At 43.1% G+C, this 144,179-nt stretch overlaps 2 protein-coding genes across 2 annotated transcripts; one reads left to right on the forward strand and one right to left on the reverse strand.

Annotated features, from left to right (window-relative positions):
* Positions 1-16,143: 16,143 nt before the first annotated feature.
* Positions 16,144-18,486, forward strand: SP8 (Sp8 transcription factor). Its single transcript, XM_077809350.1, has 2 exons — positions 16,144-16,164; positions 17,023-18,486. Exons 1-2 carry the CDS (start codon positions 16,144-16,146, stop codon positions 18,484-18,486), a joined length of 1,485 nt encoding a protein of 494 aa, XP_077665476.1.
* A 19,546-nt stretch (positions 18,487-38,032) lies between these two features.
* On the reverse strand, positions 38,033-97,949 carry ABCB5 (ATP binding cassette subfamily B member 5). Its single transcript, XM_077809353.1, has 28 exons — positions 97,879-97,949; positions 92,884-92,944; positions 92,263-92,413; positions 91,356-91,439; positions 89,662-89,716; positions 87,972-88,163; positions 84,277-84,448; positions 80,531-80,655; positions 80,263-80,440; positions 78,604-78,717; positions 76,590-76,700; positions 75,859-75,984; positions 73,578-73,781; positions 72,327-72,497; positions 70,460-70,621; positions 68,469-68,621; positions 67,713-67,856; positions 66,379-66,486; positions 65,986-66,063; positions 55,149-55,232; positions 53,833-54,036; positions 53,044-53,144; positions 51,763-51,903; positions 44,145-44,301; positions 42,796-42,993; positions 41,047-41,253; positions 40,434-40,580; positions 38,033-38,230 (listed from the first exon to the last, which is right to left on the reverse strand). The coding sequence occupies exons 1-28, from the start codon at positions 97,947-97,949 to the stop codon at positions 38,033-38,035; spliced, it is 3,897 nt and encodes a 1,298-aa protein (XP_077665479.1).
* Positions 97,950-144,179: the final 46,230 nt, after the last annotated feature.

The raw sequence follows: 144,179 nt of genomic DNA on the forward strand, positions 1-144,179 counted from the left end.
GTGGAGCCAGATCCTCTTCTCATTTACGTTGGTGTTACTGATGAGTCAAAGGTCTCTGGACCTCAAGACAAATTTTTAAAGGTATTTACATGCCTCAAGCTGCAGATAGGTGCTTAGTGGAATGTTCAAAAGTATCTAGGAGCTTAGCTCCCATTGATTTCAAGTGAGCGGAGCCTATTCCCAGCATTGGCCATCTTGCTGGAAACATGCAATATAAAAAAGGACTCCCTGTATTTAAAAAAAAAATCATTTTCAGTCTGATTTTCAAAATCAGGGGGAAAATATCATTACTGTTGAAAAAAGTCATTTAAAAATGTAAGACGTTTTCAGTGATTGTAAATAAGATTTATGACAAAAGATTTGTCGTTGTTTCAGATCTAGCCAAATGGTATAATTAGGGTAACCATATGTCCTGTTTTGGCCAGGAGAGTCCCTTTTTAAAGGCCTTTACCGGCCGTCCCAACCTTATTGGCAAAGGTGGGCATTTGTCCCATTTGTTCTTGTCAACTTGATCAGTTGGGAAGAGCAAACAGGACAAATGCCCACTTTTGTCAAAAAAGAGGAACATGTGGGGGGGGGGCAAGCGGCAAAGCCAGCCCTGCACAAGTGGGGAGGCAGGGCTGGGGTGGGGGGCAGGCTGTGCCCAAGAGAGCAGCGATGCCAGCCCCAGCATCATGTGGGGGCAGGCAGGGCTCGGGCAGCAATGATGCTAACTCCAGCCTGGCATGGGGGCCAGGCCCACATGAGGAGGGAGGCTCAGGCCAGCCCCACGTGGGAGGTGGGGATGTGGCTCAGACAAATGTCTGGGGCCAGCCCTGTGTGGGGAGGGGCCCTTGGGCTAGCCCCACACAGTGTCCCATTTTCCCTTTGGAAAATATGGTCACCCTAGTTATAATTTTTATTGGCACTTGTGGTCAGATGAGAAGTGTACGCCCTCTCATGCATGATTGCACTGTGGCAAGCACGGCTAAGCTTGCAATGCCCCCTGAGAAAAGAGGGCAGGCTCCAATTAGCCCCAGTAGCCAGCAGTCTGTGGAGAGGCAATTCCTGATGATCTGGGTACTTGGAAATACCTGCACCATTGTTGGCCTTTTTAGGCTCCGACTTAGAGCTAGAAAAGTGGCTGCATGCACTGGTGTAGATGGTAAGCTCTACTGCTGTCTACTACTGTGAATTTGTAAAGAGCCCAGTACAATGGGGCCTCATTCTTGGATGGTCCTGAAGCATTACCATAATAAACATGATTATTATTAATAATAATAATAATAGTTACTATCTCGTGATAGTGTGAGGTTTACTCGGACTCTCAATTGTCATAATAAGAGTTGCAGCTCATAACTTTGGAAACCAACCAGCATGGACTGTTTATTTTATTGTTATGTGGTGACAACATCAGTGCTAACTGTAATTAACAACTTAATTTTCAATGCCATTGAATGCTGAGAAGGATATCTTCATTATAAAAATTTCAGGTTCCTTTTAAGTTTCAGATACCTTTTAAGTGGCAACTGGTTTTCTCTCCCAGTGTGTGTGTGTGTTTAAAAGATGTGGTTTGGTTTTTACATGCAGTGAATGAGCTAATGTAAGCCACTTGTTTCCCATCTTTATGCCAACACAATGACAGTTGTGGTGTCATTCCAAACCTGGAAGAATAAATAACATTTTGTGCTTTATTTATACTCATATAAATCTATCATTTATATGCACGTGTATACATGCCTAAATGTAAGTTATTGCTAACAATTTTAGTCAATAAAAATGTATTTGATTAACAAATGCAAGTTCAGACTAAATCAATTAGATAGAAACACACAGCAGAATCAACATTCCAAAGACCTTTTAAACTGCATATTCTCCTATTCAAGCAGCAGGAAAACAATACAGTTACATGGAAGGACTTGTAGTAGCTTGCTTAATGCATGATGAACATGCTGACCAAATACTCAGTCCTCCTACCTCTCTATCCCAGCAGTATCTGAAAGGAACAGGACAGCTGTAGTCTCCCTGATTTTGGGCCACACTGGTGAATGGGATGACAGATGTAGAGCTACTCTTTCAAAGAAGGCAGGAACTCCTCTCTGTCCAATAAAGAAGATTGACAGTCTCAGAGCCCAATTTATATGGCTAAAAAAGCCAGCTGCTTCTTTAACAGTTGTAGGCAGTATTCCTAGTGTAGCAGAAAGTAGATGAATAAATTAATAACTACTAACATGATGTTATCTGGTCAATGACTTTAAGCACACAGTACTCCCACAATAAGCTATAGTAGACTTAATGCCCGTTCCCCCATAGAATAAAAAAGGTGTCCATATCAACTACTAAACAAATTAGGTTCCTAAACTGGGATTTAAAACTGTCTCCAGTTCATGTATTATACCTAATTAGCAATCACCACCAATACAGACAAAATATAAAGCTCTCCTCAGATAAGTGGCTGTATCCTATATGAGAAATTAATTTCAAACATATCCAAAGGGCAAATTTTTAATAAATGCATTTGAACCTTTTAAGCTAATATATTCGATATCTGTTTGATCTACTTTCAATGTAGACACAAACATATATTTGAAGAGTACTTTTTTATCAGTATCTTTAAATTCTTCATCAGTCAAGAGTATAAGGGGGAAATAGAATATGTCCTGCAAAATGTACATGATGAACAGTAGAATTTGAAGGGCAGTATTTGAAAAACTCACATGACAACATATAGCCGAATAATCTTCCCATCAGAAACACTTAGCAATCATTAAAGGGGCAGACTTGTTTTGGTTAAAAATCTGTTGGACTGAAACCTGCATACACAGATCCTGCGGAAAATAAACTATCTTGCTGTTTATTTTTTAATTAGTAATATAACTTTTTATTTGATGTTGCAAAATAAGATTTAGGAGATTTTGCTTTTTGAAATTTAGTAAAAAAGTTATGCTTTAAAACTTTGCTAGTTGTTAAGAGATACATTACATTCGTTACGTTTAATTAAGACACCAGGAATTCTGAGCTAAGGGAGTAGTTGACTAATGAAATTTAGTTCTCACATTGGGCCTGATTCAGAGCCCACACTGAAGTCAATGGGAGCTTTTCAATCTGGCCCATAAAGCCAAAGATAAAAACTAACAAATTGTAAATAGCCTACTATATATACAAATGTGTTGAGCTCCAAGCATTTTCCACAGTTAGAAGTTTGCAGTACTCCACATAATAGAAATGATCATTAAAACGATGGTGAATGTTAAGGGCAAGACACTAGAATTCTCAAATTAAATATGTAATTCTATATTTAACTAAATGAAATAAGTAATTCTATATTAAAAGAAAGTGGGATACAGCACAGATTGCATTAGATTATAATAAATCAGGGCATTAGAAGAAGGACTAACTCAAAGATTGTAACTCAAAGATTACTGTAAGTATAACCGGGGTAAAGGCAAATATATATTATCAGTTACTATATTATTTATTATTAAAACGATATTCAATGTTATTAAATAATAATATTATTAAAATATATCCATTCGAGGTCAAAACGTGGTTGTCGATTTTCTTTTTCATTTCATGGTTAAAAAAACACCAAAAAGATGAGAGATTCAGTTACTACTCACTCAAGTGCACTGAGTAATACTTTACTCCACACTGTCCTATTTGTTTCAAGGGGGCGCATCCCGGGGTAAAGTGCTACTCAGCATGAGTAAGGGAATGAGATTCTGGCCCTTCTAAGGATTTGGGGGTTGTGCCTCCAAGTTTTGGAGAGTCTTGGGTCACGTTTAACCCCCCCCCCCCCAGTTGAGTTCGAGAGCTAATAATGGGTTTAATCGGGGCTCTGGGGTGGGAGGAAGGAGAACTTTCGGCAGGAGTGACCGTCCGCTCCAGCCTCTGCTGTTCATTCTGTATTTCCCCAGTGCCACTGAGCTCTGATTAGACAGACACACGCAATCCCCCGGAAAACAAAGGGTGCAGCCAGCGGGGTTATTGTAAAGGTGGGAAGTCGCCGCCCCTCCTCCTTGCTAATCAGAGACAAAGGATCTGAAGTGCCCGCCGCCGACCACCCCTAACTGTCTGCCATAGCTTCACTAGCCAGTGTCCTCTGTAGCCTGTCCCCAGCCAGAGGCACTCGGAGCTGCAGGAGAGATTCTGCGGCTGTGTGTGTAGGCTGCGCCCAGAGGAAATGGAAAGTGTGGGGGGGGGGGGAGGGGGGAGCGCCCCCACTGTGAGCGCCCTTCTCACAAGAGGGCACAGCCCCTCGTGCCCATTCATAGCAACCCCGTTGCTTGCACCTGCCCGCAGAACAAGTGGCAAACACGTGTGCTTCGGGTCCTAATCTCTCTCACATCCTCCTGTAGAAACAAGGCGCAAAGGGGCGGGGGAGGAGAGCCAGAGAGAGAGAGAGAGAGAGAGAGATCAACACAGAGCCGTGTCAGAGGGTCCCCCCTGTTAGCGTTCACATGCAAGGGCGGTGCTCATACCGAGAGGGCGGAGTAGGGCGGGCTCGGGGGAAGGGGTGGGATCCGAGGGGCGGAGGGGGGCTGGGTAGGGTGGGCTCCACCGTGCGGAGCTGGGATTTGCCTTTTGTCCTTTACCCTCCCCGCCTGTCAGTGCTGAGGGCCAGCGTGATTGAGAGGGAGTGTGTTAGAATGTGTGGGAGTGTGTGTGGCACATAGGGAGTGAGTGTGTGCGCGCGTGCGCTAATTGGGTGAGCGTGGGGAGGGCAGTGTGTGTTGGATGCAGGGGAACGGTGGTGTCCTGCTGTCCTCCCACAACATGGGCACCAAAGCAACCCGAAAAGGAAATCCAAAGCTCAGAAGCCCCCTCTCTGATCATGAACTTACCTTGTTGATAGAGTTTTACACAGGGCTGGGCAATCCCCGACTGCGCTGTAATATGTACACCCCTTCTGCGTGTGTATATGTGGTTATTTTTCTGCAGGAAATGTATGCCCTCGGTAAGATTAGACTCTGATTTTGACCCGGGTTGGAAAACAGTTTCCTGCTGCACAATAGTGAGTGTGCACTGCCCTTTCACATGGAAGAGAGAGGAGACCATGCCAACGTGTTCCTGCTTGTTCCCTTTGCACAGGTTCATTCTGGCCTTTTATCTCGCCCCTCTCCTACAGAACGTCCTTAGATAATTAGCTAAACACCCTGTTAGTCCTGGCATTGGCCTCTCCTTGTGCAGGCCTAAAGGCTGTGAATCCCCCGGAGCTAAACTGCCAGGCTGTGGCTATACTCTGGAATTGAACTCAAGTACTTAAAGCCCCTCTACCGCTACTGTCCTTCCAAAATGACAGGTTTCAGAGTAACAGCCCTGTTAGTCTGTATTCGCAAAAAGAAAAGGAGTACTTGTGTTCTTTTTGTCCTTCCAAAGGAGTTCGCTGTCCGTGAAATACACCCCCAGCCTCGCTCCTATTGCCAGTTTCCTGTTGTTGACTTTTGTAGCATTTCCCCTCCCCCCCCACCCATCATGGCAGAAAATCTCACCAACGGCCTGATCCAAAGCCCATTGAAGTCACTGGGGATCTTTCCACTGATTTCAACGGGCTTTTGACCAGGCGCTGTCCATAGAATCACAGAATCATGGACTATCAGGGTTGGAAGGGACCTCAGGAGGTCATCTAGTCCAACCCCCTGCTCAAAGCAGGGCCAATCCCCAATTTTTGCCCCAGATCCCAAATGGTCCATGTGAATCTGACTTAGACATCTCAAAAGTCCCACACCCTGTGCGACCCACCCGCTCGAAAGGGGCAGTATCAAGAGTATGCGACGGAAGGCGGGATTTGAGCCACAACACAGGGTCAGATGTAAGGGATCTAGGAACGGCCAATGGCTAGGAGGGAGAAGGCAGGGGGACAAATGTCCTCAAGCGGGTCTTGTGTTTGATGGAAGGAGAGCTTCCACTTTGCACATCGAAGTGCATTACCAAGAGCTGACTTGGGAAAAGCCCTCCCCCTGGTAAAATCTCTGCCCACCTCAGGTCGAAAGGAGTGAACCACATTTTTAAATTCTAAATTAGCCCCATTGTATCCCATTGGTAAGTAGCGCTCCATCCCACGGCTCCTTACAGCGTATTTGGCTACTTCTACACTTCGATGAAGTGCATCCGATGAAGTGAGCTGTAGCTCAGGAAAGCTTATGCTCAAATACATTGGTTAGTCTCTAAGGTGCCACAAGTCCTCCTTTTCTTTCTACACTTCAGTTATTTCCCTACTTTCCTGCTCGTTTGGCCAGGCATTTACTTTATCTCCTGCTGTTTTTAACCAGGATTCACAAGATTGTTCCCCCCCTGTAGGCACCTGGATCTGCTTCTGGTCATGAAGGGGCGAATCAGTAAGACATTAGGCAACAAAAATTCGCCAGTAAATTGTTGTTGCATCGCAGTCGCAGAATAGTTGGTAAGCACCTGCCAAAGAGATGCATGGAGGAACATAGAGAAAGAAAAGTCCCGCTTTTCAGCGGCGCCGATAATATTGTGGCTCCTACTAAAGCTTCCTGGGAAATCGAAACCCTCAGAAGAACTCTCTGTGGTCCCTACACCACTGAAAACCGAACAGGCCTGTTGATTAAAAAGCTGTCTTTATTATGAGCATTATATATTCTTGTTTCACTGTCGGTCCAGTTCATCTGGCCTGCACCCTGGCGCCACTCCTGCCCATTTTACGCTATTTGTAGGAGCAGGCAAACTATAAACCAAACTTATTCTTAGGGATGCGAACAGAGTTCTCCTTCAGAGAGGGGCGGGGGAGGCCTCACTGACTGAGAGGCCATACTCCAGGACTGGCATATTTTATATGTAGCCAAATGTATTTGAGGCAGAGCTGCAAAAGAATGACACAGAGGCAGGAGTTGAGCATTTGCCAAAATTCCTGCAGCTCAGCTATCCCGGATTCCCTGCGTAGGTTAGATTTGACACGGCCAGGGGGGTGTATGAAAATACCAGGGCATTTTTTAAAAGGTGATAGGCACAATCCCGCCATTCGGAGGGAGTTTCTCCGAAGTAAAGGTTGAAGGATCGGGCCCGAAATTTCAGCTCGAGGAGGGGGGGCCCTTCGGGGGAGGGGCGAGAGAGTTCACCTCCCGGAATCTCCTGTAGGGTTTGATGCAGAACTCGTGGCTCTTTTATTTCCAGCTGGCGTATACATGGAAGCTCCAGAAGCCTCTGCTGATCTCACCCATTATTTACGTTAGCCATTTGCGTTTAAAAGCAACGTATAACTTGACTCTTTAGAACCCCCTTTGAAGAGGTTTACCCAAAGTGGCTTTCATACGGCAGCCTTTTATTGCACTATAACGCAGTATGTGGGAAAAATAGAAGAGTTAATTACTGTGGTTGATAAACAACGGAAAAGCAAACGTCTGACCTTTGATTTGTACAATGAATTATTCCGGCAGAACCACCCCCACCCCCACCCCCGAGTGTTATGTTCAGCTTCCTGGAGGATCAGTTCTGTATCCCCCGAAAGTCCTTTGGATAAGGTCTGACGTTTGCAGGGGGAAAAGGGAAGATCACCGCTGTATTATTTTTTCAAGGAGAGAGAAACAATCGAACTTTAACTAGAAGAAGTCCCTAACCAAGGCAGCAACATTTGTATTGATTTCAATGCTATTCTGTACATGTAGATGGACAGTCCCATTTTCAATAAGTATAATAAGCTTCTAGCGAGGTAAGGGGTTACCTAAATGCAAGTGACTTAAAACCAGTGCATTGCATCTTTGGCTGTCAAATCACATTAACAGCAGTAGGTGGCCATGGTTTCAGACGGACTTCCCAAGGCTGATATTAGTATCAAAATGACATACTACTGTACGTGGAAGCCAGGGTTCGTTTTTGTGTTCTCATGCAATGTTCTGGGTATCCAAAGACAAATTTGGAAACCAACCTGTCTGGTTAGCTTCTGGGTTACTGGGGAGCGGGGAGGGAGTCGGAGGAGGGGGGTGGGATTTTTTTCACAGTAATGCGGGAATGACGGACATCGTTTTGTCTGAACTAGGGCATGTGAACTATACTGCCATCACTTCTGGATTGTGAATTAGCTCGATATTTACGTGATAGCACAGTATGGGCCAAATTTTGCTCGCTTTAAGGATGCAACATTCCCATTTAAGTCAATGGGATTGAAGTCAATGGGAGTTTTTCTCCATTAAAAAGCACAAAATGTATCCCTTTGTGCTATAGAAATTAATATCCATTTGAAACAGTATTTAGAGCTGAATTCTGCCCTCCCCGCCACCCTTACATCTAAGTGAAGCCAGAGGGCCCAACTCGCTTGACGAGGACAAGCAGGATTTGGCACTTTGCGTGTAACAGCCAAAAAGAAGAATTGCAGGGCCAAATTCTGCTCCGAGTTACAACCGTTGTGAATTCGGAGCAGCTCCACGAAATAGAAAGTTTATACGGTTAAAACTCCAATAGAGTTTATACGGTTGTAACAAAAAGTAGAGTCTGGCCCTATTTTTTTCACATCTTATTGATACCAGTGTGTAATCTCTAAATCACAGAGGGACACATTCTGTGGTCCTTAATAGAGCAAAATGCCCATTGACTTCTGTCCCATTGACTTCATTGGGAATTTCGCTCCATTAAGCACTGCAGAATTTATCCTAAAGTGACCACAATAATTTTGTTGCCGGTAATGGAGCTTCAAAGCCTTCTCTAATTAGCAGCCAAGAATCCTTAACGTTTGTTCATTCTGTACAAATTAAGTGTATTCTGTGTGGAGACTGTGAAACACTTAAATGCTCCCCATTCAAATCTTGGAGTATGATAATAATCATATTCATATAATATTACAAATACTACTTGTACATAAGACTTTTTATACATGATTTCTAGTTTAGTAACTGAAATGATAGTATCACAGCAGGGGAACACAAATTACTGGAAAGTTATGGAAAGGTTTATCATCAACTGAGGTTTTTTATCAGAGATAACTTTCAAACAATAAAGGTATATGTATGTACTTATATATATTAGACACACGCCTAGTCAATTGTGTTTGCAAATAATCCAGATGACGCCAAAAGAAATGTATTAATTCAAGAATCAGGCCCTATAGTAACTAGCTAGCAGATTGTGATTTGATCAATTTCACTTTGTATTGCCACTTTGCTTGTAGCTTTCTGACTGGGGGAAACATAACAGAAAGGAAAGTACAGAACTCGATCAACTTGAGCAAAAAAAGTCACTACTAAATTAAACTGTAAATGAACGCACCATTACATTATGTTACATCGTCATCAGAGACTATGTACAGTCTATGGTATGCACGAATTTGTAAACAAAATGTCCTTACTAAATTCCAGATCTGAAGTTCCAGCAGTATAGAGGACGCAGTATCTTTTAAATTGTGTTATTAAATAGCTTGATATCTAGATTCCTAAATAAATAGATTTTCCTCTGAAGAATGCGGTTTCTTTTCTGCAACATCTGGTTTCAGAAACAAGTTTCACCTTGAGATAAAACACTCTTTCCAACCACTGAGGATCGTGCAAAGATTTTCTATTTTCCTGTGCAATATACCAAGAGAAGTGAATATAAAGGATGAGTGACATAAACTTTTAAAAGACAATCGTGTAGCAAAACTATATATAATCTGCGTAGAAACCATCCTGTATTAGAAGAAGAAACAGAAATGGCCCCCCAAACTAAGGGTATACACAGTACATTGCCCACCCCTGCAAAAATTCTGCTCCTACATTTTGGTCAGCATTCTAGGCAAAATATGCTCAACAGATGATAGCAGTGATGCAGCCAGAAAACAACTCCAGCTATTTAAAGTGCCAAATGAAACATAAAGCAGCATTGTAAAAATCATCTGGAAAACAGGTTTTCCTATTGAAGTCTCTATGTGTTAATTACTGTGATCTGGAAGAGCTCTATATCTAAACGCCTGGAAGCCGACTTTCACCCCGCATATGTAAATGAAGAAAGCGCTGAATCAAAGCCAGAGGGTTCATGTTCGGATTCATTTCCATGCATGCCTAGACATTAATATGTGTTCATGTAGGGTTCGTACAGTACGAGGTGTTATTTCCTTATAAAGAAACACCAGGTCTCGCTTTCCATTCTCCTTACAAAATTATTCGCATTATTTATGCTACATTGAGCGATCTAATTTCTTCGTGATAGTCAGCTAATTGCTCTGGCAGGTAATTAGAAGCAGTTTACAACGCAAAGGGCTTTTGCAGTGCCCCTCGGATTATTAAGTTGCTCTGTAAATTATACCATATTTGCCGGGGGGGGGGGAGGGGAGGGAATAACGATCTTTTGAGCAAGTTCTTCTCCTGCGATCAGAGCGCAAAATGGTTTTTAACAGGTTTTATTTTCCCCCCCCTAGCTTTTTCCTGGACTGGAATTATTCTAAAGCACGCGATCTGAAGCCCATTTTGTTCGTGCTCACTGGTCCAGAATAACTTGGCCATTATGACCGGGAATGGGCCAGGTTTGAAGCGAGCTTCCTGTGCGCTGGCAATATCCAGCAGCAGGCATGTGGGAAAAGAATGGCTTAAATGGGGACATCTGTTCAGTGTTGCTCATCTCACGCTTACAGCCAGGTCAGGTTACGAGAATAACCTGGTCGCCACCTTCCCCTCCCCCCCCCCCAGTTAATTCGACTGGGGGGGAGGGGGGAGAGGGCAGTGGGGACGCTAATTGCTCTGTTATATAGGCAGATAGCTACAAAAAAAGGTGGCAGCTATATACTATAAGCGGAACAGTAAATAGATCAATATTGGACTCTTTCAAAGCAAATCTCAGGACTTCTGTCTATCACGACGATCCGGAAAACGGGAGCTACAACTGTTTAATGGTATGCAGCATTATCGGAGGATCAGGACTTCTTGTATTTAATCGACAAGGATTTATTTTCAGGTTGTCCTTTCTCTGCAAGTGGCAGCATGTCAACACCCGTGGGAATGTTTCCTTTTTCTTCTTGTATATACTCTGCAAACCGTGACTTCTGGTGCTCTGGGGGTGTGCGTGGACTGGGTGGGTGGGTTGTTTTCTTTTTAAATCTATTTTCAGGGCATAACCTGGCTGTAGACAATCACTATTAATGGGAACGTCAGATCTCCCACACCGATTTCTCAGGCGTTTCCTGTTTCTTGTCACCCACTTGTAAAGCTTGTACAATGATTCGAACACGTGTGGTTAAACCATCGGACCCAGAGCAGCTCCTAGATTATTTGTAATTAAACAGAATTCCCCAAGTAACATTTATCTTTCCGAAACTGCGATTGCAATTGTCAACCGTCTGGAGGAGACGCTGGGTAATCTGGAAGCATTACCTCCTCTACTAACAGAGCAGCATGAAAAGAAATCAATAGTTCCAAGGACCAGAATTTAGTAGTTTTTAACTGTAAAGTGGTAACTGTGAGGAAGTGAGATATAATAGAAAACACAGAAAACAGTTTAAACAAATCTATTCTAGGAAAAACCAAAGCGACCTACTGTATTGCAGAGAGGAGGTCTATCTCGCGCATTCTCGCTGTCCCCCTCTCTCTGCATAACAGAAATACAGGCATACACACGCACGTAGGTTAGAAGCTCACTTTCTCTCCATAACGTGTCTCATGTACTTACACGATCACTTCGGAACGCCGCTGGTGTACAGTTACACAGTCCCCGTGAAAATGTTGCTCAGTTATATTGTATACACCCCCATCTATAAAGCTTGTGATATGAATGCACCTCTCTCTCTCCCCAGAAACACAATAATATGTGCATACTGTATTCACACTGTAATCTAAGTGCAAAGGCATCGATATTTGAGAGACGCATGCCCTCTTTTTGACCAAACTCAACACAGTTTTTGTCCTCAGTTAGCTGAAAATAGAAGATCAATCTGTGCCCTCGCGAAAATGACTCAGTAAGTAAGCCAGGCTTTAAGGCAGAGGAGCGATGCCCATTTTGAGACATTTCAGCCCTTTTGAGATGAGAAAGCGGCAGCATTAAGGCTGTTTAAAAGTAATCGTGAATGTTTTTGAAAACAAATCAACAGAGTTCGCGTACAGGACTGGGAACAATACTGCGCTTGCAGGTACAACATGAGATATCAATTAGGTACATTGTGTTCGGTAATAAATACAGCTAGAAAAAGGATTCTCTGCTTTCAGCAGAGTCTGCTTCTCATTAGACCAAGATACCCTACTGCACAGCTGCAATCAACGAATTTGCCCAATTACGTAATGAGAGAAACGTCCAAAATCAGCCAGAGCGATGGAGAGATGGGGCTGACAATCAAATAATAGCATTAATCATTACTATTGGTAAATTATCATCGGTAATAACAGTACAGTCCTTTCTGGAAGGTGTTTATGTTTTTTCATCTTCCATTTTTCCTCCCAAACTGAGCCCTTGCAGCCTGGAGAGTTTGTTGTCACCGCTCAGTAAATCATTAGACACACAGCCAGGTGAACGTGGCTTTAGAACAGCAATGTAAAAGGGGTGCCCGTCTGAATCCACAGGTACCTGCTACAGTTTGTCCAGGTTTTCTTTTCAGCAGGAACGCAAGAACGGAAGAAACTTTGGCCATAAACCCGAGGGCTTCAAAACTGTGCAAATCCAGAATCCGGAGGGACCTGCCTCCCTCACCCCAACCCGGGGGTTCACCTCCCGCACGGTTTATTTATCAGCACCCCAGTCCAAGATAGGAGTTTCCAATGCAGTGACCATGAGGGGGTAAGGAATCCAAGTCAATTAGATCCTCCCCAAGGCATATGTCAAAACCTGAATTTAAACCAGTTACATTTAAACAGGCAGGTTTAGCTCTAAGCTGTAGACTTCACTTTACGCTTCCGGAAACGGCTGAGAAAATGTGCATAATTACTTAGACACTAAGCGATTTAATTGTGATCCTATAACATTCAGGCTATTACACGATTATTAATATTTCACAACCACGCACAGGTATTATAGACACAAAACACACACTCACAGAGTACAAACACTTGCAATATAGTCTCATTTTTAATATTTACCTTCCAGGTGTGATTTGTTCATTATTTAGATTAAATCCTTTCCAGCTATTTCCTTCTGAAATAGCCGGAGAGGAACTATGTTTCCATTGTATCAAACAGAAAGAGCCCCCCTCTAAAGCACATTGTATGCAGGCAGCTAACCCTGAGGAGCATTTATTTATTTGATTATCAGGGTACTGGTCCGAGGAAAGGGTTACCGAAAGCTCTCCTTGCGGGTAAAGTTCTTCAATTGCTAATGTATACCGTAGACACAAGGTGTTTGGTACACTTGAGCAAGTTGTTCCCAGGATGTAAATTAGGTCCCCAAAGCTGTTGTCCAAATCGAAGAAACAGAGAAATTAATCTGGGAGACTATCCATCATAGCCTGTAATAAAGGAAGCGACATGGATGAGACAGATGATATGATTAAGGAGCTGTGGTCGTTTTAATTAACTTTTTGCTGTCCTGTAATGATCAAACTGGTCAACAGACCCGGTCAATAAGCATGTTAATATCAAACAAATAAAACCAGGGATGATTAAAAACCTCCTGGTTTATTAAATTTGAAATTCAAATGAAATTTATGCCGCAGATGCATACAGAATACTAATAGATTTTCGCTTTATTGAAAGTGGATCCCACAGGTTTTCAAGAAACAGCACGAACATTTATCTACCCCAGTACATTAAACTTCAAATGGAAAAAAAGTTTTAATTAATTTCGGAAAAGCCTTTACTTGCTAGCTTTTTTTCCTCCCCTCCTCCGCACAAACCTGCATATTATCTTGCTGTAATACACCCTTAAGTGTAGTGGTCAATAACTCAAATGCAAACAAAATTGTAAGCTTTCTTAAATCCTCTGCCCAGCAGGCAATGTATACAAAAGGGGGAGGTTACAGATGTTCCTGGGGTGAATTCAGAAATGGTCAGCTCACTTCTCTCAAATTTCAGAGCTGCTGTTTTTCCAGTTTCAGTGAAACTATCAGAACAGCAGAGTGATGCTACTGACCCTATTTTTGTGTTTTTTATTCAGTTACGATTATGTATTTGCCTTTGTTTTTCCTCTGAAACCTTTTGTCAAATTCCCATTATAGTGACTTTATGATTTTTGTAAGAGTTTTTTATTATTTCCAACGTCCATGTTTCACTGCTTTATTTATTTCGACAGAGGAAAACAAACTAAAAAATAAAATCTTTCAGAACAAAATTTAAAAAAAGTTAGTAAAAGTATAGGAACACACAAACTTCATAAAAGGTTCATTTCATACAAAATGCAGACAAATGTGGAAGCGATCTAATTAAAGACCTAACTAGAGAGGTTATCTAAAAAAATACCACTTAAGCATTGTACTTTGCTCATGTATTGGAACATACATAGAGGAACTTTATCAGGCTGAGAGTAAATGATCTTTATGCAGCCTCTGGCACGCCACAAAATGCGATTTTCTATTCCGCTTGAAAAGCATATAGCTTAAAATGCGTGTTTTGCTCTTAAGCTTTCTGATCTGTGTCTTAATAGTTACACTCCAGCTCCAACAGCTAAAGGAAGTAGGATAAAAGTTAATAAGCATTTATACAAGGGAGTCTCCCACGAAAATTCTTCCCCCCCCCCACCGGATGATGGTATTGATTAGAATTAAACCCGAAATTTAAACAAGTGTGCATTAGGTCTGTAAAATGAATATCATTATAGAAGGAGACCAAAGCAATGAAGTTAATTCTTTTTTATTTGTTAAACGGAGTTCCCTCCTTCCCCCACCCCTTCCTCCTTCTGGGCTGGCCTGTCACGCCTTCTCAACAGGCTAAAATCATTCAGAGCAGCTCGCAGAGAGAAACACGACATTTATGGTAACCGTCAGTCTTCAGAGAAAGAAAGCAGTTCATTAATTTACTTCCCTCTTACTTCAAAGTATGATAATGTACGTTACCCCCTTAATCAATAGATATGATGTACGGTCAATATCCCCGCAACACTGAAACAAGTCAAAAACCCAAACAAACATCCACGCCGACTTTGCTACCCGAAGTGTACACCAGTGATGCTGTATTCACCCCCAGGGACAGCTGTATTTTTTCTGAATTTTAGGAAGCTCTGATGCATTTGATTAAAAAAACCCAATAACCCAACCCAAACATAGTAGGCCAGTCAAAACAACGCAGCTCACCGTTGCTCACAGTATTAATAACTCCTACCTTTAAACTATCAACATTTGGACGACAGAGGAGAGGAGATTAAACTGCGTATTTTCAATACACAAAGAGGAATAGCACATGAAATATTGTTTACACTGTTGTATAGCTGCTGTGTTCCTGAAACTCGGGTGACACTTTCTGAAAATATACACGCCAAATGATCTCCGCGTACCTATAACCTAGGGCAACTGGCACTGTCCTCACGCGCCTGATATATGGCTTAGCCTGGGTTGCCAAAAACGTTCGCGCAAAGCAACAGCAACGTAAAAGGAATCCGGACAGAAATCTACCTAACTGCGGGGAGACAGTCATTGTACTGAACTATTTTCCTGTTTCCCTTGAAAAGATAAACGGTCTGAAAGCAAACCGAAGTGGACTGCAATCCGAACTAGCTAGCTATAAGGGAACAAACACCCCACCCGGAAAATGGGACCTTTGGATCCACGCCAAATACCTAACAAACGAAAAAAAAGTCCACCAGAAGGCACACTCCACAACTTCTAGCCACAAAAACCCGACTACGTACACACTGCTAAAGGGAAAGGGGGGGGGGCGAGGCAGGAGAGTAACAAGATCTACAAACGACTGAAACTAGGGCCACTCACTGAACTGAAAATGCTGCAGGGAGTTTTTAGAGTCACGAAGGGGGCTGGGAAAGGGGAAGCAGAAGTGCACTCGGGTATTTGCACTGAGTATTTGGGGGCACCCTGTCTTTGGGGGCACGCTCCCTTAGATTTGCAGGCGCTCTCTGCGTCTTTCTTTTTGGAGAGCCGCTGCCGCCTGCGTTTGGTGGGGCTGATGACCTCACGCAGTAACGTCTCGGAGAGGCCCGGCGAGGCTGTAGATTGGCTGGCCGGGACTCAGCGGCACTTCAAAGCCTGAGAGGGAGCTACAATTGTGGTGGAATGGGCGGAACTGATCATTGTATTGCACACCTCTAAAAAAAACACTGCCTCTGATTTATCAATATAAAAAAGATCCTCTGAGAGGAGGGCACTTTTGTGTGATGGCAACTTCACTTCTAGGGGTGAGTCTAAGGATTTTTTCTCTTGCTGGTTTAATTAGTTTCTTTTTATTGTCGATTGGAGGGGGTTAAAATAGCCCCTGTCTTGACCAGGGCTATCAGTCTCCTCTATTGAGGTTTTTTTTTCTTAAGTACAAGTGAGTTTAGGAGAAAAGAAAGGGGGGGGGGGGAAGGGGCCAGAGTCACTTTTCAGTGTGCAGGAAAAGGTTTTTAAGGGCATTTGTAGAAGCAACCTACAGCGCTGGGGCTGTGCTGTTCCTGCATCCCCGGTGAAGTGTCCTCTCTTCTTTACATGTGACTGCTGGAGGAAAAAAAAGCACTTTTCCCGTCCGTGTGCAATTACTAGTTTGCAACAGATTGCGGTTTTCTTTTTCCCTTTAACATTTTTCAGCCCGTCGCGTCCAGCAGGTACGTTGAACTTGTATGTTTGTTTATTGGTACGTAGATAAGACTGTCTCGCAGCTTTTTGCAGCCTGGTCTTTTTCGGCCTGAGAGAAGCGAACCTGTTAGGTCCTGGGGAAAGGAGGACGAGCTGCAACGTAGCTGCCTCCGGGCTGAGGGGGTTTAGTTTTAGCATCGTGGAAATAAATAACTTTTTTTCCCCACCCCCTCTAGGTTTATCAGCGTTAAAATACCCCAGCTAGCCAGAGGCTACGTAAACCTCAACTCTCCTTAGCCAGCCCACTTCAGAGGACGCCTGGAAAAACTTTTCTCTCCCTTCTCGGGGTGGGGGTGGGGGTAGCGATGGAGCGAGCTTGGGTCAGCGGTTTGGGGAGAGGGGCAGAGACGCGATGGGAGGCGGGCGGGTTGTTTCGAGGGCAGGCTCCGAAGCTGACGCCCTTCTTGTCCCCCTCTCCGCAGGAAGAACCGAGGTTAGGCTCGACTCCTTTGGCCATGCTCGCCGCCACCTGCAATAAGATCGGCAGCCCCAGCCCGTCTCCCTCGTCCCTCTCGGACAGCGCGTCCTCCTTCGGCAAAGGCTTCCACCCCTGGAAACGCTCCTCCTCCTCCTCGGGCAGCTGCAACGCGGTGGGCTCCAGCCTGTCGGGCTTCGGGGTGGCGGGCGCTTCTCGGAACGGCTCCTCGGCGGCGGCGGCTGCAGCGGCGGCCGCGGCGGCGGCGGCCGCCCTGGTCTCGGACTCCTTCAGCTGCGGCGGCTCGCCGGGCTCCAGCGCCTTCTCGCTGACCTCCAGCAGCGCGGCCGCCGCCAGCTCGCCCTTCGCCAACGACTACTCCGTCTTCCAGGCGCCCGTGAGCTCCGGGGGCGGCGGCGGCGGCGGGGGCGGCTCGTCCCAGGAGGCGGCCGCGCACCAGCCCGTCTTCCTCTCCAAGGTGCACACGTCGGTGGACGGGCTGCAGGGCATCTACCCGCGCGTGGGCATGGCGCACCCCTACGAGTCCTGGTTCAAGCCCTCGCACCCGGGCCTGGGCGCCGGCGAGGTGGGCTCGGCCGGCGCCTCCAGCTGGTGGGACGTGGGCGCCGGCTGGATCGACGTGCAGAACCCCAACGGGGCGGCGGCGCTGCAGGGCTCCCTGCACCCGGCCGCCGGGGGGCTCCAGACCTCGCTGCACTCGCCGCTGGGCGGCTACAACTCGGATTACTCGGGCCTGGGCCACTCGGCCTTCAGCAGCGGCGCCTCCTCGCACCTGCTCAGCCCCGCCGGGCAGCACCTCATGGACGGATTTAAGCCCGTGCTGCCCGGCTCCTATCCGGACTCGGCCCCCTCGCCGCTGGCCGGCGCCGGGGGCTCCATGCTGAGCGGGGGCCCCGCCGCGCCGCTGGGGGGCTCGCCCCGCTCCTCAGCCCGCCGCTACTCCGGCCGGGCCACCTGCGACTGCCCCAACTGCCAGGAGGCGGAGCGGCTGGGGCCGGCCGGGGCCAGCCTGCGGCGCAAGGGGCTGCACAGCTGCCACATCCCGGGCTGCGGCAAGGTCTACGGCAAGACGTCGCACCTGAAGGCGCATCTGCGCTGGCACACGGGCGAGCGGCCCTTCGTCTGCAACTGGCTCTTCTGCGGCAAGCGCTTCACCCGCTCGGACGAGCTGCAGCGGCACCTGCGGACCCACACGGGCGAGAAGCGCTTCGCCTGCCCCGTCTGCAACAAGCGCTTCATGCGCAGCGACCACCTCAGCAAGCACGTGAAGACCCACAGCGGCGGCGGCGGCGGCGGGGGCGCAGGGGGCGGCGGCGGGGGCGGCTCCGGCAGCGGGGGCAAGAAGGGCAGCGACACCGACAGCGAGCACAGCGTGGCGGGCAGCCCCCCGTGCCACTCCCCGGAGCTGCTGCAGCCGCCGGAGCCCGGCCACCGGAACGGCTTGGAGTGAAGGCTGCGGCGGGGGGCGGGGGAGACGCTGGGGCTGGGCGCCCTCCCCAGCTCCCCCGCGGGAGTAACTGTGTAAAGGGGCCATGGACATGTAAGTAACGTGCACTGTTTTCATGGACACTCTCCCCAGGGCCTCCCTTCCCCGCAGCTTCAGCTCCTGTCTCGGTGCCGGGCCCCCGGGCAGCCCCCTCCGAGCGCGCCTCGCTCGCACGTGGGTTAAGGGGAACGTGGGGCCGGACAAGAAAAGCCCTAGGGGAAAATCGGCCAAGGAGGAGGCAGAGCGGGACAAACTAGCGTGAGATGGGGGCCAGCGTAGTGTGTCTTATTGAGAAAGTTGGGGGCCGAAAGCGCCCGGTGCTGCCACTTGAAGCACTTGGGTGCAAATGGGATTGGAGACTTTTCTTTCCAAAAAAAAAAAAAAACCAACAACAACGAAAAAACATCTAAATAAAATAAAACCCTTCCGTGTTTATTTAAAAATCACGTGCTCTGCAGCTGTTAAATGCCTAACGTAATCGCCATTTCACAGGTCAAGAGCTTTTTACGCGTATAAATAATCATTTTAAAAAACCAACCTACCCCAACCATCAAAGAGGTACGCCTGGGAGCAATTCAAAGTTGCCGAAGAAGAGGCACATCTTGCGGGCTTGTTTGCTGGCGATGGAGGGAATGATTTGGGAGTGTTATAACTATAATTTCAAAGTTTTTTTAGAAACACATTTTGCAATTGTTGTTTTTGAAACACAGCGCTAATATTGAATTTAAAACGATCCCGAGCTAATCATTTATTTTTAAAAAGCACTGCTTTCCAGTGAGACCAGCGTGACTGTGTTTGTCCTTTTGAAAAATAGATTTCAACCCCACTTTCCAAATTTAATCTCGTTTGCTAGTCCACCCGTCCATTTGTATAGTCCCGTTTCTGTACATTCACACGGTACACCGAAAATAATTAGGATTAAATTTATTTTTTGGTAATTAAATTCAAATCCAGTGAAGAAGCATCCTTGGTTTCAAGCGAAGCTGTAGATCGAATGCCAAAAAGAGGATGATGGGAAGAAATAGGAAAATAAAATATTCGTAAAATACATCTGAATCTAATGGTTTGTACAACTGGAGAAATCGTTCTAGATTAGCTAACAATTAAATATAACTCCACCAGTGTATCGGTGTGAGCTGCAGTTGTTCAGGAGACGATTTTGTATAGTATTTTTCTTGTACATTACTTCTAGTAAATATTTGAAAATATATTGAAGTACACTTGAGCTTTTTTTTTCTTTTGTCACGAAAAAATATTAAGCGTTATTGTTGCAGTCCTAGTTAACTGCCTTTTTTTTCCTGGACTTGTTTCTTGAAGTGTATCCTCAGATCGCACTTCAGGATATAGTTTTTGCTTGAATATTAATTTAGATAGGCATAAACCTGTAAGCAAACAATATTTGATAAATGTTGAATGACATTTAATTTAATGGAGCATGTACTTATTTGCATTTGCTGGCAGTTCAGGTATAGTTAAAGTGAGAGTTCTCCTATATTTCATAAAGTGGGTTTGCCAAAACCCATGTATTAAATAAACTGTCCAAGTGAAACTGAACTAATGTTGGCCTATGTGTATTTCCTGAAAATAATATTGATAAATGTTAATAAACACTCCTGACACTACATTAGCTGTTTGCAAATGCTGCAAACTATTTGTCTCATTGTAATGTTGAAATAATTTGGATATTTCACATTGAAATGGAAAGCCTTTCGCTGGAACATTTTAGATTTGCATTTTAAATGCATGAAATATGTAATTGATTTTTATCTGTAATATTTTAAATGGTATTAATAAACTCCAGATAAAACATTCCATTAGGTCAGTTAATTGTTTTTTTTTAATCCAGTCACTGTAGGTGGTTCTTTATTTACCTGAAACTCCTACAGTCTGAATAATTCTCTATATTTTAATGTCAACAAGGGAATACAAGGAATCAAATCTAATTTTAAACTATAGTATCTAATGCAAACCATACTTGAGACATTAAAATGGATAATTAGTCAGTCTATACGAAAACTACAGCAATAGCTGAAATTAAAGAAAATGTATTAGCATCTACTATGTGCTGATCCTGTGAAAGCATTGTGTATGAATTAACTGGGTTGCATATACTTCTTTAATTTTTTTCCTCCCCTTTAGGTCCGATTGATTGTAAATGGTCAATTTATATTAAAAAGACAATTATTTCTTAAAAATCTAAAGTAATGAAATGTTCTGGGGATGTTTTTTAGATAGCACAGGACCACCACCTCTACCCACAAAAAGTTAATGAACATGATGAACCCCAACTTTGTATAGCCATGGTGGCGGGGGGGGGAGACTTAACAAACCATTGTGTATGAAGAATTATTCTATCCTGACTAAGGGACCTTTTTCTATTGGGCCCAGAATCTGTTAATTTCAAGGACTGTAGTTTATTAACAAGAAGCTCATAAAGCTTAGGAGGACTAAAACTGTTGCTATATCAGTTGGCTATTGTCCACAGATGTCAGTGAACATCACTGTGAGGGTTTCCTAGAACTGAATATCTCTTACTGATATTATGGGAATGAGTACAATTTTTAATTTTTGGTGAAAAGTCCTAGCCAACTCTTCTTGCCTTAGAACTTTTTTCTCTTTGAAAACCTAACCTATTCTATTAAATATAGAACTTGCATTCTGCCAGATTATTGAATCCCTGCAAAATTCAGTAACAAAAGAAATATGTACACAGAACTGAGATTTCCACAATTGCACTCTGTGCTTGCATGTGAAATATATAACTGTCTATAGCATCTCCTAGCAATTGTAAAGGAGTGATGCACCCAGGAACTTGATCCTATAAAGTTATGGACATTTAAAATAAACTGGAAACAGGAATTATGCTAAATAAAGCTAAATTTCTCAGCAGCCTTATTACAAATGTTGCTGTTTGAGGCCTGCAAAGTTTTCCATTGAAACAAAGCAACAGTTCGCTGTGCCTCTTTTTTAATGATGTTTAAATGGGATTAATGTATTTAAACATAGCTCTATTTACATCTATATGCAAAATGTAGTGGTTTGGTTTCAAGGAAATGAGAATAATCTAAAAGGAAAGTTTAAATGTTAAAGGTAAGAGGAATGCTTCTTCTGGTAACTCATAATAATGCTCCTTCAGTCTGTCACTTAAAAGAGAAGGAGGCTAACATGACAATAAATAGAAGACTTCTGCTAAATTTATGGAGCTAGCTTTCTGGAATTGGGGCAGGTTTACAACAGGATCTACAAATGACAAAACTCTTCCTCCTCCCTCAAAGGTGTGTGAGCTTACTGGTCCTTTAATGCTTGATGGTTGTATACCAGTAGACATTTTTTTTCCTTTAACTTCTTCGGGAGCAAAATTCCAGTCTCTTTCCCCTTTGTAGCTTGATTTATTTTTACTAAACCCATCTAGTTAAGGGCATTGAGTTGTTTGATACCAACTGCAAATTATCCTGCGTTTAAACCAAGTGTTGTGTAGACCAAGGTAGAATTAAACTAGTTGCTGACCTTCAGGTCAAACCGGTGTCCATCAACCCACCTTCCAAGCGCCTTAGAATTATTGCGGCCATTCTCCTTTGCTCTTTGACCTTTTAAATCTTTTTTCCACAAGCTTGTAGCAATGTCTATCAAATTTCGTGTCCTACTTTTTCCTTTAATTCCAGCTTTTCATTTTTGCAGTTTACACTTTTCAGTAGGGTAGAGAGAGGAGGTGCCTGCAGTTGAGTTGGTTAAAAATACTATGGATTTTTGACTCTGCTTAAATGCACCCTCCCTCCATCCCCCATCAGCCTAATATATAAAGATACTAAATAAATACAATGTTTCTGGCCTTTTCCCCCTGACAATGTAAAAAGGAAAATGAATGCTAAACACTTCATGCTATGCGGATCCACGGTACACGCGTTTTCATAGCCTTCAAGAAGTCAGTACTGTAAGAATGTAGGAAGGCTTCGAATTTAACAAATAATTCACTCGATTTAAATGTATATTATATAGGGGTGTGTGTGTAGATAGGTAGATGCGCGCTTGCCTAAAACTGGCAAACTTCAGTTGTGTTTGGTGAAGCCACTTCTAATTTGGCATTGAGAAGAAATGGCAAGGAAAACGTGTGAACGTATTAATAGCGTGGTGGCATAAGGTTTAGTGCCTCCAGAGCTTAATCAGATCTGATGAAAGGGTGAAACATTTTCACTCTAATTCAAAGTAGCTTGGTGTTTCCTAACATACCGAAGAGAGCTGCATAATCAGCTAGTTTCATTATACTCTACTTTATTATATTAAAGGGACTCTTTAAGAATCAGAGCTTGATTTTTCCCCAACCCCCAACCTCCCTGAGGAAAAACTGATTGTGAAATATGTACTTTAAATCTTAGACTGATTACTTTTAACTTTACTACTATCGTCTGTTTCTTTCTTTTCTTTCGTTTTCTCAGGCTTTCTGGTTAATTTGCTTGGAACCTTTCAGAGAAGCTGTTTGTTATGCATCAGGAAAGTGTGTACTGGGAGAAACCACTTCAGTTAGCATTTCTGAGTTTCTAGACCTGTGGCTTTTAAATGCTGTTTGGAACTGTACCCTTTGCTACTTTTTAAAGTTTCTTTTAATTCCTTATTACGGATTCCGGTAAGTGCCGTTTAAAAAAACAACAGGGAGCTAAATTTTGGTTTAAACGGAGTTACTCCGTATTTACACCTAGGTTACTGGAAGCGGAATCTGACCATTCATAGCTCAGCAAGAGGCATAATTATGTTATATACTATGTGCTTTGAAAGGGTCTTTAATGGCCCCAGCCATAGAGGAGCAACTTTGTTTTTCGCCTTTATGGAATTTCGTTTTTAGCAGGCGCAGTACTTATCTTCCACGAGACTCTCTTAAACTAGAGGACAGGAAACTGCTCCATGCCAGGCGTGTGTGTCTATTCGCGTGTGTGCGCCCCATCTCCTCTGGAGGGCAAAGGTCACAAGTCCCTGCTCCCAGGTCGCTGATTCAGCCCAAGCTGGGACCAAACGCCCGTTTTGGGGTGAGGACCGGTAGGGAGCAGAGGAATGTCCAAAATCATGACACTGTCCAGTAGTTGTCTCAACATTTCAACGACTTCTCCCTTACCTGGCCATGGAGCCTTCTCCCCTTCTCAGGACACGTGCTAGAAGCCAACTCTTACTTATTTCGAGCAGCGGATCTGAGCTTACATTTAAATATGTTTGGAGCTATCCCTTGTCGCTTCTTTCCGTTGCTCCTTTTGGCCAGCCCCACCTTGATACAGGTATAATGAATGCACGTGGCCATGAGCGCTGACAAAGCGCAGCTTCTCCGATCGGAGTAACATCCCCTGGGCTTTCAGCACGTTTCAAACATTTCACGCCAGGGTTTGTCCTGCGCGTTTGAATCCAGCATGGGGTGGACTCGGGAGGAGGCGAAAGCGGTCACATAGCGACCTGAGGGGGGCTCACCTCTTCTGCGTCCCTGCCTGCCGCGTCCCACGGAGCAGCAGCAGCATGGCAGGACTTGGTGGTTTTGGGTCCTCTCCTCCTCCCTTCAGCTCCGAGCCTTGCTTTGCGCGCCACACAAGCCCCCTCCACCCCAGGCTGGACAGGCCGCCTGCCTTCCCCTGAGCAGGCTCAGAGCGCCACCCTGCGCTTTCCCCCTGCCGGGACTACAGGGCACTCAAGGGTGGGGGCTTTCCAGACGGGATTTCTCCTCGTCCGGCCCCGCTCCGCGCCGCGGGGGAGCCAGGCGCTGGACAGGAGGGCCAGAGAAAGCGGCCAGGCATTTGTGGACTTTATGCCCTGAACTTTTCTGTTGATTATTTTTTCATCAGCTCCAGCTAGGCTGTGGCGGGGGGAAACCCGGGGGGGGGGGGAACGACACTGTCAGTCCTGGCTCACACTCGGATGAGTAGGGACGGTGGGTCCGGGTAAATCTGGGCGCTGCCTTGCTCGGGGGCGGCCCTGACTGAGGGGCCGTGGGTGAACGCCGGGCCGCACTGGAGTCAATTTCAGCGCCAGCGGAGGGGCTGGCTCGGCCAGTAGCTGCCCCATTCCGCAAGGCAGAGGCGGATTGTGTCCAAGCGCTGTCCGCCTTCGTCCTTTACAAGGGTCCGGAGCAGTATCGGCTAGTGGGGCTGCCCCCCCTCCCAGCATCACTGGCCCGCGCCCTGCGCCCAGGCTCCCACCCCGCCCCACTTTGGCGTCTGCTCCTAGCTGCAGGGCCCGGCCCTTTCCCCCCCTAGTGAGCCGCTTGCTGGCTCTGCTGGGGTTTCTCCGACAGCCGCGTTGCGTCCTGCCGTCGCTTCGCCCCCCATTTCTCCCCTGGCTGGGGCGGGGGCTTCGCCTCTTCTTGCAGGCCTGGCTTCAGAGGGGCTTGGCTTCGCGCGGCTTTAACGCCTTCCCGTCAACAATTGCTGGGCGGCGGTGCACGACCCAGGCCTGAAGGTGGCTCCCCTACGCTGCCCACCGAAATACCGTGAAAAACCCATCGACTCGGGTTTTGGAGCAGAGACTCCCCTACAATCAGAACGGGGCCCTCTGTGATTGGTGCAGTGAGCCAGTAGCGGTGGCCAGGTGCACGGCCTTGCCTGTACCTGCTGCACCGGTCTGAGTGATCACCTCTAGTCCCATAGCCCTCTCCAGCGCTGGACGGGCTCGCTTTGCTAGGAAAATGAGGGGTCTCTCGCAGGTTCTTAGTCATCCGGAGCCAGCTAGTGCTCAAGAAGCAACAGGGCTTCGTTAGGCGGCCTGTACCTTTACAAAGCGGATTCCCGCTTGCAGGGTTGCTGTAGCCGTGTTGGTCCCAGGCTATTAGAGAGGCAAGGTGGATGAGGTAACACCTTGTATTGGAGCAACTTCTGGGGGTGAAATGGACAAGCTTTACAGCCACACTCTGCTTCATCTGTTCTGCTCCACTTTCTGGTGGCATTTTTTTAGGTTGTAATTCGCGGACCCCCACATTTCAAGCACAAGGCCACACAGTGTTTTGTCGTGGAAATAATCTGATTAGAGACGTGCCTTGATATACGTGTATTTATATACATACAACTATATGTATCGACACGCTGCCCTTCAGCGTTTCATATGATTCTCTCGTGCTGTAGCGTCTCTTTAAGCAAGCGAATCACTAACTCACCCGAGTTAAAGCCACACGCAGAATTGGGCTGAACTACAGGAAATCAAAGCCACGCAGAAGTTAGACTGCCCTTTCCGAAGTCGCGCCATTGTGCCTAGGCAGAGTCAGCGCCTTGCAGCATTAAGCACACGGGGGTGAGTTGAAATTGAATTTCTTTCTCTGCTGACACCTTCTAATGGGCCTCGGAAGGTGCATAATTATGCGGTGTAACACTTCACGGGTTGTTGGAGTGGGAATTCCCACGGCGCTGCCACCACCGACCAGAATCCCCCTGCTACACTCGGTGCTAAATGAGGCTTCACAAGGAGCAGCCACAAGTGGCTTTCAACTCTCTCTTTTACTGGAGATCATAGCCAAGTCCCTCCCTTCCCTTTAGGAAGTCGTCTTTACCCCTCCGCTCGACTACGGTTTATTAGCGACTTTTTTTTTTTTTGGTTGTTGTTAAAAACACCTTCGCCCGTTATCCTCATTAGAGGTTTTAATTGTTAAGCGCTAGCCGGAGCCGCGGTTTAAACATCAATTCTCCACAGAGGAGCCCATGCTCGCAGCCTAGCTGCACTGACCTGTTTGCCAGAGAGATTCAGCCTCAGGGAAACAACCCACCCGTAGGTTTGCCTTAAAAATCGGATCCCAGAATTGATGTTCCCTTAAGTATAAACAGTCACTCCTTGCAATCTGGTCGGTGAAGCGCCGGGATTGCTGGGAGGGTAGGAAGCGATCAGCTAACAGTATTTCTTTGGCGATGTTAGCCTCTCGGTTGATTATTCTTTCTGTGCAAGACGGAGAGGGGTGAAGGAAGAAGAGCGGGTCTGCAGGTGCTTTCGCTTAACGCCAAGAAAAGGAACACATTATTTTGTCACACATCAAAGCCCCATCAAAATAGGAGACTCCTGCAAACCGTGGCGGCACCAACGCCGTATTTTGAAAAATTGCTCTTATTTATTTTTTACAGATCTCTTTCAAAACTGGGCAGGGGAGAATTGACAGTGTAGTATGCGCTTTGGGATCTGCTAGTAGCAATTTAAGCACTTACTTTTAGCACTACACCATACCATTTTCAAAACTGCACTTGGGAGATTTAAATCCCAGAGGAATGCTTCCAACTACTGTGCAGTTTGTTTTTAAACAAATTCTTTTGACACTAGTCAGGAAGATTCTTTTCTCCAGCTAGCGATGGGTGTGCTATTTTTGCTGCCTTGAATTTTTCCACACGTAATTCAGCTCACTATCCCCGTGGTTTTGTAAGAAAGCTTTCTTACTTGAATCCAGGAGCAGAAGGCGTTATTAAATTCTTACAAGTCTTTTAGCAACTGCTTTGAAAGGGACTAAACAATGACACAATCAACATTACATTGATTTCACCCAAGACTCTAACAATGCTACCGGCTAGTCATGTTTACATTGAATGGGAAATTGAATCTCTCATAGACGGATGGTGCAGCCCAGAATTTCCACAGATAACAATTGTCACTGTTGATGGAACAAGGCCTGCAGGGTTAGGCCCACAGTGAAGAAGTAATGACCAGCAAAGAAACTGTCTTCAGACTGCAATTGGACCTACTTATACTGAACCGAAAGGAGTTAGGCTGCCTAATTTAGTGCCTTCTGTTACACATAACCCAGGATCAAATTTTGAACTATGTTAAGGAAGAAGCTTTGGTGCCTGCATGTGCCCACCCATACTCCATTACATGACCTATTCCCTCCCCTTTATGTTCTCCCTACGCCTCTAAGAGCCTCTGAGCTGTCACTCTCATTGCAACCAGTACTAGTAGTGTAGTAAGTGAATATTTTTAATAATGCTGAAACCAGATTATCTAACCATCTATTTTTAACCAATCCTCCCTTGTCAGAAATTAATTATAATTGCCATATCATTGCAGTAGCATCTCCTCTGAGACAGTTAAACACACCCCACCTTTTGCCTGTATAACTTATTAGCAGGATAATCTCTCTCCTCTCCTCCCTCATTTTTAATACATATACCATGACATTGTTGGAATATATACAGGCGCATTTTATTGATTTTCTTCTATTTAGTTGGACAGTTAAAGAGGGATTTCTCTTTTAGGATAGGAAGAGTACTAGTACATGAGACACTACTATCTATTTGGTAGATATGCTTACTTTGTTTTGATAATAGATTTATTTTTTCCCATCACTTGGAGTCTGGTCTTGCACCTCTTAAAGTGTTTACATATATTGGCAGGGTCTGAGTTTGTGTGGCTAACTCCCTTCCATTGAGAGGACGGAAGCTTCGTAATGAAAACACTTTCCAAATACATTTTTAAAAAATTAACTAGACTTCTATAATGTTGAAGGCAATTGATTATTTATGATCACCAGTACAACTATCTTCTAGACCCTGTGCAAACACAGATTTTTTTTCTTTAGGACTCCAGAGCAATGCATGGCTGGAGGGGTCAGTATCACCCAAGCTTTTCGCTGCTTGCTCTGCACCCGTGGTTCTCAATCTTTCCAGACTACTGCACCCCTTTCAGGAGTCTGAGTTGTCTTGTGTATCCCCAGACTACACCTCTCAAAAACTACTTGCTTACAAAACCAGACATAAAAAATACAGAAGTGTCACAGCACACTATTACTGAAAAATTGCTGACTTTCTAATTTTTACCATATCAATATAAAATAAATGACTGGAATATAAATATTGTACTTACATTTCACTGTATAGTATATAGAGCAGTATAAATAAGTCATTGTATGACATTTTAGTTTCCACTGACTTCACTAGTGCTTTTTATGTATCCTGTTGTAAAATCAGGCAAATATATAGAGTTGATGTACCCCCTGGAAGACCTCTGTGTAGCCCCTGGGGTACATGTACTCCTGGTTGAGAACCACCACTCTACACATCTGAAGTGCCTTTTGAACTGCATTCTTTGGAAAGCAGCCAATATGACCTTTGGCCACCAATAGGAGCAACTCAGTGATATGACAGGTCCAATGCACCAAGTACAGGATTGAGAGCAAGGAACTCCTATATTCTAATCCCCGCCTCTGACATTGTGTCTCTAATACACTACCCGTTTAAATGAACAACCGCTCAGCCATCTGCAAAATGAGGTTAATATTTAGCTACCAACTTCAGTTACATAGAAGTGGCTAGTAAGTGTTTGCAAAGTGCTCTCTAATAACAGTCAAGAATCTGCCAGAATGTGCAGTAGACCTTTGCCAAACAGAAGTACAAAAGCCATGAGAGTATTTCTAAAAATGGACCTTGCAAAACTTTTTTCAGATGTGGCCACTATAAACGGATCCCAGTACAAGCCGCTTGCCCACTCTCCCCCCCACAGTGTTACCCCAAGTATCCTGAAGCTACCCTAAACTCAATCCATAGGGCAACAGTCAGTTATGAAATGTTGTCTGGAGTAACTTGGAGAGGCTATGTTATCTGTTAGGCATAACACCCGTCCAAAAAAGGCAAACAGTGAAGGTACAGATTTTTCTACTGCCTCTTTCAATGAGATTTTTAACAAAAGTTGAAAGCAAAAGAGTAAAATGTAGGTTTACGTCAGAACGGACATCTTTCTGTTTCCTAGTGGTATTTCATTTTGATTTCATTATTTGACAGGTAAAAAGACTAGTTTGTAAGGTAACTGTTGGCTTTCCACCAAATGATAATGGGAGAGTTAAGAGGAGGTTTTAAAAAGGGAAATCTGGAAAATATGCAGAAGTCGGCACGTCACTTGGTGGCCAGCGAGAGTACTGCTTATGAAACAGAGTGATTGTCAGTGGTGTAATGTTTGGTGACTTTCTTCTACTGCTTTTAAAGGCTTTACGTCACACTGTGTATACTTTATGCTATATAGTTTCTGCAGAGAAAACTGTGTGTGTGAAAGAATGCTTATACCAAAAGCAATATTACAAATACCTTCTCATTAGTTTATCATGTTTGTACACATACAGGAAGGACCGGAGTGTAATACTGGTAACTAACGGGTACATTTTCAGCACAAAGATTTAGCCACATGTTGATAGGAATCATAATGTGGGTAAATCCCTGTTCTGATATCTTGCCCTTAGACTCTTGTTAGTTATAACTAACTGTATAGGGACGTTCTAACTTCTGCATAACACAACTCTAATAATTTAAATGACAAAACTGGTTTCTGCCCTTTTATAGGCCAAGTTTTAGGGTCCTTATACAGGTAAACTTTCTGAGTTCACTGGGACTTTGCCTGAGAAAAGACCAGGTTGGAAACTGAGTACAACCTCAGGATTTGTCTAAGTCCTGCAATAAGAGATACAAGCAGCCAAAATGAGCAAGATGCTTGTCTCCTTCCTCTAAAAGAACAAATCTAGCACTGCTAATGGAAGTTAAGCTCTTGAACCATGGTCTACAAAAACCAAAGCAGCATCCCCTGGGCAGCTTTTGTCTAGACATATGTAAGGTTATAGTTTGAACTAGGCATGAGGCCAAGATTTTTTCTTTAAATGGAATATTTTTGGGTACCCAACTTGAGATAGCTGACTATACTCTGACTTTCAGAAAGTGCTGAGCACCCACTAGATGAAAAATCAGGCCTTTTAAATGAGTCACAAGTGAAGTATGCAAAAATTGAGGCAAATAAAATCATCAATCTCTTCTGAAAACCTGGGCCATAGAGTTATAGTCATGCAACCAAAACTAAATGTGATAAGTGGTTGTTAAGGCACTGTTTATTGGTTTGAAAATACTGTGCCAACTCAAAATGCATTAAGGTAAATTTATTTTTTCAATTGCATGTCTATGGTTAAAACACAATAGCTACCAAATGCTAACACTTGCATATATAAATTCAAAAAAGTTAATGATATTTGGAACCAAAACAGTTGCCAAGTAATCAATTAACTATTTAAAAAAATACATGTATAACGAACATTTTATTGGCTTATTTTAATTACAGAAATCAAAGAAAAGCATGCTTCTAAAAATAAAGACATCAATTTGATTCCACACATGACACTCACCAGTAGTCAGAATCTAAGGAATTCAATCTCTAGGGATCTTTAAGTTTTATGAATGGTGTGAGAATACCTCACTTGGCTGTCACTTTCCCACTGTTTCTAGATTATATTATAATTAAGTATGTAACTAGAAGCTGCCCATATAAAAGTAATCAGGTGTTTCTTGTGATCATATCTGGATTCTGAAGATATCCAGAACTACAACCAACCAACCAACCACTTTCTGTCTTGCCAAGTTAGAGCTGGTATGGATAACTGAACATGTCCTGCTATGATTCTTCTTGGATCCCTTAGTCTTCCATCATTTCAATTCACTTAAGTTTAAACATTTTACTTACAAAACAGAAAAGGTGTAACAAATATGATGAAGAATATATGGCAACAGCATATACTTTCATAGTGTCTTTTACTGCTTTGATCTGATGCATGGAAAACTACATTTTTCATTGATGTTTAGTCCTATGTACAGACTAGGTACTTAGTGCTCAAAGGACACTCGTTTTTACACAGATCCTGTTTGTACACACTTTAGAATTCTATTTCTGGTAAAAGGAGAAGTATTCCTCTATTTTAAGTAATATCTTGGGGTAAAATGCCCTGGATGTCAGAGAAGCCAAATACAAAAATCAATGGAGGCTATATACCACATCTTTCTTGCTCTGTTAAATGCCCTGCAGCTAATCTAACTCTACAACTAGAGGATTTGTACACAAGTTCCTTAAACTGTTTAAACTTAGACTTATGAGGGTACAAACTCACTTTAATAAAAACCTATGATCTATCATTCCTATATCGTATATGTTATTTATGGTACAAGTATTAAAACAAGTTACACAATGGGATAAAATATTGTTAGGCCACATTCTCTAAAATGGGCATAAATAGTGCTAGGGCTACGCTCCTTCCCGGTTTAGTAAGTGAGGTGCGAAAGGTCATTGTAGCAATAATCCATAAAGGAAAGAAATACAACCCTAGTACTACCAATGTGAGTAGAAATATCGTAGAAGAAACCTGTATTCTGGGATAACTCCCCATGCTGCAATAAATATGCTGGTCAATTTCCCTGTGTAGCCAAGGCCTTACACACTTTAAAATATTTTATCCTGTTTCTGGGGAATTATCTAGCACAGTGCAAGTGCCACTGCAAACTAATCTAGTGGTGGCACTTTTCCATGCAGGAAACCAAGATATTAAACTGGTCTAGCGGTGATGCTCTGCACTGGAGACCCTGGGAATACTGCAAAGACAGAATGCTCAGTTACTGAGGAGGAGACTCAATCTCCTTCGGGCTAAATAAAGAGCAGGGCTGACTCTTCAAGAGTCATAGCTTTGCAGTCATTACTTGTAAAGATCATAGTCAAGATGCAGCACCTTGTGAGTGTCATGTTTATAAAAAATATTCTCCTAAAAAAAAGAAAAAGAGGAGGGGTTATGGAAATCTACAGAGTTCTGATGGGTTACAGAGTAACAGCCGTGTTAGTCTGTATTCGCAAAAAGAAAAGGAGGACTTGTGGCACCTTAGAGACTAACCAATTTATTTGAGCATGAGCTTTCTTGAGCTACAGCTCACTTCATCGGATGCATACCGTGGAAACTGCAGCAGACTTTATATACACACAGAGAATATAAAACAATACCTCCTCCCACCCCACTGTCCTGCTGGTAATAGCTTATCTAAAGTGATCATCAAGTTGGGCCATTTCCAGCACAAATCCAGGTTTTCTCACCCTCCACCTCCCCACACAAATTCACTCTCCTGCTGGTGATAGCCCATCCAAAGTGACAACTCTCTACACAATGTGCATGATAATCAAGTTGGGCCATTTCCTGCACAAATCCAGGTTCTCTCACCAATTTAAGTTGGCCAGGTAGACTTAAGTTAGGAAAGCAACAATGAAACTAAATAGATGCTTAAAGGAAAGTGACATCTTTGGTTGTGTCGCAAGGTCCAGCTATTGAAGACTGTTACAAAGACATTTAATCAATTATGGTAATAATGCCTGAATTTATTAGATAAAATAGGGTATTTTTATGACAATACAGATCTTAAAATGTTGCTGTTTTTCTGAAATTAATCTGAAAATGCTTTGCACTTCTACAGTATCTTCCTGACAAGATTCTCAAAGCTCATTGAGTCCTATTTTCCAAATGGGGAAACACTAGAAAGGCTTTGCTGATACAGCACATCTGTACAGTGTAATACGTGTTTATAGATTCATGGATATTTATTAGGACACTGCAAGTATATGGTGATCAGATAGCGAGTGTGAAAAATTGGGACACTTTTTTGCGGGGGGGGGGGAAGGCGAATAGTTGCATGTAAGAGGGCTTGTCTACATTATTGCTTAAGTCTATGTAACTTATGTCGCTCAGCGATGTGAAAAAACCCACCCTCCTAAGCGACGTAAGTTACATCGACTTAAAGCGCTGTCTACACCACACAATGTCAGCAGGAGTCACTCTCCCGTCAACTTAGCGCATCTTCACCAGATGTACTGCGGTAGTGAAGACAAGCCCTAAACACAAAGCCCCTAGTATTGTGACATCTGGTCACCCTATGTGAGTAACAACTCCAGCACACACAGGCAGCACTGAACAGCCTGCTACACCCTAGGTTCTATCAACAACATAATATACAAGACAACAACTTAACACTAAGATAAAGATATAGGCCCATCTCCTGGTGGAGGTGCTGTCTACTACACTAATCATTACAACAGCAAAGCCCATTACGGGCATAAGGAGATCTTTTGTTGGAATAGGTAAACTGTCCCCTTGAATGACATAAGCTATATCATCAAAAGGACTCTTTTGCCATCATAGCTGTGTCTACGTAGGTATGTGTGTGTTTGCTGGCATAGTTACGTTGGTCTGGGTTGTGGATTTTTTTCCTGACTGACATAGCTATGCCAACAAAACTTTGCAATGTAGATCTGGCCTAAGGCAAAGAGGCTGAGTAACTTGCCCTAGGTCACACAGGATGTTTGTGGTAGGGTTGGACCGACATTCTGACTCCTTCCTGTGCTCTGACCAAAGAAGCATCCTATCTTCTCCTCAATACACAGATTATTGTTTTGCCTATTAACACCATGGTAGTGCTCAAAGCCCCCGATCAGCACTGAAGTCCCCTTGTGGTAGGTGCTCAGGTAGACACAGGCCATGTCTACATTAGGAAAAAAGGTATATTTTTACAACATGATAGTGAACATGTTGTAAAACTCTAGTGTAGACAGGGAAAGTTGTAATTTTTCCTAATTTATCTGGTTGAGAGGAACCCTAGGCTCATCTTGACTAGCTAAATTAAGGTAAAATATACCTTGCCCTGTTTACACTACAATTTTGTAATACCTTAGGTATCTCATTGTACAACCCTCTCCCCCCAAAAAACCCCACAAACACATTTTTCTACATACTTACAGCCCTCACCCTAAAAAGAGTGAAATGAGACAAAGTAAGGGATATGACAAGACGAAGAAGGGTTAGAGGTAATGAAAATATAACCCCATGTAGGTTAGCTATTGCACAATTTAAGGTTTCCAAATCACTGAAAGTATGTGAATGTGTTGGGATCTTAAAAATAAGTAAAATCAGGTATTTCCAACTACTGACCCACTCATCCTTTACTCATTGGTTGATTTATTGTGGGTGTCAGAGTAGGAGTGGATCTGTCTGAGGAGAAGATAACAGCTTTATGGCTTAAGTCAGAGAATGCTCCATGCATGTGAAGCAGTGTGGAAAGAACTATGACAACTCTTGTGGCAAAAGTAGAAAAATGGGCATTCAATGGTGAAATAAAGGGTGCAGGGAAGGGCTGGTGAGGAGGGAGGGGGTCATAACATAAGGTAAGCACTTGGAACTGATGCAGAATATTATTGATGAGTTTCCATAGTTCAGAGCTACTGTACAAATAAATAAAAAGCTGTGTGTCCCCCTCTCATTATAATTGTAACAACATTTTAATTTGTGTTGCAGAGTCTCTTTGAAAATTTGTATACTGCAATATTTTTAAATCAATTAGTAAATGTATAATTTTAAACTGGACAAGGATTTATCCATGAAGCATTAATTTAAGAAATTGTTTTTATGGGAACAAGAAAGGTGGAATGATGCATCAATGTGAGGGCTGTTACTGGGTTATGATTAAAGATGATGAAAATAAAGGTAACAGTGAGGATTCATCAACAAAGCTTTCTCCAGCCACAGTTTGCAAAGATCTAGGATCAGAGGCCACTCAAGACAATCTGCTGTCCTAAGTAAAACTTCAGTGTGCCACCTCCATCCTCACAGACTTAGGGCTTGCCTATACTTTTGGCTAAATCAGCACTGCTATGATTGATGCAGCGGTGTCGATTTAATGGGTCTGGTGAAGACACGCTAAGTCAATGACAGAGCGCTCTCCCATTGATGTTTGTACTTCACCTCCCCAAGAGGCGGAAGGTAAGCTGGCGGGAGAGCATCTCCCATTGACATAGCGCGGCGTACACACCGCTGTAAGTCAATCTAAGTTACCTCATATTCAGTTACGTAACTTACATAAGTGAAGTAGCCTAATTTAGGTCAATTTATAGCCTTAGTGTAGACCAGCTCTGAGGGTGGCAGATTTGGCCCTGCCACTCTTCTGTCATGATGGAGGAGCAGCTGGGCTAAATTTCAATGGTGTTATGAACCAGCACAGCGGGACAATTTAGCAAGGGTTGTGATGGATTCTTCTGAGGAAAATTTAAAAAAAAAATCAAGACTGATTTTTGTCTAGAAGACATGCTCTAGTTCAAACAGAAATTAAGTCCTCTGGCCTGTGTTGTGTAGGAGTTCAGATTAGATTCATAATGGCCCCTTCGGGTTTTATAATCTGTGAAGATAAACCATGGTAATTAAGAGTAACTGCATGATATGAGTAGCATTATAAAATGATTTGTTAATCTGAATGAAAGAGGCCGAACTTCTAATGTACTACTCTGGGTAAGCTGGAATGGGCTGGAACACACTTGGTCTGGTTCTGGGTGGGAGGTCCAATAATCAGAGCTGGTTGGGAAATTATACCCCCCTCCCCAAATATTTTTGATGAAAATGAAGTTTGTTTAATTTTAATCCAAATATTTCGACTCTTTTTTGTTTTTGATGAAAACCTGAAAAATGCTGAAATGTTGTTTTTTGTGTGTACATTTTGTTTGGTTGAAAAGCCTTTTTTAGTCAAATATCGTAAGATAAGACTGGATATTTTGAGAAACAGAAATAGACTATGTCTAAGGCTATGTCTTCTCTGTGCCATAGTGTGGACTATGGGGGTGTGAATTGCAGAGCACACCTCTTTCAAATGGGACTCTATTACCATGAACTAGGTACCTTTTAGTTTGCGCCAGCAGCCGCCACATGGGGGCAGTTAGAGCGCAATTCTTGGGTGTGCTGTGCAATTCACCCCTCCATAGTCCACCTGCAGGCCAGTGTAGAGAAGCTGTCTCTTACTGTCATATTCCATGCTGTGAACAGGGACACTTATCTAATGTTTCCCTGTATGCAGAATGAAATATATGTGAGTAGGATTAGATGCTTCATAAACTGCCTGAATATTTGTGGATTTATGGAATGTATTCTTCCATGAAGTGTCCTTAATCCAGATTGCTTTCAATTGTTAATATTTGCATTTTATATATTTTATACATGTGAATGTCTACACTGTTCTGAATTAAGGACACTTCATTATATTAAGTGATATAATAGGGAATTCTATATATCTATCCATATCTGAGGAAGCTGTAGCTGCTGCTTTAGTCACTTCACCTATAGGTAGAAATAAACCTTTCAGTAGGATTGGCCTGACTTATGCTAGGCTCTGCATAGCAGAATCTGAATTAGTTACGCTTTGGGCTAAGACCTTTGGGAGATAAATTTACCCCAAACTCGGAACACACTTAGCACACACAGTTTGAAAGGATCCCATATATCATAACCTGTATATTGCAGCCAAGATTAGACTATATTTAAGTGGCTTTTCTAAAAAAAGATGCACAGATAATGTGAGGATTTAGCCTTTAGCATTTTAAAGAAAAAAAACCTTTTAACCCGTTGACAGCTTTCACAGTTCGTTTATAATTTCCTAACCCCCTTAACAGAATCATAAGAACTTGATTAAATATAAAATGTCTGGAAATTGGGCCACTCTTAAAAGTGACTGCTAAAGAGACAAGGCCTTGTTTTTAAAGGAGAATTATAACCGCTTGATTTTTTCATATTGCTGCAGAATTCCTTTGGGGAATGGCGAACTAGTAGGATTATGACATTGCAAGAGATGGAAACTTGAGCAAACTGAGAGGGACAGGATTTTTGTTCACACTCATTTAACTCAAATTCTTGACAAACGCTTGGGAGAAAAGCTTTGGGAAGATTCAGTACCTTCCACCATCAGTTGTGAGCTGAGAACATTCCTAAGCCAGTTCTCTAATCCTTAAAGACTCCACAAAAACAGTGAAATTAAGATATTGTCTCATTGTTTCCTTGTCTTTTTATACCCATTTGTTGTCTCTTGTCTTATATATACACACTTATACTGTAAGCTCTTGAGGGCAGATATGGTCTTTTTGTTCTGTGTATGTACAGCACCTCGCACAGCGGGCTCCTGATCCATGATCAGAGCTCCCAAGTGCTATGGCAATACAAATAATAATAAAATACAATATTTCTAATGCAGAAAAGAAGCAGAAGGAAAACTTAAATACCCATAAACTCAATGGCAGATCTAAAAATAATACAGCCTATTAAAATCCCTAGCAGGGATTCTGTAACAGTTTAAATTGGGATTTATGGGTTAGTGGATTAGTAACTAATTGAAACTCAAGATGCATTATGTAATGAAGCCTGAATATGGATCTAAACTTTTTACAAATTTTAGGTTGTTTGATCAGGTCAGGCCCATCACTAGTTTCAACAATAGCAAACATGTAATGATTTAAACCAACTTTTATAAAAAAAAAAAAAACAAGAAGAACTCTAACATTGATTTCAAATGATATATAATTATAATTATAGCTACATCTCTATATATCTGCTAAAGCAAAGAGTTCCCGTCCAGTTGCATATTTTATGGAGCAGGCAGAGGGAACAGAGTAGCCCACCTGAGGGAAATACTGAAACATGGTCTGCAGACAACATGAGAAAGAGAGGTTTATCCATGTTCCCACTGACTCAGTATTAAACCCCAGCCTATGGTTTAAACCTCTCCAACATGGATTTCCCAAAAAGGGCATCTTTCTACTCCAAAGGCAAGAACGCTGAGCAAGTTAAACTACTCCAGGTCCTGCGGAGCATGTGTGTGTCCAAAGAAGAGTTGCTGGTAAGCCCATAAGGTCAGATCACATCCTCTGCATGCTAACTACTCTTTTTCCTGACAGCTCATTTCTAAAGAAGGCCTCAGGGGCTATCCTTGTTTTAGAGCTGTGTTTGTGCATTTACTAAATTAAAATAGGCTTCACGCTTTGCCATTAGTTGTTGATGAGTTCCTTGTTCTATTATTTTTCCATTGTTAATAACAACAATGACATCTGCGTTCTGTACTGTGGACAGCCTATGTGCAATCACAATACAGGTCCTTCCTTTCCGTGCCTGGTCAAGGGCCTGTTGCACCACCTAGGGAAAAAACAGAAGACATTATGGACTTGGTTTTAATACCTTCTCAGAACTGTTGCCCCTACACTGGCAAAATTTGGATCTGTAATTGACCAACAGCACACTTCCACCAGTGGAAGATGTAGTGTACACAGGTCACAGGCATTTTTAAATCAAATTTAGCCAAGTCTGATCTGAATAGGATGAAAGAGTGGTAAGAAGGCTGCAGGTTCTCTGTGTTACACTTCAACAATTACAGCCACAGTAGGGAATTTCAACTTTGAATTTGCCTACTGCACCCACTGCCCTAAAGGCTGGTCTACATGGGGAAAGACAAGTCTGGACATTTCAGTAAGCCAAAATAAATATTTCTCTTGGGGGGAGGTTAAGTATAGGAACAGTCTTCCATCCATGGCACAAAAGTTTAGGCTGTACTTACACATACAAAGCCACATTTAAAAGAGGCTTGGCGTAAAACCTGTATCAGTATAGCTATGTCAGTTAAGGGTGTGAAAAAAAACCACCTGCTAGAGCTATAGCTCTGCTGACAAAACTTCAAGTGTAGACACAGCTAGGCGGACAGAAGAGGGATTCTGTCGGCTTAGCTAACTTTGGGAGGGGGTGTTCCTTCACCAGCAGAAAAACTCCTTCTGTCAGTGCATGCTGTGCCTACATGAGGGGGCTATGCTGGCAGAGGCTTTATAGTATATAATCATAGTCGTTGAGCAGTTTTGTAGTGTGGCCGTAGTATAATGTATTTTTGTCTTGCTTTTGAGGGCAGAAAACACAAAACGTATTAGGGACCATCCTTTAACCTTGTTAACTGTGCAAGATAAAACATAGCTCCCTAACCTAGGAAACACATATTTCTCCTCCACCCTGCCACCATCCAGACAAGTAACCACAGATTCTCAATGGTGTTTCAACATGATTAAATCTGTGGTATAGACAGGGCCTTGGCAAAACGCATGTGGCTCTTCCTCCAAAATCAGTATAGGGAGAGTGATGTCTGTCCAAAATGGGAAGACGATTTTAACAATTTTCTTTCCTATTTGGCCGTTAAGGCACTGAGGGCCATACTTTGTCACCACTGATTTCAATGAAGCTACTTGTGGAGGAAGGTGCTACTCAGTGAGAGTCAGGGTATGAACATCTGGCCTTTTCGTAGTGACCTGCTGTGGCTGTACCAAGGTCGCAGGAAAATCCATGAAATCCCATGAAGTTCTGGAGGATCTCACAGGATTCTGTTGGATTTCCAGTGTTTTTCTCACACCACTGTAATCACTGCTTTTAAGCTCATTTTGAGAACTACTATACCCATCTCAGTTCAGATAAGCAAAATAATGCAAGTTCAATTGGGTACCAATTCAGAATGTACAGTCCTATTTGTAAAGTTATTCTTCTAGGACACTTATTCAAATATACAATGGTATCAGCAGGTATGTCCAGCTAAATTACAGAAGAGCAGGACGTGCTACTGTGACCTTAAGCAGTGCAATGCTGTATTAAGTGGTAGTGAGCAGGCTTCAGCAAGGTCTACAGTAGTCTTAAAACATTCCTGAGCAAGTAATCTCATTAGTCCATAAAATAATCTTAGGCACTGCACAGCCCGTACAAACACAGCTGCAATTCTCTTCCTTCAAGGAAGATACTAGAGAGAGGTGGCGGGGGAGGGGAGGAAGAGGAAGAGTGGAGACGAATGTGAAATGATCTGAGTTAGCAAGCTGGAGAGCACTGCCTGACTGCAGCAGCCAGGTTAGAAGTTAGCCAAAGGTGGGAGCACAAAATAGCAATAAAGCAGAGTCTGATAGTGGGAAAAAAAATGTAGAGTAGGTAAACTCAAGTGTTCAAAAACCAGAAGACAAATTAACCCCCTAAGAGATTATCTCCAAACTAAAACGCACACAGAACTTGCTTCCAGTGCTTGCACCCCCTTCATATGCAGGTCAGCACCACAGCAACTAACACTGTGCCATGAAAAGAAAAGGAAAATACCCAAGAGGGAATGATGGATGCTGTGATCCCTACTTAGCCGTCAGAAAGCTGGCCGAGTCTGATACTGCATGACCCACTCCACTCCAAGCTTCAAACTAAAAACTAAACGCTACATGAAAATAAATGGGATGTTTGTCCTTTCTTTAGTACTATTGTTGGTTTCCATACTACTGCCTCCAGTCCATGGATACACATTGTTGTACGTTATAATTAAACATAGGCAAGTTACCTTTTCACTCTCATTATCAAGAGCAGAAGTGGCCTCATCTAACAACAAAATTTTTGGTTGCCGGAGAAGAGCCCTTGCAATAGCTATTCGTTGTTTCTGGCCACCCGAGAGCTGTGTTCCTTTATCTCCAACCCGGGTGTTGTATTTCTGTTATAAGAACATACAGTTGATGAAGCGAAAGTTTGTTTACATTACATTGCAACTGTAGGTGGAATTAAAAATAAATCTACAAGTTTCCTTTTACCCACCGCCCCTCCTCTAAATTTTGTGATGCAGAAAGAGTAGAAAATCTATTCTGGGGTATTACTGGATTTCCCATTGTGGCTCAGAGCATGGTTTGAGGTTGGGAGCAATGCAGAGACATACCCTCCCTTGCTATTGGTCTTGTGCACTCACTGTGCCTCAGCTATTGACCTACTGGTGATGGGGACAATCCCATGGAATAGTACATCTCACTTAAAAAACCGAAGTAGTATTTGAACATTAAATCAAACATTCCTATTTCAATAATGTAGAAAACTACATAAGGATAATAGTGCTGTAATATCAAAATCATCAGACCTTTCAGTACCTTGATATTTGATATATCCTAACACTTGAGTCACTTGATTACCTCAGGAAGTTCTTCTATAAAAGAATGAATATTTGCTGCTTTTGCTACTTCTCGTATCTCATCCAATGGCACATTCCGACTGTTATCCCCATAGGCAATATTCTCAGCTATGCTGCAGTCAAAAAGCACTGGCTCTTGGGAGACTATTCCTATTTGAGAGCGTAGCCACTGGATATTCAAATGTTTTGCATTGATGCCATCAAACAGCTGCCAGCAACAACAAATGTCAAGTCAAGATTGGGTGTCTGATATTTCAATCAGACTTTATTCACAAACATTACAATTCTGATAGTTCTTGCTATTCTGATAATTTTTTATTACTCAAAGAACTATCAAGAATTAACAGCAATGAATATTGAACCCCTCTGAAAAACCCTCCAGACACAGCAACAGGTGAGAAGACTTCACAGCACCAGCAACAACCTCCGATGTCAGCTGACTCATTCAGTACTGAGCTCCTTATATCTTGACTTTATTAAGTGTGTTGATTGTGTCATTGGTATTTAGTGTTGGTGCTGATGAGAGCTGAGCAAAAATTGAAATTTCGATCTCGTGGGAAATTCCAATATTTTGACATTTGTTTTCATCCCAAAATCAGAATAAAAAGTCAAAATATATTTTTTTTTCATGAAATGAAAAGTTCTGAAAAATTTTCATTTGAAAGTGTTACAATATTTTGTTTTGACTTAGCTTGACATTAACTTGCATTGTTTTAATGTGCAGCAGTGCCTCATGGGAGTTGTAGTTTTGTGCCTCATGTCCCCTTTGGGCCAGCTCCCTGGCTATATTGTATCTCTTATGACGCACCACATGGCTTGGTTACAGGGAAGACCGTGGGAGTTAGCTTAAGTCCACTGGGAACAGGTTAAAGCTAAACCACAAGAAGGCAATCTTAAAATGAAATAAGAGTCCATGCAGGGGGTTGCATCAGCTTAACTATATTGATTAAAAAACTAATTTATGTTAAACTGCTGCAGATTTCTGGTGTAGGCAAGTTTTAAGGATAAACATAGCACAGATTAACTGCAAAGGTTGATTACTCTAACTAAATGCAAGTGAACTGGGGTTGTGTAATGAATTTGAGAGCCATGTGTTTTCCACCTGTGTATTTCCAAAAGAGTAGAGTCACAAAGTTTGGGGATCCCGCTGCTGTTTCAGGCCTGAATCAGCTGATTTGTACTGCCCATCTCTGAAGTGGAGTAGCACTATAAGAAACATTGTTTTCTGATGCCAGTTCATTAGCAACTCAAAGAGGACTCCTCTTGGTCATTAATCAATCATTCTCCATGAGATTAAATTTACATAGTTTCCAAAAGTAACATTTCCTTTAGGTCAGTGATCAGAGGACACAGTTTTCACTATGACTAAAAACTGTGAGATGTTATTTTTTTTTAAATTTACAGTTGATGTTTGTGGGCCTAGTTCTGGAAAAGAGATGTTATGTGGGATACTGACAGCGAAGAAGCCCAGTGGAAGAAGCAATAAACCAAAATTTCTAATCTGCTCACTCACTTCAGCTATAATTGGTACAATATGGCAGAATTTGACCTAATGACCACAAAACCTGCATGACACACTCTGCTCAGTAGTTGCTGAATCAATATAAGATCAGGCATCCCAGTTGGCCTCAGTTCACTGCAGCTTGGTCACTGGGGCTTTTAAAATAGCAGTGACGCTTAAGTAGGAACACATGCTTAGAAAAACAACAATAAAATCACTAGTGCAGATATTATCAAAATTTAATCTTACCACTTGCCCTGTGAGAGGGTCATAGAATCTCTGTAAAAGCTGAACAGAAGTGCTTTTCCCACATCCACTGCTGCCGACAAATGCCATGGTTTGTCCTCTTTCAATCTGAAGAGACAAGCCTTGCAAGATGGGAACATCTGGGCGAGATGAGTAAGTGAAAGACACTTCACGGAACTCTAAACCTCCTTTGAATGTAGCCTGTGAGAAGAGATGGGCAATACTTTCATGTCACATGTGTTCTAAAACTTAAACAGAAGACTTCTTTAAACACTTTGCCCTAAAAACACCTAAGTCAAGTGAAATATTTATTACAGACATATTCCGAAAATGTCCTGGTTGTACTCAGATCCCCTGTTTTATTATTTTCACCAAAAGATTTCTAAACGATCCTGACAATGCTGGGTGTGATGGTGACTAACTGTTCCATATAACACTTATTAACTGTTCTTCAAATTTTATTCTACTATAATCAATCTTTAATTTTAGGTCTTGGACTCCATGCTTACATTTCCAGGAAAAGAAGTTGCTCAGTCTTAGCAGGGAAGACAATGGTAGCAGCTGATTCTGTCTCCGTATATGGTAATGTGCTATGTCCTCGCAGGACTTAGCCAAACACAAAAATTATTTAATCTAATGTCACCTGCTCTATGGGCACCACCAGAACCAAATAATGAGGAAGGGTCTCAGTCTCTGATGAACAAGGTCATCCTTGTTCTGATTCTTGTCTTTTTAGATTGTGACCTTTGTGTGTGTGTGTCAAGGATTGCATCTTTAGTATCACAGTAGCAACCAGATGCTACCATTAGGATCAGGGCCTTGTTATACTGGGCATTGTACAAACATAAGATAAAAGCCAGTCCCTGCCCCCAAAGAACTTGCCCTGCTACTGCAACCTGCTTGGCACAGGAGGCCCACTCCCCATTGGGGGTGGGTGCAGTGTAAGGGTCTGCCTATGTAGAACACATTGCAGGATCAGAGCCTAAATACGGGACATGACAGGACAGGTGGGTGTAGACCACAACAGAGGATGAAGAAGAAGAAAACAAGGGTGACAGTATTAGGAGCACAAGGTTTCATAAATTTGCTACAGTGTATAGCTTAGTAGGGATATAATCAATTACTAACAGGTTACTTATTATTAGGTGTCAGTACATTTTGAGCACAGCTGTAACATAAACAACAAAAGTACTGAGATGAATGGATAAAAGGCTTGTCACCTCACCATAGCCCAAAACACCCACCCTTCCAGCCTGTCTTTTTCTTTATTCTAAGCAGAAGTTTCAGTGACGTGAGATAACTGCTAGCAACAAGGACATGTGCAGTACATTTAGAACTGAAGTTGCACTCACTGGTTTTTCTCCTTCTTGGCTGTAGCTATCAATGGCTGGTGTCCTTTCAAACAGAGCAAACAAGTGTGCGGCCCCTGATTTGGCTTTGGCATATTCAGGTGCAAATGTTAACGTCTCGCCAAGTGCCATAGCACCATATGTAATTGCAGAAAAAACTCTATAGGAAGGAAAACACAGTAACTTCTGGTTAGATGCCAGCTTCGTTCTGCGAGGCAAAAGCAACAGAAGCACTAGCTTCTCAAAGGTTATGACATGCAGCAGACATTTAAGTAGTAAAGGAAATCAGTGCAAGACACCTCTTTCCCCTCTAACAACCAACATAAGCAAACAACCACTGCAGATTGTATTTTCAAGTACAAGGATGACATTGGGCTTTGCCTTGTGACCCAGGAGCCCTTCATATCCCCAGCACCCCTGCATAGAAGAGCAGCTGCAGTAGCTCTGTAGGGATTTAGGATGGACAGGGATAATCCATGGGGGTCCTAGGAATTCTTTAGTCCCCCCCAAATCTCTCACTAGGGAGCAACAGTGTCAGTGGCAAGACTGGGACTCAAGGCAGGAAGACCAAGAGGGAAGGACCTTGCTCAGGCTTAGGAACTCTTCATGTCACATTCTTCTCACCCTGCTGGAGAGCAGCAGTGGAAAACCAGAACTCGAGAGGCTTACGAGTTCTCTGACTGATTGTCCTTTTGTCCAAATGCATGACTGGAGTGGAGATACTAAGGTCAAGTCTCTGAGGGAAGAGAAATTGGAATAGGAAGTTCTGTAAGCCTGGATAGCTACAGGAGATCAGGCTCTTTAGGAGCTGGGAATTCTGGTAAAAAAATGGGAGTTGATAGATTCTTAATTGAAAAATCAATTAATTAATAAAACCATACAGGAAATGGCTGCACTTTCTTAGTTGACGTATCATAACTGCTTAAATTTGTAAAACAATACAGCAAAACAAGAACACCCATTGTGAGACTAACACAGCTAGGATTAGCTCTATGAGGGAGAATTGAGGAATGGATCCCGGAGGGTGCGGGGAAAATTATGTATAAAGGGATAGTTTGGTTAGGGATTTAGTGGAATTAAATAACAATGTTTGGGATTATAGAGCAGGATTGGGTCAGTATTAAAATTTAGACTATGTCCAATGGCTGGATGAGAATCTTTCCCCTTTTCCTCAGCTAGAGATGGGATAGAGAAATCCTCTTTAAAAATAGTGTACTTGTATGGGCCAGACCCAAGAATCTGGTCCACATTATTAAATTATCAGGTTGTGAGTACACCTAAACTGAATAATCCTGTGATTTTATTGTTGCAAATGACAGGACAGGAATGTACCTGTCCTGTCATTCACCTGTGAAGCATCTAGTACAATTTTGGGTGCTATCAAATAAATTACTGCATAACTTTTCAGAACTACATTAACCTTTTACATTCCCTTCCAAAATAAATACATAATAAATATAAATTAAAGCCCAGTATCAGCAAAAATAATGTTTAATGTATCCACATGAACAGCACTGATGCTTAAACTGATTTTGCCACAGGCATTTGCAAGAAGACACTCTGATTGAAGTTGTACCAAAGCATAGTGATACATATACAGCATATAGTAGATATGAGCAGATTGAGCTACGTATAATAGATACATGTGCTTCAAGAATTTTTGCATATATCATATGCGATCAGGTTTAAGCACTGATTTTAAGGTCAGTTATCCATACCTAATGTTTTATACTATAAAGAGCAGAGGTTATAATCATTTAATAATAAATCTACTCTGAGTGAAAGACTAAAGAGACTAAAAATCATGTTTTAGCAGATACATGAAGACCTTGATCTTTTGATCTTGTTAATTGGGTTCTAGATCACAATCTTCATTTTATAATATTAATGATCAGCTAGAAGCTAAGTATATAAGATGAGCATATGGCTTCTGAAAGTCAGGCCCCATTAATGTATCTCATGTTGGGCACCAAAAACATTTTTGAAAATGTCGGGCCTAAAGCCCTCTGGAAACATAAGGCCCATTAATTGTTAGTTTCAACAACAACAACAACAAAAAAGGGGCATTTTAAAACATGGGGACCATCCATCTTGTATTTCTCCTGAGTTCACTCAAACCTGATCCATTATTTTCCACAAACAGAATCTTACTTTAATAGCAAAGATTACGTGTAATCCTAACAAGACCTTTATTGTTCCTGACCTATAATTTCAAAGACCTTGTTCAGCCATCATTTCCGTGACATGAGGCTCTGATTTTCTTATAAGTTAAAGAAGAGAACTGCACAATACATCTTATATAAAGCAGGCAAACACAGTATTCCTTCATAAGGATTATCATGCTCAGTTTAGTTCAGGTTACAGTTAGGCAAGAGGGTGTGCATCCAATACAAAGAAAGACAGAGGGAAACAGGGCAGTCTATCAATACTTGCATGGTTTCTGACTGGGTACCAATACTTTTTCTCTTTCAAAAGAGCTTATCTGCACAGTCTGGCTCCTGTCAGCATACATATGCTCCACACAATCTTTCCTGTACGTGCTACTTCAAGTGTCAAATTGGTAAATAACAGTATGGAAGAGGACCTGCTGGATGAGCCAGGTACAGTCCCTGAGGGACTAGCTTCTACGGCTGGCTGGAGGACGACAATTCCCTTTCACAGCAACTTTTGCGGTTTCCAATTCTTTTATTCTGCATTAGAATTAAAAAAACCCAACCCTTTTCCTGAAAGGAGGAGTATGTCACTCTATAGCTGGGTGTCTAGATCACTGCTGTGTGAGACCCACATTTAAGTTCCTGCTCTGCCTGATTCAGAGCAGAGCTCTTCATCCCAGATCACTTCAAACTCAGACAGAGTGGAGAGTTACAGCTTGATCTCTTACAGCTCAGGTGAATGGCCCAATCAACCTACTATTCTCTCTCCACCCTTCTCTTTGAGCCCCCAAAGGTTTCCAGATGAAAGTTTTGTAGTGATAAATGCCATTTGACAAAACACATATTGCAGTGGAAATATTCCAGTGACTTCAAGTAGAGAGCAATGTTACAAACAATTAGTCTTCCCTGAATGTTTTGTAAAATCAAAGTAAAAATCAGTGGAATCATTTTTCTACAAAAATAACAAAAACTATAAGCTCCTCTCCCAGAGGAGATTTGCTAGATTTGCTTCTTCATCAACCATCCTGTTGGAAGCTGGCAGTGAATGTGTCTACACAGAATGATGAAATCAGGAGTGCAGTTTTAAAAGTGCAGCCTGGCTTTGTAGGTGCCCTGTCATACCAAGTCTATCAAAGCGATGTTCCGAATCAGCATGTTGCTTTGATTTCACCACCTCCACAGCAAACACTGCCCTATTTTGGGGATATGCTAGCTGTCAACCCTTCTTGACCTGGAGGAATAGGTGCTTTGTCGTGTTGGCACACTTCATTGGGCAAATTTTAGCTGCCAGAAAACCTACACCTCCCAGCTTCCTGGGAGTTAATCGGATCCAATATTGTGAAAGCCCTTGCTAATGGAATATCACCCATTAGCATGCTTTAATGTTGGCTTGTTCATGCTGTTATGACTCTGGTTTCTCATTGTCTACTGCAAAACGCAGCAGGCATTGCCAAGAAAATAGCCACTTTTCTAAAGCACAATGCTGTGTCAGAACGACGATCATTTTCAGCATAAAACCAACCTGCCTCTCTCCTGCAACTGTGGGAGGATGTACCATCCAGAGAGCCCTCAGTTTTCTATATACTATTATGCCTACTGAAACCCAATAGGACAACACATGGCTAGTGCTTGGAGCAGGCGGTTAATAAAAGGAACTGTATTTTGCTTTAACTTCAATTAATGCCACATATTTTTGAAATATGCTCTCCATGACATGCCAGCTGACATGTCCATGCCCATCTACTTCATTGTCCTGTCTCCAACAGTGGCCAGAAGCAAAGGCTTTAGAGGAAGGTGAAAACCCAACTCATAAAGGATTATGTGAACCTGCTCTCTGAAGTTAAATCTCTCTGGAGTTCCTCACATTCTTTTCCAGTATGTGTCATCTGCTCACTCCTTCGCATATTACTTATTAACACCAGTCCTAGTACTAAACCTCAGGGCATCCCACTAATAAAATTCTTTGCAGGTTAAAAACTGATCATTTATTCTTACTCTTAGTATTCTGTCTCTTAAACTAGGGTGACCAGCTAGCAACTGTGAAAAAAACGGGACGGGGGTGGGGGGTAATAGGTGCCTATATAAGAAAAAGTCCCCAAAAATGGGACTGTCCCTTTAAAAACGGGACATCTGGTCACCCTACTCTTAACCAGTTTCTAATCCATGACAGAACTTTACCTCTCAGCTCCAGGCTACTTCATTTCTTTAACGGCCTCTTGTGAGGGGCATTGTCAAAAGGTTATTGAAAGCCTTTATGGACTATTCCCCCTCTTGGACCTTTCAGGATTTCTCAACTGTGTAAAGGTCTCACAGGGATAAAAGACATCTCTACCGTTAATGGGATTTTAAAACTTTATGATGCTTCGTCCTTATCACAAGTCTCCTTTTCATCATAATCTGGTGTTTCTCTGTCAGCACAACACAGCAAACAGCTTCTCTTTTCTCTGACAAATTTGTGCACAAGCTTTTCACAGATTTCTCTATCACTTGCTGAGCCTCCTGGTAATGGGACTGATTTGAAATGTAACTCTCAATACTATCATGGTAGACAGCTATCTTCTGGAAATACTGGGTCAGTGTCACTTAATGACTCCTGCAGCTACTGGAAAGATAGGACTACTTTTAATTATCTGAGCACTCCACTTGCTAATGTGTTATTGGAGTGTTTATTAAGATTTGTTGATGTAACACTTTTGCAGCCTAAAAATGTGAACTGGCTTCATTTAATCAAAATAAAATCATAATATTTGTAAAGGAAAGTTTTTAAAGTAGATTCAAGGGGGAGATATATTTGGATATATAATAAATTGTTGGGGCAAAACCCAAGCAGATTCAAATGAGATATCATAAAATGTCTAGAATTCTGCTTTGAAGCGAGTGATACCAATTCAGATAATTCCATTACTAAAGAAAATGTCAGCAATTGCCACACAGATGCTGTGGTTTATATGGTGGTTTATACTTACAAGTATTGGAGACACTGTAGTTTCCCAGCATACATGTCAGGCCTTTTGTCTGTCAAGGAATTTTAAATTTAGATTTTAAAAGTTCACACGGGGGTGCGTGTGTGAGGAAGAAGATGATAGATACAGATACTCCATTTTATGTCTGAAAGCCCCTATGCTTTTGGCAAATTTATAATGAGGCCTTCAGCTAGGGAACATCTGGACGTCTTTGGTCTAGGGTTATGAGTGCTTGCTCTGTGCCTCATCACCATTTTGAGTTGGTGGGGGTGAGGAAGGTGACAAAAGAAGCAAGCTGTCCTCTCTCTCAATTCTTCTTGCAAATTATGCGAATAACCAAGCTAGCTAGCACCGGCATGTGCCTTAACCAGACGGCATCATTTTCAGATGTAAAGAAAAGCAGCACAAGAGATGTTGGGCCAGATTCTGATTTCAACACACTACCAACTGCAACCGTGGTACTCCTGATTTACTCCAGCGTCAGCAAGAAGACACCCAGCCCCTATTTTCATTATTTTTAATGGTTCAGTAATAGATCTTTGGCTCACTAGTGAGAGGAACCCTCACTTTCCAGATACCTGTGTGCTGTACTCTGTCCATCAACAGAACTCGCTTCTCTGTCTCGAGTAGCCATATTCCTCTACCACCACATCTCTGTCATGAACAGTCATGCTCAATACTTAACCATCTTCATTACTGTAATTTCTCTGTCTGCCTCTCCCCCTCCTGGGTGGCTGTTTTAAATTCTTGATCATCTGCCATGCAGCGGTGTCTGACCTCTGTTGCCAGTAACTCCCCAAACATTATTAGCATATATGATTAGGCACAGAAAGAATAAATAAGATGTGCTGCCAGACTGTGACACCAGATTTAGGCAGGCTCCAAAGATGTGTCATCAAATGAATGGAATGTGCCTAAGCCTTGTTTCCCAGTAAAAACTATCCCTACATTTTCCTGACTTGTACCACAAAATGTGACGGGGTAACCGGACAGAAGGAAGATCTGTTCTGCAGCAGTGAATGCCTAATGCAGGGATAAATACTGTCATAAACTGAGAAGCCATTTTCAAGTGGTTTTAATTGTAAAATCATTTCTTTGTAACCATCCCCCCAACTTTAATCTTAAGATCCAAAACCTCACATCCAGGTGCAATATAAAGAAGTCCTTAAGCACATGGTTTGGTTGCTGTATCAGGGCTCCAATGTGCAGCCTGAATACTGTGCATTGGCATAGGTGCTGGAACTAAGGTGCTGGGGGTGCAGCCATAGGAGCGTAGTTAGGGGGGAGCGGGGCAGCGGCCACTCTCCCACTGAACACAAGTGGCACCTTGTCAATGTCTTGGCGCCTTTTAAATTTTCCCCTGTTGAGGAAATTTTCCCACTGCGGTGCTTTTACTCACCCAGCGGCGCTCCGGGTCTTCGGTGGCACCTCGGCGGCAGGACCTTCAGTGCCGCTGAAGACACCCGGAGTAAGTGAGGGAGCGCTGCCGGGTGAGTAGAAGTGCCGCAGCAGGTAGCACCTTCTTTTTGGATCATTCTCCCTGTTCCCTCCACCTGGCTACGCGACTGGCTGCACCCTCGGCTTGAAGCAGTTTCCATTATATACAGGTTTACCATTTGGTTCAATGGCTCTCAGCATCCCCACATACAAATTGTTCCAGTGCTCCTGTGCATTGGGTACATATGAATGTAGGAATTCCCTTCAGCCTAGATGCTGAAGTTTGATGGTCTCTGTGGCCTTTAAAGGCTCCCTCTGTCGATGGCATGGGGCAAGCTCCAATCATTCCCTGGCCCATGGCTGCTCTGCCCCCAGGTACCCTGGTGTACAGAGAGGTGCTGTGAAGTGAGCTCTGTGCTGTGAGAATGCAGCCCTCAAACACTACCCTTCTCACCCCTTGTTATGCAGCTGAACTCTCCTGGTCCTCTGTACTTGTAGCAGAATTTGCCCCAGTGGGCTTGTTTATATTCCGTAATATCAGAATTTGGATATCCTTTGGGTCAATGACAGAACTTTAATTTAATAGCACACTTTTCCTTCCCCAAGCAAAACTCTATGTATCCGAATAATCAGAAACAGGCAGCAAATAATACTTCAGTAAATGATAATTTTCTAGGGCCTCCATCCTGCAGAGGTCCACGTGGATGGATCTCTGTGCAGATCTCTCTGCATGCAACCCCAGTGCCCAAGTTTGTTTATGCAAACAAACATTAGTGGAAAAATTGAAACCAATTTTACATGCTGAATTTACTGAAATTAACAAAACTTGTCACAAAAACTCTCTAATCCTTGAAGCAGACATTGGTACTAACGTGCTCCACTAGGGGCTGTCGTTGTGTTTCAGTAACAAATACAGAAAATAAACTTGCCTCCTTTTAGTCTGATAATAATTTATCTCCGTGACAGTGTTGTGAGATGAGGAGGATGGGTGTTGGGGGATTTCCTCGGGGATCTAAGGGGAGATGTAAAATGGCACACTTTGAATAGTTGTTCATTTATGAGACTCACGTGAAAACACCCTCCGGGGTCATTCTTCCAACTGTAATTAAGTATGCTCCAAACCGAAAGCTCGCCGCATAGGTGAAATACATAAAAGCCTGGCTGAATGCATAACAGGAACCATAGATCTGAGCTTTCTTCTGAGCATTTCTGCAACATACAGTATTTACAAAAAACATGGAACAACTGTAAAAATATGAGGGATATTCTACTTGTTCAGAGAGAAACTGGGCTTATGTATGCTGTAGCTAGTACAGCTTCACTCCCAGATATGCTAGAGAGGCCACACATAATAGACACCCCAAATTTCTCTAGAGTGGAAAGCATGCATAGATGTCAAAAATGCCCAAGGCTGATCTACACGAAAACCACCACACTGCTTCCAGTGGTGGAGATGCAAGAATGAGGGAGAATTATGGGTCCAGTTATGGGTAAATGAAACTGTAAAAAAAACCTATGTAGCATACAGCTTTAGCCAAAGGTCTGATCCTGGATACACTTACACATAACTTTGCTTCCATGGATAAAATCATGCAGCATCAAACTAGGGAGGCCAGCGTTTCCTGGGACAGGAGAGAAGAGTGGCCTCCAAGGGTGGTCTGGGCCTGTGTTGACTGATAGGATATCTAGCCCCACCAATACTTCTGTGCCATGTCTACAGAATGGAAATTTACCAATACATTCCCACCAGTTCTAACAGCAGTTCAGTTAAGCTGGACCCTTGCCAGTGCTAGCCAGGATTCAGACCAAGAGATCAGCAGGACCTGTGCTTAATCCACTACCGCTTGGGTCTTGAGAGAATTCCCTGTGGAACCACGTACCAGTCTGAGCCTGAAATCATATTTATAAGTGTTTGCAGGATTGGATCCTAGAACTGCAATTTATACTGTATATTTAAACTACCCCAGTCTTCCCACTCAAGCATCTTTTCAGTGAGTTTAAGAGAAATTATGCTGACGCACAAAATATTGTAATTTGTTTGGAATACATCACTAACAACATGCTTTATGGACTATCTGAATTACACTTGACGTGCAAGCTCTTTCATTCTTTCCTCAAGATGATATCCTCCTTAACAAAACAGCCATATGATGTATTAATTTTGTTTGTTTGCCTTTGTTTTTTTCTCTGCAGACTATTAACTTAATGTAATATTTTAAATGGATAAATAAAATAGAAAAAGAACAAAAAGGGACAATTGCAATGGAGGAAAGGGCAATGCACATGGTCTCAACATGACTGATAACCACTGGGATTGGCTGTCTTAACATGACATGAATCATTTCTGACCTGTATGGCTTCTGCAGGTTTTCTTCATACATTTGTTCAAAAGTGCTCTCTCTAGTTAATGAAGCAACGGTTTTAATGTTCTCCACAGCTTCAGTTGCTACCTTTATGTAAACAGGAAAATCAAAAGACAAAATGAGATGGAAAAAAATCACCACTGGTCCTTCTCAACATAGTCTGGGATTGGTAAAAAAATTTTTTTACAGAGGAATGTAATTACTTATACTTATGGTGGTAATATACTGAATGCAGCAAAATAAATAGCTGGTTTGTTTGTGCAAAGGCTTAATCACAGAAATAAATGCAGGTGCTTTTATTTCAATGTTCCTAACTCCGGATATACACCTAAATGTGCGAAGTTAGACTGAGATTCGCTGGTCTGGTCGAGGGGGTGCTTCAGCTGAGTCCTTGAACGGTAAGTAAGAGTGAACTCTTGTTGATTTGTATATGTGATTACTGATTTATTCTTTTTTGGAAAAAATTAAAATAGAGTGCTGGTGGGGTATTAGCATACACACATACATCCCCCACCAACTATATAAACTGGAATGGTAACTCTTATTATTAATTATTATTATTATTATTATGTATTTGTATTGCAATAGCACCTGGGAGTCCTCATCATGGACTGAGACCCTGTTGTGCTAGGCACCGTACAAAATGAAAAAACAGATGGTGTATTGAAAACGAACCCTGGAGGGGGGTCACATTACAGACCAGATTAGAAATAGAAGTTTCTGTACTTCGTTTGTTCCACTAGATTAGCTGTGTTATGAAGAAGCTGTATTTTACCTTTCCTGCTTGTTGCAGTTCCTTTTTATCTCGGTTGGCAAATCCAGTCAATGCACTGGTCTCCAGCATCCCAGTCACAGCAAGCACCGGCGCCATCACTAGGATCAGCAGAGTCATCTCCCACCCATATATAAAAGAAATGATGACAGACAATCCCATGCTGGAGATGTTTTGTGCTATTACACCAAGCCTTGTACCTGTTGCCTGTAATCGGGTAATATGTGAAAACTGTAATTTGCTAATGGGTTTTAAATACAATCCTTCGCCCTACCTGGTAACAAGCAGATTAAAAAAACAAAAACAACCCCCCCCCCCACACACACACACACCTTTCAGAGAGAGATCTTTCACTCTGGCCTCATCTCCCCCAGCAGAAACAGGCTGTGTCATCCAGTACTGGTTACTGTTTTTAAAAACCAGTCTTATCTGTTGTTTGAAACCTCCATTCCCACACTGAGAGCCCCACCAAAAAAGCTGCGCTTCTCACAGCTATTAGTGACCAACAAAGAAGCCATGGGGAGTGATTCAGACAGTAACTTACAGTGGACACAGGATGTTAATTCTGCTTAAGGAATCTTGACAGCGCCTGAATTTTTTCCCCTCGTGTTTATTTTTTAAAACGAGTTCTTGAAAAATAGCAGGCTTGGCCTTTTATTGACTGCTTGAAATTTAAAACTGAACCCCACAATCTCTACTAACATTTATATAGTGCTTTCAGCTGAAGTGCTTTTCATTCAGTCACTCTCCCTTTCACACATCCCTTGTTCCTTCTAGAGATAGGCTAGTCTGAAACTCCAGATCTGAACTCTGTGGAACTCCAAGTTTGCCCTGTATCATTACAATGGGCTGAACCACAACCCTATATCCAAACACTCATGAACTTTAGGAAAGCTCATATCCAAATCCAAACTTGTAGTTCAGACCCCTATGTACTGCATAATGCTTGCTTCACTCACTCCTTCTCTCTAGCTCACGACTCCCTAGCGTTCCCTTTGTCCCTTCATTCTAAATCTAATTCTCTCCATTCAAATATCTGTCCCCTCTTCTCCACCTTTTATCAGTAACCCTGCGCCTCCTTGCTTTCTCTCTTCCCAGTCTTGTCCATCTCTCCCTAAATCTGCCTTCCTCCTTCCACTAGTATGATCCAATGCTCATGGCCACCAACCTCCTAACAGCTGAATAGCTGTGCTTGTCCCTAGCTTTACAGATAGTGTCATGTTGTAAGTAACCTGGCAGAATGGTCCATATTTAATATTAGCGTTACACAGATACAAAACTCTCTCTCCCTCTCACACACACTCCCGTACGGTACGTACTGTTTGAATTTGTGCTGCCTCTGTGGCTAATCTTGTTGTCAGAGCTCCGGTGTTGTTTTTCTTATCATCAAACCAAGAGATTTCCTATGGAACAAAACAGAAAAATGTGGTTACTCAGTGAGAGCACGGTCATTTCTCCCCTTCTTGCTTTATTATGAACAAAATCTTCAATGTCTGAGTATGTCTGTTTGCACATGAAAAACAAAAAACCACTAAACATGTATTTATTCAAAAGCGACCTCTCTATTTAATGTGGATAGTTACACATGCAAATCACATTAACCAATCTGTGCATGCAATTACTTGATTTATGAATACAAATATCCATTTGCAGCCAGATAATAACCCACTGTAGACTGATGTAGCTCCGTTTACTTCAAGCCAAGCAATGCCGATTTACACCTGTTGAGGATATGGTCTATGATTTTTTGTGCATTTAAAATTTATATTCTTGCAAATATCAGAGATAGTTGTAAAGACCCTTTAAAATGTTGGTCCTGTGTGTTCTTAGCAAGGCAATAGCAGAACTCTGAAGATAGCCTAGATTTTGTATTTTCTTGAAGTCCTATGCTCTAAGCCTCCTCTCTTCTTGCACACTCTGGGGCCTTCCCTATAAATCTTCTTATGCCCAGCATCCTGCAGTCTGAAAGTAAAGGAGGCCAGCAATTAGCCTTTACAGAATGGATGTCATGCTCGTTTAGGAGCCTTGGGTGGCCCTATATATCAGATTGACTTTTAGTTACTGATCAACTGAAGATCAGTTATGGGCTACAAAAGGAAACCAGCTGACCTGTCAGCATCAATATAGTCTCCGATTTCAAGGCTGGGATTGAGATAAGTTAATTGCTGGACTTGATTTGTATATATACAGAGTGATGTGAAGAAGGCATAAAAAAGAATTAGTTATTCAAATATTTCTTTAAACTAAACTTCACTATCGCTTATGAACACTATTTTGACGCAGATGGTAGATTTAGCTGGGGTACTTTCATTCTGTCACCATGGCCCCTTCCACACTTGTACAGGGACACAGTCTGCTAAAATGGATTTAAAAGGCTTCAGGTCAGGCTAAAATGGTTTTAATATGAGATTAGATTAAGTGTTTTTAAAACCAAAAATTAAAAGCATTGCAGAAAACATGGTTCAGCACTCATAAGCCAAGAATTTCCACTTGCCGGCCATTAGAAAATACAGGCCTCATCCTGAAGACCATTGTGTCTTCCCACTGACTTCAGTGGGCTGAGAATCAGGCCTTTGCGTGGAAGGTTTAGGCCCTATCTACACTGGCAAGTTTCTGTGGAGTAAAGCAGCTTTCTGAGCTGTAACTCCCGAGGTGTACACACTGCCAAGCCACTTTGTGCACAGAAACTGCGCAGTTACAGCACTGTAAAAAAACCACCCCAAAGGGCGTAGAGCTTTCTGCGCCTGGGCTACAGCACTGCAGTGCCAGTGTAGACACTGTGGTTGATTACAGCGCTGCGATTGGCCTCCGGGAGGTGTCCCACAATACCTGTTCTCGTCTCTCTGGTCATTGGTTTGAACTCTACTGCCCTGCCCTCAGGTGACCAACCATCATCCCCAGCCTGTAGATTACTTTGGAATTTTGAAAGTACCCTTCCTGTTTGCTCAGTAACACGTGCAGTGGTCTCAGGGCATCTTTTCAGGTGGCCATGCCTGCTCCACGCACAAGGTGATCCCCCGCTTGGAGCAATGCCGAGCTGCTGGACCTCATCAGCATTTGGGTACAGGAGGCTGTGCAGTCCCAGCTGCGCTCCAGCTGTAGGAATTATGATATCTATGGACAGATTTCACGATGCATGACAGAAAGGAGCCATGACTGGGACACATTGCAATGTAGGGTAAAATTGAAGGAGCTTCGAAATGCATACTACAAGGCTGGGGAGGCAAACCACTGCTCCAGTGCTGTGCCCATGAGCTGCCGGTTCTACAAAGAGCTGGATGCGATACTTGGTGGTGACCCCACCTCCACTGCGAAGACCACTGTGGATACTTTGGTGGCTTGTGTGCCAGTCAAGAGTGGACCGAGCCAGGAGGAGGAAATCTTGGACGAGGATGTGGAGTGGGAGGGGGACCCAGAGGCAGAGGATGACTTGGAGGTCAGAGATACATGCAGCCAGGAGCTCTTTTCTATCCCAGAGGAGGCTAGCCAGTCACAGCTGTCGAAGCTTGGTGAAGCGCAAACAGGAGAGGAGGCCCCTGGTAAGTGGACTTGATTTGGGGACTTGCTGAAGTGAGCTGTTGGGGGCAGGAGGATTGTAGAAAGCAGGCTTGTCTCCCACCGCATGCCTAGTCTGAATGGCAGAATAGGCTGTCGATTGATTCCTTCACTTCACAGGAATCTCCCTCAGAGCTCTCCAGGAAACTCTCTTGGAGATACTGGGCAATCTGCTGCCACAGGTTCTTTGGCAGAGCTGCTTTGTTTCTTGCCCCATTAACAGTAACTTTCCCGTGCCATTGTGCCGTCATGGGGGTGGAAGGGGGGCATTGCTGCACACAGGTGAGCCACGTAGGGACCACGGCAGAAGCCGCAGTCTTGGAGAAGACCCTCCCTTGTTTCCCTGCTCGCCCTCACCAGCGAGATATCTTCCATAATTATCACATCCTGTGGAAAGTGTGGGGACAGGAATGATTATCAGCACCCCCCCCCGCAGTGCTGTCTCTTTCCAAGAGCCACATGCCCAGTGTACAGCAGGGTCTGGGAACAGTGATTTACCCTGCCCTGTGGCTACTCACCGTTTTGGGGGTCTTGTGGCTCATGTGTGCTTGCCTGGGGTCAGCCAGTTAGTGACAGGCGTGTGAATACTGGCTGTGTTTTAAATCACTGAATCAGTGTTCTGAGTGTTGCAAACAATACTGCTTCTGTAAAATGTTGCGTTTAAATTTAAAAGAGATGACCTTGGGAGCACAGCCTCCCTCTTTGTTATCAGTGGCTGAATGGTGGCACAGAATTAGAAAGCGGCCAAGAACTAAGGAGGCCTTTCTGTTATGATGCACTCCGCCGCCGAGAAATAGGAATTGAAGGAGTGGCAGGACAGCAAGAAGAGAGACCGAAAGGAGAATGCAGCATGCCAGAATGAAGTCATGGAGCAGCTCTGAAAGGTTATGGAGCGCCAAGCAGACACGCTCCAGGCGATAGTAGCTCTGCAAATCAAGCAGCTCCGCACTCACCCTCCCCTGCAGCCACTGTTGCAAAACTCTTTCCCATGTTCCCCCCAGACACTGCCAACATCCTCTTCCCAACTTCCTGGCTCCAGTCTATACCTGTGGCATTCCACTCCGCCCCCCTCACAGTCCAGTACTGCGGACTCCCAATACCCACTGCACTCAATACCCATCCCTTTGCAGTTTGCCCTGCTGAAGTACAGCAACCATTGCACTGTACTCCAAAGGAGAAGGTCCTCCTGGGACCTTCCCTTCTCCCATCCCCCTCACTGCTGATTTTTTTTTTGTTTGACTCTCTCCTCCGGTTGTTGTTTTTAATAAAATAATTGTGTTGGCTTGAAAGCAATCTTTATTCTATTAACTGAAAGCAAAAAGAGCCCTGCAAAGCAACATACAATTATGTTAAACCCACATATTGCATCATCTGCACCAATCACCTAGCTTTACAAGCACTGCACTCCCAAGCATAGCAACAAATATTAGTGGCTTTCAGCTTCAAATTGCTGCCTCAAGACATCCCTGATGCTCATGGCCCCGCGCTGCTCCCCTCTAATAGCCTTGGTCTCTGGCTGTTCAAACTCAGCCCTCAGGCACTGAGCTTCTGTGGTCGAACCCTGAGTGAAACTTTCACCCTTCCCTTCACAAATATTATGGAGCATACAGCACATGGCTATAAGCACAGGAATATTGTCATCGGCCAGGTCCAGCTTCCCATAGAGGCAGTGCCAGCGGGCCTTTAAACAGCCAAAAGCACACTCCACAGTCATTCTGCACTTGCTCAGCCTGCTGTTGAACTACTCCTTGCTGCTGTCAAGTTGCCCCATGTATGGCTTCATAAGCCACAGTATTAAGGGGTAGGCGGGGTCTCCCAGGATCACAATGTGCATTTCAGCTTCCCCTACGGTGATCTTCTGGTCTGGAAAGAAGGTCCCTACTTGCAGCTTCTTGAACAGGCCAGTGTTCTGAAAGATGCATGCGTCATGCACCTTTCCGGACCAGCCTGCGTTAATGTCTGTGAAACACCCACGGTGATCCACAAGCACCTGGAGAACCATTCAGAAATACCCCTTGTGATTAATGTACTTGGTGGCTAGGTGGCCTGGTGCCAGAATTGGAATATGCGTGCCATCTGTTGCCCCTCCGGAGTTAGGGAAGCCCATTTGTGCAAAGCCATCTACGATGTCACGCACGTTGCCCAGAGTCATTGTCTTTCGGAGCAGGATGCGATTAATGGCCCTGCAGACTTCTGTCAGCACAAGTCCAATGGTAGACTTTCCCACTCCCAACTGCTTAGCTACCAATCGGTAGCAGTCTGGAGTAGCCAGCTTCCACAGTGCAATCGCCACATGCTTCTCCACCGGCAGGGCAGTTTTCATTCTTGTATCCTTGTGCTGCAGAGCTGGGGCGAGCTCATCACACAGTCCCTTGAATGTGGTTTTCCTCATCCAAAAATTATGCAGCCACTGCTCGACATCCCAGACATGCATCATGATGTGATCCCACCACTCAGTGCTTGTTTCCCGAGCCCAAAAGCAGCGTTCCACTCTGGTCAGCACCTCCGAGAATGCCACAAGCAATCTCATGTTGTAGCTACTACACGTGGAGAGGTCAATGTGGAACTCCTCTTGCCTTTGTAAGGAATAACTCCATTGCCACTCATGATGTGTTGGTCAGAGTGAGCAGCATAGTGGGTCAGCAGTTCGGGATCCATTCCTGCAGCCTGAAGAGTCAGGGAGCGCCGTACACGAACTGTTGAAAGATGGCGCCAAATGCGGACGGAAGCACAGGGATTGCTGGGATGTGAAGCAATGCATCACGGGGCATTGGACAGGACCCAGGATGCCCTGCGACCCTCTCTGCCTTCTCAGAACTCTTACTGGCAGAAGAGGAAGAGGTGCTCTGTGGGATAGCTGCCCAGAGTGCACCACTCCAAATACCGCTGCAAGTGCCGCAAGTGTGAACATGCTACTGTGCAGGCAGCTGACAGTGTGAACACACAAAAGCGGTTTCCCTTCAGTGCTCTCTGAGCGGTGCAGTAACTCCCAGTTCTGGAACTCTGCCAGTGTAGACATACCCTTAGTCTTAGGCTCTGTCCATAATACAACTACAAACACATTTTTGTAACCAGTCTGTCACATTCTTGTCGTGCCCTGGTTACAACACACAAAGCTGGGTTGTGTCCACACAGGAACATTTTTTTGCACAGCAGAAATAAATATGTCAATCATATGTCTGAATCTACACCTATTATGTTGCCTCTGTGGTACCGTGAAGCTGTATTATGAGTGCCTATATGTGGCTCCAGGTCCTGTAGACACACCCCAGACAGATCCAAAAGGAAATACTTAGGTTAATGATGGTACTTAAGCCTCACAGAGACTATGCAAAAAGCTCCTGCATCCTTAGAAAAAAATCAGTTTAGCTGATTGCTCTCTAGGGAAGGGTAGGAGCAGCGCAATGTTACCAAAAGACAGAACAGGAAAAGCCGGGGAGGGGAGGCAAATAGCAGATCAACAGGAAGAGAGGGAGAGAGACAGGAAGAGGAAGTGTGGGGCAAGCTATAGCAGGTCACAGAAGCTGGGCTCAGAGAGACCATCCAGCATGTAGCAGCCTTCTGGGGCAGAGGGACCCTGCCCACTTTCCTGAGCCCAGATGGCTTTGAGGACCTCCAGCAATCCAAGGGACTCAAATCCCAGCCCAGAGAAGACCCTGGAGTGATAAGGAAACGAAGGTAAGAACATGTGTTTCGTGTTTAGTTTGATCTGCACTCTCCTGTTAGTTAAGTTAGTTAAGAGAAGAGAAGTGTTAGCCATTCTAAGGGTGTGTGTGTGTATTTTAACTGTTTCAGAACTACTGCATGCCCCTGAGATCATGAACCTGTAAGTAGGAGTGGAGTTCAGGGAGAGGGATGTATTTAAGTAAGTGTGGGGTCTTGTGGGCCAGCACTGGTCCTGGGGGTCTATGGAATGTGGGCTGAGAACCCCCTTTCTGAGGAAGGGTAAGAGACACAGTAAGTGCCCAGGAAACGTACCACTGGGGCCGAGGGAAGAAAAAGTGCTACAGCCTGCTGAGCCTCTAGAAGCTTGAAACGCTCCAGAGATCCTGAGCATCAGAGACTTAGATTCCCCTCACAGCAGCAGCCCTAGTGGGTGGCTGGCCGGAAGTGCTCACTAGGCTCTTTGACGCCTCAGCCATGGTCGAGTGCCTGAGGGACATGCCCACAGGAAGGCATCTGAACTATGTGACTCTTGGGATGACCGCCCTAAATATTGCTCGAGCATGCGGGGTGAAATCAGGAAGGCCAAATCACACTTGGAGTTGTAGCGAGCAAGGGATGTGAAGGGTAACAAGAAGGGTTTCTTCAGGTATGTTAGCTACAAGAAGAAGGTCAGGGAAAGTGTGGGCCCCTTATTGAATGGGGGAGGCAAACTAGTGACAGAGGATGTGGAAAAAGCTAATGTAGTCAATGCTCTTTTTGCCTCTGTCTTAACGTACAAGGTCAGCTCCCAGACTACTGCACTGGGCAGCAAAGCACGGGGAGGAGGTGACCAGCCCTCTGTGGAGAAAGAAGTGGTTCAGGACTATTTAGAAAAGCTGGACGAGCAGAGCCATTGGCCATTAACTTTGAAAACTCATGGCGATCATGGTGGAGGTCCCGGATGACTGGAAAAAGGCTAATGTAGTGTCCATCTTTAAAAAAGGGAAGGAGGAGGATCTGAGGAACTATAGGCCAGTCAGCCTCACCTCAGTCCCTGGAAAAATCATGGAGCAGGTCCTCCAGGAATCAATTCTGAAGCACTTAGAGGAGAGGAAAGTGATCAGGAACAGTCAGCATGGATTCACCAAGGGCAAGTCATTCCTGACTAACCTAATTGCCTTCTATGATGAGATAACTGGCTCTGTGGATGAGGCGAAAGCAGTGGACATGTTATTCCTTGACTTTAGCAAAGCTTTCGATACGGTCTCCCATAGTATTCTTGCCACCAAGTTAAATAAGTATGGGCTGGATGAATGGACTATAAAGGTGGATAGAAAGTTGGCTAGATTGTCGGGCTCAACGGGTAGCGATCAATGGCTCCATGTCTAGTTGGCAGCTGGTATCAAGTGGAATGCCCCAGGGGTCGGTCCTCGGGCCTGTTTTGTTCAATATCTTCATAAATGATCTGGAGGATGGTGTGGATTGCACCCTCAGCAAGTTTGCAGATGACACTAAACTGGGAAGAGAGGTAAATACGTTGGAGGGTAGGGATAGGATATAGAGGGCCCTAGACAAATTGGAGGATTGGGCCAAAAGAAATCTGATGAGGTTCAACAAGGACAAGTGCAGAGTCCTGCACTTAGGACGGAAGAATCCCGTGCACTGCTACAGACTAGGGAACGAGTGGCTAGGTAGCAGTTCTGCAGAAAAGGACCTAAGGGTTACGGTGAACGAGAAGCTGGATATGAGTCAACAGTGTTCTCTTGTTGCCAAGAAGGCTAACGGCATTTTGGGCTGTATAAGTAGGAGCATTGCCAGCAGATCAAGGGATGTGATCATTCCCCTCTATTCAGCACTAGTGAGGCCTCATCTGGAGTACTGTGTTCAGTTTTGGGCCCCACACTACAAGAAGGACGTGGAAAAATTGGAAAGAGTCCAGCGGAGGGCAACAAAAATGATCAGAGAGCTGGAGCACATGATTTATGAGGAGAGGCTGAGGGAACTGGGATTATTTAGTCTGCAGAAGAGAAGAATGAGGGGGAATTTGATAGCTGCTTTCAACTGAAAGGGGGTTCTAAAGAAGATGGATCTAGACTGTTCTCAGTGGTACCAGATGACAGAACAGGGAGTAATGGTCTCAAGTTGCAGTGGGGGAGGTTTAGGTTGGATATTAGGAAAAACTTTTTCACTAGGAGGGTGGTGAAGCACTGCAATGTGTTACCAAGGGAGGTGGTGGAATCTCCTTCCTTTGAGGTTTTTAAGGAGAAGCTTGACAAATCCCTGGCTGGGATGATTTTGTTGGGGCTTGGTCCTGCTTTGAGCAGGGGGTTGGACTAGATGACCTCCTGAGGTCCCTTCCAATCCTGATATTCTGTGATGTCCTACTGCACAGAAAGCTGGGAGGGAGGAGGAACAGCCAAACCCGTGAAACAGGTATGGTGAGATTTGCAGAAGGGACAAACACTGTAGAAAGATCTGTCTGACCTTCAAACAACCAATATGCAGGCAGCAAAGGAAACCAAATATTTTTCTCTGCCACCCAAAAAATTCAACAGCTATTTTGTTCCCGAGCTTTTCTTCTTGGAATTACCTGATCCACTGCCTTTAGATTACTGTCAAGATTTGATTAATCGTTTTCTCTTGGCAGGCTTAATTACGATTGCTAGGTTTTGGGGATAAAATTGTGTACTGCTCTCACTAGAATTGAGAGACTGGACAAAATGTAAGAGATTCCAGCAATGGAAAAATGTACACTGTGTATGGCAGGAAAAAGAATAGTATTACACAAACAAAACCAAAACTGTGGATAAAACAAACACTTGCCAAAACAAAACATGATATTCTATAAAGTGTAACCATGTAAATATTAGATAAATCTGTTTCATATAGATTGTGATTCATTCAGTTTCAAAAATTTCTCAACAAGGTACATGTAGTGGGAGGAAGTAACCTACCCCCAGACTTTTCACATAGTTTCTTCCTGAATAAGACAGTAGTTTCCCATTCCAGCTTCTCTTAGGTCCCATCTACACTGAAATTCCAACTGCACTGGGAGAAACGGTTACAAAATGCACATCCAATGACAGTGTTATATACTGGTGTATGCAGAATCACAACATGCATTGTAGAACCATGTTTCTACTGTGGTTGTGAATCACAGACTTACAAAAGTCAAAGAATGCAAAACAGTTCAAGAGCATAGTTGAAATTAATTTCAGTTCCATCTACATGACAAAACAGTCTTTAAACCACATCGGGAGACTACTATATTGTAACTGAGTCACTTGGTACAAATAGGATTTACAGTGTAGATGTGACCTAAAAATACATATTTTAAGCTTCTTAGTATTGCTGTGTGAGAGCCTTATTTTGTCCTTATTGGAGATAGAATCACGTTAAACTATGTTTAAACACTGTTGTTTCTAGTCGAGTTCTAGTATGGATTCCCTAGTCAATGCAGAGAAGGATCTCTTTTTCTGAAGATAGCCAAAAAACCCCACATATTATGGACAACCCAGAGAGTTTGCCATCTTTCAGTCAGTCAAACCTTCCCCCGACTCCAGGGGGAAAAAAAAAGTTCCTAGCTCCACCCATAAAACCATTCCTCCTGGAGTAAGTCATGAACACTGCCCGCATTAGTATGAGCAGGGATTTTCTGCTCCTCCCTGTGGGGAAGATGTTTTATTTCTGTGCCCTGGACTCCAGAAGCAGCAAATCTAGGATGCTGGGAGGACTCTTTATTCTCTCCTTCCTGGTATCTCTTCAAGATGCAGGGACTCCAGGACACTGCTCAAGGAAGTGTTGCTGCTCTTTTTGCCTCTAAATTGCCTAGTTAGGACTTGTGAGTGAGTGTCAGGTAGGCAGAGCAATAAGGAGCAATAATTCTTTCTGCAGTGCAGGCAGATAAGCAGTTAACTGGCAGCCAGTAGATATTCTTCTCAGCTGAGGTGAAGTTCCTTTTATATCTTCCTACTGTATTTTCCACTGCATGCATCTGATGAAGTGGGTTTTAGCCCACGAAAGCTTATGCTCAAATAAATTTGTTTGTCTCTAAGGTGCCACAAGGACTCTTCGTTCTTTTTGCTGATACAGACTAACATGGCTGCCACTCTGAAACCTGATTCCTTTTCTTTGTGGTTCTCAACACATCTCTCCTTGAATGCACTAACTTAGGCCAGCATCAGGTACTGAGCATCTTACTTCAGGTGCTACTGTCAGGAAGATTAAAATTCACACCAGGGGCCTCCTAATTGCTCAGTGCCACTGGTCAAAGAAGACAAGCATGTGCTTGACATAAATAAAAATGATGTTTAGGATGATGGTGCACATCTGTCAGCAGACCAAAGAAAACCAGGTTCAGCAGGAATATAATTTGGTCATTCAAAAAAACCATCTGGTTTAAAACGAAGTAGGTGGTAACCTCAGGTCACACACACACACACTCTCTCTCTCTCACAACTGCAATTAAACTTGGTTGCCACGCAACTCTGTTCTTAGATGGTATAGCCCAGACTGCATGGATGGGACTGAATCATGTTATAATGGGATTCAAAACCCTATCCCCGTTGTTAGAACAAGCTTGAACTTCAACCAAATTTAATGACTGTTTTTGGTGTAGTTGTTTTTAGCCTGTAAATGGGGTCTTAGCTTGGTAGCATGTAGCATACTTTCATAATGAGGTTCTAACACGATTTCCAGTCAAACAAATCTCTGTTCAGAGTGGTAAAGGAAATCTGCAATAATAGTGGTTAATCATGGTTAGAATTAGCATAGTTCTTCTCCTACTTTGGATAGAGTAAGCATACACATAATTAATACCTAAATCTTCATGTGAAAGGTGGTGCAGTAAAATTGTGCTGTGTATGAGGAAAGAGGGTGGATTAATCCATTCACAATTTATTATAGGAGAGGCAAGTGAAAAAATGGTGTATTTATAAGAAAAACTTTAACACTAACCTGCCGCAGCATGGCTTTAAATGCCATATGCCTTAATCTCATTGTTAGGATTTCTCCTGACCTCCCATAAAGGAATCCCTGCAAGAAAAAAAGAACAGTAGGGCCTCAGAGCTTTGATTTTTACTACTTGTAATTTAAATGGCAGTCTGATGCTATTTATAATCAAGTACAGTCATTTATTACAAGCATAGCGCACAATGGAGAGATGTGAATATAAAATTAAAAAAACCAACAAGAGCTGAACAATACAGCTGCAGAACCAGACAGACATTCCCCCATCCCATCATGCCATGATCCCTCAGCTGCCAACTTTAAATCAATAGCTGATTAAAGCAGTTACTAGAATGCAAACTGCTGTTCCGACCAATTGTTTTATTGATTATGAGAGTTTACCTGCAAAAACCAAGCGATAAAGCAAACACCACCTATAACAGCAAATGTGATGGAGAAAATGTTAGCTTCATGCTGGATCCTCTCCGGATCATCTTTTATTGAAAAAATCTGCAAAAATAGAAGGAAAAACATCCAGATGTTTTGTCAGCCAGCCTATTAATAAATGCTGTATAACACTATATAGACTAGAATGGAGTTTCTTACATACTTGGGGAAGAAGAGAGGAGAGCATTTATATGAATGAATATTTGAAGGTTAAAATTAATGAGGACTAAGCGTTAAATTTTCAAATTTCACACTGACTTTTCTTCCTCACACCGGCTTCCCTCCTGATAGTCATGGTGCTGTAACTCCGCTGTCTGGCTACAGAGAATTACCTTTGTTCAGACCTCTAGGCACTGGTGTCAGAGACTGCAGTAATTATTGTGCCCATTCCCTGGCTTTGGAACGCTGACACAGCACTGAAGTCAAAATTTGAAGGAATAAAAAAGCAGTCTTGTTAGCAACTGGCTGGTCAGTAACTTCCTAATAGAAGTTAGCCCTCTGATGCCATCTGGAAACCTTTTTTCTTGATAATATTCCAATAGGCATAATTTTTCAGGAATGGGAGCGCTACAAGAGGCCCTACTTTACTTTATTCAGTGCAGAAAGACCACCCCCATCCACATTAGAGAGAGGAAAAGAAGGCGTGAGCCAGCGATTAGCCGTGGCTGGGATGATTTAGTTGGGGACTGGTTCTGCTTTGAGCAGGGAGTTGGACTAGATGACCTCCTGAGGTCTCTTCCAACCCTAATATTTTATGATTCTATGATTAAACTATAGGAATGGGAATGTCTTGGTTCTACAACATGCTCCAACCATCACATCCTCCGTGGCTGTGGACAGACAACTCACATCTCTCTGCCTCAGTTTGTGTAAAATGGGGATAATCCTTCCTTCCTTCCTTCCCAGACACGTTGTGAGGACTCATTCATTAATGTTCATAAAGTGCTTTGTGAATGGGAAAAAGTGCACTATGAATACTAAGGATTATTATACTACAGAGAAACTATGTTAGCCAGAATCATTTTTAAATAGAAAGATGCAAACATGGTTTTTCTATGTTCTGAATTGTTTTACAAACCATGTTTATAATCTGCTTATGTCGGGTGCTCAGTGACCCAAGAAACAGTGGTGAAAATATGCTAGCATATTTTTATGAAGAACTGTGTATAAAAATTATTCTAACTACCCTGGTTTCACTGAAGTGTACATAGGGCTAACAATACCAATCAGGTCAACTTAACTAGCATCCTTCTACAATTACATTGTGGAAAAGTCAGTATTCCACTTACTGTTACAATTTTAGCAAATATGATGGAAAAGATAGGGTGACATGCTCCACTGATAACGGCAGCTAGTGTCCCCAGTGCAATGAAAGGCCACTCGGGCTTGTTTAATTTAAAAAGCTTGAGGAAAGAAACTTTGGGAAGGTGTGCCTGGAAAAGAAAAACAGATTAAAATCAGAACTTTCATTTTTGTCAAATACAATTCAATTTTACATTTTTAAGAGAGCTGAGCTGCATTATGATGCCTACAGGAAGAGTTGAGTTTAAGAAACCTGGACTAGTAGAGAACAAGACAGGTAAATGGAACGACTACAGATGACAGGACTGGCCCAAATCCATTCTAAAAACACTCTGGAATATTCTTAACAGCAAACTTTATATGGATAATTATACTTTGTACTTACATTCAGTAGCACCTTTCACTTAAAGATCTCGAAGAAGCTCTACAAAGGAGGTTATGTATTACCCCCATATTTTATAGATGAGGAAACAACACACTCAGAAGTGAAGTGATTTTGCTGAAAGTCGCACATTGAATCAGTGATACAATTTTAAAAAGAGGACGCAGTCCTCTTGACTCCAACTGAAATAATCTTTGATATACACCCCCTTTCAGAAATATTCTGATCTCTCAGGAAGAACTGTGAAGGTTTACTACTGAGCTGCTGAATCTTTCTAGGATTAAAACAAAGACCCACAAATCAACCAACCAAAACCAAACCAAAACCAAAAAGCCTCGACTAAGCGACAGTAAACCATTACCTCTTCAGGTGCGGCTTCTTCTTCAGCCTCTTTTTGTGGAACATGTTTTATGCTTGCTCTTTTGGAAATCAACCCATTGATGGGGAATACTTCTTCCTGATCTTTTAAGGTAATAGTTTCTGTTGATTCTTCATGGTCTTCTGTTTTAATAGACTTTAACACAACATAAATTCAGTCACAAATATATCCAAAAGGTCAGTGTAGTTGCATTAGATAGACTCCACTGCCATTTGCAGTGTCATGTCGGTTCTGTGAGACCCTGACTGCTATTTTGGATTTAGTCCTCTGACTAAATTTGGTACTCATACCCTTATTTGGCAGAAACATAAGAGCATTTCCCCTAGTTATTGGGTTCTCATGCCTCATGTCCTGAAATCCAGCTACAAGCATCTTCTGTGTTCTCTACACGTTTACATAAAAAGCTAACATTTTGTGCCAAGCATTAAGGAAGCCATGCTCACTTTCTTCCAAAGAGCCTAATCCTGTGCAGTTATTCCTGTGAGCTTCCACTGACTTCCATGAGAAATGAGGTTGCTCAGCACCTTTCAGAAGTGGGCCCAAAAGGTTGTAAAAGCAAACAATACATTCAAAAATACTTTGACATATTGTTTTAATTCTGTTTTTTAAATGATTTGCAAAACTCATGAGAATACATGTTTGTTTTCCCATTTTAGGCCGTAATCCTGGCCTCGTTGAAGTCAGTGGCAAAACTCTTATCGACTCTGAGAGAGGGAGGATTTCATCCCTAGTACTTTGAAACAATGTCTTCTGAGTTTCCTTCTAGTTTATCCTCCCACTACCCCAGAGTATCTAAGTGGGCTGATTCTGAATCGCACAGACGAAAGAATCCATGACAGCACAACAGTTCTAAAGTATAGCATATAAGAAAGTTTCCTACTAACATGGTTTCAAACACTATTTCCAGGGTCAGAGCCGGCCATACTCGTCTCGAAACTGTGTTTTAAAAACAAACAATTTTCAAAGTATATTCAAGAGTTTTCTAAAATATGGCTTAAAAACAGCCTAGTTATATCTACTGGCCATTCTTAAACTGTGTTGTTAACAGGAGTAGTTTTAAAACCATGGTAACACGAATGGTATGAAAAACACTGCTTTAAAATTGTTCCACTGTCACAGCCTTAGTGCCAGTCCAGGCCTTGTCTCCATTAAACAAAACTTCTAGCACCTCTCTCACAGTTGGGCTTGCAACGGTGACAGAACCACGTAGATCAGCCACTATTCTAACCCTGCTTAGATAACACGGCAGTAAAAAAAGGCCTGTATTCTGCCTACAGTACGCTAGCACCATTTCTACCATTGAAGGGGTTGCACTGCTGCTAGGGGGGGAAATGCTGAAAATTGTGTATACACACCTGCACTACAACTGTAATTGTACAAGCGCCTGGTTGTGTAGCGAAGTTAGGGGGCGTCTGGATTCTGACAGATTCTGTGTATAGTGTGGATCTAACATCAAAATCAGGAAATAGAATTACAGACTAGACTCTTACCTTTTCTTTGGAACCACCTGTGTGCTGTGAAAGCTTCCATCCACCCCTTTAGTTGGGATTCCACACAGAGCAGTTGCCAAAGGAGCTGTGCTACAAGGAAGCTGGAGGGTGGGGAAGGGGGCCTGATTTCAGCACATCCTGGGGTATCTGTGGGTTTGGGGAGGCATGGGGGGAGGAGCAAACCCCAGTGACATGTACGAACAGAACAATCTTGGTTTTTTGCAGAAGGCAGTGATTTGGCTTTTAGTTACCATTGTGCTCTAACTTCTTGGCAGAGTAAATAACTTAACGCATGTACTAGTATATGCGTGACCTGCTTATTACACTATCTTTTAAATAAATGAAGTGGATATATCACAAACAAGGACTTTCACAGGAAAACTTCAGTATCTTTGTAAGGTACCCAAGAGACTTAAGCGAACAAAAGACACATCTACATTCTCATTTCTAGCTTTTATATCTAAAATTGTGAATTCAACTTACCTGTGCTGTTGCAAGCGAATAATATAACCCTCTTTTCTCCATCAGCTCTGTATGTGTTCCTACTTCAGCCACAGCACCACCCGCTATGGCCACTATTACATTTGCAGTCCGAATGGTGGAAAGCCGATGAGCTATTACAAGAGTGGTTCGACCTTTGCTGGCCTGTAAACAAACAACCAAATTGTAATTTGCGCCCCCTGTGGCTTGGAGATTTAGTGTAATTTACTCTAATTGCTCATATTGAGACTGTAGTTACTCCCATCGATTTCATTTGCTAAACATCCTGACAATCCATGAGTTTTTCCACAACTGCCAACTATAACCTTGCGCGCCGTGGTTCCTTCTCTGCTGGGCTACAGGAGACCTGCTTGCTGGCATCCACAATAAACAAAATCAGAAAGATTGTTTTGCTTCTCCTGCTTTTCTAGACTCTCTCCCTAAAGATTCTATTCAAAATTAAAAAGCTAAATTCTGAGCTGCTCTAGGTTATGCCATGTGCAACCGTCTCACAGGGACTGATTCCTTGCAGAGGAGCAGATGGGGCAACATGTGCTCTGGTCGTGCCCCAGCATGCCTCTATGTAGAGGTCCAGGTAGCATGAAGTTGGTTATGCTAGTCTGACACCTCCCAGGAGTTTTCCTGAACTGGGGGAGTTCTCAACTGTCTTCTTGAGGCTTCTGTAAGTGCCTTCTTTGCTGCCAGATTGGCATAAAGATACCCAGGATACATCTACTCTGCAATATCTCACCTGAGGCTGGCCTGGGTCAGCTGACTCAGACTCATGGCGCTCAGTCTGGGGTCTACAAAATTGCAGTGTAAACATTCAGGTTGGAACCCACCCATCCATGAGGGGGAGGGTCCCAGAGTTCAGGATCCAGTCCAAGCCCAAATGTCTACCCTCAGTTTTACATCGTAAGCCCCAAGAGCCCAAGTCTGTGGACATGGGCCCACTCCCATGTGTTTAACTGCCATGTAGACATACCCTAAAAGGTACCTGGTTCAGATTGATGTAGTCCCATTTGAAACAGGACTATGTTAACATGAACTAGGTACTTTTTAAAGGGCAGTTAGAGCACAACACTTTACCATGCTTCACAAATCACACCCCTTTGGTGGACTTTGCCAGTGCCATGTAGACAAATCATTTGTCAGGGCTGAGGATCTGTTTTTTGGGGGTAGTAGCCATGAATGACATGCAGTGGAATACTAATCAATGCACACTTCTTCAGCACTGCACATCTCTATGAAAAGCATTAACTAGAAGGTATCAATATTTACACACTCAAAAGATTAACATTACTGTAGCACTTCTTAATACCCCATTTGGCATTTTTGTTAGCATTGTGCTGATGATCTGAAAGTACAGAAATATCTATTCTACCAATTCAGATGTTTGCGTATTTGAAATTGATTTTCAAGAAACAGACAAGATGTTTATTCTAAAAGCTCTAATGGTGACAAATTATTTGCCAAAGGACAGATGTTGCCCTCAATGATTTGCACCCTATTTACAATCTGATGGTAGCCAATGGGTTTGCATGTGCATCAGGGCAACTTTTGAGCCTCATAACCACACATCCATTATATCTTAGTGATTTAGACCCCAGTCTTGCAATGAGGGCTCACCCATACAGAGCCTCACTGCAGGATTGGGCCATGGTGAGAATTACCACGTGGTTACTGTTGTTCTCAGTGGGGTTACAGCATTGTTGGGTAGCATTTGGGCAACATTTGGCAGTAATTGAGTAAATCATCCCTGTCACTGCAGTACAATAATAATCTTGTTAATCTACTCCTTGCTTTGAACAAAAATATACTTGATTCAAGAAGATGGAACTAGACATTATGTCAATAACCCAGCATTTACCTTTTCCAGTGCAGCTTGGACTACTGACTCACTTTCTGTATCCAGGGCAGATGTGGCCTCATCTAACAAGAGAATTTTAGGGTTGCGCACCAAAGCTCGAGCTATGGCTATTCTCTGCTTCTGGCCACCACTCATCTGTGCTCCTCTTTCTCCTACAAGGGTATTAAATTTCTGAGAAAACAGCAGAGACACCATCAGTTTTGCAGTATAAACAACCGCTAAATAGAGCTTGATACATACTCCATTGAAGTCAATGGAAAGAGCCCCCTCCACCCCATTTATTTCAATGAACTTTGGATCAGGCCCACAGTGAAAGCAAGATAATTATGTATTATGGGGTGGGGGGAGCACCCTAGTGAAATGAAAGCTAAGGTTATATTGTCTGATCCACAGAGTGCAGGACACCAATCCCATCTGAAATGAAATCTACCCAAAGTCACTTTCAGTAGCAAAAATGTTCCCACAAGCAGGTGGTCATGGAATTTTTTCAGAGGGGGGTACTAAGAACCAGAGGGACAGCCCAAGGGAGTTTCTGCTAGATCTGGTACTGGAACACAGGTTTCTGATGTGAAAGGCCCAAATCTTATCCACTCAGCCGCAGCACCTCTCAACAAAATACATGTCAGATCTGCTGCCCTGACTCAGCCAGGTACCGAAGCACTTGCATAACTTGAAGCATGTAGTAGTTCTATTGACAGTGAGGATACTCACATGCCTGAAAGTCATGCACATGCTCAAGTGCTTGTTGAACTGGGGCCTTTGTGCCATAAGCACTACCCTGATCACCACATTATATGCCTGAAAATACAAATTCTGAATGATACTGCAATTTCCACTCTTAGCCACAAGGTGGCTGTAAAAATCAATGTTTCTCTGCTTACATTTATCAGCTGTTGCTGAGTTTTGGTTACCCATATTCTGTGATTTTGCAGAGGGGCAGTCATCCCTCAACTTGGGGCTGAGATTGAAGAAAAGACAACTATAGTTCTTACTTTTAAGATACATTTATATCAGAGTCATCCATGCTCCCAGCTTTTGGATTCACAGTTATCCCTCCCCTGACCCCAGCCCCGATATATTTCCATTTCCTTAGGTGTCTGTTTCAGAGAATTTAGAGAAACATTGCAATTGCTGCAAATTTCTTCTGTCACACACACATGAAAAATGATTTCTTTTATGCTGATATCTCAACATCTCACTTTATTTCAGTTCATTTCTAAGAATGCCGGCTATTTTCAGTACCATACTTACATCAGGAAACTCCATGATAAAATCATAAGCATTTGCTTCTTTTGCTGCATTCTCAATTTCTTCATCAGTTACATCCTCTCGACCATATCTTATATTGTTTCTAATTGTTGTCCCAAACAGAACAGGTTCCTGACTGACCACACCAATGAATTCTCGGTAATGTCTCAGATTAAGGGACTTTATGTCATGTCCATCCACTGTGATCTAAAGAAAATAAGACTATGAGAGCCTCAGGTTGTATATTATTATTTTTCTTATTATATTGTATTACTGTAGCACCTAGAAGCCCTAGTCATGGACCATAACCTCATTGTGCTAGGCGCTGTACAAACACAGATCAAAAAGACACTCCTGTTCTTGAATATTTCTAAACCTACAAACGTTTAGGACAAAATGTTCCCATTCAGTTTGGCAGGGTAGATTTAGGATTCATGAGAAAAGTGAGGATTTATTTTTGTTTCAGTGAAGAAATAGTCCTTGGCCAGATCATAGCATCATAGAAGATTAGGTTTGGAAGAGTCCTCAGGAGGTCATCTAGTCCAACAACCGGCTCAAAGCAGGACTAACCCCAACTAACTCATCCCAGCCAGGGCTTTGTCAAGCCGGGCCTTAAAAACCTCTAAGGATGGAGATTCCACCACCTCCCTAGGTAACCCATTCCAGTGCTTCACCACCCTCCTAGTTAAATATATGTTCATGTTTCCATATACTAAGTGGAGATTTGCCTCTGCTGGGCACCACATCTGCAGTAGGGCCAAAGTAATGGAAAAAGGAAAGGGCCCTCAATCTGAATCCTACCATCCCTTACATAGAGTTGGCTGGAGATATTTTTCATTTTTGCAGGAGAGGAAAACTTGAAACCAGCAGAGGCCATCTCTGCTTATCAAGCATATGGTATCATGGTTTATTGACATACACCCTAAAGCCTGCATGACGCATGGTGCAAGGAGGATAGAAGGGAAAAAAGAACAACCATCATGTATCTTAAATGGGATGATCAGTCCTATGCAGGTAATCCATATGGTGGAGGAGGTAACACAAGGTTTGGCACTTTAAACTTTAGCTGTGCTCAGAAATGCCCATGAAAATTCTTTGTCTGGATAGCAAATAGGAGAGGATAGATATAAGCATCAGGCAATCGCTGAGCTGAACACCGGTCTTGTATGTGCACTTTCACAGGACTGTGTGACACTGGAGCCTGGGTGGAGTGTGCTTGGCTGTATTTTGTTACAGTGCTGTTTTTTCCCATTTTACACATGAAGGGGATCACCATTACGTAGTGGCCTGGAGGATAGAGCTGCGCGAAGGCGAAGCCCAGAGAATGTCCTATCAGGACCCTGACCCACTTCTCCAAAACTCGCTTGTGTAAGTGGTATCCCAATTCACAGAGCCAGGACAAGAAGTTTAGGTTGTGGAGTGAGCAGCAAGGGTGGAGTAACTTAAGTATGGCTAATCAGTGCCCTCACCTTCCTATGTGGTCATGTTACCTCAATCGATTTAGATACATATATGGCCCCTATCACCACAGCATGTGAACACCTCTAAAGTAGTTAAGCTTAAAAAACAGTAGCCTTTCTCTCCTTTCATCACTTACTATATTGAATACCATGAGCCCCCAGGTCCCTCTGAGGAGTGTAGATTTGCATAGCTAGATCTATTGGAGCTAGATATGAATAGCAGGTAGCAGGTGATTCAAAGTGAGATCTGGGGCCAGACTCATTGGCAAAGATCTGCCAGCAAAGGACAGATCGGTATTTAGATGGTCCCTTCTAAATAATATTTAATAATTAAACATTGTATTTATTTCAATTCAAGACAATATCTACCCTCCACAGGAAATCCTATAAACAACACTGTTAAGCAAGTAGGCTACCAAATATGCAGGATACCAGCTAAGTGTGTGTTTCGGTGTTCTAAATCCAAGCCCAGCATCTGCAACAAATTCCTAATGTAAAAGGTGAGGCTGCTCAGAACAGAAAACACACTACAGTATTTAAAAAGCTTGCCAGTGATTTATATAACTTCCAAGTGATCCACTCTCTGAGGGTTGTAAGGTTCACTTTGTAAGAGTTAGACATTTGTTAAATCTCCCAGCATCAGATGGGAGGAACAGCGGCTGATTGCTGCAAAATCTTTTGTATTACACTTGGTTGCAATAACCCCAACTTTGTGCTCCACTTGTCTCCTTTTGACTTGAGGACTTGTATAGCTAGAATTCTTTGTATAATACTATTTTAATACCTATATAAACAGTACTATGCTCTAGAATGGCTGTACTCACCACTCCTTCCTGTGGATCATAAAACCTCTGAAGCAGCTGGACCATCGTGCTCTTACCACATCCACTGCTTCCAACCAGTGACACCGTTTGTCCACAGTCAATTTTCAGAGTGAGACCTTTCAAAACCTTGCGGTAGTTAAAAAAATAAAATGTAGAACAATTTCAAATTAATGAGATTCTGTCACTAAATCCTGCCAGATTTATCCCTGCTACATTTTCAAAACCCACTCATTCCCATTGCAAATTCTGGCTCTGATCTTGTCTCATACCTCAACCCCTGGAACCTGCTCTTCCTGACACCTCACGTACTCTAATTTGCCCAGAGTTCTGCAGCAAACAGTCATCTGCTGTCATGGTTCTGACCACATTCAGTTGCTCTTGAAGTCCTTCCATTGGCCTCCTGCTTCACATTCAAGCCCCTAGGCTCACCTTCAGGACCCTGCATAACTTTGCTCCTCCCAATCTCTCCTCTCTTGTCCTTTTTAGAGGCCACACCTTTCTTGCCTCACTCAGCTCAAATGTTATATTGGCTAACAACCCCTTCTCCATGCCTTCTTTTATGTTTCCTTTACACATGGAACTCAAGTCAACCTCCTGACTCCAATCTGCTGTGCTTCCATCCTATCCTCTAAAGCAGACAACTCTTTTAGTGTAATACACAAGTAATATGCCATATTTCAAGCTGTAGTCACTGTGACTACAACAAAGCACAGAATAGGTGTTTCTCCTACCTGGACATCTGGTCTTGAAGGATAACTGAACTGTACATTATTAAATTCAAGTGTTCCCTTTATGTGATCGAGTTTGTGTCCATCTGAAGAAAAACTATCTATAGTTGGTTTCTGGGGAGTGGAAAAAAATTAAAATTCAAGCAAAAAATTTACAAATGCACAATTGAGGGAGGGAGATATCATTATAGCCTGAATATTCCATATTTTTATTCTACCATTTAAAATATCTTCCACACCACACCTGTTTTAGCATTGGGTAGTTGCAATCTAAGGGTATGTCTACACTATGAAATTAGGTCGAATTTATAGAAGTCATTTTTTTAGAAATTGGTTTTATATATTCGAGTGTGTGTGTCCACACAGAAAATGCTCTAAGTGCATTAAGTGCATTAACTCAGCGGAGTGCTTCCACAGTACCGAGGTAAGCGTCGACTTCCGGAATGTTGCACTGCGGGTAGCTATCCCACAGTTTCCCCCAGTCTCCGCTGCCCATTGGAATTCTGGGTTGAGATCCCAATGCCTGATGGGGCCAAAACATTGTCGCGGGTGGTTCTGGGTACATGTCGTCAGGCCCCCCTTCCCTCCCTCCCTCCGTGAAAGAAAGGGCAGACAATCGTTTTGCACCTTTTTTTCCTGGGTTACCCGTGCAGACGCCATACCACGGCAAGCATGGAGCCTGCTCAACTCACTGTCACCGTATGTCTCCTGGGTGCTGGCAGACGTGGTACTGCATTGCTACACAGCAGCAGCAACCCATTGCCTTATGGCAGCAGACGGTACAGTAGGACTGGTAGCTGTCATCGTCATGTCCGAGGTGCTCCTGGTCGCCTCTGTGAGGTCTATCAGGAGCGCCTGGGCAGACATGGGCGCAGGGATTAAATTTGGAGTGACCTGATCAGGTCATTCTCTTTAGTCCTGCAGTCAGTCCTATTGAACCATCTTATGGTGAGCAGGCAGGCGATACGGATTGCTAGCAGTCCTCTTGTACCATCTTCTGCCGGGCAGGCAAGAGATGAGGATGGCTAGCAGTCCTATTGTACCATCTTCTGCCGAGTAGCCATGAGATGTGGATGGCATGCAGTCCTTCTGCACCGTCTGCTGCCAGCCAAAGATGTAAAAGATAGATGGAGTGGATCAAAACAAGAAATAGACCAGATTTGTTTTGTACTCATTTGCTTCCCCCTCGCCCCTGTCTAGGGGACTCATTCCTCTAGGTCATACTGCAGTCACTCACAGAGAAGGTGCAGCGAGGTAAATCTAGCCATGTATCAATCAGAGGCCAGACCAACCTGCTTGTTCCAATAAGAACAATAACTTAGGTGCACCATTTCTTATTGGAACCCTCCGTGAAATCCTGCCTGAAATACTCCTTGATGTAAATCCACCCCCTTTGTTGATTTTAACTCCCTGTAAGCCAACCCTGTAAGCCATGTTGTCAGTCGCCCCTCCCTGCGTCAGAGCAACGGCAGACAATCGTGCATCTGAGTTGAGAGTGCTGTCCAGAGCAGTCACAATGGAGCACTCTGGGATAGCTCTCGGAAGCCAATACCGTCGAATTGTGTCCACAGTACCCCAAATTTGACTCAGCAAGGCCGATTTAAGCGCTAATCCACTTGTCAGGGGTGGAGTAAGGAAATCGATTTTAAGAGCCCTTTAAGTCGAAATAAAGGGCTTCATCGTGTGGACGGGTGCAGGTTTACATCGATTTAATGCTGCTAAATTCGACCTAAAGTCCTAGTGTAGACCAGGGCTAAGGCTGGCTGCCATAGTTACTTTGCTTTGGTAACTGCATTCTATTATTTGTAATTTCCTTTGAAGAGCTTGAATATCATGTTTGTTTCTAAGCCAGTTTGGTCTTTTTCCATTTGGCAAACACTAATTTTTTCCTCCTTTATTTTTCAATGGAATTTACCATGGCTTTTTTGTTTTACTACCTTATTTTTCTATTGGCATTGTTAGTGCTCTCATACAAGATAATAGCTCATTTATGAAGACAGGGTAGAAGGATCCATACCTGATCAATTATCTTGAAAACTTTAAAGGCAGCTCCTCTAGCAATAGAGAAAGTTTCAAAGTGTGGTGCTGCTGTGCCCAGGCAATAACTACTGAAAGTTACGCAGAAGAAAACCTAGAGAAAGAAGAAGATGAAAACCACGCTGAAAACAAATCAATAATTAAAGGCTGGTCCTATAGTCTTGATTTAGGCAACACTCCCACTTATGACCATTGGGGCTATGCCTCAGAAAAGACCGCAGGATCAGCCCCAGCATTGGTATGTCATTCACAAGATATTCCTAAGTATCAAAAGAATTAAGTTTAAACCTTGGAATGCCAGCACAATACCTTATAGTCTGGAACCATAGAAACTGAGAAGGATTTTTGGCAAAATTCTATGGAATTTCTACATGACAGAAAGAAAAGGACTATTTTTATTTTCTATTCTACTTGACTCTTTTGTAGTATATTTTAACACCAAATATTGTTAAAAATACAAAAAAGTCATTCAAAAATATTTACTGGTTTATGAAAGTGAATGGCCTTTACCTCTGCTAGATCATGTTTTACAGAAAACTCAGAAAACCCGCAAACCACACTGCGAAAGTCCAACATATCTTTAGCTGACTACACCATAAACCTCACTATTACTCTGAGTTTTAAGGCAATCAGAAAATAAAGTTTCAATTTCCCAAACAATTAAAAACTCCACACAGTCAAACTTTCAACTTTATTCTATAGAACATCTTTCAAATGAATAGAAACACAAGATGTGAGGAGTATATACAGCCACACTACCTAATAGTTGATCACATAATTTGTGAGGAAGAATCTATTAGGCAAATTTCACCTCCTCTTCTGTTTGTCGAATATCCATAAATAGATTATGATTTTCTCTAATTTGTTAGTTATTTTAAATTCTCTGATTACATTTTCAATTAACTTCATTTACTGCTATTTGGTTGTGACTGGTCATATTGTTGCATAGTATTGTTTCTGATCTCTGACTGCAATTATTATAATCCTTGTGTCTAGTGTGAATGCTTCTGGAAAGTAAATTTAATATTCATCTTCTATGCAGATTTGTGCTGGTAAAGCAAACTGCATGTATGTTCATTGAAAACAAACACAGAAAGGATGCAAATATGGCAGAGACAAATTTTTATATAAATTCAAACTAATACCATGAAAGAAATCACTATTTGACTCATTCTATTAGATAAGCATGTTAGCTGAAACAGCTATGACTTGTGAAGTACAAAACCAGGTAGATTTAAGTCATCTTTATTTGACCTCAGAGTGAACACTTCACTGAGAAGAACGGGGGAAAATTTTACATCTGCTTTGTTGTTACATTAAAAAGACAACAGCAAACCAGTTATGTTGTGAAGATTCTCTTCTATCTATCTAAATTCTTATATTAGTGCCCATTATCCCAGTATCCAAACACAACTTCACAACCAAAAGGGCAAGGAACTTAATTTTAACTTATATTTTACAGAACACAACTAACTCTGCAGGAAATTAAAGAAAGAACCCAGCTCCTGAACAGTTGTGGATTCTCCATACATACGATATTTCTTGTCCCTGCCTATAGCCAACATATCATAGACTCAGCATCACCTTCACAATGAAGTTAGTTAGTAGAAAGACACTGATGTTAAAATATGACACTTACAGCTAGGACAGTCCCAATGGAATAGCCAGTATTCTCATCAAGAATTAAGGTAGTTCCATACCAAAACCCAAGCCCGTAGCATCCATTTATAATTAGATACAAAAAACCAACAGACAGTTTAGAAGCAATAGCCTTTTTTATACCAAGGTTTTTTGCTTCTCCTAGTTTACTTGTATATCTGTTAAAAAGACAAACAAATATGTTAGTCATTGTGGCTGCAGACAAAGTCATAAATTAAAGAAGTCATTAACTATTGAGAGAGTCAGACCTGTTGATTTCCTTCTCTTGTCCTCCAAAGGCTACAACAGTTCGCACTGATGACAGGACTTCTTCTGCTACTGCACCTGCTTTGGCATAGGCTGTTAACTCCTTACTGGTTAATGTGATGATCATCTACAGTCAATGGGAGCAGAATGAAGTGAACTTCACAGACAAATCGAGAGTAGCTCTATACCTCATGTTTATTATGTTACTCAAGCAGGTCAAAGTGGCAGATCTCTCTGAGCTCAGAACTGCCAGATTCACAATGATCTTTAGAAGTGCTTCCTGGGGCATTATTCTGTGTCTGAGCAAGTATCCAATCTTGCAAATACTACCATGCAGATGAAAGTATGCACTATCTCAATACTGTTTACAGAACTGGACCTGTAGGAAGCATTTTAAATGCTATTCCATATGTACAGAACTTGTTGTGGAATAGATCTTAGAAGCATAAAGATCTGAGATCTTATAAACTCTGTCCCAGCAGTCTACTAGACCTTCCTAAACAGGATGAGTGCAGGGATGTTCATTAATTGGGATTCCCAACACCACACCTGGAGACCTTGCTCTGGGCCAAGTGAGGCCAGGAGAAAAATGCTAGGCCCAGAGGGGTTTTTTTGGGGGAGGGCTATTGAATCTTCTCAACTTCATTTATACATTTTAAGATATCAAAAGACAATGTTAAAATCATAAAGTCATGTGTTTAGGAGGACCACTACCTGTTACAAATAATCTGTTACCGAGATTGTGAAGTCTTTGGGACAGGGACTATCTTTTTGTTATGTGTGTGTGTGTGTGCGTAACACCGAGTAGTATGGTGTCGTGATACTGTTGTGGCCTCTAGGTGCTACTGCAAACCTACTACCATCACTGACAATACAAGAAAACTGAGACTAAGAAATATACCTAATTCCCTTAAATATATCTTTTTCAGGCTAAATACTAAAAAAAAAATTTTTTTTTTTTTTTACTCCAGATTCAAACTTACTACTGGAGCTGCTCGGAAATTTTTCAACAGAAAAGATTCATTGAAGCGGAACCTTTATGGAGACGTATTGGCTTCAACCAAGCTTTTGCCCAGAATGTTTCTCAGGTCCAGAATGGGATTTCTGGTGAAAATGAGAGAGCACCCAGAATAGCCAGTGGTTAGGCACTCAGTAGGGATGTGGGAAACTTATGTTCAAATCCTTGCTCCGAATCAGGGCAGGGACCTGAACCTATAGTTTCTACATCACAGATGAGTACCCTAACCACCTGGCTATTGGCTGTTCTGGGGTAGGTTTCTCATGCCCTACTTTAAAAAAAAAACCTGAAAGGTCTGTTTTGTCCTGTTGCAGAACAAAAATAAATGTTGAAACTTCAGAATGGAATTCTTATTTTCCAGCCAGCCCTACTCACCGTCACCTACATCCTTAAATCCCTCAGTTTGGTCAAGGGGAAGAGAGATAATAAGGTAGAATATCCTCTGGGGAATTAAGTTTATATGTAAATTGTCTCAGAGCTGCTAAGCAAAAAGTGACTACTTTCAGCTGTTAGCAGGGACGGGCAGGTTTGTATAATTTTTGGTGGTCCCCAGAACAGGTCCAAGTCCTGCCCCCCAACACCTGCTTTGTAAGCCGATACATATTTTAAAAAATAATTTAAAAATGTGAGGGCTCTGGGGTGGGGCTGGTGATGAGGGGTTCACGATGCAGGAGGGGGCTCAGGGCTGGGGCAGAGGGTTAGGGTGTCGGGGGATGAGGGTTCTGGCTGGGGCTGGGGCTGAGGGGTTTGGGAGAGGCTCAGGGGTATGGCAGAGGGTTGGAGTGCAGGGGGAGCGGGCTCTGGGGTGGGGCAGGGCTGGGGATGAGGAGTTTGGGGTGCAAGCAGATTGCCTGGGGCCAGAGAGGAGGACTCCCCCCAGCCCTCTCCCCGCCGACAGCAGCGAGCTCCGGGGGAGGGGCCCCCCATACTCCCCCGGCAGCACACTCACCTCGCACCACTGTCACTGCATGTGCTCCTAGGGCCCCTCTCAGGTCCAGGAAGCCCCCTCGCCTCCCCTGTGGTGGGTGCTGGTGAGGAGGGGGGCTACCATCACATGTTTACCTCCTCCCCTGCTGCTGCCCCTCACTGTAGCCTCACTGGGGGAAGCAAGTGGGGGCCGAGGGACACTCGGGAGAGGTGTGCGGGGGTGGCAGGTAGGGCCGGGGGAGAGACCCAGCCCCAAACATTGGTGGAGCCGGGCCCCTGGGCCCTGAATATTGCTGAAGTCCGGACACCACGGGCCCATATAAGTCGCCGCCCCTGGCTGTTAGGAGTCAGAGTATCAGTTCATACACTGATAATCTAGAACATTCTAAAAATGTCAAAAATTAACAGCTCGAGAGGTCTGGGAATAACAGGAAGGAAAGTGTCATAAGGCAATTATGCTGCTTATAGTTTTCAAAGTTTTCGATGAATTTTGGGGTCAGAGACAGGATAATATTTGCAAATTGGGTATCAAACTGGGTATTTTATCTCATGGCAAGGCAGCGAAGTATATATTGTAGATGAGACAGAGGTGAAAATAATAGTTGGAATGGGTACCTGAGCTTGTTTTAGGGATCCATCCTGCCATAGGTTACACACTTCAAAGAGGATATGGGTTCATATCCTAATGCAGGATCAGGCCTGAGTGGTTGACTCAGCACTAAATCATGTGGCCTTAAGACCCATCTTTATTTATTTCTGTCCTACTGCTAACAATTCCATCATTTCAAGCCATTTTGTTATGTCTTTAAGCATCTGGATTCCAGCACTGCCTTCAATAAGGACCCGACTGGGTGGATTTGAGACTTTTATTTTTTTGACTCTGAAATTTAACCGGGTTTAAGCACATTAAACTGGCTGTAGCATTATACAAATTTACATGTCATACATGATGTGCTCTGTACATGTGATCAATAGCTATCCTGTGTTTGTATCTCTTGTCTGAGAAGTTAAACTTCTCTAGTTATGTTAATCATTGAAATCTGACATTGTTACCCATATTGTATGTGATTCAAAGCCATCCAAAGTATGACATGTATTAGAGTAAATAAATGGCCCTGAGCATGTGTTAGCTGCTTATTGTCTCAGAGTTTTCTTTTATCACTCTAATAAATGAATAAAACCTACTAGATTTGCCTTTGAGATATAGTGAAAGTCAGATCGTTGTTAGAATAAGTATCTAATCCAAACGTAGTAATCAGTAGTAATCATTGCTAGGAGAATCGTTCTCTTTCCTATCATCTTCTGATGAGCCTAGTGGAAGCTTTTTTGTTATTAATAAAGACAACACAGTGATTATCTCGATAATTTACTTGTTAAAATGAAGAGATTTTCTAATATTAATTAATATTAGACAGTTTCTCCATTTTTAAAGATAAAATTATTTGAATTGGCCTAAATATATCTATGTACCTGTCTATCTGTGCAAAAGAAAAAACTTTTTTTTTTTATCAGGCATTTTTCTTTTCTTTTCTTTTCATGAACCACACTCTTAGGAATTGTGAGCAGCCTACTCCTACTAAACTACTACTAAAGGAAAGTTAACACTTAAAGTGTAATTAGGTAATTTAGAGATCAAAATGTACATTTATTCACACATAAGAATGAAGTCACAGGATTTCACCAGTGGAAATCTGAGCTTTATGGTAACTGTCATTTTGGCAAGCATATAGCAAAACCGGTTTCCATGAAATTCCCTTTTCCCAAGAAATTTGTTACATATTAAATCTTTAAAATCTTGCCTACCTTAGAACAAAATGCTGCTGATAATACTATGAGGGGGCTTGTGGACAGGATCACAAGTGTAAGTTTCCATCCCTTCACAAAGCCAATCACTATGCCTACTGTGAATGTTGACATGTTCTGAAATAGCTGAGCGACTTTGTCTCCAATGCCATCATTGATTTTATTAATGTCTCTAAGGGGGGAAAAAAAGCAATTTTTTCAGCTGAAGATAATATAGATATTACTCTAAACTATCTCTTTCTCTCATTTTTATTAGGGCTGTCAAGTGGTTAAAAATTATTTGACATTAATCATGCTGTTAAATCAGGGATCAGCAACCTTTGGCACACGGCCCGTCAGAGAAAGCCACTGGCAGGCCGGCATGGTTTGTTTACCTGCAGTGTCTGCAGGTTCGGCCAATCGCAGCTCCCACTGGCCGTAGTTTGCCATTCTAGGCCAATGGGGGCTGTGGGAAGCGGCAGCCAGCACATCCCCTCAGCCCACGCCACCTCCCGCAGCCCCCATTGGCCTGAAACGATGAACTGCTGCCAGTGGGAACTGCGATTGGCCAAACCTGGAGATGCTTCAGGTAAACAAACCGTCCTGGTCCACCAGCAGCTTTCCCTGACTGGCCACATGCCAAAGGTTGCCGATCCCTGCGTTAAACAATAGAATACCATTTACTTAAATATTTTTGGATGTTTTCTACATTTCCAAATCTATTCATTTCAATTACAACACAGAATACAAAGCGTACAGTGCTCACTTTATATTCTCAATTACAAATATTTGTACTGTAAGAAAACAAAAAAAATGGTATTTTTCAATTCACCTCATACAAGTACTATAGTGCAATCTCTTTGTCATGAAAGTTGACCTTAGAATGTAGAATTATGTACAAAAAATAAATTCATTCAAAAACAAAACAATGTAAAACTTTAGCGCCTACAAGTCCACTCAGTACTACTTCTTGTTCAGCCAATTGCTCAGACAAACAAGTCTGTTTACATTTGCAGGAGATAATTTTGCCCAATTCTTGTTTACAATATCACCTGAAAGTGAGAACAGGCGTTTGCATGGCACTTTTGTAGCCAGCATTACAAGGTATTTGCGTGCCAGATATGCTAAACATTCACATGTCCCTTCATGTCTTGGTCACCAATCCAGAGTACATGCTTCCATGCTGATGACATGTCAAAAAATGTGTTAATTAAATTTATGACCAAACTCCTTGGGGAAGAATTGTATGTTCCCTGCTCTGTTTTATCCACCTTCTGCCTATATTTCATGTTATAGCAGTCTCGGATGATGACCCAGCACATGTTGTTCATTTTAAGAACACTTTTACTGCAGATTTGACAAAACACAGAGGGTACTGATGTGAGATTTCTAAAAATAACTACAGCACTTGATCCAAATGTTTAAGAATCTGAAGTGCCTTCCAAAATCTGAGGGATGAGGTGTGGAGCATGCCTTTAGAAATCTTAGAAGAGCAATACTCTGATGTGGAAACTACAGAACCTGAACCACCAAAAAAGAAAATCAACCTTCTGACTCAGATGATGAAAATGAACATGCTTTGGTCCATACTGCTTTGGATCATAATTGAGCAGACCCCATTATCAGCATGGACGCATGTCCTCTGGAATGGTGGCTGAAGCATGAAGGGACATATGAATCTTTAGCACATCTGGCACGTAAATATCTTGCGATGCCAACTACAACAGTGCCATGCGAAAGCCTGTTCTCACTTTCAGGTGACATTGTAAACAAGAAGCAGGTAGCATGATCTCCTACAAATGTAAACAAACTTGTTTGTCTGAGTGATTGGCTGAACAAGAAGTAGGACTTGAGTGGACTTGTAGGTTTCAAAGTTTTACATAACTGCACTCAAAAACAAAACAATGTAACAAAAAAATCTACATTTGTAAGTTACACTTTCATGATAAAGAGATTGCATGACAGTATTTGTATGAGGTGAACTGAAAAATACTATTTTTTTTATCATTTTTACAGTGCAAATATTTGTAATAAAAATATAAAGTGAGCACTGTACATTTTGTATTCTGTATTTTAATTGAAATAAACATATTTGAAAATGTAGAAACACGTCCAAAATATTTAATAAATTTCAATCAGTATTCTACTGTTAAACAGTGCGATTAAAACGGCAATTAATTTTTTGACTTAATTGCGTGAGTTAACTGATTAAAATCGACAGCCCTAATTTTTATATATATACATTTTGTAGCACAGTATTTATTATTACTGTTACCTCTTTTGGCCCAAGTGGCTAGCCAAAAATTTGGGGTCTTGCAGATTTTCAATTTATCCTCCTAACTGGAACAATGGAATCAACTACCTTTGATGCAATCTTGTTTATTTGCAAGGAATGTACAAAGTAATCCTCCACAACACTTACGTACATGCTTAATTTTAAGCATGTGAGTAATCCCATTAACTTCAGATAGAGTTAAGCACATGGGTGTCTGCAGGATCAGGGCTGAGGTCAGGCAGATATCTAATAATTTGATTTATTTATTACCCTATCACAGTTTGTGAGTGCACTTTACAAGACTTAAGGTTGGGTCTGCTCATATTTCCTGTAATATGGGGGAAAAGAGTACCCTAGGCTCTTTGTTGTTAAAGCTGTAGTCGACAAGTTCAGATCTCAGGCCTGGTCTACACCTAAAAACTTCAGCTGACCCAGCTACCTTGCTCAGAGCTGTGAAAAATTTCACACTCCTGGGAGAGATAGTTAAGACAGCCTATGCCTTGGTGTAGGCACTGCTAGGATGACAGAAGAAATCTTTCATTAGCCTAGCAACTGCCTCAAGGGGGTGAATGAAAAATAGTGATGGAAAAACCCCTTCTGCCACTGCAGCAAAGGTCTGCACCACACTAAGGGTAACAGCAGCACTGCAGACATTCCCTCAGTTACATTAGTGTAAATTCAGAGTAACTCAAGCGAAGGCAAGAGTTACTCTTAATTCCCAGTGGTGAAACTGATGGCAGTATTAGCCCACAAAATACCTGTATAAAGGCCCATTTTACACAGGTGTAGCCTATTAGTCCCCACTCAGCCCCAGTTTAGTCACTACTAAATAGTTGCACCCCGCAAAATGTTCTTAATGCAAACAAGGCTTAACTGTCCAGGATTAGAGCTGGGTGAATATTTTCTGGTTGAATGAATCAATTTGGCAATTCAGGTTGAATTTGGTGAATACTTTTAGGTGAATACAATATTAAAAAAAAAAAGTCAAAAAGGTTCATTCTGACATTTTCCAAACAAAATGTTTCAACTTTTCATTTTGAAATACTGTTTTGTTTAGAAATTTAGTTAGATTGGTTAAACTCAGGTTTTGTTTCTGGTTGAACAAAATGTTTCATTTGACCAGAAATTGTTTTTTTTCTTCATTTTGGCAACCAAAAAAAAAAATCAGTTTTTCTTTGACATGAAATTATTTTTCTCCTCAGATTTTTTGTTTTGACCACGGAAGCAAAAAAACAAAAAACAAACCCAAACCATTTGCTCTTCTCTATCCAGAATTTCACATTCAGGGGAAATATATACAGCTCAGGCACAAGAACAAAGAGAAATGCTCTCAGAAGGCTTAAAAACTGACTATGGATACGGTTCTGCAATCTCTACCCACTGGGACTACTTGAGGGCTGCAGTACAGGGCCCCAAACAAACAAAATACAAAGACTCTTACTCAGTCAGACGTGTGTTAAGCTCTCCACTATTACTGCTATCGAACCAGCTGAGTTCCTGTCCAAGAATTGCATGGAAGAAAGTTTTTCTTATTTTCTTTGTCTGCCTTGCTGCTGCCAAAACCCAAAACGAAATCTGTAGGTAGCCAAACACTAAGGCAGTCACTCCAATTCCGACATAATATAAAGCGAACCTTAAAAAAAAAAAAGTATTTGAAGTTGTGGCAACTTGGAAGAAAGGGAAGTTGGTTATTGTTATAAATAAAAAGGTAATATAATTTTGCATCTAAGGTTATGTCTACACCACTGCCTATGTCACCAAAACTTATATCACTCAGAGGTGTGAATATTCCACTCCCGAGTGACATACTTACTCTGACATAAGTCCCAGTGTGCACAGCGCTGTATCCATAGCTTATGCCAGTCTCAGGAGTGTTTTTATTATGCCGATGGGAGAGAGCTCTCCTGTTGGTATAGAGCATCTTCACCACACACACTGCAGTTGCAAAACTGTACCAGCACAGCTGCAGCGTGATATGTGTAGACATGGCCTAAGGGTTTCACTGCAAAATCCCAAATTCCTTTGGCGATGTTAACCACAGACATTTATCTAGCAAAAGCTGAGGCCTGATTCCTTCACAGTGGTATAACTCCACTCAACTCCGTGCAAGTGTGAGCAGAATCAGGCCTCTGATATGCAGATAATATTGCTGTCCCCTGGCTGCGTGGTGATTGATTTCAGGGCTTTGTAGCAGGTCAGCTTCTGTTGTTGGAGAGAAGTTGATGTCTGAGAGTCAGGTCTGATGTAATTTGTTTATTTACGCTATAAAAATGATGCTATCTACACGCGTAGGTGAGATTTGTGGTTCTTATACAGAGGCAGACTCCACCTGTCACAACGAGCTCAGTCACCACATCCACTCCCAACCACTAGGAACAACTGCTTCCTTTGCTGTTCCTACAAGTCTTCCCCCTCCTTCCCCGTCCCCCCAATTAAGCAGCGCTTTCCCCTCTTGGCTGCCCTACGTCACCCTCCAGTCAGGAGCTGGAAGGGCAGCAGTAGATTCACCCTCAACAGACTCACCACTCTGTCCTCTGCTGACCTCTCATTGCTCAGCTGATTCCGCACAATACACATTGTAAATCTAAGAGCCTATTACTGTTTGGTCAGAGTTCCTATCTTTTTCTGCACTGAAGATTAAAACCTTTTCATCATCGTTATGGAAAAGGCCAATAAAAATGTTACATCTTCGGAGGCTAAGGAGTTTAAATGGCTATTCATTACTTCACAATTCTACATGAAGCTCCTGAAATCCCATCATTTGCTCTCCACAGCACTCAGCTATTTCTTCCCATTCTGTCACTTTCATCAGCTTTACACCAGAGTAACTCCAATCAATGCAGCAGGAGTTATCCCTGATTTACAGCAACATATGTGAGCAGAGAATCAGGTTCATTCATTTTATTTTATTCATGAGGTAAAATGGTTGGGACAGAAGTGAAAGTAGTCATGGGGATATAATTCAATACAGCAGATAAGTCTGGTTCTCTCAGCTATAGGAAAGGTGATGAATAATAACTTCTATCTAATGCTATTAACTATCTCCACTGGCAGTTTACTTAGAGTCTGTTATCTGTTGTACCCTTAACAGCTGTTAGTCAACGCAAAGTTAATAATTACTTTGAACTTACTCTGTCATTTGCTCTTCAAAAGGCACTTGTGACTGACTGCAGTTCATTGAACTTGCTGAAAAAAAAAAAAGATGTTTAAAAGTTATGTAAGTTTTTAGAGAGACAAGGTGGGTGAGGTAATGTTTTTATTGGACCAGCTTCTATAGGTAAGACTGACAAGCTTTCAAGCTTACACAGAGCAGGCCTGAAGAAGAACTCCGGGTAAGCTCAAAAGCTTGTACTGGACAAGCTTGGTGAGAGAGACAAGATATTACCTCACCCACCTCATCTCTAATATCTTGATATCAAGATATAGTGTTTAATTTGTAACGAAAGAGGTGCTGGGGCTCAAGCAATTTTTTTTTTTACATTCATAACTGACGTGGCAAATCCAGAGGTGCTGAGATTATGAAGTGCCAAGTCTAGAGATGCCAGGGCTCAGACCTGGCACAAAAATTAAGCACTGCCAACACGGCTATACCACCACCACATACAACAATGTAAGTTGTTAATTATTTTTGTTTCTCCACACCAGTATGTGTTGTGACAACATGCAGTATCATTTCATTTATTACAACATTCCACGGAAATTGAAAGTTGTAGCATACCTGCTATGCTCATTTAAATTATTTTGTGTCTGACATACAGGCCTGGTGTGTTAATCAGCAGCAAAGAGGTTAAACTCAGTAATTGTCACATTATCATATCACTATTAAAATTATATGCCTGTGTTTCACTTACATGTAGATTTCGGCATCCCCCCACCCCCTCATGCTCAAAAGCGACACTGAATAGCTGAAAATAATCACACAAACATATTCATTAAAAACACTTATGCAGGGTAATACTTTTTAGCCCAGATTTATCCAGTTTACATCCACTTTTGCCTACATAAGCTAAGATGGTGGTTGTTTATAAGGTAAAACGTAAGCTCTAAAAACACCTTTAAAACATCAGAAATGTCAAGTCTTGTCTTCTCTGTCTTACTGGAGTATACATTAGATAGCCAGAGGGCTGAAGGTCTCACTGCCTTCAATTGAAGAGGCACCCATGTTGAATCTCCTATGGAGAGACCTTTTCTTCTCTCAACTGTTTCTCAGACCTTTGTGTTACACAGGTGTTTTTGTTTATATCGGATTAAAATTCCTCCCTCCTTAGTTGCTCAGGTTTCCCCCGATATAATAATCCCACTAATTCTGTAGGCATCATAGAGTCTCTCCAGGCTACGGGGGTAAACACCACCTGAATTTCTAAAATAACACAGCAAACAGAAAAAATGTGCATCTTTTTTTAAAAAAAGAGAGCGTAAGAAAGGGAAAACTCCCTTTCAGGCTATTGTACATTGCTGGTGACCTTCTGGTTCTGAGTACCATAAAAATAAGAGGCTATTATTTATAATTAGAATTAAATGAGTTTACAAAGCACAAACCAATGGATCACTATCTACTCCGGGGATGGCTTTTCCCTGCATTGTCTGGATTCCCCGGTAGCAAAGAGCTCTTAGAAGTCTTGTTGCCATGGGCTACATGCTCTGCCCTTCTCTTCTCTTTGAGGGTGATAGAAGCCACTGAGGGAAGTAAATGCCCCCTCCCCCCTGCTTCCGTGCTCCCCATCCCAGCTCTGCCTTTTTTCACTGTCCTCTACCTGTACAAATGAAGTGGGGAGAGAGGTTCCAGACCCATGGTTATAACATTAAGTTACCGAGCACCATCAACCTGAATAAAGTAGAGCAGAAGCCTTTATTTCCATAGGCAACACAGCTAGTGATATCTTGAAGAATACTAATGGGTCACCACTATCTGTAGAAAGAAAAGGAGTACTTGTGGCACCTTAGAGACTAACCAAAGGAAGATGATGTCTGTCTGTATCTGTACAAGTTTTTTCATGCAGTTGATAGATTTCCACTCCATATGGCTAAATGCAGTGCCTTGCATAATGACAGGTTTCAGAGTAACAGCCGTGTTAGTCTGTATTCGCAAAAAGAAAAGGAGTACTTGTGGCACCTTAGAGACTAACCATATCTGTACAAGTTTTTTCATGCAGTTGATAGATTTCCACTCCATACGGCTAAATGCAGTTAGTCTCTAAGGTGCCACAAGTACTCCTTTTCTTTTTGCGAATACAGAATCAAGGAGAATAGTGGGATAGGAATTTATTAAAATCAGTAACTCTTCTACACAAGCATTTTTTCAGAAAGACACTGCCCATTGTTGTAAGGTGGAATCATCCCTGTGCAGAGGCCTGCAACACCGCTTAAGTCCTCTCAAGGACTATAAAGCCTTATGTGAGATTTGTAGCGAGGGATGAATTTCACCTATAAAACGAATGGCCATGATGAGTGAAGTTTAAACATATAAAAGAAACTGAAGAAATCTACTAAGTTAACATGAAGACTTACTACTTCCCAAACTTTTCTCTAAGGTAAGGATGATCATTACTTAGCCATGAAAATACCCAAATATCCAAGCTCTGCTACGGGAATAAAAAGAAAACAGACAAATTAGACTTACTTTTAGCCCTTCCTTTCACAGGAAAGCTAAGGTGATCATAAGGAAATAAATGGGTGAGGAACATATCATGAACAAAAGCAAAATAAAGAAAGTATATGAACAGTTTCCTTACGTAAACTCTCCTCGGATATACAACCACTCACAAAACTGTCGCTCATTTCACCAAAAACCAGTGACATCAGAGGAAGGCAAACTCCATTTAGCACTGCTGCTATTGTTCCAAATATCATAAGAGTTATATCCAGCCCGTCTGCATATCGAAACTGATGGGAATCAGTAAAAGAAGTAAATATCAGATTATTTTACTCAGTGGAAACCAGCATGACTTCCTAGTTGTTTGAAAGTTAGTAAAATAAACTATTTACAATAAAATGTAAGGAAGTTAATGCTCTGATTCTTTTAACATTAGAATAGTATTTTGGATTATATGTCATATCATCATCAACGGAAATATAAAAGAGGTATAGAAAAGTTCGAGTGGCTGCTCTCCTATGTTACCCTGTGTGGTGAAATGCCTACAGATGGCATTAGGAGTGCTTCATATGCATGGAGAGCAGCATTTGTAATTAGTTGTTACAGAGTTAACTACAATTCTAAAGCAGCTGACGGACAAAAATGAATATAACAAACCTGGAATAATATGATTTTGGAAGAAATGAAAACTCACATTTCACTGCATGTGTACTAGACCAACATGTAGTTACTATCATTACAAGTTTGTATTCTTGCTTACAATTGTGATTGGACCAACGATTTCAGGTGGTTTGCTTTTTTCTTCTTTTTCTTGGTGTCTGCTGAAAGATAGAAATTAAACACGGAACACAAGGTTGGCACAAATATGTACAACATTTTACTTCCTAGCTATCTTATGTACTTATATAGCCCCCATTGCCATAAGTAAGCGGGGGAATAGTCCCGCTCTTGTGCGGAACTTTCCTGGCTTCTGCGCTACCCCGGTGAAGTGGGCTAGCGAAAGGATCTGAGTCCTCGCTCCCACTTCCTTTACCCAGTGGCCTCCCTTGAGGTCTCCCCTTCCACTCTCCTGTCTGGCAGAGTCCTCATAATCCCAACAAGGCTGGGCCCAGGATTCCTGGGAGGCTCGACCCCCAACCCTGCTGCGGTCACCTAGGACAGGGGCTAGGGTGTCCCCTCTCCGGGGTACTCTCTCTGCACTGGGCACTTCTCTGACCCACTGACCATTACATACAAGTTAAAGCAAATGCAAGTTATCTAATCAACAATTAATTTTAAAAAGAATAAGGGGAAATGGGAAAGGCTAAAGGAAACACATCAACTCGCTCTGTGGCAGGGAACATCACAAACAGTGTCTCTGGAATGTCAGGGCAGTTCACAGTCTGTTCCTTGTAAGTCCCAGGCCTTCTTCTCAGGCCCTGGCTGTGCTGCAGGGATGCTGCAGGTTGGACACTTGCTCTGGTGGTGGCCACACGCTCTCAGGCTCTAAGTGGTAGGCCCCTTCTTCCCAGCGTCACCCCCGTCCTGTTGGGGTTATGATCCAAGCCTGGCCTGCAGAGCCTCTTGGCTGATGCGTCTCCCTCTGCTGGGCCCGCTGCCCAGGGTCCCCCTCGCTCTCCCCAGCTGCTCACCGCACCCAGCTCCAGACTGCTCCAGCCCCAGCTCCACCACTCGGTCTCTGCACTGCTGCTGACGCTGCTGCTCTGGCCCCTCTGGCTCTGGTTGCTGCAGCTCTGCTCCCAGGACGGGTCTGCTCTCTCTGGGCTGCTTTTCTGGTCCCTCTGGATCTGGCACAGCTCTGCTCCCCAGCTCAGCTTGGGCCCCTGCTCTCTCCTTAGCTCGGCCCCACTCTGTCTGACCCAGGCAAATCCTCCCTGGCCTCCTGACTCCCTGATTAGCCTGCCCGCCCTGTCATTCAGGCTGACCTGGAGCATTGGCCTCTCCACATTGTTCCTGGGGGCTGTCAGTCTCAGGGTCCTGATTCCCCATTGACCCTTCCCCCTTCTTAGTACTGGGAGCTAGCCAACCAAAACACCCCCACTGAATGTTAGTAAGGGGGCAACAGTCCCCTTACACATTGGATCTGAGTGTATCACAGTATTTTAAGAGTACTTACACTCACAACACCCTTGTGTGGTAAGGAACTACTATAATCCCTGCTTTGTAGATGGGGGATGAAAGACAGGGAGATTAATGACAAAACTATCAGGATTCCACCACTGACTTCAATACATTCAGGAGTTCACATCACGTGACTTGCCCAAGGTCATACAGGAAGCCTAGAGCAATGCAGGAAACTGAACCCAAGTCTCCTGAGTCACAAAGTAGTGCTGTAACCACTAGCCCATTTGTGTTGGCTCTAATACGATTTGAACTTGGGCTGTTCTAGCAGACATGGTAACCACTGAACCTTAATGGGATCTTAAAACAAAATATAAAAAAACACAAATTGCAAAAGAAAAAGAGTATGTAGTAAGTAGGCAACACAAATTAAAGCCATGATCCTGCAAGTGCTCCATGTGGCTGGATCCCTATATCCATATGGAGGTGGTGTCAATATCAGGACCATGGGGCTTGATGATCCTAAAAGCTCTTATCCACATCAGTAGTTTTTATTTGTGTGATGTTTGCAGTGTTGGTATAGCTGTGTTGGTCCCAGGATATGAGAGACACACCGTAGATAGGGTAATATCTTTTAGTGGACCAACTTCTGTTGGTGGATAGCTCAGTCTTGTTCTTTCCACCAGTAGAAGTTGGTCCACTAAAAGAGACTACTTCACCTACTTTGTCTCTCTTTATTCATGTGGAGTAATTCTATTGATTCAAGTGGGAAAATTTATGTGACTGGGGTGGGGGGGGCAGGAGGGAGGGGTTGAAAGACTCACGTGTAGATCTCCTCTCCTAAATTAATTCCAACCCCCAGCAATTATATATTATCTTTGGGAGACACACAGTTTTGTGTTTTGGGGAAGAAGGGTTGCAAATCTGTTCGTAAAGAAGGAAATTATACAACTGGGATAGTAAAAACATTACTGTTGTTTTGTTTCTTTTTTTTTTTTTTGCACAGGTAACATAAGATGTTCATTTCTTCGCCAAAGCTGGATTAGTAATATAAAATAAAAATGTAACTTGATTTTCTGGGAATCATATTAAAAGACAAGAAATTAAGGCCCAAACTTTAGTAGTTGTTTCTTTTAAAGCAACAGTCCTCCAGGTCTCTCTGGTGGGAGGGAAGGAGAGGGGACAGAGGTCCCAGCCAGTCTAGGTCCTTGGAGATGGGGAAGAAATAGCTATTGAAGCTGTCAGTGACCAGCATGAGCTGGAGCAGGGATAGGGTGCCCTCCTGGGACACTGGCCTCCGGGACCCCTGGACCCAGCTCCCAGCTTTCCAGAACTCCAAGATGCCATCTCCTCACTCTGCTTCCTCCACCTCTTCCACTTCTAGGCCCACTCCGGGAGGGGAGATGGTGGTTTGGGGAAGATACACATTTGCTGCATGGCAATGCAAAATGTGTGTGTGGAGGGGAACCCCATATACACACATGCCTCTCGGAATGCAACGTGTGTGTAAAGCAGGATATGCGCAGAGCTGTGTGGCTTTTGATTAGCTAATCCCATAGGTCAGTGTGGAGCAAACGTGGCATGTATAGACTTTATCTGTACATGTATTATAAGGAGTATTATAGACTTTTAGCCCCATACACTTTTTGACCTCTGCCACTTGACCCCCTCCTTAGGAAGAGGCTGGCTGGGCCCCTGGTTGGCAGTGAGAAGGGCATGCCAGGGGTGGGGTTGCAGTCTACGTGCTGTAGGCCATAGGGCAGCCTGGGGAGACTTTTGGAATTTAGACAGGCCCTCAGGGCTGAGTTTCTCCTGGGGCCTGTCCACCTCACACAGTAGCCCAGAATCGAAAGGGTGCAAAAAGTGACTGAATTCTGTGCTGCTTCTCTTAAAGACACAGCACAGAATTTCACTCTGATTGTTATCGTCAGTGACCTTTTAATTTCAAAGCTTTTTTTTTTTTTTAAACCACATAGAAGAAAGATGTAAGATACAGTCAAACGAACCACAGTTTGTGGCCCAGCTTCAGCCCAGTGGCTGGCATAGACAGTGACCCTACCAATCTTTGGCAGAAATGACAGCATTCATCCAAAAACTGCAACCCCAAGGAGGCTACCGGGGGCCATCACAACCCACAAGTTGGTGGTACTAGTTGGGGATGCCGCATAGCCATGGGTTGCCAGGATCTGCTGATTCAGCCTCAAAGGGGATTTTATGCCATTTAAAGCTGACTACCCTCAAAAAACCCTGCAGAAGGATAGGTGGTGGCAACACCTTCCTTCAGGGTGAATACCCCCTTCAGGAGTAGGGAGCTACAGGGAGCTGTAATTTACATCTCTGTGAGCCATCTTGTGATTCTAGCCCTTGAGATGTGCTGCCAGACTGGAGTGCATGCCAAAAGCAGAGCAGCATATTGGATATCTTTTTATACATTATTAAGAAATCAATAGAAAGCCTGCACACTTCCTCTGAGACGAGAAATTAGAGAAAATGGCTGTGTAGGTGGAACACTTGGAAAATCATTCCAACAGCAGCAGTCCCTGGGAGCTCAGATTAGCACAAGTTTACTTAAAATAGAAACAAACACTTTTGTAAAGAACAAGAAATTCAACCCATTTCTGGGCACATGACACAAAACGTTGAGAATTAAAGATGAAATCCACTCTGAAGCCAGTGAGCCTGAACCCAGACTCACTTAAACTGATGTAAATCAGGAGTAATTCCATTGAAGTCAGTGGAGTTACACCAGTAGAAAACCTTTGTGAGAAGACAATAAGGCTTATTAGCTGGCATCTATATGTGCAATACCCTTCTTGACCCGAAAGCTTAGCCAAATTCAGGGTGTTACAAGTTGTTCCAATTAGGAGGGAAAATTGACGATAGAATCAGATGTTTTCTTTGAAGCAAGTTTGTTTATTTACAAGGAATGTCCTGTTTTCCCTGAATACCGGAGGAATCAAACAATGGGAGTTAGTTGTTTGCTTACAGCCCCAAGCCTCTTTAGCCAGCTTCTCCAGACCCAGAAGGCCCTGCTCTTGGCTTCTCCTTGGGTCACACTCTGGATATCCTGTGCTTGTCCAAGCTCTCTCTTTCTCTCGCTGTCTCTGTCTGCTCGTCTCTGAGTATGTCTACACTTAAAATGCTATAGCAGTACAGCTTCAGCACTGCAGCTGTGCCATTGTAGCACTTCAGTGTAGACATTCATTATGGTGATGAGAGGAGTTTGCCCAGCACTCAAGTTAATCCACCTCCTCCATGAGAAGCAGTAGCTAGGTCAATGGAAGAATTCTTCTGTCAACCTAGCACTGGGAGTTAGGTAGGTCTTTCAGGAGTGTAGGTTTTAACCCTTACCACCAAGAGACATAGTATCTCTGGCTTCTCTCTCATACACACACACCCTTAGCCAAAGGATGCCCAGTCTAGCATTCTGCCTACATAGCTCAAATTCCTGAGTGGCATTGGGGGAGCATGAGCCCATCTTTTTAGACCACTGTTGTTTCTTACCCTGAATGAAGGGTGACTGCTTCACTCATCAGTTTAACGGGCTTTAAACCAGCTACGACACCTGCTTCATTCTGAAAGCTACACTAAGGTTGTTTGAGACAGTTTGTCCAACTGAGCTAATGAAAAAAAACATCAACCTAAACAACATACAAAGCCAAACTCGGACAAGAGGTGAGACCCAAACACTTACCTGTCATCTACAACCACATTAGTAGAATACTTTGGTGCCTGTCCAGCGATTTCTATGTCAAAGTCTTCCATAATTATGTGGATAGATTATTCTAAAATAAAATGCAGTGCTGTTAATATCATTACTCATCATGAAATCCAATATAGGACACACTTTGTTTAGGTGACACCAATGAGAAATCTCAAATATAACAACTTTATATTAGATATATTATTCGCTTGTCCATTGAACCTTTTAAAAAAATTATTAAAAACAGGATTAACATGTTGTGACATTATCTGATTAAAATCTGACCATTGTTGCAACCACTGTTATATATTTGCAACAAATCTTGTACAAAATGTGGCATGTAAGATGTCTATGGAAAGGTTATGATTTGCTGAATAGGATTATGCTATTTGTATGCATGTATCATTTTGGATTTGAAGTTATGAGTATTGGCTCTATACCTGTATTTCAAATGTTTGGTCCTGGGGTAACACCCAGAAGGTATTTAGCCAGCACATCTTGAAGGAACTATTCAAGTAGATTGGCCTATTAAAGTACACTTAACTTACAATGGAAGATGTCTATCTACTCTTAATGGACTTTCCTGCTGTGACTAGGTGAAATCGTGCATGGACATTTAACTTGTCCACGTGACTCCAAACACCATCTTGTTGCTGCCAGTTTCCACAGTAAGAACAATGGGATTCTCTCCACACGGCAGAAGATATAAAAGGCCCTGGAAACACCTCCATTTTACTCTTTCCTACTCAGACTTCTGGACTATGAACTTATACTAATGGGAGCATTCTAACCAAGGGACTGAGGTCCTTCCAATGATTTGGAAGCAACCAGAGACTTTCCAAGCCAGCATTTTATTCCATCACTGCCACAAGCCTGAACCAAGAATAGGGTTGCCAACTTTCTATTGGCACAAAACTGAACACCCTAGCCCTGCCCCCTCCCCGAGGCCCCATCCCCCACTCACTACATTCCCCCTCCCTCAGTGGCTCGCTGTCCCCCACTCTCACTCACTTTCACTGTGCTGGGGCAGGGGGTTGGGGTATGGGAAGGAGTAAGTACTCTAAACGGGGGTGCAGGCTCCAGGGTGGGGCCAGAAACGAGGGGTTCAGGGTGCGGGAGGGGGCCCTGGGCTGGGGCAGGGAGTTGGGGCATGCGAGGGGGTGTGGGCTCTGGGCTGGGGATGAGGGGTTTGGGGTGCAGGAGGAGGCTCCAGGCTGAGGCCAAGGGATTCGAAATGTGAGAGGGGCTATGTGTTGAGGCAGTGGGTTGGGGCGTGGGAGGAATGAAGGCTCTGGGCTCAGGGTGCAGGCTCTGGGGTAGGGCAGGGGATGAGGGGTTTGGGATGCAGGAGGGGCTCCAGGTTTTGGGGGAGGACTCATGGCTGGGGCTGGGGTTGGGACATGGGCTTACCTTGGTGGCTTCCGGTCAGTGGTGCCGTGGGGCTAAGGCAGGCTGCTTGCCTGTCCTGGCTCCATGCTGCACCCTGGAAGTGGCCAGCAGGTCCAGTTCATAGATGGTGTTGGGGAGGAAGCTACATGGCATTCTGCTCTCCCTCCGTAGACACTGCGTCCCAGCTCTCCTGGTTTCCGGCCAATGGGAGTGCGGAGCCGGTGCTCAGGGCGAGGGCAGTGTGTGGAGCCATGTGGTCCCCCATGCCTAGGAGCCAGACCTGCTGGCAGTTTCCAGGGCGCAGCACGGTGGCCCAGGAAAGGTAGGGACCAGCCTGCATGAGTGCTGCAGCACCGCTGACCGGACTTTTCATGGCCTTGTTGGTGGTGCTGACCGGAGCCGCCATGGTCCCTTTTCAACCGGGTGTTCTGGTCAAAAACCGGACACCTGGTCACCCTAACCAAGAACTTTGCATTTATTGTATGTATTTGACTCCTTTAACCAATTTTAACTCTCACCTTTCTTTCTTTTTATAAATAAACCTTTAGATTTTAGATACTAAAGGATTAGCGTGATTTTTGGGTAAGATCTGAGTTGTATATTGACCTGGGTGTGTGGGTGGTCCTTTGAGATCAGAAGAATCTTTTATTTGAGAAGACTGGTTTTAAAGAACCACTCATCTCTAAGTCTAGTGTTCTTGGTGGTGATAGAAGGACTCGTATGCCGAAGGAAATTGCTTTTATGACTTCTTGTTCGCCAGTGTGGTGAAACAGAAGTTTACTTTTGATGCTATTTTGGTATATCTCATGGGAGAATAACCTTCAGTTTTGGGGTGTGTCCACCCTATTTCTCAGCAGTTTGTCCTGAATTTGGTATTCTCAGTTGTGACCCACAAAGGCATGGTTACATGTGTTTTCACCAGTATTACCATTTTTTTCTGGTTTCCCTATTGAATGAGTTGTATTGCTCCCTTCAATTAAATAACTAGCTATGAGAATCAAAGGAAGTAGCTATTAGTTTGTCTGATAGAAGACACAATAGCTTCAGAAATGTCATATATTACAGACACAGGCACAAGTACAGTGCAAGGAGTACACTTGCTCTATGACATTTTTCCAAGTTCACACTGAGAAAGATGACAAATTATTAGGAAAAAAGCTTACTTATGAAGAGGACTGAAAAGATTGGTATTCTTTCACTTAAAAAGGAGATAAATAAGAGAGGCTATGATAAAAGTATGTAGAATAATGAATGGTATAGAGAAGCTGGATAGGGAAAACATAAGTTCTCAATCTCATAATACAAAAACAAAGGCCCATCAATCTGGCACCTATTAGTAGCATAAAAAATTGCTTCAAAGTCTTTTTAGGACTATGTCCGGTATAACTGCCTGTACAGTATGTCATTTGTGTCAATTTGAGATCCATTTCTTTTTATACAGGCCCACGCAGAGGAAATTAGAAGCATGGTACCAGGTACCCTGTTTTAGAGATGCCTCTTGCTTTATTCTTCGCTCAGCAAGGGAAAATATTAAACAAGTTATCCAATACCACATACTTTTTTTTTAAAAAAAATCACAGCATGCTTTATAAACAGAAACAATTATTTTGCACTGATATGCTAAAAGAATAAGAAATCCCACTATCAGCTCATATACAGCAGTGGAGTATGTAGCTTCAGAGGGTTTTACTGGGCAGCATCCGGAATAGCTCCAGGGTGTGCAGACGATGAACAGTGAATAGCAGGTGCAACTCATTTCAACAGAAATATTAGTTCCAAATTAGAACCAATTTCCTGTCTTTTATCATGGACTGCTTTAATGTATGATTCTATTTTTTCCTTGTTATTATTTCTCTGCTCTGATACAATACTTCCAAGAATATTATTTTCAGTTAATCTTTTACATTTTTCATTTTATTTTATTTTTTACTATTTTTCAGTGCATCCAACAAAAAATTAGTAAAAAAGAATGTTAATTAAGGAAAAATGAAATCACCATCAAAGCAGGAATAATACACTTTAGGCAAAACCATAAGTAAGCAGATAGGCATGGCGCCATGCCCTGATTTAACAAACTCAGGCTCTTTTGGACTAAGGGAGAAAGTAAGTTTCAGAGCTGAGCTCATCTTCCTGATGACAGCTCCTGAGCATTCAAATATAGGACCTCTCAGAACCTAAGGGTACAGCTACACTGCAACTACACTACACTCCGAGTTTGACCACCTGACTCAGGCTCTCACAATGGGGCTACAAATAACAGTGTAGACATTCCTGCTTGGGCTGGAGCCCAGATGCTGGGGTGAAGCGGGTGTCTCTCAGAGCCAGAGACACCTTCCTCCTCCTACTAGGTTTCAGAGCCCCAGCTCCAACTGGAACTGGGAAGTCTACACTGCTATTTGTAGCCCCATTGCACCAGCCTGAATCAACTGAGACTCACTGCCACAGGGTTGTTTTCTGCAGTATAAATCGACCCTAGTAGCCAATAGGAATTCAGTGCCATCTATACAATGCTAGTACAATATGGTGCATGAAATCCCTGCTAAGCAATTGGGCTCCTTATTCTCTCCCATCTGAAGGGGCTTTAAATGTAGCCAAAAATCTAAAATAAGGACGAAATAGAAATAGATGGGGTTCAGAGACAGGTAATGAGATCAGTCAATGGGGACGTGATAGAGACAGGTAATGAGATCAATCAGAGGGGACATGATAGAGACATACAAAATAATGAATGTTACAGAAAAGTTAAATCTGATACTCCTGTTTACCTTCTTTCATAAAATGAGAACAGGGGACATTCAATGAAGTTGTAAGGCAGCAAATTTAAAAACTGAAATACTTCATTTCAATTGAACATAATTAATCTGTGGAATTCATTGTCATTAAACATCACTTTGACCGAGACCTTAGACTTGAAAAAAATGATTAGACCTTTATATGGATAGTGAGATTACCAACAGTTACATTAGATCGGTTTTTTTTTTAAAGTTAGACCACACATAGACCCCAGTCTAATGCCCATTAATATCAGTGAGACTCATTCCATTTACTTCAATACACATTCAATCAGCCTCAGATTCTCTTATGTTAGGACACAAGCCAGCCTCTGAATGATAACGTTTACGAAGAATCTTCTAATATGGGGTTTCTTACACCTTCATGGAATCTGACACTGGCCACTGTCAGAGCCAGGATATTGGACTTGCTGGACCATATCTAGCATGGCAATTCCCATACTCCTAAATCTATTAATAACAAACAATTGTGTGTTGTGGTTAACAAGCAAATACCGAATTTGTTTATTTTTTTTCATTTAGGGCCCAATCCTGCTCTCATTGACATGAACAAACACAACTCCCACCGACTTTCAAGTTATCTAAAGTGATCATCTCAAGTTGATGATCACTTTAGATAAGCTATTACCAGCAGGACAGTGGGGTGGGAGGAGGTATTGTTTCATGGTCTCTGTGTGTATATAATGTCTTCTGCAGTTTCCACGGTATGCATCCGATGAAGTGAGCTGTAGCTCACAAAAGCTCATGCTCAAATAAATTGGTTAGTCTATAAGGTGCCACAAGTACTCCTTTTCTTTTTGCGAATACAGACTAACACGGCTGTTACTCTGAAACCTTTCAATAAAATTGTGCCCCTTCCAAAATGGCCAGCATAAATTGTAGAATCATAGAAATGTAAGGCTGAAAGGGACCTCGAGAGGTCATCTAATCAATCTCCCCATGCCGAGGCAGGACCATCTATATCTAGACCATCCCTCACATGTGTTTGCCTAACCTGTTCTTAAAAACCTCTAGTGACAGGGATTCCACAACCTCCCTAGGTTTTAGGAACAATCTTGCTTTATGAGCAGGATATTCAATAAATATGTTAGTGTCAATATGTTGTTTGCAATATTGTTGTAGCCATATTGGTTCCAGGATATTAGAGACCTTGATATTATTGGTCCAATATAAGATATTACCTCACTCAACTTGTCTCTTGAGTTTTAATACTTTTTAAAAAATGATTTCATAAAAAGGAAGATGACATAACATTATTTTGGAAGAGAAGGAATTGCTGAAGTGATTTAGAGAACAATTGACTCAAGCACCTTCCAGCCTCACACACATTTCAGGTCATTTTAAGCTTATTTCACTGAATCAACACTACCTGAAAGGGTAACATTTATAATTAACATCATACACAGCATGATTTGACAGACAGTAATTGGTACTTAAACTCTTTTGTACATCAGCAAGATTTGAGGTCTGCACCAGGGAGGTAAAAATAAAGAGAAGCTGTAAGTCCCTAATTTAATGTTCTTTAAGCTTACTAAGCCAAATTCTTCCCTGCTGTAAATTCTGCTGCAGTCAATTTACCTGTACCAGGGATGAATTTAGCCCACAAACGACACAAAACAAGCATACTGACCTGATGTGCTGGTAGCTAGCAGGGTTACCTCCACAAATGCTTGAGACCTGTCTATTTTAGGATCAACCAGTACATTATAAATAGAGAGAATCTTATGTCAGCCTAATGAGTCATGTCATTGTGATTGCCTATAAAGCAGACATCAGGCTCAACGGTCAATCTCATTGTGAACTTTTGATATTTCATAATACATTCCAGGAATACTAATTTGTAACAGCAATACCTAGAGATTCACAGTTACGAGGGATTTTTCACACAGACACAATATGAAGAGCAATTAAACTGCTTTACAAAACTGTGTTACTTTTTTTTTTTTTTTTTTACACACATGGAGAGTTTCCTCAGTCCTCCACTATTCCCCATTACAGTATCATGCAAACTCTCCACCCTCTCCCCTGTCCCACACCTATTCTTCCTGTTGATTAGATATGGTGCATTAAGTAGGTTTTGCAAAGAAATTTTAGGTTACTGGTTTAATGGTTATTTCTTGCATTATTCTCCACAGGTCTCCCCAGTTAAGATGGTCACTGTTTACTATTGCTCCCAGTAGGAGTGGAGACATCAGCATTCCTAGAATACAGTGATCCATTTGCTTTCAGGATGCAGAGAGAAGAAACATAAGGAGCAGATGGAAGGAGGAATTGGCCACCTTTAATAAAGAAAGTCAGTCATCTCAGTCCCATTGAAAACAATAAGAGCTGGCTGCCATTTTGAAAGTGGGCAATTTTTGGCAAATTTCTCTAAAAGAGAACATTATTCTTTATCCTCTGCTGAAGGAGAAACTTCAGTGCTGAAAATTAGTGAGAAAAAGTAATCATTAATCACTTGAAGGCTCTTCAGAAAATACCCTACCCTTTGCACCAGATCAGTTCAAGGTTCATCCCCTGCCAATTTTTATGTAGCTAGATAATACCTTACCTGAGATCATTTGGGACAAAACAGGTCTAATACCAAATGTTAAATATCTGAAAGGACCTGTTTAACTTTTTAAATGTAAATTGATTAATAGATTTACTTGTAAGTTCTCATAAAAATTCATAGTATACTCAGAGTAAGTGCTGTAGTTTTGGGGAAGATAGTGTTTTCTTCACATGTAGAGCAAGAATTAAATAAGTATAAAACTTAGCTCAACCTTAACTATGGTGCTGTAACCCGTGCCTTCATATTATGGGCACACATATAGATACACACAGACTAAGATATATTAAAGATTTGTTGCCTTTTTACCCTTTTCCTTGAGGTAATTGTTTTGCCTTTTCAAGCAGTTCTCACACCACGTACAAGACCAGTACACTTGAATCAAGCTTTACAAGACACTGAGCCTCTCCCATCAATATGCGTAGAGGATTTCTCTGTTAGCATTAGCTTTTCTGTTTGCTACTGAGATATTTGGCCCCACAATGTCTAATTGACAATCTGGCAAAACACCAAGATTTGATAGCAGGGGCTCTGGGTTTGTATGAAAGCTTTTTCTGTCTTCCTCACTCTGAGTGTTCCTAATCTCTAGGACAGTGAATTTCTTTTATGGGAAACACATTTCACGGATGCTAAAAAACCAATATAGAGGGGGTATGCATCATTCAAATCAATTTTCCATTTAACAGAGACTTGAAGAGGATGGCTACAATGTGTCTAAATACTGACTCTGGAAAAAAGCTGTACTCTGAATTTATGTACAGTTTTCATAGGAAAAAGATGCTTGTCTGAAAATATGTGCATATTTCTCTCCCCAAATTAGGATCCTAAAAAGTTGCCATCACCTAGTGATGAAGAGATTCATATAATGGAATGGCCTTTTTATTAAGGGCACTTCCAAAAAAATATTATGGCAGTTTGATTAGTAAATGGGACCACGTGTCACATTCTTATCAAAGCAATTTCTCCTCAGGACAATCTCTGCAGAACATTTTGAAAGAGAGAGGAGCATCATGAGGCTGGCCATCCCCATTTCCCTTGTGATCATTTCTTACATTAGCATTTGACCCTGTTCACAACACCAAGGCCAAATTGACTCTCACAATCCCATAGCAGGTTCCCTACACCAGGTGAAGCTGTATTCCAAAGCATAAAAATGTGATTACCCTCCCTCCCCCTAGAGTTGTGCTCCAACATTTCCCTGAGAGCTCAGCTCTTCATCTCTGCTCGTGCTTCAACACCACTCCCTTCAGCGACTGGTCACCTTGTGGCATCAGCCTTTTATCCCCTGCTGACTCATGTGCAGCTTTATGGCTCACCATAGGATGCTCTTGCAGCCAGCTTCACCAGGAAAAGAGACACATGTGTGACAGGTTTTGAAAGAGTCACCTACTTCTTCACTGTGCCATGAGAGTAGCTATAGAAACTTAGGCCCAGATCCTCAAAAATATTTAGGCTCCTAACTTCCATTGAAATCAGTAGAAGCTGAGTGTTTAAATGACTTTGAGGAGCTGGGCCTTACTGCAGTTGGCAACTTTGGCAGTTTTGCTTGCCTTCAGCTCTCCCCTACTGTGAGGGTACATGTACTGTTTCTTTGAAACTGTAGCAGGAAGCAAGGCAGGAAAGGGCTGGGGAAGGTTCTAAGCACGGTGGGAGACTGAACGACTTCAAGGACAGTGTTGTTTTTATTTCTAATATAGTTCCTCTCTCATTGTAAGAAGAAAGTGACTCTTCCTGCAATTCTTTATCATGGTCACATGACACCTGCCCTCACCCATTTGCAGGCCAATCAGAAACCAGGTAGAGGGGCAGGTTTTGGAGTTCTGTTTTTGATCCCACTTCCCCTCAGCAACTGAAGCAGCTCCCATGGAGTCGTGGGCCCTAAACACAGTTGGGGAAGGATTTCTGCCCTTGTGAAATTCCATCAGGGATGTTTGCAGTCTTGGCAACCTCAGGGCTTCTCTCTGCTAGAACCCAGATTGCAAATAGCCTTAGGTTGTCCCAGAGCACGTGAGGTATGAAGACAGCAAACAGCGGAGACGCTATCTATCACACCCACAGATTTCAACAAGGATTTCAATAGGAATCGGTGGAAAGAAGGAGGAAGTTATTTTCTATGAAGCCGCTGGGAAGTCAGCTTCAGACTTGCTGCTACCCACAAATTCCCCAGACCCTTGGCAATCTGTTATCACTGAAATGCCAAACCGAAGGATGCAGCTTTATTATGGTGACAATTCAATGCAGTCAGTGAAGTTCCACAGTAATGAAGCTGGCAAAAGGGAAGAGATGGACAATTTTATTTGTGAATATTTTTCTAAGGAGAAAATAAAACAAAGGTTAGGAAGTGGCGACGGTTACAACTCAAAGCCTCCAGTCCACTCCCCCAATACTTCAGGCCATTAGCTAGACAATATTCTTTTCTTCCTAATGCTTTGCTGACAGCTCTGACAGAGTTTGTTAGGAATCAGCTACCATTTGGAGTACGTTGGTATTAGAAGCCCCCAGCACTTCATGCGGGCATGAAGGTCAGAGGCACTGAGCTTAGCCACTGGGATTCACTAAGGCTCAGACAGTTCTCGTAGGTATTGACTCATAAATTGGCACTTCCCTCAGCCCAGAGCTGGACAAAGCAGAGTATTATTGACAATCTTCTGGTGTTAATGACATCTCTGCAGACAGACGTGGATTTTTTTTAATAGAAGTTATTTTTTCCTCATAGTTGTTTGACTAACACTTTATGTTAATATATAGGTTGTTCAAAATTGATCCACTTCAACTCTGTCTTCAGCTCTTTGCTATTCATTATTTGAGATACGCAATTGGTCACCTAAGCCACACAGTATCATATCTGGTCTCTGGCCGAATGACAAACTTTACAGCCAGGCACTGTTGTGGTTTGAATAGTGAAGACCCTTGTTTGCATGTGCACAAGAATAGTCACCATTGCCACAGATGGTCAAAAAAAAACCATTTGAAAATTAAAAATAGTAAAAAACTGAAGTGAAGCTTTGAGAAAATGTCTTCCAACCAGCTGCACACTAACACTGAGGAATGACCAAATAGCCACTAATTTGCACCAATGTTCACAGAAAAGTGAGCAAAAAGGGATGAGGCCAGGGCTAATTCCCAAAGCTATTAAGATTTAGTGAAAGTGTTCTAAAAAAAAAAAAAACGTTTACCCAGCTCTAATTGACACCGTGCTTCTTTAACATGCAGCTTAAAGATTTGCTAACCTGCTGCAGACTTTGCCTCTGCATGAGAAAGCGACAGAGAGTGTGAATAATTTACCTTCATTGGTCATGCTGAGCAAGCTCTATCTTCTTCTCTTCCTCCCTCTGAGAAGAGCCGATGACTCAGGGGTGGGATTTTCTTTATTTCTGTGGAAAGAGATCACCCTCCTCTTCTAGAGTACTGCATCCAGATGGGGCTCTGCTTCTTAGCCACAGCTGACAAGTGCATTTAGCCTCTCCTCCCTTGGCAGCAGCTAATAGAAGAGGGGATGTGGTCACATCTAAGGTCCAGTCCCACAGGCACTCTTTCTCCTATGCTCCTGATCTGCATCCCCATCCCCCCATCGGAGATCTCCTCACACAGCCATTTCCCAGTAGCCTGTGTTTATAGGTTTTCAAAATATTTTTGGTGTCTGATTTCATTTTCTAATTTACATGCTTTTCTGAAGTCTGGTTTAAAGAAATACAGTCATGCTGAAATTATATATTAATGCAGGTGTTATGAAAGTGAAAGTTTTTTAAAAGTCTAATTTACTTTTTTACCATTTATATCTTCTGCTTACTACCCCTTCACCCCCTTATATTGGGACAATGAAAGCAAACCAGTAGCTGTTGGTTTCAATTTCTAATCTTTTTAACTTTTTACTTGTTCTTATATATTTACAGGATGCTGCAATATTTGGATAGCAAACTCTGGAGGCGATTATTATTGCTGAGAACAAGCTACTGCCATTCTGCTAAAATTAGACTTTTTTTAAAAAAAAACAACAATCTCAAAAGTTTAACTTGAGCTGAGATTTCCCTGAAATACTCAGTTACAGATTAGACACTACTTGTGCCTAAAGTTGATCCCATGAATTTGCCAATATGCTAGTTAGATTTTTAAAGCTGAAATCCAAACAAACTAGATTGGCCAATTTGATAAGTGTTTTAGCCAATATTGGAATGGAATCTAGTTAGGTTAACTCCTCTTTGACTGAGTCCAGGGAGCGTTATCTTAATAATTTTAACACTAGGTCATGTCATCTTTTACCTTGGACAGGAAAAAAAAGTCTTAAATCAGGACACTTAGTGCTCTTAACCAATTAACAGTTGATTAATCAATTGATACAACTAATCTTCTAGGCACCTACTGGAAACAAAAATAAAGTTTTGCAAGCAATTGTCAGACTAGGACTGATATGCAGCAATTATAACACACTACAAGTCATCAAATGTATTACATTACATGTGTGATGGATCCTCATTCTTTAGTATATCTAATACATTTGCAATACTTTTCTAGAGAATAAGGAGAACTGACTTTCGGAGGTCCTATCTTAAAGGCTATTGTAAGAGTGTGGTTCCCGCCATTGGAATGGTTTTGTATGAAAGGGATAAGTTTAGAAAATATCAAAAGCAAATTGCTTAAAGTTATTGTTTTAAGTCTCTTGAGTTAATTTGCCTGGACTTACAAAGGAAAGCATGCTTCTAGCATTAGTTAAAATCCAAAATGTGGCTACTTGAGGCTTCACTAAAGAGTGTAGGCTCTGTAAAATAGCCTACAGTAATTGATATTCAAGTACAGAAAGCAATACAATCTTCAAAATGAAATCTCACTACCTCTTCTTAGTCCTGCAACACTACAGGAAGGAGAGCTGCTCAGTCTGGTCTGCATGTCTGATAGCTAGAGCCCTGTGAAGTTATTTTTTGTAATATTTCATTTTATCTTTTGGGAATTTCTTTTCTTTTTTTGCATTTCCCCTCACAGCTGGAGGTCCTGTTGGGTGCCAGGAGGGTAGGGATGAGGTATCAGGGTTTACAGAGCAAGCCCTTCCCATACTCACCCCATAGCTGTGGCTTCTGCAGTTCCTGTCCTGTGCGTCTGGGCCCGGCTCTGGACATTGCAACTTGGTGCATGGAGTTGTAGGGGTGGCTAGGCCAAACCTGAGTGATGAGGCCAGGCAGACAGGGTTATAGCAACACCCAGAGTGGTGGGCCAGGTCCCCACCCCACAGGACAGGAGCTGCAAGAGCCCACAGCTTCAGGGATTTTTGTTTTATGTCCTTTGTTTTGCGTGTGTTATTTTGCATTTTTGAACGACATGGGGCTCTACCAAAAGCATTTCTGGATTCAACAGCCTACTTGTAGATTCTGTAAACTCATCTAGTCCTGTAATCCTGGATGAGGGGCAAGGCCATCCAAAGGGGTCCAGCAAAATTCTGAGGTCTACATGGCAGCCAGAACTTTATATAGCCTATTTCAGGGCCTGAGGAAAGGCCATCCTCTTATTTTTCTATTGGGCACTGTTCACTTAGCGCTCAGATTTCAGCAGCCTTAGTTTTTCTGCTGCTTCTGTCAATAGCCAGTAGATGGCATCAGTGTACAAGTTTCTTTGAGGCTTCTCAGAGTTTTTTTTTTTATGTTGGGTTCATTTCAGTATTAGCCCAGACCATTTGGAATTTCCCCCTTTTAAAGCAATTTCTTTTACTGTTCCAAAGTTCTGCCCCAGTTAAGTGTTTTTAGCTTTCTGCAGTCTTTTTCCTTCTTGTGCTATACAATTCCTATCCCTTCTAGAGTGCAACAATCACTTACAAAGAAGTCAAAAATCCCTCGTGGTTCCTCTAAATCTAACTGGATACAGTCGAGAAGCTTAAACTCTCTACCCTCCCGAGTGTGATCACTTAGTTGCCTAACCCAGATAATGTTTAGTTAGATGGCAACACGTTTGTCAGAAGTTTGAAAGCCTGATTTAAAGAAACAAATCTTTCCAGAGAAGTGATCTAAAAGGAGCAAAACTTGGGCTCATCCTGATTGCAGGTAGAAGGAAATTACATATCTTAGCACCTACACTTCATGGCTCCACCAATGCAGCAGTGGCTATGTTTGATTGTTTGTGGCAATTTTTTATTCACTTACATTATCTTATGGCTAAGAAGGTAAAAAGGGGGGAAAAGTAAGTTACATTTCTACAACTGACAGATGTCCCTTTAACTGCTTTGAACAGCTGTTGAAAAATTTCAGGTTTCAGAGTAACAGCCGTGTTAGTCTGTATTCGCAAAAAGAAAAGGAGTACTTGTGGCACCTTAGAGACTAACCAATTTATTTGAGCATGAGCTTTCGTGAGCTACAGCTCACTTCATCGGATGCATACCATGGAAACTGCAGAAGACATTATATACACACAGAGACCATGAAACAATACCTCCTCCCACCCCACTGTCCTGCTGGTAATAGCTTATCTAAAGTGATCATCAAGTTGGGCCATTTCCAGCACAAATCCAGGTTTTCTCACCCTCCGCCACCCCACACACAAACTCACTCTCCTGCTGGTAATAGCCCATCCAAAGTGACAACTCTCTTCACAATGTGTATGATAATCAAGGTGGGCCATTTCCTGCACGAATCCAGGTTTTCTCACCCACCCCCCCCCCCAGCCCAATACACACACAAACTCACTCTCCTGCTGGTAATAGCTTATCAAAAGTGATCATCAAGTTGGGCCATTTCCAGCACAAAGCCAGGTTTTCTCAACCCCCCCCCCCCCACACACACACAAACTCACTTTCCTGCTGGTAATAGCCCATCCAAATTGAAAAATTGAAGCTGTTTTTATGAAGGAGATAAACTCCAGGATTCCTGTAATAAAACAGAGCTTTGTTTGGGTCATTTGGAGAATCCTGTGTGACATGGAAAAATATGGGTGGCCAGGTCTGGAACTAAGCTGGATATGCTCCTTTTTCCCTTCCCTGTTCTCTGTCCATCTCACTAGTGCACTATTATGTCAACTCTCCCCCTTTGCAGACCAGTCTCCCACTTAGGTGCCATGTAATAAAATATTTCACATCTAATCCTATCCATAAGGAATGAGGGCATCCCCCTGCTTCACTCCCTTTGTGCCACTCAGGTGTTACAAAGAGAGGAAACCTCCCCTAAATTCCCCTCTGATACCCCAGTATAGTGCATAGCTCCTATGGGGCCATACAGAGGTGTGGCAACTGTTAACATGCGTACACATGGTATGTCTATGCTGTATTTCAAATCCTGTGACAGAGTCTCAGAACCCTGGTCTACAGACTCAGGCTCACACTATGGTGCTACAAACAGCTGTGTAGTCATCATGGCTTGGGCAGGAGGTTGGACTCAGAAGCTTACTCCTCATCCTGGAGCTTCAGTGCACAGAAAATAGCCAGATCCTTCTTGCATGGAGCTCCTTCTGGCCCCTGGGTCTGACCTGGTTCCTGCAGCAAGGTGCTCTCATAGAGGCAGACCCATTTTACATGCCCCTCTTGCCTGCATTCAGTGCACAAAATTAGGTGTAAGGCTGCTCAGCTTCCCTTTCTACATCTGCAGCAACCAGTACTCATCTGGTGTATTGTGTCAAGTTTTGGGCCCCACACTACAAGACGGATGTGAAAAAATTGGAAAGCGTCCAGTGGAGGGCAACAAAAACGACTGGGGACTGGAACACATGACTTATGAGAAGAGGCTGAGGGAACTGGGAGTATTTAGTCTGCAGAAGAGAAGAATGAGGGGGGATTTGATAGCTGCTTTCAACTACCTGAAAGGGGGTTCCAAAGAGGATGGATCTAGACTGTTCTCAGTGGTACCAGATGACAGAACAGGGAGTAATGGTCTCAAGTTGCAGTGGGGGAGGTTTAGGTTGGATATTAGGAAAAACTTTTTCACTAGGAGGGTGACGAAGCACTGGAATGGGTTACCTAGGGAGATGGTGGAATCTCCTTCTTTTGAGGTTTTTAAGGTCAGGCTTGACAAAGCCCTGGCTGGGATGATTTAGTTGGGGATTGGTCCTGCTTTGAGCAGGGGGTTGGACTAGATGACCTCCTGAGGTCCCTTCCAACCCTGATATTCTATGATTCTATGAATTCTTTCTAGTTCCTGTAACTCCACCTGTGGCTGCCTGGGCACTTCCAAAAATGGGAACTGGAACTCCTGGAGTCATTGTAATCCCTCCATATGTTGATTTGGGAGGGTGGACACCTCACAGTCAAGGAATGGGTTTGTACCTGGCTGCTCAGTCACCCCTTCTTGACTGTAGGGAGTTTCAGATCCCACTTCTGGTACCAGTGACAGTGGAGAGGGGGCTGCCCAAGGCATGCCCCCTCTGGTAGTCCTGTTGGTACACTCAGCACCTGCTCAGGTTCTTCCAGTCAGTGACCCAGAGACTGATTACTTCAAACAAAATGTCTCCTTTATGGGGTCTGGTTTATTAACTTTTTTTTTTTAAAGTTACAGAATCCAAACCTGATTTTAGTCTCGAGTTCATGCATGCTCTCAGTCCATACAAGACTCCTGGTAGCTCTCCTTCCCTGTTCAGAAGACCCAGTTGTCCTCCTGGAGCTGGCTGAACTTTGAACAGTCAGTTATTCTCTCCCTTCAAGAACAAAAGCCCTTCTTGTGGAGCTGTGTTGTATTTCAAGCCATCTGCAGGGACTCAGCCAGCTTCTCCAGCCCCAGTGATTTTCTTTACCTTTAGACTTGGAAGGTTTAGCAGTCAGAAATTTTCCTGCTGGTGTCTCCCTTGCTAGGATGAAGGGGGAAGAATATATGCTGGTCCTCTCTCAAGAGCTCATCTTGATTGGCTGGAAGTGAGGTGAGCCTTTCCTCACCTACTTTGCAAGGCTCTTCTGGCCCCAGGCCCTGAAAGTAGTAGTAACGAGTTTATCCCTAAAATAAAACTTATTCTTGGAATTGCATCCCTTCACCAATATCTCCTGTTTCCTTGGTCCTTGCATCCATAAGACCTCCCAAAATCTTAGAACAGAGGTGGACTGACCCCAGGTCCTATCAGTCTTAAGAGGACTATACTCATTCTATATGGCCTTGGAATACCAGAGATTCCCAAAGAGATAGGAAAAAAGGATTTCATGGTTTGTCCTTACTCCTCTTTTTGGGTTAGCTGATTTCATTAAGTGTTTAAACCAACCAACAAACATTGTGGGGCAGGGGGGAGAAGGGGAGTTTCTAGCCAACTTTCTCCAAAACAGATGAATTGCAAGAATATAAACTGCTTGTGGTTGTTAGGGGGCTTATTCCTTCACCCACTTACTTCCCTGGTCCTTCTCACATGAACAGAGAGCAACAATACCCGAAGTCCAAAGGTGCAAACAATTCGATGTTTATTGGGGTGAACTTCCAGCAAGCATGATTCCAGTTTCCTTCCTTAGTATCCTCCTTCCCAGCTCTGACACCACAGAGCCTTACACCTGTGTCCCTGTTCCCATTCCTACCCTTAGCCAAACATGATTCCAACTTCCTTACTCCCATTCCCATTTCCCCCTTTAGCAAAACATGATTCCAATTTTCTTACCCCCATTCCCTGTTCCCATCTCACACACCCACATGCCCGTGCCCGCCCACCCACCCACCCACCCAGTCACTTCCTCATTGACTACAGATTATATAGTAAAACTTGAGTTCTGCTTAGCTATACCTTAACCAATCATTTTCCTGAAATTTAACTAACTAATCCTAACATATTGTAACATGATTATGTAACCAATTATATCCCACCACCTTAATTAGTTTACACCCAGCAAAATTAATTATACAGCAGACAGGAACAATCACAAAACCAGACAGAGATTATACAGACAAACAACAGCAAAGTGGGAACTATAATGACAAAACAATACAGAAGTGAGGATTTCACATCCCAGCTATTGATAAGTGAGTTCTTGCCAGACAGGATGCTATCAAACTAAGTTTCCTTTTACATTTTCTAGGCACTTCCCTTTCTCTGGAGGTGATAGGAACTATCAGGACAGGATTGTATTCCTAACAGCCGAATAGCACCTTATTTCAGTGTGACTAGTTTGGAATGTGAGGATGTGACTGTTTGCTTCCCAGCTTATGGCTGCCTCTGCTGCTTAACCAAAGGCCTTAGCCTAAGAACAGGGCCTCAGACTGTCACAGTAAGAGAAGGCCCTTACACCAGCAGATAGTGATTTTGATTCTTTCTTTTATACCTCTATCACTAGCCAAGTGATAAGAATACACCTAAATTTTTAGAGTATAGGCCTTTACAGACAGGCCTGAATATCTATATCCTAACAGTGGTATACTAGTTTCACCCAAAAAGATAGACTCTGGCTCAACAGAAATAATTTTTGGGAAGTCTATGGACTGTTTTATACAGGATGTCAGAATAAATTATCACAGTGGTCCCCTGTGACCTTGGAATCAGTGAATCTATAGTGAAAATAGAGCCTGCATATTTAAGACCATAAGTTCAGCTCCTTCCTATAGAAGTTTTCAGACAGCTTGTACTTATGTCTGGATCTTGCCGGTCTGCAGGGATTAGTTCCCAGGGTTGTATTCTACTTTAAGTTGTTAAATACTATTATTTGACAGACTGCTAGTTAAAGACAGGCTGCTAAACACATTAATGTTATAGATAATACATTTAAAAATTACTCTAGATGTTTTAAACAGAAAAAAACAAGTGCAGGATTCCTTCTTGAACCAATAGAGGTCACTGTTGTGTACGTAATGCCAACTTGCTTACACATTTCTTGCAAACACTACCGCGTGCTTGTGCTCAGAAAAGTGACTATATAAGGGGCCCCATTTTTACCCTACAGATCTGGCCCCTGTAGATCTAGCTACTCTTACTACAACAGAGCTACCCAATGCATTAGGAATGTGAGTTGGACTGTCTTCAGGCTTATGCACACCCTACACAATTGTTAACTGAATCCCATACTTCAGATGGTGCCAAAAATAATACAGCTTGACCCTTGATCTCAGTTTTAAATTGTGAAGCTGGTAGCTAGAAAAAACACCTTACTTGTAAACTGGTGATTTGATATTACTGAAAAACAATAGCCCCCACAATGTCAATGTTAGAGTCACTTATCATAGGACAGGCATACTCCAATACCTCGATTATAAATAAGCCAAGGTATCCTTCACTGGGGCACACTGGGCAGATTTCTACTTGCACTCACTGAGGCCAATAGGGTTGCATGTATGGAACTGAGAGGTACATTTAGCATGGAGCATTTGGCAAGGCTACCAAACAAAGCTATCAGCAATACCCTCTGTCACAGCTATATCTGTAATCAAATGGGAAACTCAGTTTACTGTGTGGAGAAACAGCATATCCTTCAATAGAGGGAGCTGGTATTTCTAACAAAATATTGACAGCTACTTTAATCTCTGGTTGAATTGCTCTGACCCCCTCATTTCAAACACACACACTTTCCTCTGTCCCTGGTTACAGGGCAGGGAGCTTGCAGAAATAAAATGCTACTACCATTAACTTCTTGCTACTAGTCCTGGCCTCCTTGTTCTCTCATTCTTTTCTAATGAGTCATCCACTTTTTATTCTTGGAATGAAACTGCTTTAATACTTTTGTTCCAACTTTTTTCTTTTTATTTATGATGCCAAACCTGCTCCCAGTAAGGCAGTTAGGTATAACAAGGCAGATTTTGATCCCACCAGTGCACTCAATATTTGCATCACAGGATGCTGTTCATGAGATCCCAGAGATTATTTTTGGGGGGGAGGGGGATCCCTGAATTCCCTGCATCTCGTTAGATTATTGTCCATTCCACAACTGTAACAAACGGGTCCAAGACTGTCAGAAGCAAACTTATGGAACACCATTAGGCTACCCCCTTGTGTCAGGGTGTGATGTTTCAGGAATCTTAGCCTCTAGAGCCACCTGCAGGTCTTCCGTCTGTACACAATTCAGCCCTCCAACTGAGAAGCAACTAAATCCAACCCCTTTCAGGGCAACACAAACTCAGACCAGCATCCAAAGTTTCTTAACAAATCTACCCTTTTTTGGATTCGTCTTCAATCTCCTTCCCCCAATACCAGAGGGGACTGTCTGAAATTTGTGGCTTTCCTACACACCCAACCCTTTACAGGAGTCCCTCTTTTTCCTGTGGTTCTTCCCTTCACAGTGAACTTTCTCCCCCTTTTATGAGGACCAGGTGTCCATTAAGCATCACTTACAGCCTCTTAGTTCTTTTCTTCTGGCTGAGAAGCAATTAACTAATTATAGTTTGCAGTATTGAAGAGGAACCCTGTGTAACTCATAAACTTGTCTCTTTCACCAACAGAAGTTGGTACAATAAAAGATAGTACCTCACCCACCTGTCTTGCTATTAATTAATTATGGCACAGGTGTAATAGATATAACTAATAACTCCTTCCCAGCACATTGACTCATTAAAAAACTCCTCATCATGACTGCCAAATCATTTCATCTTAAATCCTCCCATTCTCTACACAACCCAAATACTGGTTTGCGTGCTGGGTATTTCCATGGGAGTTTGAGGGAGGTGGACTCTTTCTCACCAGATTGTCAGATTACTTTAGAGATGCTAAGCCTAGAGGGTGCAGTAGCCTCTGTGTCCCTAAAGAGTCTCTCTCTCCCTCTCTGAAGACTGGAAAAGAAAATCTGTGTAGATAGATCATTGATATGAGGAAATCACAATTTAAATTAGCCATAGTAAAACAACTGGTGATTAATTCTTTCCTGTAACTCCCCCTGCAATTTTATTATTGAGTGAAAATAATGTCAAAATATTTGTGATGTTGTTTTGTTTTGTGGTGGTTTTTTTGGTAACAAAGTTAATTATTTGATTCAGGGTTAAGATGTTTCTTAATCCATTTTTCAGATACTAATCAGAACAAATTTCTAGTAACCTATTGCAAAGCTGCTAGCTTTAAACAAGTGAATAGTTAAATATATTTCAAAAGTCAGAAGGTCACAGGCTGGAGGAGCTGGCATGAAAGTGTCCTAAATGAATTAATACTTTTAGACTGAACTCTTAGTTGATAATCTGTTTCAACATTCAAAAAAATGTGGAGTGACAAAACTGCAGAATATCATCCACTTTAGTTCTTCTCTTTCCTCAGGAATCTCGGACATTTCCTGGATTGGGGATGCCTAGGGAGTTCTCAGGAAAGCACTGCTCTCATTTATTTTGACTAAAAACATCTCCTTGATTTATGGCAACTTTAAAATATTTTCAACTGTCCGCTGAAGAATTAAAAGGCAGTGAAAGGTTTGTGGGTTTTCTTTAGGAGGTGGATAAGACTGGAGTTTTATTTAATACTAGCTGCTAATCTCTTGCTGCCTTTTTTAAAATGATGCAAATGGGATTTGGACAACCTCTAGGAGGGGATGCAATCCAGCATCACTAACTCTGGTTCTTGCTAGAACACCAGCTTTGCTTCCTGATTTATATATGTTAGTGCAGGGCTGATTCCAGCACATCCATGGCCCCCTGAGAATCACCTCAGGTTATCCCCTCCTTCCTGTGTAATATTTTTTTTCTCCTACCTCTGGGCTTATAATTAAAACTGTACATTGACTGAATTAAAAAGCTACTATTTTGGGTGCAGAAATGGGCTGGTGGGGAGGCTGAGAGAAGGACAGCCGAGGGAAACATACAAAAGTGCAGCATTGAGCAAGCTGTGGGGTTGAAGGTGCAGAGAAATGTTGTGGAGAGAAGGGAGGAAGCAGCAGGAGCATAAAGTGGCCGGCAGCTTTAAGTGGCAGGACAGTGCCAGAACTGAGGGAAGGGAACTGCCACAGGCAACAGGTGCCATTAGGTAGAAAGGGCAAAAGTTACAGGGGACCCAGAAGGAATTTTCTCACCAGAGCAGCAGAAGCCACTTGGGTAGAGGTTGGCCCAAATCACAATGTTCTTGAGGTCAGCAGATGACAGAAAGGTTGAGGAGGAGGGGGGTCACAGAAAACCCCAGTGGAGGCAGGAGGTGGGCAGCAGGTGGAGGGGAAGTGCAAAGGAAACCCTGGTCAGTGATAGCAGATCAGCCTTGCAAAGGGGCCAGAGGAAGCCCCATTTGGGGACAGAAAAGAAGCTCCACGAAAAAGATGAGACTGGCTCAGGCCAGCATCCTCAAGGGATGAGGGGCCCTAGATAAAGCCCAACCAGGGGTTGCAAGATTAGGATTCTGATTAGGCAGGAAAATCCACCAGGAAGGGGTGGAAAAGCTCCTCTGCTAAGGGCTACAATAGGAGCATCAGGTCAGGCACCTGGGAGACAGGGGCCCACAGCCTCTTCCTAGGTAGTATTTTAATGCCTCTTCCTAGGTAGTATTTTAATGCCTCTTTCTCCTTGACCAGTTGTGTGCATGTGGCTGGTGCCCCAGTGCTGGGGAGTGGCAAAATCTTGGCCTACCCAGAAGGCTTTTGCGTCTTCAAGATACAGAGAGAGGTTCAGCTCAGCTTGCTCACACTGTCCCTTTGCATGCAGTACAGAGGGGGGAAATGAGGAGCAGGAGCAGAACACTCTTTCTCACTGCCTCCCTGTGAGGGGGTCCCTCCCACCCTAGGTGCAGCCTGTCACCTGTGGGTCTGCAGCTTGTGACACATAGTCTAGTACTGATCCTGCAAGATGTAACAAAATAACTAGTTCTTCAACTATGTCAATCTCGCTGTTGTTCCCCTACGACTCACTTGTTAACGGCATTTGTACAATTTCCTATAGAGACCACACGAAGGTCAAGGGGAGCTTTATGGAAAACGCTGACACACTCTCATGCTTCTAAAAACTGGAACTGAACTAACACATTGCTCACCTCTGCTGTCACTGAATGGAGAAACTCCCAGCCGCATGATCCAAAGAGAACAAGGCTTCTTACTAATATGCAGCCTTCTGACATCTCTCTCCCTAGTCATTGGGTGACCAACAATTCCCATCAGTGATTTTCTCTCTTTTTTTCAATCTTTCCCCACATAAAGCTTTTCCCAAAGGTCATTATTCACTACATTTGGAAATGCCGGGTAGAACTTTGTCAATCTCTTTTAGCTGCAGGACTTGGTTAACCTCGACGCTTTATCGTTCATAAATAAATAAAATAATAGTAATACTAGTTTGTGTTGTGCAAATGTCTAAAGGCTCCAGTCAGGATTGAAACTGCATTGTGCTAGGTACTGTACAAACACATACGGTATGTCTACACTACGGAATAAGGTCGAATTTATAGAAGTCAGTTTTTTAGAAATCGGTTTTATATATTCGAGTGTGTGTGTCCACACAGAAAATGCTCTAAGTGCATTAAGTGCATTAACTTGGCGGAGTGCTTCCACAGTACCAAGGCTAGAGTCGACTTCCGGAGCGTTGCACTGTGGGTGGCTATCCCACAGTTCCCGCAGTCTCCGCTGCCCATTGGAATTCTGGGTTGAGATCCCAATGTCTGATGGGGCTAAAACATTGTCGCGGGTGCTTCTGGGTACATATCGTCAGGCCCCCCTTCCCTCCCTCCCTCCGTGAAAGCAAGGGCAGACAATCGTTTTCCACCTTTTTTCCTGAGTTACCTGTGCAGACGCCATACCACGGCAAGCATGGAGCCCGCTCAGGTAACCGTCACGGTATGTCTCCTGGGTGCTGGCAGACGTGGTACGGCATTGCTACACAGTAGCAGCAACCCATTGCCTTCTGGCAGCAGACGATGCAGTATGACTGGTAGCCGTTCTCGTCGTGTCCGAGGTGCTCCTGGCCACGTTGGCTGGGAGCGCCTGGGCAGACATGGGCGCAGGGACTAAATTTGGAGTGACTTGACCAGGTCATTCTCTTTAGTCCTGCAGTCAGTCCTATTGAACCGTCTTATGGTGAGCAGGCAGGCGATATGGATTGCTAGCAGTCGTACTATACCATCTTCTGCCGGGCAGGCAAGAGATGAGGATGGCTAGCAGTCGTACTGTACCATCTTCTGCCGAGCAGCCATGAGATGTGGATGGCATGCAGTCCTTCTGCACCGTCTGCTGCCAGCCAAAGATGTAAAAGATAGATAGAGTGGATCAAAACAAGAAATAGACCAGATTTGTTTTGTATTCATTTGCTTCCCCCCCACCCCAGTCTAGGGGACTCATTCCTCTAGGTCACACTGCAGTCACTCACAGAGAAGGTGCAGCGAGGTAAATCTAGCCATGTATCAATCAGAGGCCAGGCTAACCTCCTTGTTCCAATAAGAACAATAACTTAGGTGCACCATTTCTTATTGGAACCCTCCGTGAACTCCTGCCTGAAATACTCCTTGATGTAAAGCCACCCCCTTTGTTGATTTTAGCTCCCTGAAGCCAACCCTGTAAGTCGTGTCGTCAGTCGCCCCTCCCTCCGTCAGAGCAACGGCAGACAATCGTTCCACGCCTTTTTTCTGTGCGGACGCCATACCAAGGCAAGCATGGAGACCGCTCAGCTCACTTTGGCAATTAGGAGCACATTAAACACCACACGCATTATCCAGCAGTATATGCAGCACCAGAACCTGGCAAAATGATACCGGGCAAGGAGGCGACGTCAGCGCGGTCACGTGAGTGATCAGGACATGGACACAGATTTCTCTGAAGGCATGGGCCCTGCCAATGCATGCATCATGGAGCTAATGGGGCAGGTTCATGCAGTGGAACGCTGATTCTGGGCTCAGGAAACAAGCACAGACTGGTGGGACAGCATAGTGTTGCAGGTCTGGGACGATTCCCAGTGGCTGCGAAACTTTCGCATGCGTAAGGGCACTTTCATGGAACTTTGTGACTTGCTTTCCCCTGCCCTGAAGTGCATGAATACCAAGATGAGAGCAGCCCTCACAGTTGAGAAGCGAGTGGTGATAGCCCTGTGGAAGCTTGCAACGCCAGACAGCTACCGGTCAGTTGGGAATCAATTTGGAGTGGGCAAATCTACTGTTGGGGCTGCTGTGATGCAAGTAGCCCACACAATCAAAGATCTGCTGATATCAAGGGTAGTGACCCTGGGAAATGTGCAGGTCATAGTGGATGGCTTTGCTGCAATGGGATTCCCTAACTGTGGTGGGGCCATAGATGGAACCCATATCCCTATCTTGGCACCGGAGCACCAAGCCGCCGAGTACATAAACCGCAAGGGGTACTTTTCGATAGTGCTGCAAGCTCTGGTGGATCACAAGGGATGTTTCACCAACATCAACGTGGGATGGCCGGGAAAGGTATATGACGCTCGCATCTTCAGGAACTCTGGTCTGTTTCAAAAGCTGCAGGAAGGGACTTTATTCCCAGACCAGAAAATAACTGTTGGGGATGTTGAAATGCCTATATGTATCCTTGGGGACCCAGCCTACCCCTTAATGCCATGGCTCATGAAGCCGTACACAGGCAGTCTGGACAGTAGTCAGGAGCTGTTCAACTACAGGCTGAGCAAGTGCAGAATGGTGGTAGAATGTGCATTTGGACGTTTAAAGGCGCGCTGGCGCAGTTTACTGACTCGCTTAGACCTCAGCGAAACCAATATTCCCACTGTTATTACTGCTTGCTGTGCACTCCACAATATCTGTGAGAGTAAGGGGGAGACGTTTATGGTAGGGTGGGAGGTTGAGGCAAATCGCCTGGCTGCAGGTTACGTGCAGCCAGACACCAGGGCGGTTAGAAGAGCACAGGAGGGCGCGGTACGCATCAGAGAAGCTTTGAAAACCAGTTTCATGACTGGCCAGGCTACGATGTGAAAGTTCTGTTTGTTTCTCCTTGATGAAACCCCCCGCCCCTTGGTTCACTCTACTTCCCTGTAGGCTAACCACCCTCCCCTCTTCCCTTCGATCACTGCTTGCAGAGGCAATAAAGTCATTGTTGCTTCACATTCATGCATTCTTTATTCATTCATCACACAAATAGGGGGATGACTACCAAGGTAGCCCAGGAGGGGTGGTGGAGGAGGGAAGGAAAATGCCACACAGCACTTTAAAAGTTTACAACTTTAAAATTTATTGAATGCCAGCCTTCTGTTTTTTGAGCAATCCTCTGTGGTGGAGTGGCTGGTTGACCGGAGGCCTCCCCACTGCGTTCTTGGGCATCTGGGTGTGGAGGCTATGGAACTTGGGGAGGAGGATGGTTGGTTACACAGGGGCTGTAGTGGCGGTCTGTGCTCCAGCTGCCTTTACTGCAGCTCAACCATACACTGGAGCATACTGGTTTGATCCTCCAGCAGCCTCAGCATTGAATCCTGCCTCCTCTCATCACACTGCCGCCACATTTGAGCTTCAACCCTGTCTTCAGCCCGCCACTTACTCTCTTCAGCCCTCCACCTCTCCTCCTGGTCATTTTGTGCTTTCCTGCCCTCTGACATTATTTGCCTCCACGCATTCGTCTGTGCTCTGTCAGTGTGGGAGGACAGCATGAGCTCAGAGAACATTTCATCACGAGTATGTTTTTTTTTCTTTCTAATCTTCACTAGTCTCTGGGAAGGAGAAGATCCTGTGATCATTGAAACACATGCAGCTGGTGGAGAAAAAAAAAGGGACAGCGGTATTTAAAAAGACACATTGTATAAAACAGTGGCTACACTCTTTCAGGGTAAACCTTGCTGTTAACATTACATACATAGCACATGTGCTTTCATTACAAGGTCGCATTTTGCCTCCCCCCACCGCGTAGCTATCCCCTCAAATCCTAGTGTAGACCAGGGCTAGGACTTTAGGTCAAATTTAGCAGCGTTAAATCGATGTAAACCTGCACCCGTCCACACGATGAAACCCTTTTTTTCGACTTAAAGGGCTCTTAAAATCGATTTCCTTACTCCACCCCTGACAAGTGGATTAGCACTTAAATCGGCCTTGCCAGGTCGAATTTGGGGTACTGTGGACACAATTCAATGCTATTGGCCTCTGGGAGCTATCTCAGAGTGCTCCATTGTGACCTCTCTGGACAGCACTCTCAACTCAGATGCACTGGCCAGGTAGACAGGAAAAGAACCGCGAACTTTTGAATCTCATTTCCGGATACTGCGGGAACTGTGGGGTAGCTACCCACAGTGCAACACTCCGGAAGTCGATGCTTGCCTCGGTACTGTGGAAGCACTCCACCGAGTTAATGCACTTAATGCACTTAGAGCATTTTCTATGGGGACACACACACTCGAATATATAAAAACGATTTCTAAAAAAAACGACTTCTATAAATTCGACCTAATTTCGTAGTGTAGACATACCCTTAAGGCAGAATGCCTCATGGTGATTGCTCTGGTTTGATGCAGCTGTACACTTCCCATAACTGTGGACTATGGCTAACAGGCATGATCTGACCCTAAATGAAACATAACAAAACATTTTTTGTGTACCTATATTTGCTGGAAGGCACAATCAAAGCAGTTTTAGATCACCCCCAAAAATGTACAGAAATACCCAGAAGCACAAGTTGCCAACACATATTTTATTTTCAGAACTGTTTTTTGGATTGTCTTGTATTTAGCATTGCTGTGACAGTGTGTAGACTCAGACTATTCTCCCTGGAGGTAGCCACATGATATCAGAAGCAGCGTGTTTTCTTCATGCCAGACAGGGGCTATGCAAACATCCAAGAAATTGAATGATGTGGTTAATAACTGGAAAACTACTAGCTGGTATGAGGGGATTATACACTGTGTGATCCAGAATGTTTCTTCATATTTAGAATATACATAATAATCTAAAAAAGATGTAAAATAAAAAAATAAATATAACACAGTATGTACAGTTGTGTACACTACAGTGCAAATCCATGTAAATAGTACTGTATGTATATTACATACAGTATTTTAGAACATCCACCAGTTCATATTTGTCTTTACTCATACTATATTGAGTAGTAAGGACTTTATTTAAATCTGATCTGATTAAACTGAGTATCTAAAACTGTGACAGTAAGAGATTACTCCGAGACAAAAACTACATTAAAATGGGGTTAAGGTTGAGAGTTCATATCAGTAATTTAGGGTAAAATACTTCACAGGGATGTTGTAATTATCCTGAAAACAAGCAACAGAAACTCAAGATAGTCATAGTTAAAATTCCATTAAAAAAAAAAAATCAAAACCTGTTAAAAGTGTGGAAATGCACAGGTAAGGCACTCAAGCAATCTTATCTTTGTCCTGCAGCAAGCAATAACCACATCATTAGGGTTAAGAAATTGTGGTTTGGTGTCTGTGGTCCTATATTAGATTAAATTGATTATTAGGACATTAGATTTTTCTTTATTTTGAACTCATGGGATATGGTGATCCTAAGCTGCTACTGAAGAAGCAGAATTCTCCCATAGCCAGTTGTGGTTCCTTTATGTTCCCTATATGCCACTAGAGTGGCATACAGGAGCTGGGATCAGAATTGGTCTTCATGTTTTTGTTGAGTACTTTATAGGTGCTATGTGTTTGTGGGATGGCTGAGTGGAGAATGAAAATATGCGACTTTCTAGGCAAAGCTGTATTTTTTTTGGAAGAAGGAAAGTCTGTGGGCAAAGAAATGAGACCACACGAGAGGCTCTGATTTTGTGGCCGGAAATGCTTTCTGAAGATTTAAGGTTGAATTCTGCAGCCTTTTATTATGCAATTTCCCATTAAAGCCAAGAGACAAATTCTGGGCTCCTTACATTTCCTCCATCCCCATCATGAAATGAACTAGTTTGGCTATTTAAGAGTAACAGCCGTGTATGTATGTATCGGATGTATGAAGTGAGCTGTAGCTCACGAAAGCTTATGCTCAAATAAATTGGTTAGTCTCTAAGGTGCCACAATTACTCCTTTTCTTTTTGGCTATTTAAGTGCGGGGAATATGACCTTTTCCCAGGAGGGCTGGTCATCAGGGCTTACATGCAAGAGGTAGCACTGGTTTAACTAATTGTACAATGCCATCCAACTCCCTGGGTACATATTCAGGCAGCTGTCCTGACCATACTGTTATTTTTAGGAGCTAGCTCAAGCACAGTGAGCATGCGTACATCTACCCAGGCTGGGAATCACACCTCGCAGCTGCTGTATAGATGTGCTCTCAAATAAATGAAGCTGTATGGGTAACTAAGATCACGTTGGCACGTGTTCACATGATATCTGAGTGTGATGGTTTACGTGACTGAACAGACGGAATAGACAACTTGTAATAACAAAGGTTAATGACTTTCTTAAGACCCTGTGCATGAGTAAAAGAATCCCCTGAAAAAAATGTAGGAATTTCCTATGATTCATCAAACTGTTAGCTCCCATCCCACTTGCTCATCACTAGCCAACTTTCATTTATTTACAAAACTTTTTTCAATGTGTATACCTCTCCAAAAGCAATTATGTCTGCCTCACAAGGCTGTATCAGACATTGGCTTGTAACAAGCAAGCTCATGAATACATTTATATAGTAGGAACATTTAAAATGATTACTAAACTGTAATTAATTACTATGGATGCAGAAAGATTTTATTAGTGTCAAGTCACACTCCCATGTCATGAAACTGAATGCATGAATGAAAAACAATTGCAAATGTTATTTAAAAGGTGGTGGTGGTGGTGGTATGAACAACGTAACAGTGGAAAAACCCCAAAAGGACTGGCATAAAAACATGGGAAAAGTTGCTTCCGGTCTCAACATGTGTGTGAAATAAGGAAGTGGGGAAAAAATAGGAATGTGAGTCTTACTAGGATACCCTGTTTATTCCACCTAAAACTACTTTACCAAGTATTAGAAGTAAATCACATGACAGGTATGTCTTCACTTCACTCTTGCATCGTAAAAGTGACCCATTACATTTTTGTTTTCATGCTCACTGTTGCTGATGTGATATGCACTTTCATTTAGAGTAAATAAAACACTGAGCCCATTAATGCTGCATAAAGTGATAGCGGTTTGATCCAGTTTCCTCTGAAGCAACAAATAAACTAAATTGCCAGGTGTGTTCATCTGAATAGCAGATAACAATGAGAATTCTACTTATCACCTGAGGTGAAGGTTCATAAGGACAAGCAAGGTGTGAGTAAGAATGGTCACAGAAGCTGTTTGTTCTAAACAAAAGTTTTCCTTAAAATTGTTCAAAAATCAAAACAATGTCCCACCGCCCCACCCCAGAGGGGAAAAAAAATCTGTATCCCAGGCTCCCTGGTTATTCACTCAGTCATTCTTGTAAAATATTCTGGGTGCTACTGCTGCTGTACTCTACAGATAACTTTCCCATTTTATATACTCAACAATAATAACCCTGCTTCTCAGAGTTTTTCTCCTGCATCTACCCCTCCGGAAACTGATTGCTCCTTATCCTAGAAATACTCACCAATAGCATGCCTGTCAAATGTGTGAAACCATTCAAGCCCTATTGCCCTTGGGGTTTGTGCCCCATTTTTTTTGGTGCCAAGGTGGATCCCAAAGACTATTTCTAGGAGCTGGTACTCTGGCCCAGCAATCCCTTCCTGGCATACCAGACATTCAACACCTGTGCCTATTTTGATGTACTGCTTCCTCCCATAATTACAGACAGGTACAAAACTTTGTCACCGCACTATCTATCCTCTTTTTCAGATCATTTATGAATATGTTGAACTGTACTGGTACCAGTATAGATCTTTGGGGGACCCTGCTATTTGCCTCTCTCCATTGTGAAAACTGACCATTTTTCCTAACCTTTGCATCCTATCTTTTAACTGACCCACGAGAGAACCTTCTTTCTTATCCCACGACTGCCTATTTTGCTTAATGACAGGTTTCAGAGTAGCAGCTGTGTTAGTCTGTATTCGCAAAAAGAAAAGGAGTACTTGTGACATCTTAGAGACTAACCAATTTATTTGAGCATAAGCTTTCGTGAGCAACAGCTCACTTCATCGGATGCTTAAGACCCTTTGCTGAGGGACTCCATCAAGGCTTTCTGAAAGTCCAAGTACACTATATCCACTGAATCAACTGTATCCACATGTTTGTTGACCCCCTCAAAGAATTCTAATAGATCGGTGAGACATGATTTCCTTTTAAAATGCTGTGTTGACTCTTCCCCAACAAATCAAGTTCATCTATGTGTCTGATAATTCTGTTCTTTACTATAATTTCAACTAATTTGCATGGTACTGAAGTTAAGGTTACTGGCCTGTAATTGCCAGGATCATCTCTGGAGCCTTTTTAAAAAATCAGCATTATATTAGCTGTCTGCCAGTCACCTAGTGCAGAGACAGATTTAAGTGATAGGCTACATACCACAGTTAGTAGTTCTGCAACTTCATATTTGAATTCCTTCAGAATTCTTAGGTGAATACCATCTGGCCCTGGTGACTTATTAATTTATCAATTTCTTCCAACACCTCCTCTACTGATACCTCACTCAGGGACAGTTCCTCAGATCTGTCACCTAAAGACAATGGCTCAGGTGTGGGAAATCTCCCTCACAGTCTCTGCACAGAAGATCGATGCAAAGAATTCATTTAGCTTCTTTGCAATAGCTTTGTCTTCCGTGAGTGCTCCTTTAGCACCTCAATCATTCAGTGGCCCCCCTGATTGTCTGGCAGTCTTCCTCGTTCTGGAATACTTTAAAAGATTGCTGTTAGGTTTTGTGTCTTTTGCTAATTGTGCTTCAAATTCTTTTTTTGGCCTCCTAGTTACACTTTAATATGTGACTTGCCAGATTTTATGCTCCATTCTATTTTCCTCAGTAGGAGTTAACTTCCATTTTTTAAAAGATGTCTTTTTGTCTCTAACTGCCTCTTTTACTCTGTTGGTTAGCCTTGGTGGCATGTTTTTGGTGCTTTTACTGTTTTTTTTTTTAATTATGATTTGGGAGTATACATGTAGTTTGAGCCTCTATTATAATATTTTGAAGTTTTCATGCAGGCATTTCATTCTTGTGATTGTTCCTTTTAATTTCCATTTAACTAGCCTCCTCATATTTGTATAGTCCCCATTTTTTAATTTAAATGCTACTGTGGTGGGTTTCTTTGGAATTTCCCCCTCTACAAGGATGTTAAATTTAATTATATTATGGTAGCTATTAACTGAGCAGTTCAGCTATATTCAACTTTTGGAGCAGATCCTGTGCTCTCCTTAGGATTAAACCAAGAATTGCCTCTCCCCTTGTGGGTTCCAGGACTAGCTATGCCAAGAAGCTGTCATTTATGGTGTCTAGACATTTTATCTCTGCATCCCATCTTGCGGTGACATGTACCCAGTCAGTATGGGGATAGTTGAAATCCCCCATTATTGTTATTGAGTTTTCTGTTTCTGTAGCCTCTCTAATCTCCCTAGGCATTTCACAATCACCATCACAGTCAGGTGCTCAATAGTATATTCCTACTGCTATGCTCTTGTTATTCAAGCATGGAATTTCTATCCATAGGGATTCTATGGTACAGTTTGATTCATTTAAGATTTTTACTATATTTAACTCTATGCTTTCTTTCACATACAATGCCACTCCTGCACCAGCATGACCTATGCTGTCATTCCTATATATTTTGTACCCAAGTTTCTGTGATGCCTTTTATATCAATATCCTCATTTAATACCAGGCACTCAAGTTCACGCATCTTAGTATTTAGACTTCTGGCATTTGCACACAAGCAAGTACAAAATTAGTCAATATTTAGTTGTCTCCCTTCATGTGATGTAATTGAATGGGATTCTTTTTTGTTTGACTGTTTCTCTTTAGTTCCTACCTGTATTTTATCAACTTCTATCATCTCCTTTTTTACTAGGATATAGGGATCTCCTTTAATAAATCCTTCCCTAAGGGATGCGTCTGTGTGAACTGAGTGCTCCTCTGCATCGGTTGGCTTTTCCCGGGGCCTTAGTTTAAAAGCTGCTCTACAACCTTTTACATGCCATCACTCTGGTTCCGTTTTTGGTTTAGGTGGAGCCCATCTTCCTGTATAGCAGCAGTTTTCAAACTTTTAGAGCTGAGTCCCCACTTTGAGTTACAATTTTTGGTTGACACCCCCCCCCCCCACACACACACAGCCTAGACAAAACTAGACAAATGCAAGGCTGGGTGGTCCACTGAGTCTATTCTCATGTGTCACTGACTCCCTGAACATGCCCCCCCCCCCCGAACATTCCTCCATGCCCCCTAGGGTGGCATGCCCCACAGTTTGAAAACCTCAGCTGTATGGCTCCTTCTTTCCCAAAAGGCTCCCCAGTTCCTAATAAACCTAGATCCCGCCTCTGAACATCCTCATCTCATCCATGCATTAAGAGCCTGTGGTTCTGCCTCTCTCACTGGCTCGGAGCATGGCGCAGGCATGCTAACATGGGAGTCCTGGACATTAATCTCTTCCCTAGCAGCCTAAATTTGGCCTTCAGGACCTCCCTCCTACCTTTCCCTGTGTCACTGGTACCTACATGTATCATGACTGTCAGCTCCTCCCCAGCGCTGAACATAAGTCTATCTAGATGCCTTGAGAGGTCCGGAGCCTTCACACCTGGCAGGCCATTCACCATGCTGCTTTTCCAGTCATCACAAACCCAACTATCCATATTTCTAATAATCGAATCCCGCATTACTATTACCCACCTCTTCCTAATAACAGGAGTCTCCTCCCTTGGAGGCATATCCTCAGGGCGAGAGCATCCCATGACATCATGTGAAGAGGTCCCAACTATTGGACCATTTCCCTTTTCTCTACTTGATGTTCTCTTCCCAGAGGCTTTCATCTTCAACCACACAGAAGCTGTCAGACTGGGGGGTGGGGTGGGATGGCTCTATTGTGTCCCAGAAAAATCTCATCTATGAACCTCTCTGTCTCCCTTAGCATCTCCAGTTCAGCCACTCTGGTCTCAAGAGCCTGTACTCGGTCTCTGAGGGCCAAGAGCTTCTTGCACTGAAGACACACATAGGCCACCTGTCCACAAGGCAGATAAACATACATGCGGAATTCAGTGCAATAAACTGGATAGCCCCCACTCTGCTGCTGGACTTCTTCTGGCATTAGTTTTACTCTTGCTGAGGGTCTGTTTGGGGTGTGTGTATGTGTGCGCGTGTGTTTTGGGGGATTATTGGCATGGGCGGCTTGTGAACCTCTGGTTGGGGAGGCTAACCCCCAACCCTGCCCCTTCCTCCCGAGACCCCGCCTTTCTGTGCGCGCCAGAACCCAGAGGCTTCCCACCCTGGCTGCCGGCCCCTGTCCCAGGCTGGCTAGTTCCCGCAGCCACCCACAGCCCAGGAGTGCCAGGAGGGAGAGCGTCCGGTGGTGCTGCTGCAGGCTCCCCAGCCCAGGGAAGGCTCAGCCTCCCCTACCTGCCACCCACGATTATTGGCTTAAGTTTAGAGAATGTTTATTAAGTGCATCTAGCTCTCACACTCCATCTCTAAATTCCTTCGCAAAACTCCACTCTTTGCTAGCATCTCTGGTCACTTACGAGCTGGCTTTTTAAATCACTGTTTGCCCTAAATTAGCCCTTCCCCCCGTCAGGGGATCCTAGAAGGATCAGGAGTCAAAGATGCTGTCGTCCAATGTACAGGCTAAGAGATACAAAGCAGTATCAGTGCTTTACCTACTAGGTACCATGGCCAATCTCTTGCAATAAAGTTCTATTCATTTTAGAAGTTTCACACTGCAGTTTGAGTGTTACTTTCGGCATTCCCCACGCTCCCTTGTCCGTGATTTTTAGCCTGGCCACATATCATGGGTCAGCCAATCGCTGTGCATGCTGAGGCTGATACTTTCACCCTAAGCAGGATGAGCGGCCCATGCAGCTGGAAGTGGAGGGTCACGGGGAAGCTAACCTTGAAGTGTTTCAGCTGGAGTGACCTGCTGGGGTGAGGTGGAGTTGGGGCATCTTAGCAGCTGCTGCTTGTGGTGAAGGAATGGTGGAGCCAGGGGGGAGGTGGACGTGTCTATTCTTATGTGACGCTATATCCACCCTTTACCAAACACGAACGGCAGCATTCATGAGAACCTGGAGCTTGCACAATGAGCCCCACCAGTACACTTCACAAGAAGAAGCCACATACCTGCTGCTGGCAGCGCCAAGTTTCCTGATAAGATCTCTTCCTGCTGAACTGGCTTTGCTGCTTTGCCATCTCTGCATCTGTGTCTGGGTCCTGCATCAGTGTCAAAGAGATCCTCACAATATATTGGCTGTCTCCAGGTCCAGTTCCTTTTCCCTTTGACATACTTAGCTCATACTCATACTTTCACTGTTTGCCACCTCATAGACATTAAGGTCAGAAGGGACCATTATGATCATTTAGTCTGACCTCCTGCACAATGCAGGCCACAGAATCTCACCCACCCACTCCTGCAATAAACCGCTCACCTGTGTCTGAGCTGGTTTATTGCAGCTTCATGGATTAAAGACTTCAAGGTGCAAGTTTTTCCAAGACCTTGCATACTACAGATGTCAAACTAACAGGCCTGTAATTACCCGGATCACTTTTTTTTCTCCTTTCTTAAAAATAGGAGCTACGTTAGCAATTCTCCAATCATACGGTACAACCCCTGAGTTTACAGAGTCATTAAAAATTCTTGCTAATGGGCTTGCAATTTCATGTGCCAATTCCTTTAATATTCTTGAATGAAGATTATCTGGGCCCCCTGATTTAGTCCCATTAAGATGTTCGAGTTTTGCTTCTACCTCAGATATGGTAATATCTACTCCATATCCTCATTCCCATTTGTTATGCTACCATTATCCTTAAGATCCTCTTTAGCCTTATTAAAGACTGAGGCAAAGTATTTGTTTAGGTATTGGGCCACGCCTAGATTATCCTTAACCTCCACTCCATCCTCAGTGCTTAGAGGTCCCATATCTTCTTTCTTTGTTTTCTTCTTATTTATATGGCTATAGAACCTTTTACTGTTGGTTTTAATTCCCTTTGCAAGGTCCAACTCTACTTGACTTTTAGCCTGTCTCACTTTATCCCTACATGTTCTGACCTCAATAAGGTAGCTTTCCTTGCTGATCCCTCCCATCTTCCATTCCCTGTATGCTTTCTGCTTTTTCTTAATCACCTCTGAGATGCTTGCTCATTCAGCTTGGTCTACAACTCCTGCCTATGAATTTTTTCCCCTTTCTTGGGATGCAGGCTTCAGTTAGCTTCTGCAGCTTTGATTTAAATAATCCCAGGCCTCCTCTGCCTTTAGATCCACAAGTTCTTCAGTCCAATCCACTTCTCTAACTAATTTCCTTAATTTTTTGAAAGTCATCCCTTTTGAAATCAAAAACCCTAGTTGCAGATTTATTTTTGTTAATCCTTCCGTTCAGTTTGAACTGAATTAGCTCATGATCACTTGAACCAAGACTGTCCCCTACAACCATTTCTTCTATGAGGTCCTCACTACTCACCAAAACCAAATCTAAAATGGCTTCCCCTCTAGTCGGTTCAGCAACTACTTGATGAAGGAATCCATCAGCTATCGCATCTAGGAAAATCTGAGCCCTATTATTGGTACTAGCACTCGTCCTCCAGTCTATATCTGGGAAGTTAAAGTCTCCCATGATCACGCAGTTTCCATTAGTATTTACTTCATTAAAAACATTAAAGAGGGCTCTATCTATATCCAAATTAGATCCCGGCGGTCTCTAGCACACCCCAAGCATGATCACAGGGGAAGCTCTAGTAGTTTTCTTCCCCAATGTGATTTTTGCCCAGACGGACTCTGTCTTATCCATTCCATCGCTTCTTATTTCTTTACATTCTACCTCATCATTGATATACAATGCTACTCCACCACCTTTGCCTTTATTTCTGTCTTTCCTAAACAGCACATACCCTTCAATACCTGTAGTCCAGTCATGACTACTATTCCACCATGTTTCTGTTATCCCTGTAATATCTGGTTTCACTTCCTGCACCAGTAGCTCTAGTTCCTCCATTTTGTTACCAAGGCTCCTCGCATTGGTGCACAAACATCTTAATTTTTGCTGTTTGGCCTCGCTCACATTCTTTACCCGATTAGGCATGGACATTCTACAGCCAGTATGACCTACTAGACTGCTATCCACACTGCCCTTCCTCCTTATGTCCATTCTCCTACCCACAGCTATATCCTTTCTTACTTTGTTTTCTTCCCTCTCAATGCTAAAATCCGGCGTGGAGATTACCTGGACATCTCCCCACCATCTCCCCCAGATTCCTAGTTTAAAGCTCTCAATCAGTTGTGCCTGCCTCCATCCTAGAAGTCTATTTCCTTCCCTACTCAGATGAAGTCCATCCCGAAAGAACTGTCCTCTGTCCATGAATGCCTCCCAGTGGCCATACATCCCAAAGCCCTCCTTATAGCACCACTGCCTGAGCCATCGGTTGATAGTCATAATCTTGTCACACCTTTGTTGCTCTTCTCTAGGAACAGGCAGAATCCCACTGAAGATCACCGGAGCCTCGATTTCCTTAAGCGTCTTTCCCAGCCTGGCATAGTCTCCCTTGATACGTTCCAGCGAGAATCTACCGGTATCATTTGTTCCCACATAAAGGACGATCAGTGGATTCTTTCCCACTCCCTTTAGGATCCTTTTCAACCTCAAGTCCACATCCCATATCTTAGCACCTGGAAGACAGCACACCCTTCTATTCTCTGGATCAGCTCTGGTTACAGGCCTGTCTATTCTTTTCAGTAAGGAGTCCCCGATCACGTAGACCTGCCTTTTCCTGGTGAAGGTGTGATTCTCTGGTCTATCCCCTGTTCCCTCTGGCTGCAAGTTCTTTCCATTCCTATTCTCCCTTGTGATCCTCTTCAACCCATCCTGTATCCTCCTGGGGCTCATATTTGGTGTAGTCTCCATTGACTCATCCCCTTTTCCTATAGGACTAGCCGCTCTTCTCTTCTTCCTTGCCCTTCCACCTTCAGTGACCACCTGCTGAGCCCCTTCTTCATTTTCTAACTCTGCAAACCTGTTCTTGAGCTCTATTTCTCCTTTACTAGCCCCTCTTTTCCTATGCCTGGTTCTCTGAGTTACATGCTTCCACTGCCCATTTTCTTCACCCAGCAGTCTCCCCTCAGAATTCTTCAGTCCTGCTTCCATCTGCAAGTCTGTGCTTTTCCCTTCAGCTGCCTCATGTCTTTGCTCCATAATCCGCTTGAACCCCTTTCTAAACTCAACCAGACTTTCCACCTGCATCTCCAGTCCTCGGATCTTTCTTCTATCAGCTCTATCAGATTGCACTTCATGCGGACAAAACTCTTTCCAGGTACCACCTCCAGGATCACGTACATACTGCAGCTTCCACATCCATTGTCATCTCCATTGTGTCTTCCACGACATGGGTCTCTCCCACTGCTGCCTCTGTATCTGTCATAGCCGTCCCACCTAAATCCTGTTAATCTGGGAAATACAAACTACAGAGCACCAGCACCCACAGCAAAAACAAACCCCAAACAAGCACCGCAATACAAACTCCCCTTTCAAACTCCCACTGAAACTCCCCTGTTTACAGCTCTGTTTGCTGGCACCTTTTGCATGTACCTCATGATTAAGCTGATAGGCAGCTCCATGTTGCATAGGTGCCGATTCCATGGGTGCTCTGGGGCTGGAGCACCTACAGGGAAAAAAAATAGTGGATGCTCAGCACCCATCAGCCACAGCTGTTTGCCACTCCTGCTCATCAGCTGATGGGAGCGGCTGCTGCCGCAGAGCTGTTTGGCAGCTCAGGGAAGGGCTTAGGGGAGGGCAGAAAGCGGCTGGTGGGGGTGGGAAGAGGCAGAGCAAGGGTGGGACCTTGGGGGAAGGAGCAGAGTTGGGGCAGGGCCTCAGGGCATGGTGGGGGTGGAGCACCCGCAGGGAAAAGTTGGTGCCTGTGCCATGTTGGATTATCCGGCAGCATGTTGCCCCAGATTAGACCATCCTGCTACCAAGTTGTCAGATGGCCTGAATCAAATGTGCAAGCATTGATTTCCATACTGGGGAGAGGAGGAGATGCAGGTGCAGCTGGCTTGGTGATACACAATATTCTAGTGTATGAAGGGTGATCAACAATTGGCTGGGATGGGCAACCCCAGGAATGCAAGAAGTGCTGGGAGACGATATCTAAAGTTGCCCATTTCATATTTAAGCTGTGTCAAAGCCTCAGAATGCCTCGCTCTGCCTCTTGCCATCCCCACCAGACACTCTCTGCCCTCCCCTAAGCCCTTCCCTGAGCCGGCAAACAGCTCTTCTCTGGACTTTCTCCAATTTGTCCACATCTTTCCTGAAATGTGATGCCCAGAACTGGACACAATACTCTAGTTGAGGCCTAATCAGCATGGAGTAGAGCAGAAGTATTACTTCTCGTGTCTTGCTTACACCACTCCTGCTAATACATCCCAGAATGATATTTGCTTTTTTGGCAACAGCATTACACTATTGACTCGTATTTAGCTTGTGGTCCACTATGACCCCCAGATCCCTTTCCACAGTACTCCTTCCTAGGCAGTCATTTCCCATTTTGTTTGTGTGCAACTGATTGTTCCTTCCTAAATGGAGTACTTTGCATTTGTTGTTATTGAATTTCATTCTATTTATTTCAGGCCATTTCTCCAGTTTGTCCAGATCATTTTGAATTTTAATCCTATCCTCCAAGCACTGCAACCCCTCCCAGCTTGGTATCATCTGCAAACTTTATAAGTGTACTCCGAATGCCATTATCTAAATCAATGATGAAGATATTGAACAGAACCAGACCCAGAACTGATCCCTGCGGGACCCTACTTATTATGTCCTTCTAGCATGACTGTAAACCACTGATAACTACTCTCTGGGAATGGTTTTCCAACCAGTTATATGCGCCCTTGTAGTACCTCCATCTAAGTTGCATTTCCCTAGTTTGTTTATGAGAAGGTCATGCGAGATAGTATCAAGAGCTTTACTAAAGTCAAGATATACCATGTCTACCACTTCCTGCATCCACAAGGCTTGTTATCCTGTCAAAGAAAGCTATCAGGTTGATTTGACATGATTTGTTCTTAACAAATCCATGCTGACTATTATTTATTACCTTATTGTCTTCTAGATGTTTGCAAATTGATTGCTTTATTATTTGCTCCACTATCTTTTGGAGGAGTATCCCTGGCTCGCTATCTCTCTGACCCATTTGTCTGTGGTTGATGAAAACTGTTCCTTTAGGATACAGGGAATCCTGCCCCCTAGCTTCAGCTCTGGGCGGATGTCTACAAGATCTTTGTTAAAATAAATTCCGGGGGAGGGGAAAGGGCTGAGGTCCCTCCAGATTATCCCCTGGACCTCTATTCCACTGTTTCCTTTAGGGAATCTGTCGTACCTTTAGGGAATCTGTCGTACCATACTCTGTGAGGATGAGGCATGAAAGTAGCATCTCTGTCAGAAGGCTGGTCTATACTCTCTCCAGTGGGCACTTAGTGGGGCAGGGAGAGACGGTTTGGTTTGTGCCACATTGTCAGCAGCAGCTCCTCCAGCTTTTCTCCAAAAAGAAGGAAACCAGTAAACTTGGCCAAGCATAGGATCTGCTTAGCATGATTGTTCATCTTCTAGGGTTTGAGCCATAGCTGGCAGCTGGCTACATGGCCTTGGGTAGAGAACCTGATTGCATCTGTTTAAACATTAGGTACAAATGCTATTGCTAAGGAGACTTTTGTTAAAGTGGAGCCAAAGTCAGGGTGATCTCTGTCCTTGAGGCTTGGAGCCCTTCCAGCCAGGAAAGGAGCTGCTCTTGCAAAGCAGGTAGCTGCCAGGGACACTCAGAGGGTGGCCTCCATCTTTCTATCCTTGGGATCCTTAGGGTAGAACTCCCTTCTGAGGGAATAACCATATCCCTGGTGAGGGATGCTACGGTGGCGCCAAGCTTCTCAGCAATAGACCCCCTTTGGTTTCTGAATGTTTAGAGAACCTGAAGTCACTCTTGTCAATGTGCGTGCCCTGACCCAGCTTGTTCCATTCATCCCAAATCACTTTATTAAAGGAAGAGTGAAGGAGGAGGTCTCACAGCCTCAGGGGATGAATCTGAGGGGAGGAATTTACTCTGAGGCTTACTCTCAGGAGCCCACTCAGGCTGGATTTGAATTGTGGAAACTACATTGTTGCACAACAGCTTGAAATTTCTCAGGTGGGGGAAAAAAAAAACTTTGCTGCATTCACACCCTTTCGGTTTGGATTCAGAACAAGACAGCTTACCTTCCTCAGTGGAGGAAGAGGAGGAGGAGGAGAGTCAGAGGACTCTGTCTCCTGGATTTTTGTGTGTGACTTTTCTTTCTTTTTTCGTAACCTTTTTAGGGTGCTCTGGGAGCATACATGGTCTGCTGCAGCTTTGGTAAGGCCTTTTACTGCTTGCCTTCCATAGGTTCTGCAGTACTCTTGACAGGTCTGTCTCAGACTCCTTTCCTGCTGGATCCCATTCCTCCTGGGAGATGTCTGTGACCTACTGGTCGGCTTGAGAGGGAGCGGGGGGCTGATTAGAAGTCTTGCTTCTTTCCTGAGGGCTCTCAGGTCCCACTTTTAGACTTGGGGAGGGATTTGTGGCCCTCCAAGTCTCCCCTCTTTGTTCTGTTGGGGCCCCTGGGACTTGCCCCCTGAGTAGAGTGGTCAGAGAGGATCCTCCTCGCTTTCGGAGCCTCTTCCTGCTCTGCACCCAGGTTCCTAGTCCATTTGATCCCTGTTGGAGTTGTGGCTGCCTTGGTAGATGTAATGGGGTTTGCTCACCTCTCTGGCACCTCCTGCTGGAGGTCTTTGGAATTAGCGCTGCATGGTCATGCACCCTTTTTGGGTGGTGCCTTTCTGCCATCACTCCCGCTCTAGGACCCACATCTCTTCAAGGACCACAGCATCCCCTTCAGCGACACAGCCCTCTGGTCGTGCCGCACACTGTGCTCCCCCTTTCCGGGGGACCTGAAATCCACTGTTCAGCCACTTCTCTTAGTGGCAACTGCAGCAAATTATCTGGCCACTTACTCGTGGCCCAGCATCCTCTTTGTCCTTGCCTCAGGGCCTCAGCCTGTAAACCCCAGCAGCCAGGAAGGAGCTGTTTCTTGCTCCCCCAGTCCCTGCTCGCAGCACTGCTCTGTCCAGGGTGCTGGCAGTTCTCTCAGCACCTCCAGAGACACAGTCCTTCCTCCCTGGATCCCAGCAGAGAACTGCCCTCATCTGCCCTGCAGCTCCCTTTTTATATGCGCCTACTTGGCCATGATTGGCTGCTCCCTTCAGCCCTTCTCTGATAGGCTGTACAGGAGGCAGCCACCGTAGGGCTCTATTAACCCCTTAGAGCCCAGTGTGGGGCAGGAACCCCACCACAGTGGGTAAGGGACCCCATTTGCCTGTCTGCCTCCTAGCCTCAGGACCTAACAGAGTCAGGGAGGGAAGGGGAGGCTGGAAGCAAGCAGCCTCACCTACAGAGTACTGCTTGGATTATACCCTGTGCTTTCTTGGCTATTCTGCCATGCCTGCAAGGGGCAGAGGAGCTGGCAGGGAGATAGTGCAGCAAAGCTCAGAGACGGTTAAACCCCCAAGTGGTTAACTGACCCAGGAAGGAGAGGAATCTTGGAGAGGGAGAACGCTGCTCCCCACTGCCCAAAAACTGGGCAGAAACAGCTCAAATTGCAAAGTACAGGCAGGAGCAACAGAAACTGCCCCAGTCTGGTGCAGTGGAGGCAGAGAATCTGGCAGCAAGCAGAAGCAGAGGAGGTATGGCCAGAGCGGGTGGAGTTGATCTGCCTCCACGAAGCTGCAAGAGCGGAGAGCAGCCTGGATGCCCAGAATTGTGGGAGACACTGGGCTGCAGAAAGCACTCCAGACAAGCCGCTTAACCACTGACTTGTACAGTGTGTGTGCTAGTGGTGAAAGGACTATTTCTACCATTAGGGTTACTATGGCAATGATTTCCACATACACTGGCATTTAAGTGGCAATCATGCAGCAGTTAACTTTGCTTGAAATAAGACCAGTTGAAATGGTAGATGTACTGCCTGTGCCCTGTGGGAGTACTTATATGGGTGGATATGAAGTATGTTACAGGCATGCGAGGCTACAGGGGGAGCAGCCTGATAAATTTCTCTACTGTAAGCAAAGCCTGTCTTCAAATGGAGGCTCTTCCAAAGTTTTGCTCTGTCATTGTGTCCCTTTCTTCTCCAGGTGTAGGAGAATGAAGCAAGACACTGCCAGATTTACGTATGTGTCATTTGAACCCCTTTCTCCTTTGGGACCAGAAAAATTAGTATCTGTATGATAGGAACTGGCACCAACAATGCAGTAGCATTAGGGGTTGCAACAATGTTGTAAGCGCTAGTGTAGATGGGCTCGGGCATTTTTATCACAATGCCACGAAAACCTTCCCTGAAAGGTGGTAAAAAAGTTCCCAATCCCAGTCTACAGTAGCAGCTTAGCATTAGTGCAGCAGCACTGTTACTGTAACACGTGTACTAAAGCATAGAGTGTAGTTGCACTCGGGTATTTTGAAGCTGTTTTTCAGCACCATTGCATCCGTTATCCATGGCGTAAGTTCTTGATCTACATTAGAACAGGCATTTTTATCCCATGTCACAAGGGTAGCTATTTCCCTAGCGTAGACAAGGTCTTTGAAAGAGACAAGATGAGTGAGATAATGTCTTATTGGACCAACTTCTGGTGGTGAAAGAGAGAAGCTTTGAGGTTACACAGAGATCTTCTTCCTCCTGAGGAACAGCTCTGTCTAAGCTTGAAAGCTTGCTCTCTCACCAAAAGAAGTTGGTCCAATAAGAGAGATTATCTTGTCCCCCTTGTGTCTCTAATGCTATGTCTACACAGCAACTAGACACCCTTGGCTGGCCCATGCCAGCCAACTCAGGCTTGCAGGGCACGGGCTTCGGGGCTGTTTCACTGCTGTGTGGACTGTGCTGTGTGGACTAGGACCCTGTGAGATGAGAGGGTCCCACAGCCCAAGCTCGAGCCCAAGCCCAGAAGTCTACACAGCAATGAAACATCTCCGCAGCCGGAGCCCTGCAATCCTGAGTCAGCTGGCATGAGCCAGCTGAGGGTGTCTAGTTGTTGTGTAGATATAGCCTAATATCCTGAGACCAACACAGCTACAACACGGCATATAAGGTCTCTTGAAAGCACTTTCGCTTCAAACCCTCCAGCAACGTCAGATGAATAGACCTTAACAATTCTGCAGAGTATTTTCATGGTTCTCCTAACTGGGAAAAGTCATATCCCATTAACATTTGGAGAAAAGCTGGAGAAACTGCTAGCTGACAATGTGGCAGAAACCAAACCGTGACAGGAATTTTCCTAACTACTCATATGACATAAGACCTAAAAGCTCTTCATTAGCCAGACATATTCACAATTATAAACACATAAGTAAAAAAGTCATTGGTACAATATATGTCGATTGCAGCTGTCAAGGTTCCTCCCCCACTCTGAACTATAGGGTACAGATGTGGGGACCTGCATGAAAACCTCCTAAGCTTACTTTTACCAGCTTAGGTTAAAACTTCCCCAAGGTACAAATTAATTTTATCCTTTGTCCTTGGAGTAACCGCTGCCACCACCAAACTCTAACTGGGTTTACTAGGAAACGTAGTTTGGACACGTCTTTCCCCCCCAAATCCTCCCAACCCTTGCACCCCACTTCCTGGGAAATGTTTGGTAAAAATCCTCACCAATTTGCATAGGTGACCACAGACCCAAACCCTTGGATCTAAGAACAATGAAAAAGCATTCAGTTTTCTTACAAGAAGACTTTTAATAGAAATAGAAGTAAATAGGAGTAAAGGAATCACCCCTGTAAAATCAGGATGGTAGATACCTTACAGGGTAATTAGATTCAAAATATAGAGAATCCCTCTAGGCAAAACCTTAAGTTACAAAAAAGACACACAGACAGAAATAGTCATTCTATTCAGCACAATTCTTTTCTCAGCCATTTAAAGAAATCATAATCTAACACATACCTAGCTAGATTACTTACTAAAAGTTCTAAGACTCCATTCCTGTTCTATCCCCAACAAAAGCAGCATACCAACAGACACACAGACACTTTGTTTCTCTCCCTCCTCCCAGCTTTTGAAAGTATCTTGTCTCCTCATTGGTCATTTTGGTCAAGTGCCAGCAAGGTTACCTTTAGCTTCTTAACCCTTTACAGGTGAGAGGAATTTTCCTCTGGCCAGGAGGGATTTTAACGGGGTTCACCCTTCCCTTTATATTTATGACAGCAGCCAAGAATAGACAGATTATTTATTGCCTGTCATGGATTGTATCACAAAATTTCATAAACTCGCTCAGAATTTAAATTAGACTCATAAAGCTAGTCCCTGGAAAATAAAGACACACTAATTTAGCATTTCAGCTGAATGGAATAAACAAACACTTTTTTATTTTTCAAAATGATAGCAAATCTGTTTTTAAAAGGGAGAAAGTTTCTAAGGATCTGAGGGTTGCAAATGGTGATTCCAATGAAATTCTTCCTTATCCCCATAAGGCCTTTAAGAAGTAGCTTCTTTATGGAGTTATACAATCCTCTACACTTTTTGGATTGGTGTGAATAGGAGTTTTATAGACTGTAGAGGAGGTAAAATATTTGGGAAGGAAACAAGGGGAACTTCAACACCCATTGGGATTGTCCTACACTAATGCTAATAAGAATACAAGGACATTTAACTCCTTAACACCAGCAGAATTGGCATCTTCTACTATCAGTTTGTCTAAGTATTTATGCTATGCTCCTCACCATGGCTGAAGTTTGAATGAGCATGTATCAGTGTAAATTTGATTCCTGACCCCAAAGAGTTAATCAAATTTGACAGCAATTTATACTGAATTTACAGGTGAGCTGAATGATTAATTATGTTGTGGCTGCTCTCCAAAATCTTGGTGCACTCTTGTTCTCTCACAACTTCATACATCAGCAATAGCCTAGCACACTTAGATAAGCATTAACATAACATACTTTGTGATGTACCTGTTTTATGCCCCCTCCCCCTTCTTCAATGGGTTTGAGAGGTCATTAGAGTTAGTGAATAGATATGGGCTGATGTTTTTTCCAGAATGCTGACAACAGCCAGCATGGCGGGCCAGGCTCATGGCCACACTGGTGCAAACTGGCCACATAACCAGCCAGTTTGGGCATGGGAGAAATCCTCTTAAGTAGGGGAACCCTCTGGCTTTGCAGGCCCAGACAGCCTGCAAACTGGCCAAGATACTGTCCAGAGGTGAGTGGCAAAGATGCTAGTAAGGTTTTATTCTGGCACCAAGTGTAGCAGATATGGCCAGGCAGAAGCAGGTGGGGCTAAAATGTCATTTTAGCCTACAGGTCCCCTGGAGTGGCTCCTCTCTCTTACACCAGGTTGTTGCCTGTTGGTCCCAGAATTTGGAATCTGCAAAGATGGCTTAATACCACCTTTGCCTCTTCACTGCTGGCCAGTATCTTGACCAATTTGCAGGCTGCCTGGGCCTCTCTCTCCAGCTGATCTGGACTGGAAAATGCAAGTGGGTATCTTTCAGTGATGGGGTGAGATTGGGGCAGAAATGAGAGCAGGCTGGTGTGGGGGTGATTATGGTGGATTGGGAGAAGCTACCAGAGAATATGGCTGATTACAGGACCCCCCAGCCCCCATGGGTGAGAGTGTTTGGCCATCATTTGTTACCAAAGCTTGCAACACAGAGATCTGCTTAGATTCATGCAGCACAGTCTACATACTTTAACAGGCATTTGGTTGTGTGGGGTTTCTGTTGCAAATCTGAAGAAGAGTTTGTTCCGTTTTCTGGGTGTCTGGCTGTTTTATGTTGTCTGGGATTTGCTTTTGTTGCATTGTGTTTTATTGCTCTGGATTGTAATTTTAAAGGGAGACTGATATTGGTGTGTATTATTTACATTGAAAATAAATAAATATTGATTCTTTTAAGTAGTGGGGGTGTAGAATTGTGGAAGACTAAGTGAACTGACCCATGTTACCTTCATCGTATTTGCCATTTTCCTGTTAAAATTTCCTCCTTTGAAATACAAGTGAAGAGGCCAGATGTATACAGTGGGAGGTTTTCCAGATTCATTTTTTAAAAAGTGAGGTGCAGCCAGAGAGCCGTGTCCTTTCCCCACAGATAAGATCAGCATCATCACTGAACGCATACTCCAAGCATAGACTAAAATACACTAAATAGAAAGAGCTGGTTGTTCTGGCCGCAGCAACTTCTAATCCCACAATATTTTAAAGAATGGTCTGATACTTGACACCTCCAGGCCTTTTATTTCAAAACGACTGTTCCAGCAATACAGACTTGATTGAATTTGGCTGGCTATTGCCACACACAGGAATGCACTGACGAACAATGTTAAGCAACATGCCAAGAACGATATACATACAATCATCTTCCTGTACGTCATATGTAACGCTGACACCTGTCTCTAAGATGGCAAAATGATGGGACCACATGCCTAATGGTTGTGGCAGCTCATACGTACTGTCGGTTGACCGAAGTAGAACCCTTTTCTAAACCTTTAATGTCCAATTGTGCATGTCTCCTCAAATGTTTTGCCCAGCTCTATTAAAACAAGTTCAAAGTTATCAGATTGGAAGCAGATTGAGCAGTGAAGCATTTTGGCCTCTACTCTACATTATCTGTGTTGATATGACTATGAGATCCCATTAACTAGGTACAGATGTTATATAGTTCATACATTACGTGGCCTTAAAATAAACTAAGTTTGGCAATCCCCTCCATGTAATATTTGAATGAATTTCCACATTATAGGCTTCAACTTTACCGTA

The sequence above is a fragment of the Eretmochelys imbricata genome, chromosome 2 (genome assembly GCF_965152235.1).
Source record: "Eretmochelys imbricata isolate rEreImb1 chromosome 2, rEreImb1.hap1, whole genome shotgun sequence".
In the NCBI taxonomy this organism is placed as follows: Eukaryota; Metazoa; Chordata; order Testudines; family Cheloniidae; genus Eretmochelys; species Eretmochelys imbricata.

Excerpts from the sequence above, each read along its gene's own strand:
- SP8 (XM_077809350.1), top strand. The coding sequence starts at position 16,144 with ATGGCAACTTCACTTCTAGGG. Across the intron at positions 16,165-17,022 it reads TGGCAACTTCACTTCTAGGG|GAAGAACCGAGGTTAGGCTC; the intron begins GTGAGTCTAAGG and ends CCCTCTCCGCAG.
- ABCB5 (XM_077809353.1), bottom strand. The coding sequence starts at position 97,949 with ATGGAAGACTTTGACATAGAAATCGCTGGACAGGCACCAAAGTATTCT. Across the intron at positions 84,449-87,971 it reads CTTAACACACGTCTGACTGA|AGACATTAATAAAATCAATG; the intron begins GTAAGAGTCTTT and ends TTCCCCCCTTAG. Across the intron at positions 67,857-68,468 it reads AAGAAGCCGCACCTGAAGAG|GCACACCTTCCCAAAGTTTC; the intron begins GTAATGGTTTAC and ends TTTCTTTTCCAG.